The 144,179-nt window shown below is 36.9% G+C and overlaps 8 protein-coding genes and 1 long non-coding RNA gene across 15 annotated transcripts; 5 read left to right on the top strand and 4 right to left on the bottom strand.

Annotated features, from left to right (window-relative positions):
- Window positions 1–23,541: 23,541 nt before the first annotated feature.
- Window positions 23,542–28,712, bottom strand: LOC107770740 (metal tolerance protein C4-like). The gene is given in 16 exon segments (NM_001325077.1): window positions 23,542–23,666; window positions 23,741–23,801; window positions 24,445–24,512; window positions 24,591–24,663; window positions 24,739–24,840; window positions 26,283–26,402; window positions 26,478–26,511; window positions 26,513–26,539; window positions 26,541–26,558; window positions 26,560–26,596; window positions 26,705–26,762; window positions 26,859–26,973; window positions 27,321–27,376; window positions 27,474–27,606; window positions 28,235–28,286; window positions 28,376–28,712. Coding segments are annotated over 16 exon segments (1,416 nt in total).
- Window positions 28,713–30,551: 1,839 nt separating this feature from the next.
- Window positions 30,552–40,611, bottom strand: LOC107770739 (mannosyl-oligosaccharide 1,2-alpha-mannosidase MNS1). 4 transcript variants are annotated; one of them, XM_016590070.2, is made up of 15 exons: window positions 40,504–40,611; window positions 40,139–40,413; window positions 38,836–38,883; window positions 38,058–38,252; window positions 36,178–36,290; window positions 35,384–35,449; window positions 35,086–35,257; window positions 34,276–34,365; window positions 33,993–34,117; window positions 33,781–33,846; window positions 32,546–32,654; window positions 32,352–32,450; window positions 31,856–31,939; window positions 31,601–31,771; window positions 30,552–31,150 (listed from the first exon to the last, which is right to left on the bottom strand). In XM_016590070.2, exons 2-15 carry the CDS (start codon window positions 40,289–40,291, stop codon window positions 30,902–30,904), a joined length of 1,740 nt encoding a protein of 579 aa, XP_016445556.2. In that variant the 5' UTR covers window positions 40,292–40,413; window positions 40,504–40,611; the 3' UTR covers window positions 30,552–30,901. The 4 variants fall into 4 exon arrangements, with proteins under 4 accessions (XP_016445556.2, XP_016445558.2, XP_075075000.1 ...); XM_016590072.2 differs by having other exon boundaries at window positions 40,257–40,596; XM_075218899.1 differs by lacking the exons at window positions 40,139–40,413; window positions 40,504–40,611 and adding an exon at window positions 38,471–38,600 and having other exon boundaries at window positions 38,836–38,850.
- Window positions 40,612–63,364: 22,753 nt separating this feature from the next.
- LOC107770742 (B-box zinc finger protein 32-like) lies at window positions 63,365–64,639 on the top strand. Its single transcript, XM_016590074.2, has one exon. It carries the CDS (start codon window positions 63,695–63,697, stop codon window positions 64,517–64,519), a length of 825 nt encoding a protein of 274 aa, XP_016445560.1. The 5' UTR covers window positions 63,365–63,694; the 3' UTR covers window positions 64,520–64,639.
- Window positions 64,640–85,997: 21,358 nt separating this feature from the next.
- Window positions 85,998–95,836, top strand: LOC107810895 (uncharacterized). Of its 2 annotated transcripts, none has more exons than XM_016635729.2 (9): window positions 85,998–86,418; window positions 88,280–88,543; window positions 88,641–88,743; window positions 89,670–89,749; window positions 89,830–89,907; window positions 91,196–91,287; window positions 92,113–92,224; window positions 92,393–92,518; window positions 95,285–95,643. In XM_016635729.2, the coding sequence occupies exons 1-9, from the start codon at window positions 86,113–86,115 to the stop codon at window positions 95,399–95,401; spliced, it is 1,278 nt and encodes a 425-aa protein (XP_016491215.1). In that variant the 5' UTR covers window positions 85,998–86,112; the 3' UTR covers window positions 95,402–95,643. The 2 variants fall into 2 exon arrangements, with proteins under 2 accessions (XP_016491215.1, XP_016491216.1); XM_016635730.2 differs by having other exon boundaries at window positions 85,999–86,418; window positions 88,346–88,543; window positions 95,285–95,836.
- A 2,105-nt stretch (window positions 95,837–97,941) lies between these two features.
- Window positions 97,942–101,184, top strand: LOC107810894 (F-box/kelch-repeat protein At1g51550). 3 transcript variants are annotated; one of them, XR_012693856.1, is made up of 3 exons: window positions 97,943–98,704; window positions 99,286–99,405; window positions 99,797–99,936. XR_012693856.1 is itself a non-coding variant. In XM_016635728.2 (2 exons), exons 1-2 carry the CDS (start codon window positions 98,068–98,070, stop codon window positions 100,765–100,767), a joined length of 1,410 nt encoding a protein of 469 aa, XP_016491214.2. In that variant the 5' UTR covers window positions 97,942–98,067; the 3' UTR covers window positions 100,768–101,184. The 3 variants fall into 3 exon arrangements, 1 of the variants encoding a protein (XP_016491214.2); XM_016635728.2 differs by lacking the exon at window positions 99,286–99,405 and having other exon boundaries at window positions 97,942–98,506; window positions 99,797–101,184; XR_012693855.1 differs by lacking the exon at window positions 97,943–98,704 and having other exon boundaries at window positions 98,711–99,405.
- A 5,574-nt stretch (window positions 101,185–106,758) lies between these two features.
- Window positions 106,759–107,993, top strand: LOC107810893 (uncharacterized). The gene is made up of 2 exons (XM_016635727.2): window positions 106,759–107,154; window positions 107,661–107,993. The coding sequence occupies exons 1-2, from the start codon at window positions 106,832–106,834 to the stop codon at window positions 107,884–107,886; spliced, it is 549 nt and encodes a 182-aa protein (XP_016491213.2). The 5' UTR covers window positions 106,759–106,831; the 3' UTR covers window positions 107,887–107,993.
- Window positions 107,994–108,352: 359 nt separating this feature from the next.
- On the bottom strand, window positions 108,353–120,460 carry LOC142162629 (uncharacterized). Its single transcript, XR_012693854.1, has 2 exons — window positions 119,802–120,460; window positions 108,353–108,633 (listed from the first exon to the last, which is right to left on the bottom strand). It is a non-coding gene; the product is annotated as an uncharacterized LOC142162629 (long non-coding RNA).
- Window positions 120,461–131,800: 11,340 nt separating this feature from the next.
- Window positions 131,801–133,893, top strand: LOC107810892 (uncharacterized). The gene is made up of 3 exons (XM_016635726.2): window positions 131,801–132,322; window positions 133,173–133,290; window positions 133,585–133,893. Exons 1-2 carry the CDS (start codon window positions 131,938–131,940, stop codon window positions 133,238–133,240), a joined length of 453 nt encoding a protein of 150 aa, XP_016491212.2. The 5' UTR covers window positions 131,801–131,937; the 3' UTR covers window positions 133,241–133,290; window positions 133,585–133,893.
- A 1,718-nt stretch (window positions 133,894–135,611) lies between these two features.
- On the bottom strand, window positions 135,612–143,971 carry LOC107818091 (V-type proton ATPase catalytic subunit A). The gene is made up of 20 exons (XM_075218897.1): window positions 143,685–143,971; window positions 142,753–142,879; window positions 142,590–142,645; window positions 142,435–142,491; window positions 142,190–142,301; window positions 142,046–142,083; window positions 141,838–141,939; window positions 140,893–140,949; window positions 140,720–140,791; window positions 140,531–140,632; window positions 140,348–140,410; window positions 140,138–140,270; window positions 139,561–139,667; window positions 137,996–138,190; window positions 137,838–137,924; window positions 137,609–137,713; window positions 136,808–136,905; window positions 136,646–136,724; window positions 136,302–136,390; window positions 135,612–136,161 (listed from the first exon to the last, which is right to left on the bottom strand). The coding sequence occupies exons 1-20, from the start codon at window positions 143,760–143,762 to the stop codon at window positions 136,047–136,049; spliced, it is 1,872 nt and encodes a 623-aa protein (XP_075074998.1). The 5' UTR covers window positions 143,763–143,971; the 3' UTR covers window positions 135,612–136,046.
- Window positions 143,972–144,179: the final 208 nt, after the last annotated feature.

Here is a 144,179-nt window from a genome sequence, read left to right as displayed (position 1 = left end):
ATAACCCTAGATATAATCGCATAACATACTACACAACTCGTATACTCGCAACACCATTCTCGATCACCATAACCACTTAAACCAACCAAGTACCAGTAGGAAACCCCACATTAAACAGAACTTCGCTCCAAAACCTTCGTACCCCATCAATAATGAAGAAATATACAGGAACTCACAATACACAACACGTTCCCCATACCTGTAGAAAGTATCTATTTTAAACCATGGTAGAAACCATCAAGAACACTTGGAAATCCATTTTCTCCTAATCAAGCTATCAGAACTAAATTCCTCTAATTCAACCAGGCCACGCATGTCATCAAACTCAGAAATATTGCCATATTACTACAGCTAGTTCAACAAAAATTCTTCATAAGCTTAGGTAACACAGACCGTAAAATACCTCAATTCCACTACTAAGATCACATTCATTCTCGTGACAATCAACTCAAATTTCTCAATTAGAGTCAAATTCAAATCTCAACACATACAACCTGTTAGTAGAAAAGAAACTCTCTACTCAACAGTATAAGGAACACACCTACTTTGCTTCCAATTAACATTTTTGTATACCTTCCACCGTCATACACATTACACAATCACTTAGTCTTCTTGGGTCTAAACTCATACTGTAACATGAAATTTACTTCACTCCAAACAGGAGACTTGAAAAGATTCTTCACGCCCATAACTCGGAGCTACACCTCTAATCACAATGGAAATCATACACTTAATAGTTCATCTATCATCCAGCAGATCTTCCTCGACACTTCCAAGTCATATAGAAACATCTCGCAGTACTAACATACCCATCACATTGCTACCCAGCCGTCATTCCCACTAATAGGGGCAATACCGGACATATAAGTTCAAAACACTTGCTCACACAATCAGCACCTCGGTGCACAAGCCGTAGGAAAAGATCCAGCCTCAAGTCCTTCAGACTGGCCCAATATCAACTCATAGAGATCACGTCTCGCCCCTCAATCAGGGAATCACAAGCCATCAAGGCACATCTGATACTGAGCGTTCATGCGCGCGTACGAATGCGTAGAAGGAATTTCAAAAGTTTCTTTTCAAGATGAATCAAGGACGCACGATAAGAATTCAAGAATGTGAAGTTTTCCTAAAGGTTCTGTAGCCTCTCGAGGATAAATACAGATGTCTCCGTACCGATCCGCGAGACTCTACTAAACCAGCTCATGACTCACGAGACCTAGTAACCTAGGCTCTGATACCAACTTGTCACGACCCAAAATCCCAACGGTCGTGATGGCGCCTCTCGTGAGGACAAGGCCAGCCAATCAACAAAACAATACATCTCTTTATAATTACTTAGCAGGAATAAGTCTAAATCGTGGGCAATATAATCTTAAATGCGAAATAAATGTGATAGAACAAGGAAAACCCTCCCAACTCAGCTCGAATTCGGGGTGTTACAAGTCATGAGCTACTACAGAGTTTACTAATATTTTACAAAGTCTGGAATTATCATATATAACAAAGATAAGGGAGAAAACGGGGCTGCGGACGTCAACAACTACCTCATTACTCCTAGTCACCGCCTGGTCTGGAAAGAATCAGCGCTCAGGAGCGAACTCAGTTCTGCCTGTATCTGCACACATGGTGCAGGGAGTAATGTGAGTACTCCGACCCAGTGAGTAATAAAAATAAATAACGACTGAAAACATGAAATCTCATAACGGCACAATATAGCGCTATCCCAAGCAGTAAAATCAGTTATACAGTAAAATAGTGAGTATCAGATAATTCTTCTTTTAAAACAGTAAAGACAAATAATTTCCACAGTAAGGATAAATCAAAAGCTTGCCCCTCGGGCTCAATATGTAAATCTCAGTATAGTATCATCCCCTCGGGTTCACTCCCAACTCACCAGCACACAACATCAGCCCCTCGGGCTCACTCCCAACTCACCCCACACAAGCAACGGCCTCTCGGGCCCACTCCCAACTCACCTGGGTACCCTGCGCTCACTGGGGGTGTGTACAGACTCCGGAGGAGCTCCTACAGCCCAAGCGCAATATCAATAGGCCTGAAAGCCTTCACACATCACACACGAGGCCTGAAAGCCTCCTCACATCACTCAACATATCCTCACGTATGGCCCTCGGCCTCAATTAGTCCAGAAAATAATCATAAGCCTCTTGGGCATCAGTAAAACAATAGTGCTCAGCTCAACAGCATTATAAATATCATTAAATCTCGGGTTGAGTATAAATGTAGCTGAGTTCACAAAATAATATAATTCAATTGGACTGAGTTCAAATAATATTTCAATTCGTGAGGAAAATAGTGATGTAAATTCACAAAAGATTTCAGATAATTGGCACGAAACCCAAATATGGCAATAAGCCCAATCATAGTGAAAAAACAATAAATCTTTATCAATTACGCGGTAAAAATATCAACTGGGATGGACCAAGTCACAATCCCCAATAGTAAATGACCCCGCGCTCGTCATACAACGCGTGTCTCATCTCAACATAGCAGTATGTTGTGCAATCCGGGGTTTCAAACCCTCAGTGCATCATTTAAAATCATTACTCACCTCAAGACGGTCCAACGTCTACTCCACTATGCCCTTGCCTCTCGAATTTACCTCTTCGCGCGTCGAATCTGGTCAAAACCACAACGAATACATTACAATAGGCTAAGGGAATATAACCCAATCGAAAAGACTCGAAAAATATTGAAATTCACAAAATTCACAAAACCCGAGCCCCGGGCCCACTTCTCGAAAAATTACGAAAATCACATCACCGGATTCCTCGTCTCGCCACGAGTTCGTACATATAAAATTTACCAAAATCGGAGTTCAAATAGCCCCTCAAATCTTCAAATCTTATTTTCAAATCCCTAGGCCTAAATCTTCAATTTACTCCTCAAAAACATGTAATCTAGTCGGATCATTCAATGATAATTCAATATTATGGAGTATAAATAATCACAAGTGACTTACCTCAAGATTTTCCAAGATTTCTTGCTAAAAATCGCCCAAAATCCGAGCTTGGAAGTAAAAAAAAATGACCAAACTTGGACTGCTGGAGCTTAAATCTGTCCAGAAATTTTCGGTACTGTTCACGCGGGGGCACTGTTCATGCGCGTGAGGTCACTATTCATTGTTCACCCGCGCGGTTACCGTTCACGCGCGGTTACTGTTTAATGCTGCAGAAAATACAGCAGCTTTTAAGAAATTTGCAGCACAACCATTTTGTACTAAAATGGCTTTAACTCCATTATACGAACTCGGAATTAGACGATTCTTGTTCCTGTGAGTCACAATAATAATACGAACACAAACCTTTAATCGAAACTCAATTCAGATCTCGTTTGCCCAGTTCAATACCCATTTCGCTCGTTAAACAATTAATTCACATTTCACGTCAAAAACCCAATCGCGACTAGATGAAATTAAACCAAAATTTCCAGATCAGTCCTATAATTCATGATTTAAATTCTGGAAGTTTCGAAATCAAATTTGGATCTCTAGAACTAAAAATGAACCTTTAGATCATTACATTTATGCTCAAAACGGCAAAAATCTTCCAAAAATGACCCGTTGGGCATCCGAAACACACCCGAGGCCCCCGGGACCCCGACCAATAATACCAACCAGTCCTAAAATACATTACGGACTTGCTCGAGGCCTCAAATCACATCAAACAATGCTAAAATCATGAATCAACCTCCAATCCAAGTTTTATGAACTTTAGAATTTCCAACTTCTATTTCTGATGCCGAAACCTATCAAATCACGTCCGATTGACTTTAAATTTTGCACACAAGTCCAAAATGACATAACAAAGCTACAAAAATTCTCGGAATTCCATTCCGACCGTCGGATCAAAATTTCACCTATCAACCGGAAATCGCCAAAATACTAACTTCGCCAAAATGAGCTAATTTCTTCACCGGACCTCCAAAATTAATTCCGATTGCGCTCCTACGCCTTAAATCATCCCCCGAAACTAACCGAATCATTGGAATTCAGTTCCGATCCCTCTAACTCATAAGTCAATGTCCGGTTGACTTTTCCAAACTAATTCTTCCTTAAAGAGACTAATTGTCCCATTTTATACCAAACTCGATCCGAATTGACTCAAATTCACCAAGTACACATATTGAAACATGAATAAGCATTTAACGGGGAATACGGGATGAAAATACAGGAAACGACGGTTCGGGTCGTTACATTCTCCCCAACTAAAACAAACGCTCGTCCTCGAGCGAGTTAAGAAACATACCTGGAGTTTCAAATAGGTGCGGGTACCTGCTCCGCATCTCCTGCTCGGTCTCCCAAGTAGCCTCCTCCACGGGCCGACCTCTCCACTGTACTTTCACTGATGCTATATCTTTTGATCTCAATTTTTGAACCTGTCGACTCAAAATAGCCACTGGCTCCACATTATAAGTCAAATTTTCATCTAACTGTACTGTACTGAAATCTAAAATATGAGACGGGTCCCCAATGTACTTCCGGAGCATGGACACATGGAATGTACTTCCGGAGAATGGACACATGGAATGTACTTCCGGAGCATGGACACATGGAAGTCTCGAAATCAAATTTGGATCTCTAGAACTAAAAATGAACCTTTAGATCATTACATTTATGCTCAAAACGGCAAAAATCTTCCAAAAATGACCCGTTGGGCATCCGAAACACACCCGAGGCCCCCGGGACCCCGACCAATAATACAAACCAGTCCCAAAATACATTACGGACTTGCTCGAGGCCTCAAATCACATCAAACAATGTTAAAATCATGAATCAACCTCCAATCCAAGTTTTATGAACTTTAGAATTTCCAACTTCTATTTCCGATGCCGAAACCTATCAAATCACGTCCGATTGACTTCAAATTTTGCACACAAGTCCAAAATGACATAACAAATCTATAGAAATTCTCAGAATTCCATTCCGACCGTCGGATCAAAATTTCACCTATCAACCGGAAATCGCCAAAATGAGCTAATTTCTTCACCGGACCTCCAAAATTAATTCTGATTGCGCTCCTAGGCCTTAAATCATCCCCCGAAACTAACCGAATCATCGGAATTCAATTCCGAGCCCTCTAACTCTCAAGTCAACGTCCGGTTGACTTTTCCAAACTAATTCTTCCTTAAAGAGACTAATTGTCCCATTTCATACCAAACTCGATCCGAATTGACTCAAATTCACCAAGTACACATATTGAAACATGAATAAGCATTTAACGGGAAATACGGGACGAAAATACAGGAAACGACGGTTCGGGTCGTTACAAATTTCGTATCAAAATAGTCATCTAGGTACCATGTATTCTAAGACAAGTTAACCACAAAGAGAAGAAAAAATAGCGATAGATAAATTATATAGTTAAATAACAAAATTCATCGCTAATTCTACTTAGTAACAGAATCAGTTATATATTAGAAAAAATCCTATTAGCTACAAGATGAAAATACTAACTAATTCTTGTTTTGTAAAATTAAATTATGTAGCAAAGTTTCTTAGTAATAATATTGGTTTTTGTTTAACCAAAAAATAAAAGTCATTTTCCATCTATTTATTTTAACATATGCATTGAGGTAATTTAGGTATTTTTGTAAATTAAATTATGATAATTAATTTCTTATCATAAATTAATGATTATTATTTTTTTCAACAATAATTACTATTTCAAAATCTAATGCCATAGTAAATTTTAATGAATTTAACAACCAAGCTTCTAAGAAAGTACTTATAATTTAAATTTTAAAAACAACAAATAAATCATATGAACGGAAAAATTGGTCTTTATGATTAAACAAGGACAAAGAAAAAAAATACCACATAAAACGTGAAGTTTTCTTGTTGGAAACACACGAAAATCTTCCCCCCTACTTTTTTGTATTCTTTTATGTCTTGAACCTATGACAGGTTTTGAACCCTTTTGACTATTAAACTACACTTTTGGATTGTGTTAAGGGGTTCAAAACTTAATATATAGAAATAAAAAATAAATTTTGCCTTACATATACAGTGTAATTATTCGGCGAAGGGGCTCCCTTCCGCCCCCTAAATCTGCTCCTGCTTAATATCTTGTATCCTTATTAGGAGAAGATATCAAATACTAAATTATATTAGATTTTTTTTATTTAGAACTCCTAAATATAAGGAAAGTTTTTTGATTTTACAATTTTATCCAATGTAAAATTTATTTTTAAAGGGTAAAAAAGGTGAACGACATTTCGCTAAGGGCCTTCGTGCTTTTAATATAGTACTAGTTTTACGGTACGCGCGTTGCGCGTGTAACTTATCTAAATGAGTAAAACTTTTAAAAAATTATATAAATATTATTTTTGAATTAAAATAAATAAGTAAATTTATTTTAACAAAAACTATTGATTATATATAGCTAATTCAATAAGGAATATCAATTTATACAATTCCCTGTCTATGTTTTTATTTTTGCTCTTTTAATTACTACTTTAAATTACTTATGACTAAATGTATCTAATTTATTTTCATTAATTTTAATATATAAATTTATCTTATCTATGTTTTACTTTACGAGTATTGTAAATGGATTTGTAATTTAATATGTGTATAAATTTTCAATATGTATTCAACTTATTCAAATAATAATAATTAACTCAAAGTACATTATAGTACTTATTACTTTAAATTAAAATACTACTATTATTTTCAAAATGTAAGCATATCGTATTAAACTTGTTTATATATATTTTCATACTCGATCTAGTATATTGTAAGTTTGGTTTACATATTATTAGCAATCTTTAATTTTGAAGACTTAAAATTAGATCTAAAATTTTATTAGTAGATTTCTAACACGTTTATATACATTTTGTCTAATACACATAAGAAAAAGTCATAATTACTTTACACAATTTATGTAAGGAAAGGATTTCTAAGTAAATTTTTATTTGATTTAAATTCCTAAAAATTAGAAGTTTCTATATATGTAGTTCGAATAAGGAAAAATTTAATGATCAATATTTAGCTGATTTTAAAGTATTAAATATTAGTAGAATAATTGAATTACAATTATAACCAATATAACATCTATTTTTAATGAGTAAAAAAGGCGAACGACATTTTTGCTAAGGTACTTCGTGCTAGGATACGCGTGATGCGCGTACCTTCTATTGATGCATATAAAATTATAAAAAAAATATAAGCCCTTAGAAATAAGATTTTTAAAAATATAAGCTCTTGAATATGATAAATATTGAGCCTACTTAGTCGAAAAAAGTAACGGATGGCCTATCTAAGCATGATAACAATCAAGATAATCTTGAAAGTTTAGTGTTATTATGTATCTCGTTCTTTTATATTAATTTCGTATCAAAATAGTCATGTAGGTACCATGTATTCTAAGACAAGTTAACTATAAAGAGAAGAAAAATTAGCGATAGATAAATTATGTAATTAAATAATAAAATTCATCGCTAATCCTACTTAGTGACAGAATCAGTTATATATTATAAAAAATCCTATTAGCTATAAGATGAATTTAGTAACTAATTCATGTTTTGTAAAGTTAAATTATGTAACAAACTTTCTTAGTAATAATATTAGGTTCTTTTTTACCAAAAAATAAAAGTCCTTTTCCATTTATTTATTTTAACATATGCATTGAGGTAAGTTAGGTATTTCTGTAAATTAAATTATGATAATTAATTTCTTATCACAAATTAATAATTACTATTTTTTCAACAATAATTACTATTTCAAAATCTAATACCTAGTAAATTTTAACGAATTTAACAACCAAGCTTCTAAGGAAATACTTATGATTTAAATTTTTAAAACAGCAAATAAATCATATGAAAGAAAAATAAAGGCACAAGGACAAAGAAAAAAAAATATCACACAAAACGTGAAGTTTCCTTGTTGGAAACAAACAAACAAAAATTCCTACTACTTTTTTTTATTCTTTTACGTCTTAATATATTGTATCCTTATTGGGAGAAGATATCAAACGCTAAATTATATTAGATTTTTTTATTTTTTTAGAACTCCTAAATATAAGGAAAGTTTTTTGATTTTACAATTTTGTCCAATATAAAATATGTTTTTAAAGGATAAAAAAGGCGAACGACATTTCGCTAAAGGCCTTCGTGCTTTTAATATAGTATAGACTAGTTTAATAGTACGTGCGTTACGCGTGTACCTTGTCTAAATGAGTAAAAAAAAATTTAAAAATTCTATAAATATTTTATTTAAAATTATGTTTGAATTATAAAATTAAAGTGCAAGTCCTGAAAATGAAGAATATTAAACTCAATAAGGCAAATAGTTCCACAAAGAAGTTCTCAATCACGATAAATATTTTGAAGAAGAAAAATTCATCTGTCAATATACAAATATTAAACTATACTAATTTATCACGATTAAGTGACAAAATAGGTATAAATATATTAATTAACTATGATTCAGTAATAATATTAAATATAAAGACAGATATCATAAATATAATATGTGTTGTAATATTATAAAGCATATTATTTTTATGCTTAGTTACCAGATTTTATAGTAACTACGTAAAAGAAAGTTCCTGTATACATAGACTAACGTAGAATATATGAATAATACTGTTTTAAAACAAAGGAGATCCTTTCCTTATTTGAGGTAAATTATCAAGTGAATTTAAACTTCTAAATATTATGATCTAATTCAATAAGGAAAGATATAATAATTAAAATTTAGTTGATTTCAAAGTCCTTAATATTAGGAAAATAATTTAAATAACTATTTTGTTTAGTGTGAAATCTAATTTTAAAGGGTGAACAAGACGAACGACATTACGCTAAGGGCATTCGTACTTTTAATATAGTATAGATAGATGAAGATATTTAAGCTTATGTTTCGGTCTATTTTACCATTACGCCACATTATGTTTCGGTCTGGAACGGATTTTCAAATTATGGTGTTAGATTGAAACCAGCGTATGAATCTAATTAAATTTTGATTGTTTATATTTGTAGGTTCATATGATATCCAATCATTTGATCTTGATATACAAGCCATTATACGATGAAGATTCATGTTGAACATTCATAAAAGCTTGTACTTTATTCTTCCATGAATGATTATTTATTTAAAAATTTGTTTTGATAATTTAATATTATTTTATTAAATCGTGTACTATATGACTCGGCATACAAAGTTTGTTGCCATAACGTCTGTTAAAGATGAACAATTGGCACTTCTTCGGTTAGAATTAGTGGATGCTCCTCATCTAACTGGCTTCTACCAAAAAATGGCACAATTGAAGATCTGAACCATCCAACCTTTATTTTTTGACGATCGAGAAATGAACCTGCTTAGTGTGCCACGGTTCAATACTCAAGCATAATGAGCTTGTTCCTTTACCCTTCACTTAAATACAAGGTTTTTGTTTGCAATAAGATTCAAACGCTTACGTACACCTTAAGAAAAGACCTACGGGCGGTCTTAGCCATTCTACTAGGAGTCCGAAACCAAAATAATGATTTTTTGGACTCAAAATACCAAAATAGGTGAAAAAATGATTTGAAAATATTTTTATATATAGAGAATAAAATTCATGTGTTATACCTTAACGACACGTTTGTCCGTTAAGGCATATTCTTGTGCTATACCTATTACTTATCTGACCCGCAATAATTGGTGGGTATAGCGCATGTCTTAGATACGTACAATGGATATAATACATGCGCTATACCCACCAATTGTTGTACCCTTCGCCTTGAAATATTTACTTACTTAAGGACCAACATTCCTTCTTCAAAAATTTATTCTTCAGCATCCTTTGTATTTTGCTTAGAGTCATTCCGAAATATTTGCTTACTCAATTTCTTTTGCTTTTTGCCAAAATGTCTGAGGAACGAAAAATTACCGTTGCATTATATTGGGGGAGGGGGGAAGTTTTCATAGAGAATAACTCAGTACACTATAGTTGTTCTCAACAGAATATTTGTTAAGTGCCACTCACATTAGAGTACGAAAGATTGGTATTTTTGATTTGTAAAAGAATGAGTGTGAGTAAACATTAAGTTAATATTAAGGTTATCGGAAGATATCCTTATTTGCTTACTCCACAAGGGGTTGCTTGTTATGATGAGTTTAATATCGAAGACGATAAAATACTGAAAGATTTTTTGAGGACTTCGGATGAACATCAGGAACTTCTTGTGATAAAAATACTGGAAATGTACGTCAAGTCTGAAGACGTCTGCAATATTGAGGTTTCGCAAAATAGGGATAATCCTCAATCATCTGTTGGTGTTTTTGGAGTAGTTTTATCTGAACAGGTTCCATTTGAAAGAGTTTGGCTAGATCTAAACTTATCTCCATGGTCGAATGAGGAGTTTCCCAAGTTTATATAATCCACACGTTGAGTGGTAAATTTTGATTTTTATCATTGTAGTATGATTATTTTTTTATGTATCATATTCGTACTAGCACTTATATCTTCCAAAGGGAATACATGCCAGATATGAATTTTACAAGTTATGAACCAACCAACAGTTGGAATATACCCAATTTTGATGGTTTGAATCATGCTGGTCCATCCGTGATTCATCAACAACTCGATAATGTGTATCATGGGCCATCTACTAATTATGAATTGTAAGATAAAGTTAATATGTTGGGATGACTTTGAGAAACTCATTATTTTATTGGTGGTGCAATGAAAACGAGCAACATGATGTTCCTATCCTTACTCAGTTGCCCGAAGACGATATATTTAATCAGGATCTAGCAGATGCACAGAGTCAGGAAGATGATAGTGATTATGACAACAATGCTGATGAGTCTGGAGATGATACACCCTTCCCTGATGAGGGCGATGATGAGGAACTGCGCTTTGCTAAAAAGAATGAGAATGAACAACCTGATTTGATGAGGGAGCATGATGCCACAAATGAGCATGCTCTACATATGCAGACTCAAACTACCGTTAGACCCAGAGTGTACGAGTCCCATGTGCCTTTTTATTCAAGGGAGATTCCCTACCTTGATTAGTTGCCCAGTATGCCGGATGTGGATTCCCTCACTGGGGATCTTGATAACATTCGTACAACAATATAAGATGAATCTAGACTAACAGAGCTCTAAGAATATGCCTTTTGCTGATAAAGTGCGGCTTAGCAGGGCAGTACGAATTTACAGCACAAAATATTATCGTGAAATCGAGGTTAATGAGTCATCTACGCAAGTATATAAGGTTATTTGTCGTAGATGGGATCAAGGTTGTAAGTAGATGTTGCGGGGGAGAAAGTTGAAAATAAATATGTGGATGGTGGGGAAATACAATGGCAACCACACTTGTGATATTGACACATTCAACGAGAATCATTTTAACTTGAATATTGACTTGATTTCCCTTGTTTTGATTCTACACATTGAATCCTCCATAAGGTACAAGCTGAAAGAGTGTATAACATGTCACGACCCAAAACCACGTGACCGACACCCGGCACACTACCTGACCCGAGCGAACCAAATCATGTGATGCACCCAAATCATATGTATGAAAACCAATTTAACTATGGAAGCTCATTGAAAATCTTATACATTTTCAAGTTAAATGATAAAATATTTTCCAATTCAAAATCACACATGAAACCCTTTCATAATAATAATAACAATGAGACTAAGTAAGATAAATATACTTTCATGAATATCGTGTACAACCCCGTTACTACAACCTTTCACAACTATCTATGGAGCCTCTATATCAAAGAATAGAACCAAAGGTTGGAGTAATTCCAACAAAATAAAATAAGGAAGAACATGATAGCTACCACGAAATAAAAGTGGTGCTTCATAATACCTCGGAAAGAGAGTCATCCTGGCCTGACCGCATGCCACGTATCATATATCATCCTGAAACATGTAAAGTAAGCAGGGCCATGGAGGGGGGCCCTAAGGGCCGAGTACACCACAGGGGTACTCAATAAGTGTCATAGACTCTCTCTACTTAAGTTATTGGGACAAACTTTATAAAAATAATGCACCAATATTTGATATAAAACGATAAGAAATTTTATCAACTCATGACCCTTGTTATTTTAAATAATAACCAAGTGAATATAACTCACAATATAAACTTTTAAATCATTTACATCAATCCAAGATTTTGGATAAATCGTACAAAATCATTTCATATACTTTAAGTCATCGAAATCGCTTTCGGCTCCTTAGGCCTAATCATAAGAAAATCATCCTTACCTTTCACTGGGAGTACCATACCATCACCGACATAAGAAGGTCAACTAGGTTATGTACCTAGCGGCAAGTATCATATACCCTACTTGCTCAGGTCGTCTCATCGTAGTGCCGTACAAATCGACTGAGCCATGCTAATAATAGCACAAAATAGTACCCTCTCGAGGGAGAGCACTCTGCCGTAGTCTATACCGCAAAGTGGCCATCTACGCCTACACCGGCACGTGTAGTTTCATGACGACGAACACAACCTATCCGAAGTCAATCTTGATAAACACAAATAACTCCCAAAATATTTGATACTTCAAAAATAGATTCATAGCATAGTAGCTTCAAAGGATCTATTTTTATCAAATCATAACATTTACATAAAATATAAATCATTTGAACAAAAATTAAATAAACAACCTTTTACATGTTAAAGCCTTTAGCAATTTAACATCAGTCTTTAGAAGATACCACAAGTGTTATTCTGCACATCAATTTCCAAAAGAAATACTTTCCATGAAAACTTTTCTTTAGCACTCAAATATGTATACTCTTGTCAACACATAAGTTTTGATAAAAACTTATAACATTTACCTTGAGTGTCATTTAGCCAACAAGATTTAAAATAAAATTTTACAAAACGGCATGACACTACATATGCAACATAATATTTTAGTACATGGAGACATCCGTACTTGTTTGTCCCCACAAGTACGAATTTGCAAACAACTTAAGTATTAACTTGAAACATGCTTTTAGAGAAAGTCCCTCAAGAAGAGTAAGTTTTAATCAACTTACCTCGCTTTTGCTTTATTAACATTCACAAGCCTTCAATCCTCTTCCATCATTCCGATGTTGATTAAAAATCTCAACATCACCAACAAGTCGATATCTACAATTAGATATCCTAATTACATCAAAATATGACCTAAGATATTAATCAATATCCATATATGGCTCATAAATTGGCTACAAGCCTCCAACAACTCAAATCGCCAAATACATTTACAAGCTAGACCATTCAACTTCATCCTTATATTTTAATACCCGTTCGAAGTCACTAATGATACTACATCAATTGTCCAATGCCACCAAGTTATTATTCATCTCTTCCATAATCAAAACTTGCACAATATACAATTCGGATGATTACTTAGTTGATCTTCCATCTTTTGCTAACAATAATTCCATAGATTCATTGTATTCAATCAATTTCATCACCAAGATTCACCATTCATCTTCTCTCTTATTTTTCTCAAAAATACTATTCATGCCATGAACTAGAAATTTATAATCCAATCTTTCAACCAATAAAACTTGTAACAAATACCTCTAACTACTCATAATAAATGAGTTTTAAGCATTGAAATTACCTTTAGTAGATCAATCTTGAAAAATCACAACTTTGGTGATTTTTGTGTTCTTGAGTATTTGATGATTAAATCTAGAATTTGGATGTTAAAACGATGTTAAAACTCATGTATATTGAGTAAGATCAACCCAAAACATCATTAACAACTTACCTCGGTTGATTGGACTAGATTTGAGCTCACAATCGTCCCTTCACCTCAAGAACCCTAACCCCAAATACTCAAAATACTCTCCTCCCCCGACCTTGTATTTATAGGCCTAGATTTCTGGGATTCGGACGCGGACTCGGATGCTTCGCATCCGCAGCTCACTCCTCTTCGAAGCTCGGATGCTGACCTGGCCGCTGTGGCAGCACTTCATTGCCAACCCCTCTTTTCGGACGCGGCCTCGGATGCTTTGCATCCGTACACTCCTCCGCCAGCCTTTGGTAATTTGGTCATAACTTCTTGTAGGAAAGTCCAAATGACGAACGGTTTGAAGTTTTAGAAACTATACTCAAAGACCTTTCATTTTATAGGTTGTACATCACATAAATTCTTATACATATGTAGATATACTTGTCCAAAGTTAGGTCTTGTGCGTATTCGTTTGGAACTTTAGTCTACCATATAATTTCCATCTTATTTTGCCCCAAGGGCTCTCCTTAAGACCTATATCACTTCAAATACACATAGTACACTTATTATCATATTCAATTAATATACATCATATTAATAGTCCTCATCTGCACACAAAATAGTACAATTAGCACACGTCAACTTTCTTAATAGCGCTTAAGTACTTTGAAATTTTCCGGGGTGCTACATTCTCCCTCACTTAAGAACATTCGTCCTCGAATGTTTTACAAGTAGCTTCTAATAATAGAGTTACTATCCATTTACCTCCAATCATTATGCATAGGCACTTATGACTACATGGGTCTTATACTTTTTTTCCAAAATCTCAACTTACTCATGGCCCTCAAAATTTGGCTATCTTTACAATTTCTTAAAATTTTCGGTAGAGTTTCCCCTAAAACTAGGACTATCCAAAAATATTAACCTATCCAGAACAAGCCCCCACACGGGCGCCAATAACAATATCGCTCAACAACCAACAATACACAATATAATGTACCATCTTGACCCCACTCGGTCGTACATATACCATAAGTGCATCAAATGTAAATCTTTAAAACTTTTAACTAGTGACCTATATGAATACTATTCAATATCAATAATAGCTACTAAACATAGCTCCCATGTCATTATTATACTTGCATGCATTTTCTTTAGCCATGCATACGTCAAGTTGTACCTGAAAAGTATCTTCAAATAAGCTAAAAATCTTTTTGTGATTGGATGTCCTTAATAATTTTTTTTGAATAACGTAGAATGGCACATTTTCATGCTGCCTAAATTCTCAGCTTCCTCAAAGCTATGGCTCATGCTTGGTGAGAGCAAAATTATATTGCCCACTTGGTACCTATAAACTTATCCATTCCGACTCATAGTCTCAAAATTTTCTTATAATCAATACTTTCAAATTTGTCTGTTTCTCTTTTAAGTCATGTTTCCAGGACAAGTTTTCTCACTTAAGACATTTAATATTCTCTAATCATCAAAATTATTTTAGGATATCCTTTTATTCCTTCCGAAGATTAATAAGATATTTCTTTCAGATTTATCCATCAAATGATAATTTAATACCCCTACTTTCGCTCATACCTTTATATCTCATGCTAGATTCATAACTTGATAAATATTATTACCAATAAGTTTACTCTGAAAGCAATTCAACTCGCTTCATTCGATTTCATGACTAGTTTGCTACCTAATCGCGGGCATCTGTGTCCCAGTTTTATTTCTTAACTTTTACCAATTCCTTGACCCCATTGAGTATCTTGTGATATTTTTCTACCAAAAACTTGAGATTGCATTTATTTCCATGCATACCATAGATGTGCTACCGTAGCCCGTAAGCTTTCAACAGTTAAGAGTCATTGCTATCACGATGGTACTTGCTCCTTTTAATATTAGTGCTCTTTCTTGAACCCATACCCTTTACTGGCATACTTTATTTTTATATAGAAGAATCTTTTCTCATTCAGAAATGCGCATTACATTACCTTTTTCTATTTCATCTTCTGCTAAAGTGTGCACACATTAAAATATCCTCTTATTTCACTTAATCCCACGTACAGTTTAAAGTACTTCCTTGTTCTCCGTCAATACTTGAATTTAATTAAAATCGCACATGTCCCCAAAGTTGTAGGAATGCATTCGAGTTGCCCATTAAATCTTTAACTATAAGACATAACCTTTAATATCCCTGATCTAAAACATCGTAACTATTACTGGTAATGAGTCTTTGAATTCCAACAAAAACTTTATGGTAATTGTGCTCATTCCATCATGAAGTTACCGAATGTTTCCTCTTCATCTTGACTCTAGTAAATAAAATATCTTATTTCTCAAACCATTATCTTTAAGGTGAATCATTTTTGTTCTGATGCTCCCCACTTAGGAGTAGATCCAGTTCAAACTCTTACTTGCCACTCGAAGTCAATATTAAACTTATTTCTCACATAGAACTTTTCATTGACAATCAATTTGTTCACCCACTACAATAGGTTATTTACCACTCCTAATTAGAAATCTCTATTTTAGCTCTTCAGTTTTTCATCGTACATCGACTTTTATCTCATCATTATGCCGATATGCTCATTATTCTGACAATATGATAGATTGGTTATGCTCATAGAAAATTTCTTTATTTATTATCGTATCCAAGTATCACGTCGCTACTAGCTGCAACATATATTTTCCGCCCTTACGACAATATTATAGTTACCACTTCACTCTTTTATGTTCACCGTTGACACCTCTTATAATATTTCACCCTTCAATTCATGCTTTAATACATTTCTAGTAAGTACAACTGCCTTGCGCTCTCCACTCACGCTTAAGTATGATGAACTAGTGTGACTCCCTTAGGCTAAATTCACATATTCACATCAACACGTTTCATATGATAAATATATACTTGCATATTTTTCCGTTCTTCATGGTATCATCAACCTTGTCCATACATATCATGTTAGGTATTTATGACATATTATCATGTAGAGTTAGAATTCTTGTGACTTCTCAATCTCCAAATTCGTACCATAACCGTTTTTAAATTTTTGTTTTTGAGCCTTACGTCGGATACATTATATGTATAACTTTCCAACAACTTTAAATTAGCCCATGAGCCATTTTAATATTTATTTTTCTTGAATCATAAGGATCCGTTCACTCATAAGTTAACTGCTCTTTCAATATTGGGCACATATAGAGTGACTTTGAGATCATTCTTGGAAATTCTCAATTTTTCATCATTTCAACAGAATAAAGTAAAACATACCTCGATAAAAAAAACTCAAGATTATTATTCCATATCATTTTTTTCTTCTTCGACAATCTATATAGCTTCTTATAACCTACAAGATTACGCCTTTTGTGCATCTCATGCCTTAATATTTTCACGCTTACCCATTTAAGTCAGGATACTTTATCCTCGCATGCCTTGGCATGCATAATTAGAGGTTGACTTTTACTTGTATCACATTCATCATCTGAATGAACTCAATGTTGTCGTGCCCATCTTTTATATATGACATGCTTCGTCTATCCTCAACTCTTACTTACACGTGGTACTTTATTTCTTGTGTGTCACTTCTATAACATATGATACAATCATGACGATAACCTATCATGCTCAGAGGAAATCCGATCTCTAGTATAATTAAGGGTCATCTTCCTCTTCTAATATTATTCCCTTTTCGGATAATCAAGAAAGTCTTGTTTTTTTTTTGGGAAGGTGTCTTTGGTCATTGTTGACATTGTATTAACTATGCCATATTCCATATGAGTCATACTATGTTTACCACAAACTTGACTGAATCACATTGACTTATCAATTATATCCATATCACCTCTCTATATCTTGTCATGATAGTTTAAGATGCAACATCTTCATTTATACTTTTTTTTGTAACATCGCTTAACTCGTTAATGGTGATTACCATAGTAAATAATCGCTCCAAAAATTTGACCAACAACCATGAATTGAAATCCAGGGTCTAACATAGGTGCCCTTACTCGCATCCATTAGTAAAATTCTTTATAAGTCAGGACATCATCCTGACAACACTAGATGACATCATCACCTTATTTTCTCCCATGATTTCTCAGTATTCTACTAATAATTCTTATTCACCAAAGTTGTATGTGTTAACTATATTAGTCCCAATCTATTCTCAACTTATCCTTCAATTTTGAACAAATCTGATACTTTCTGTCTATTAGCCAAAACATCTTGTATTATAACTTGAACCTTGAGAATTATTCTCGTCACTTTTATATCTTCCACAACAGGTAATTAACACTATCGAGAATTCGTACTCTCGCTTCAAGCACAAACGCACGATCTAGAGTATGAAGAAAGTGAAACACCCTAGATGTCATTGTAGCCTCCCCGATATAATTGTGGCTGATAACACATCGATAAGAGGGACTCTACTTGACACTACTCCATAGACTTCCTAGGACTCAACTTAGAACCTAGTGCTCTGATACCAAGTTTATCACGACCCAAAACCACGTGACCGGCACCCGGCACACTACCCGACCCGAGCGAACCAAACCATGTGATGCACCCAAATCATATGCATGAAAACCAATTTAACTGCGGAAGCTCATTGAAAATCTTATACATTTTCAAGTTAAATGATAAAATATTTTCCAATTCAAAATCACACATGAAACCCTTTCATAATAATAATAACAATGAAACTAAGTAAGATAAATACACTTTCATGAATGTCGTGTACAACCTCATTACTACAACATTTCACAACTATCTATGGAGCCTCTATACCAAAGAATAGAACCAACGGTTGGAGTAATTCCAACAAAATAAAATAAGGAAGAACATGATAGCTACCACGAAATAAAAGTGGTGCTTCATAATAACTCGGAAAGAGAGTCATCCTGGCCTGACCGCATGACACGTATCATACATCATCCTGAAACATGTAAAGTAAGCAGGGCCCTGGAGGGGGGCCCTAAGGGCTGAGTACACCACAGCGGTACTCAATAAGTGTAATAGACTTTCTCTACTTAAGTTCTTGGGAAAAACTTTATAAAAAAATATAATGCACCAATATTTGATATAAAACGATAAGAAATTTTATCAATTCATGGTCCTTGTTATTTTAAATAACAACAAAGTGAATATAACTCACAATATAAACTTTTAAATCATTTACATCAATCCAAGATTTTAGATAAATCGTACAAAATCATTTCGTATGCTTTAAGTCATCGAAATCACTTTCGGCTCCTTAGGCCTAATCATAAGAAAATCATTCTTACCTTTCACTGGGAGTACCATACCATCACCGACATAAGAAGGTCAACTAGGTTATGTACCTAGCGGCAAGTATCATATACCCTACTTGCTCAAGTCGCCTCATCGTAGTGCCGTACGAATCGACTGAGCCATGCTAATAATAGCACAAAATAGTACCCTCTCGAGGGAGAGCACTCTGCTGTAGTCTATACCGCAAAGTGGCCATCTACGCCTACACCGGCACGTGTAGTTTCATGACGACGAACACAACCTATCCGAAGTCAATCTCGATAAACACAAGTAACTCCCAAAATATTTGATACTTCAAAAATAGATTCATAGCATAGTAGCTTCAAAGGATCTATTTTTATCAAATCATAACATTTACATAAAATATAAATCATTTGAACAAAAATTAAATAAACAACCTTTTACATGCTAAAGCCTTTAGCAATTTAACATCAGTCTTTAGAAGATACCACAAGTATTATTCTGCACATCAATTTCCAAAAGAAATACTTTCCATGAAAACTTTTCTTTAGCACTCAAATATGTATACTCTTGTCAACACATAAGTTTTGATAAAAACTTATAACATTTACCTTGAGTGTCATTTAGCCAACAAGATTTAAAATAAAATTTTACAAAACGGCATGATACTACATATGCAACATAATATTTTAGTACATGGAGACATCCGTACTTGTGTGTCCCCGCAAGTACGAAAGCACATTTGCAAACAACTTAAGTATTAACTTGAAACATGCTTTTAGAGAAAGTCCCTCAAGAAGAATAAGTTTTAATCAACTTACCTCGCTTTCGCTTTATTAACATTCACAAGCCTTCAATCCTCTTCCATCATTCCGATGTTGATTAAAAAGCTCAACATCACCAACAAGTCGATATCTACAATTAGATATCCTAATTACATCAAAATATGACCTAAGATATTAATCAATATCCATATATGGCTCATAAATTGGCTACAAGCCTCCAACAACTCAAATTGCCAAATACATTTACAAGCTAGACCATTCAACTTCATCCTTATATTTTAATACCCGTTCGAAGTCATTAATGATACTACATCAATTGTCCAATGCCACCAAGTTACTATTCATCATCTTCCATAATCAAAACTTGCACAATATACAATTCGGATGATTACTTAGTTGATCACTTCCATCTTTTGCTATCAATAATTCCATAGGTTCATTGTATTCAATCAATTTCATCACCAAGATTCACCATTCATCTTCTCTCTTATTTTTCTCAAAAATACTATTCATGCCATGAACTAGAATTTTATAATCCAATCTTTCAACCAATAATACTTGTAACAAATACTTCTAACTACTCATAATAAACGAGTTTGAAGCATTAAAATTACCTTTAGTAGATCAATCTTGAAAAATCACAACTTTGGTGATTTTTGTGTTCTTGAGTATTTGATGATGAAATCTAGAATTTGGATGTTAAAATGATGTTAGAACTCATGTATATTGAGTAAGATCAACTCAAAACATCATTAACAACTTACCTCGGTTGATTGGACTTGATTTGAGCTCAAAATCGTCCCTTCACCTCAAGAACCCTAACCCCAAATACTCAAAATACTCTCCTCCCCCGACCTTGTATTTATAGGCCTAGATTTCTGGGATTCGGACGCGGATTCGGATGCTTCGCATCCGCAGATCACTCCTCTTCGAAGCTTGGATGCTGACTAGTCACTATGGCAGCACTTCACTACCAGCCCCTCTTTTCGGTCTCGGCCTCGGATGTTTTGCATCTGCATACTCCTCTGCCAGCCTTTGGTAATTTGGCCATACCTTCTTGTATGATAGTCCAAATAACGAACGGTTTGAAGTTTTAGAAACTATACTCAAAGACCTTTTATTTTATAGGTTTTACATCACATAACTCCTTATACATATGTAGATATGCTCGTCCAAAATTAGGTCTTGTGCGTACTCGTTTGGAACTTTAGTCTACCATATAATTTCCATCTTAATTTGCACCAAGGGCTCTCCTTAAGACCTATATCACTTCAAATACACATAGTAAACTTAGTATCATATTCAATTAATATCCATCATATTAATAGTCCTCATCTACACACAAAATAGTACAATTAGCACACGTTAACTTTCTTAATAGTGCTTAAGTACTTCAAAATTTTCCAGGGTGCTACATAACATCAGTTGCGCAGGTATATGGTTGTATCATTACCAAAAGAAAGGCATTTCTCGGGTGTAAACATGTGTTTGATATTATTTATGGTAATTGGGAAAAGCCATTTACCGCTCTACCCAGGTACATGACTGTTTTGCAACACTTTAATCCCGGGACTGTTGTTGAATGAAAGCTTGAGCGGAGTCCGGGTATACCAGAATACATATTCAAATATATGTTCTGGGCATTTAAACCAGCCATTGATATTTTATGCATTGTCGGTCGATAATCTCCATAGACGACACATATGATAATGAAAGCATATTTCCCCTCGCATTTGTTATTTGTCCCAATGATAGTCAAGAGACTTGGACATGGTTATTGAACCACTCGAAGGAGCACGTTGTGAGACATCATTCAGGTATATGTCTAATATCTGATCAACATGGTGGGATTTTAAGTTCTATGCAAACTTTGGATGCATGGAAGGAGCCGTATGCCTACCACAATTACTGTGTTAGGCACTTGAAGGCCAACTTCCATCGGGCTTATCCGACCAAGAGCTTACAGGTTTTAATATGGATTGATGCAACAAACCATCAAGAGTGTAAATTCAGGATGCGAATAGAATTTATTAGGCAGGAAGACCCAAGAGCTTATCATTGGTTGATGCATATAAGTGGACTTTGCATAAGGATGGTGGCAGAAGAAGGAAATATTTGGCTACAAAGTGTCAGAGTCTTTCAACGAGTTGTTGAAATCTGCCCGTGGATTTCCTGTCACTGTCATGGTGCGGATATCATTCAAGCAGATGGCAGAGAGGTTTGTTGAAAAATCCTGAAGTGCATCGTCCTTATTGGAAATGAGTGTTCAATTTATGCCACAACCGATGAAACGATTTGAGAAATATAGGAAGCGGGCATAGTGGCATACATATTTGCAATACTGCAACGATCGAAATATTTTTGAAGTTCGCACCGATTTGCATCAAAACTAGAGTAATAATACCCACACCATCAATGAATCTAGGCGATTATGTTCATATGGGAAATGGTCGATTTATCACTTGCCATGCTCACATGCCATGAAGTGCTTTCAACATGATGGGTTTGCTGCGACGAGGTATGTTAATAAAGAATATAGTGTGGTTGCATATGTAAACACCTATAGCGGTCACTTCCAACCAGTGGGTGCTAAACATTATTGGCCGCCGGAACCATTTAAAATGGTATGTAACAAGGATTTTGTGCGTCGCCGGCAAGTGCAAAAAAGAACTCGAATACGGAACCAAATGAATATTGGTGATACCGTTTATGCACGTAAATGTGGTATATATTCCCAAACAGGACATGATCGCCGTAATATCCTTCAGTCGAGTTGGGAAGCGATGGCAATTCAGCTCCCGGTGTCAGTTCATCCAATGTTGGCAATTTTCAAGCATAAAATTAGTGATTTGTTGCAGTATATTTTGTTGTACTAAATGTTTGTAATGATGATGCTTGCAATATTTATGAAATAAAATTATGTTTCCAATAGTCTTAAATCTAATTGACAATTAGCATTGAAGATTTAATACAATAATTAAATAACGATTTTCATTCGCAATTATCGTCACTATTCTGGCATTGTTTCATTGTCATTGTCTTCATCTTTTTCGTCAACATCTTGTACGCATCCGTCCAGACCGGGGCATCATAATCTAGGGCCCAGTTGACACAAATTTCTCATATTTCATCGCTATCATCAATAAGACCACTTGCATGTATTTGATGCACTATACTCAAACTTCGATCGCCTTTTCAAACTTGGGCTTGTATGTATTTGATGCACTATACTCAAACTTCGATCGCCTTTTCAAACTTGGGCATAGCGCATGTATCTGTTAAGGTATAGTGCATGTAACACATGCGCTATATAAAAATGATCCCAAGCCTTTTTTCCCCCACCTATTTTGGTATTTTTTAGTCCAAAAAAACCATCATTTTGGTTCCGGATTCCTACTGGAAGGCCCTATTTTTCTTTTTTTGAATTATCACTTGTCTGATGACTCTAATGTTCATACATCACATGATAAGGCTTGAGAGTATTAAGCCAGGAACCATTCTTTAAGCTGGTTAATGGGCATGAAATCTGTCCGAGGCGCCTTCAGACATCACTGAGTTGCTTTCCACTTGCAAAACCATCACCAGAAATGAGTAAAAGCTGCTTTTGTACACACAAGAAAAAAGACATGCAGAGGATCATTGTCCCCTACACTGGAACGACAAATTCTTCAAACAAGTTCTACACTGAAAGCTCGGTTTAGAGCATCCGAGCTAAATGATACTTCCCATAATTCATCAATTGTATCTCATTTTGTTATAATTTGAACAAAAAGTTTTTGCGTAGCTCAGTATTAAGTTATACACTCATGGGGATGGTCCAATTGGATTATGGGCCTCAATGTCCACATGCCTAATGCCTGGAACTATTTCCTGGATTTCCTTTTCTAGCCGATCAACTTCACTCCCTAGTGCTGTGACAACTTCCTCACCTGCCAAGAAACAAAAATGTTTCATAGCCCGTAATAGGCGCAATTCACAATCATACATCCAAAGTTATGCATACCATAGATTGACATCAGTTTCAGTAATTCTGCATCATCCTTCTGCTCTGAAGCCTCCCGAAACTACATATGAAAAAGAGAAAATAAGTGGCTATTATTTTTCAACAATGCTTGTACCTATCAAAATATAATGCTTGCAGACTGCATGGCCCTAAGGGTGAAGAAGAAAGTGAAATAATGTTTATGGTCATAATTTAGGCTGAAGCTATGACAATTCAAGAACTATGTCAGCACTATTCAGCAAAATCAAATAGAGATGAACTAACTGATCTTCGAGAATGTTACAGCAAGAAATCATTTCGAAAAATATACTGCGAGAACAATGTGCCATGCAGATATTACATCACTTCAACAAAAGGCAAAAAAATAAATCAAAAACAATGTGCCAAGCAGATATATTATTATATTCTAAGAATTTATGTTGAATTTTATTACATCTTCCCAAAGAGAAGTCATCTTGAGAAACAACAAGATAGCGCCGAAGACATGTCATCACAAGGGCATGGTAAAGAAGTATTCAATCTTTCTATTTTAGAAGAGAGAAAGTAGTCTAAATTTTCAGTGCCTTCTTCTATCAACCCATTGATGCTGTCAGCTATTGAAATGCAAAAACAGGATGCCCCCCCCCCCCCCTCCCCGCCCCTCAAACCCCAATGAGGGGTGGTGTGGCGGAAGAATTAAAAAGTTTGCATGGAAAACTAATAACCTGCTTAGCCCACACTTCACGTCCAGCTCTCTCTAGATAATTTTGAACCAGCACTACGCCATTGAAGTCTGCAATATAAAGCAACATATTAGAAGAGGTACCTTAAAGAAACTGAAGAATAGAAATGAAGAACCATTTCCCATCACCTATCTCCGCCTTAAACCTAAAGAACCCAGGTCCAATCACCTCACTTTTGCAATCATAAATGGAATCAACAACCTGTAGCAAGTATAGTTTGGATGGTTTAGTTAGGCAAACAGGTTAGCAGAGAAGAGCGATTCAGCAACAACATACTGGATCATTTTTCAGGAACTGCAGAACCCTGTCCATGTCATTGTCATCAATTGCTCTACCAATCAAAGCATGGCGATTTCTCTGAATCAGAAATATCGCAACCTGCATTCCAAATTGCATATTAAACCTCCCCTTTTTCAAAGCTTAAGTTTGAGATGACGGCAAAGAATATGCTCTCTCTCCTCTCCCCCTCCAAAAAAATAAAGGTGGTAAGCGTAAAAGACATCAGACAATTATTACTGACAACCAAGTTTAGTCATCCATATCATCAGTCACTGTAACAATCACAACAAGATCATATAAAGTGCATCATTCTAACACTGGAAAGCATTCCGTGAGATGGGTCTTCAAGATTTCACTTTTCTCAATCAACATCTCCTATACGCTACTTCACGACAACACAAGTTACTTCGATGCCAGTCTTAACTTTAGAATTTCGATATAAGAGCTAAGAACAACCACTCTATTCCTGTCTAGCTCAAATTGGCAATATGAATCATCAATATCTATCCTGCTGCATTTTGATCCATTTCATTCTAATACTCATATCTTTTGTCTTTTAGGACAAAGTAGAGGTTCTCTAAGACCACGGATTCACTAAATATCAAGCTTATCCCTACATGATCGTACAATCTCTAACTAAGGTAAAGGGCAACTATTAAACAGCATCACGCAGGACGTACTATAAGTGTACCAACAACGAATAAACTTTAATCATAAGCAGTTGGTTTCTCCTATATGGATACTTTGTTTCAATTATATTTTGTTCTTCACCAAGTCCACATGGGTTCTACGAAATTGTAGGTTTTTCGACGCAACTTCCCTCCCTATGATCTAACCTCGTCCTTTTTTCTAAAATTAATTTTAGTCTGCCTTGTCCTTTTTGATACCTCCAATCATGTTGTCACACCTATTGACCGGTGCATTTGGAGGTCAACATTGGACATTACGAAACCATGTCATGCAACCTTCTCTCAGTTTTCCCTCAAATCATGCTAGTTTCACCTTCTGGCACATGTGATCATTTCAAATCTTATCTAATCTTGTATAATAGCACATCTATCTTAACATTTGCATGTTTATAATTATAATACTCATCTCACTGATTTGGTGGTTCTAAGAGGCCAATATTCACTATCATATGACATTGTTGGACTCACAGCATTGGTGATAACTTTTGTGACATCTTTAATAGTGCAGTCATGTTTCTAATAAACCATACTTGATGTAATGTATCATACAATTCATTTTGTTAGTAGTCACAACACTATGAACACTCAGTATCAACCTCGACCTCCTGCTGTACATAAAATAACTAATAGGAAGGACCAAAGTACGAGCGTTTACTACAATCTGTAGGTTGTCACCAAATTCTCAACTTTGTGCACATGCAGAACAGATATATTTACAATCCCTAACTTCAACTAAAAGATCAATTTTGAACTCTAATTTTTTAATATGCTGATAGCTGACACACACTGAAAAATACATATAGATTACAATGCTTGAACTTCAGCACAGGTTTAAGGTTTAGCATCACATACCATTCCTAGAAGGTTGCCCACTATAATGGAACCAATGGGATCATAAATGGGATTTCCAGTGGCATTTACAGCAACCAGTGATGCAGCAGCAATGGCTAGGCCTGTAACTGCAGCACCATCCTACAAATTGAACATACATTACAGATCACTGACAAAGAGATCATGAGTAGGAGCTCAAGAAAACATGTTGGTCACCTCAGTCATGACAGCCACAGCTGTAGGATCATGGCCACGCCAAATATAATCTCTCACTGTCATTCCTTCTGCAGCAGCTCCTTTTTGGACAGCTTGTATAGCTACAATGAGAGAAATACCTAAAAGAAGTCCAGGGTCAGGAACGAAATGTAAAGGGAAATAAGGGGTAAAAATCATAACAGGAATGAAATTTTAGCTACTTGTATTTATTAAAGAAAAATTTGTACCCTCTATAATGAATGAGCCACCAATCACAAGTGCTGCATATCCAATATTTGCAGGTTGCTGAAACATATACATACAAAGAAATACAGTTCTGGTTGATGTGAAAGCACAGTATTCAACATCAGATGACGGATCACTGTATTTCAATTAAAGTACCTCAGAAGTCCACAAGTTTTGAACTCCATGAACTATTGTAGCACCACAACCAAGACAAAATATACCAACAGCAGATATTAAAGACCAGACAAATCTTTCCTTGGAGTAGCCGTATCTGCAGAGATAAAAATAAGAATTCAAAAAATTCATAAGCCTCTAAAGCTCCAAAACACATGTCACAAGAAAAAGAGCAACTATTCCACTCTAGCGGTGGTCTAAGATCTTTCATTCATCATGCGTTTGATATAGTGTTGTTAAGCCCTGCTCAGGCATGTATATGTGAAAACCAAATATCTTGTATGATACAGTTGCACATTCACCAAATAAATGGTACATATGTTCATTTTGCAATGCAAGCAAATACTACTATATCTAGAAACTTGAAGTGTGCTAAATACAAGAGAAATTTAAATTTAAAAAAAAAAGGAACGGTGCCTGCAATGTCAAGGTATTGAGACTTACGGGTGGATAGCATCTGGTGCACGTCTGGAGCTATTTAAACCATATGCAAGAAGTGCCTACAAAGTGAGCAATCAACATTGTTTTGACTGATGAAGTTTTAGAGATGGAACTTCGCACATACCAGGCCATGTTAGTTTAAAAAATGCGCAATACCTGATTTGCAAAATCCGCAACTGAATGTACAACTTCAGCCAACATGACATGGCTGGAACTGACAAACCAGACCCCAAACTTCAGGGAAAAGACAAGAAAATTGCACCATAAAGCTGTTGTGACTGCTCGCTGGCTATGGCAGCAGAAAAAGAAGAAATTTAGGTGACATAGTATAGAGATTCATGGTTTTAGCTAATGGAATTATTTTCCTGTTTTTGATCGATGGTAGGTTGTCACGATTGTAAAAGAGAAGGTTTTGATGTATGCATTTTAATCCAGAGAAACAACAAAATAACTTTGAGACTGAAGTAATTTTCCACTACGCAATAAGAAACACCGACCAAATGGAGTCCAAATTAAGCAGAATGGAGACATCCACTTAATGTTATTGAATGCCATCTGATTGATTCTGGAATTATCACTTACTCCCACCTTCAAGGTTAACTTCAAATTTTCTGGAATGCCATCTGATTGGTGGCAGTTTAACTTCAAAGCTTCAAAGCCTCTAGGATCTCAAATTACAGAAATGTTTTTTACCGGATGTAAGCAAAAGGATCGTCATTATTGGTCGGACACATGAGAGACTAACAAAAGGATCAGAAAATAACTCACCAAACATATATGAGGGATTAGTTATGCACCTAACAGCACAATAAGGTTAAATTTACAGATTCTAGAAACCAGTAAGGCCATTTATGCAATTGTTGTGCCTTAAAAGAAAATAGAAGAGCATCATATATGAGGAGAACAACACACGTTACCCATGATCATCCACCTCAATCGTCCTTATCTTCTTAGCTCTGGTAATCAAACCTGCAAAAGAGCAATTCTGTTAAACATAATGCTAACACTACACATAATGAACAGCTCTATTTAAGTATAGGGACTAATATTTTGCTTACCCCGGCTGAAGAACAGGTGACTATTACTTCTGGAAATTGAAGACAATAAGACTACATTTCGCGACGAATTAACCGACAATATACTGCGCAATGCGAATGAAGACGATGACGGACTTCCTCCACTGAGCTGGGAGCTCGGATTGCAATGAAATTTTTCATAAGCATCGAAATGAGGTTCAGTTTCTTCCTCTTCCACTTTGGATGGGCAAGACTGAAAAGAATCAAAATCAAATTTCTTTTGTAAAGTTGAGAGCGCTACAGATAGAGAACCGGAATGGGAGCCTTGATAGATATGGCGAAAGCGGCGAAAAGCAGAGAGAACACGAGGGTTAGGCATCAATGCGTGAAAAAGAAGACTGATGTAATCTAAAAATAGTTGGCAATTCCCCTAAAGGTTTGGAGTTTAGGGTTTTACAATGGAGGAGCTCTATTCAAGCTCATTGCTTACAGAAATGGAGTCGGATAGAGAGAGAAATGGAAATGGAGAGGGTGCTGAGAATCGGAAAATCCTCTCGAGCAAGAAATTCTCCATAGGCAAAAGGAGCATATTCCCCAAATGCGTCGTCCCCTTCGAAATTCTGTGACAATTATGTTGGGCCTGTTGGCCTGCTGTATGTTGGGCCTTTTGGCCCGCTATATGTTGGGCCTATTGGCCCGCTATACACCCTTCAACATCTGTTATGTTTGCCTTTGATTAGAAAACACAATTTGGTATTACTCCATTAGTCCATTTTAACCTTTTTAAATAAATTAATGAGGTTTCAATTCATGTGAATCTATTTTCTTTTTAGTTCGTGCAAAAAAAATTAATTTCTATATTTAGAAATAATTTACTTTTATGTAATAATTTATAGTCATAAAAAATATATATGCCTTATTTATATCACAAGTTCAAAAGTCTTCTCTCTTTTTTAAAATCTGTATTCAATTAAATAGGTTCACATAAATTGAAAATAGTATAAGAGTTTTGATTTAAATTCAAAAGAATTGGTTCATTTTTTCCTACGGAAAAAAATATCACTATTTGCTTGTCTTTTTCAAAAAGAAATACTAATGCTTCTGGATCCTTAAGTAAAAAGTTTATCGAAAACAAGATAAACCTTCACAAAATAGGGATAAGATTTGCATATATATTATTCTCTCCAGACCCTACTTGTAAAATTACACTGAATTTATTGTTATTGTTGTATTAATACTTCTAGTACTTATCGAAAACAAGATAAACCTCAGGGATGTTATTTAAAGATTAGCTAATACTTATTTTTGTTCTGAAATTTTAAACAAAAAATCTTAACTTCACGATAATGTATCGGCTAATTTTTAAATAACAAATGTATCGGCAATTTTTAAATAACAACTCTTTAAAGTGACTACCTGGTGCCATTTCTACAAAGGAACATACATTTTCGTAATGTAACAAATTTAACGTAGAATGGTTATGTGAAGACGGAGTAACGTAAAATAGTATGTGAATGCGACTTAACAAGCTCCAGGAGAGAATTACACAAACATCCATTCTTAAGGTTTTTATTTAAATATTAGTCAATACTTATTTTGTCTTAAACTAAAAATCTTAATTTGAGGACAATTCAGAATATTTATGTCCCGAAAAATTAAACTGGACAACTAAAATTCAGGACACATTTGCTAACTCCTAAATAACAGCCCTTTAGAGCAGCTAACTGATATCATTTTTGCTATCATCGATTCTGAGATACATTAAACCAACCCAATATTACCCAGACAGGCTCACAGCACTAACCTCAAAAGTTAGGGAGAAATTCAAAAATAGTCAGATTTACAAGTGGTCATTAAAAAATAGTCACAGTTTCAAAAGTAATCAAAATTTAGCCACTTTTTATGTAAAGATAAATCTGAACGAAAACACTATTCAAAATCCAGAAAAATACTCCAGCATAATATACTGGAGTTCCAGTATAATATACCGGTCCAGCATAATATGCTGGAAGTTCATACACAGGTGCACCACACTCCAGTATATTATGTTGGACCGGTTTCTGTAGCAGCAAAATAGTAGTTATTTTTCAATGACTTGGCAAACGCTGGCTATTTTTGAATAACCAATCTAAAAACTGGGTAGACCGTGCTATTTTTAACCAAAAGTTACTCAAGAGATATATTTGATCATCAACCATAGCGCAACTGTGCAAAAAAGTTGTCAACAGTCCTTGAAATTAGAATTTACCTGTTGTATTTGAAAAACGAAAATAAAAAGGTATGATATACAAAAACTCGTCCAGCCCCAAATATGTAGAGCTACCCGCAACCAAATGCCCTTATGACCTGTACTAGAATACAGTCGCTAGTATTAAGGGAACATAGAAAAAGGAAACTAAATAACTATGCTACATACTCATAACTTCTCCTATACTGAGCATTTTATCAATGTTGGGGGGGAAAATCCCGTCAATCTGGTTGAAGAAGTGCCAAGCAAAACTGCACTTGAATTCCAACTCTCAAATTGGCCTTCTCAATCAACAACTAAACTAATGATGACCTGTGAATCTACTTATTACCAAATCGGCCTTCTCTCCTGGTCCGTGGCCGCCTATATGATTTGGTTTGTCCAACTGACCTTCCAGAACTCACTGCTCGATCATTCCGGCTAACAATTTTTATGGGGTGGGCCTCTGTGTTGAAGACCCACTCATCTAGTGGAATGAGTGAAGAGGGTGAGAAAAGAAGGTAGAGATATTTAAGAGTCTCCGCAAGGAAAAAGCTTTGCATCATATCGTCTTGCACACCGGTATTAACCTGGGACAAACACCAACAAGTTAAAAATAGATGTCCAAAACATCTCGAGAATCGGGTTATACTCCGAGAATACACTTGTCTTTCATCGGTTATGTAAGGGGTCGTTTGGTTCAAGGGATTAGGTGGGTTATCCCGGTATAAATTTTGGGATTAAACTTATCCCGTTTTGGTTGGAGTTATTAGCTAAACCTGATATTCTTGTTATACCAAAATCTTGGAATAACTTATCCCTTATCCCATATAGAAGGTGGGATAAGTTATCCAGGTTATAGTCCCTGTTCTAATCCCAAGATTATGGGATATTTTGAACCAAACAGCCCCTAAGGGTAATGTCCTGGATCACTCCACCCATTGCCTTTTAAGTTTTGGGTTGGATGCTCAGATTCTTTCACATGAATTAATCTTTAACAAAATCACCAACTAGAGTTAGGAGTCTGAGTTTGTACTTACATCTTTAAGTCCAACATATCCAGACTCTATTCTCGAGTTCTTTTCAAATGCTTGAAATATGTTCCAACCCCACTCTTGGTATGTCTTGTTTCCAGTTAAACGCCAGAGGTAAAATAGAGACTCAACCGTTTCTGGCCTTAGTATGTTCCACGATGTGCCCACAGTCATATCCTGAAAAACAATCACAAATACTTTATCAGCATAAGCAAACAACAATAACAAATATGTACCAATAAAATAATTGGTAAAATCAACCTGCCCGTCATCATTAAAGAAATAGTTTTCTCCTGCCAATTTTGTAGGTGTTGACTGGTAGAAGTTATAGCAAGTCCAAGCAAGCTGCAAGAAGGGGTCAACATATCCAGTAAAATAGCAATACTCAAGTTTCCTGTTCTAACGAGCAATAATGGAAGTAGTCAATATGCAATAGATTAAGCCCACTGATCCTATGTGCCTTCTTTCCCTTTTATCTGAAAGAGAAAGTTAGAAGGTTGAATGATAAAATCTGCACTGTAGCCCACATTCAAGACCTACATGTTATTTCATAGGTTGTTTCATGCTTCACCCTGTATAACCCCACCAAATAAATTAAAGTAAACCAAGTAATCATCTGGAGTAGGCCGAACAATGTCCAATGTAACCTAAACAACCTCATACTCAAAGTTGATGCAAAACTTCTCCATCAGAGATCGATGGTCAAATAAGAACTTAAGTCAAAACATAGTTTAATGCTGTACAAGTTCAAATTTACCTCTTCTGCCAGTGATAAGAACTTCTGAGACTCGTCAGGACCATAACCAGACGACCCTAAAGCTAACATTCCTGGAGCGAAGCATGCAAGTTCATCCATCTATATAGAATTCAGAAAAGGGTAGATTAAACATGATATAAGAATAACACACATCATCACAACTCCCAGCTACCAATTTGAACCCTATACATCACCTTGTCATTTAAAGAACTTCCGATCTTCTCACCAATATAAGCAAAAGATGATGGGGTAGTCCTCCGCACCAAGCTTAAAAGACCTTTCATTGATGTCTCCCACATTTTTCTGTTTGGAAAATTAAATGGAAGAACTCTATGTAATACACTTGAGATTGCAATTTGCAAAAGAACGTCATACTCATTTAGAAGTCTCAGGAAAGAAATATGCATTGACATACTTTGACTTGGTCCACATTTCTGATCCTTTTGGTTCTAACTAAGCAATTATAACACAGAGTTTTCAGACAATAACCAATTTCGTCTTCCTGCACTTCAGAGCAGTAAAGGATAAGGAGCTCGCTTTGCACTTCTCAAAGGAAAGACGCTGCCCATAAACCCCCAGTTCTTTGGTCTTCAAATTAGTTTCTGCAGAACTGAGCTTACAGCTGCTAATCAAGATAATCCATAAGGACATCCTGCACTAAATTTTGATCGTTTTGACTAATCTAGTTTAACTAGCAAGAAAGTTAGAAAACAAAGTATTTGAAACTTAGGATTGGCGTATCTGAATTTTTGGAAACATGCTAAAGTGATGCTTGGAAGATGTAACAAGAGTGCAAGAACGCGACACAGAAAGAGTACTCTAGTTACATGTTAATCAAGATTTTAAGTTTTGCCCTTCTAGGAAAAAGTGATGGAGTATATAACAATGTCATCATTAAGGCTCCCGATGCAGCTCAGGTTTGATATTATGTATTTATCAGAATGATATAAAAAATAGCAGTAAATTTCTTTTTTTTTAATGAAAAAAGTAGCAGTAAATTTAATCTCCATTACTTCGATATTTATATGTACATCGAATGACATAATAATAGCAACAGCTCTAATTATTCAGGTCTACTTTTATGTATTTAGATTAAATCAACTCCTCAGCAAGTTGTCATTTTTTTCTCCTTAATGGTCCTTTTTCCTTTCATGTTCGGTCAAAATTCACGTGTTTCCTCTGATTGGGTTTCTTGGTAGTGCTCTACACATGTAAACATTTAACAGTATTTCTATGTGTTAGGCCGTGATGCATGACAAAGACTTGAATTCAGGCCCGACAAAGTATTCTAGCATTAGTTTACACACTTTACAGTTACGGATCCATCAGAACTGCAACTCATCATGTCAAAACAGGAAACCACTTGAAGTTTTGAATAGGAAAACTGTAAAGTAAAAAAATAAAGAAACTTTAAACTTAAGCTTCTTACCTGTAGTGTCCCACAGCAGCTGTTTTGTTTCCTTGTATCCAGGCCTTGAGTAAATATTCATAAAAGCTGAAACGACATAGTTTTACTATCTAAATGTACAAAAGAAACAAAGGAAAACCAAATGCCAGTGAACAGACGGATATGGTGATACCAGTCCTCTTTAGGTTCACATTATCAGATCTGTCATATGGAGAAAGATAAATGAAAGCTACCTGTCCCCCATGGCCCCAAACGTTATAGTGGAGTATGACGTTGTCCCTCTCTCGGGATTAATGTGTATTGGAAGCAAACCATCATCTGGAAAAGTTCTATTAAGTTCTAAGATAACATTCTCCACCTGAAATAGGAACATATGCCATTCAGTCACTAGCAGAACATCGTTTCAAGTATGTGTAGCTTAATCAATTGTCTACCATGCCAATTTTGGAATTGTAGTTTTATTTACTAGTAGTTATCAAGAAGTTATACTTTTAGATAAATTCTATTGGCACATACCTTCTGTTGATACTTTGAGTCTCCTGTCCGTTGCGAAAGAGCAATAAATTCAAGCTGCTCAGAGGCAGAATCTGCCAGGATACTATTACCCTGAGAGAAGGGAGCACAATAATTTCACCAAATGTACACTAGACTACAGCGATGTAATTACATATATGTGTTTGTGCATAGAAATTTAAGCATCATATATCACATGCCATGAGACTGAAATATTCAGATTTCAAAAGATAAGTCATTGGTGTGCAAAAAAAGACTCTGTCCAAGCGTTTAAGAGGAAAAGAACAAGTAAAAAACCATATATCGCAGTGACTGCACAAGCCCTGCAGCTTCCTAATATGCCCCAAAGAAAAGAAATAAAAAGCAATTAAAAAGAAGAGAGTTGGATTCCCACTGGTGAAAATTTCAGCAAAAGGACATCATCACAAGATGGCTGGGTGCACAAACAAGTTGAGAGTATGTGGGACAGTTTCCTAGAGAACTGCAATTGCTAAGTTGCAACAGACATGTTTCTCCCAGCAAGCTGAAGTCAGTTGGGAGAACGCCTGGAGGAGATGCAAGAAAGAGAGAAAACAAGGATTGGATCATAAGATCATTTAAGTATATTATGAGAAAATTAGAGCATTTAATAACGTATGATTCTTCATTCACACAGTTCCCCTTTTAGATACTCTTCTCCTATTGATGCAGGGTAAAGCATCAAATGACTCGTCAAATAAAATTTAGAATAATGCCTTATATCCTTTTCAGCATGAGATACATGAGTAATACTACAGCGGAAATCAACTTGAATTTGGTAGAGTTCAAAATTACCCCTGTCCACCCAGGATTATGCGGATTTCCATGTGACAAGTTGATAATGTTGTAAGGGATGCCAGATGGTGTATTCCATGCAGGCAACAGTCTGTCAGCAATATCTTTAGCCTTATCAAGGAAAAGCTTATCACCAGAGAGATCATATGCACTAAGAAGTCCACCTACAACTCTGTTGTTGAATTACATAAAGAAACATTGAAACAAAAAACATAGAAACAAATCGTCAAAGCTGATAAAAGGTATCAGGAATCCAAGTAAACTCATTACAAAAGCATATTAAACCTTATAAAGAAACCTTATGGTTGTCTCAAAAACACTGGCATCATAATTCTTGTTGAAATCCAAGGAGCTTGCAACCCACCTGCCATCAACAACTTGTTAGCCACAAGCAATGAACGCTTAACTGAAGCACAAAAATATATAAAGTTACAAATGCCTATCACCTGGCAACATTGTTTCAGAGAGAGTAGAAAGTACACCTAATACATAACCCTAAAACCCAGAAGTAAAAGGGATATAATGAAATTGACACTTCAATTATTTTGGAAAGTCAAAATGCCAGACATCAAATCCACAATCCAAGGAAACACAGAACTCTAAGCAGTCTCTCACTGGGTGAGGACTTTGGGGACTCTGGCTGTTGAGGAGGCGGCAGTTAGGAGAACTGCAGACATTAATCAGAGAGATGACAATAAGTATAAAATGTTTTACTAACCCCAGATGCATTTTAACATTATCGCATGCACCAATTACTTGATTCTGGTGATTCCCGGTCATATTAAAAAAAAAAAAAAGTAACAATTCATTTTCTTCTTTACAACAAAACTAGGACCATAAGTAATATTGTCAAAGACAACCATGGTTACTGTGTGCAGGGAAGAGATCACCGTCAAATAAAATAAAGTAGAAGATAATGTATCCACATATACAAAGCTGGTTTTCACATAAAAAAGCTCTCAATCTAGAAAGAAAGGGAAAAGGTACAATCAAGAGCAATCACAAAATTTTAAGTTATAATACAACTAATTCCTGAATTAGAATAAGAAAGATAATTCGGGGCTTTCAGGGGCAAGAGAATAATGAACTCACTCTCTAGCTCTCTGAAACTGCTCATCCAGGCCCATGATATATAGTGTGTCAAGAGAATCTATTAATGTTGCCCCAAGACCACCAAAACTGTCAACACCCTTCTTTGTTTGTGGCTGGCATTGCAAAGGTTTATCATGACAATCAAATCAATACAGGCACATGACCAATAAAGGATATAGTATAAAGTTCCACAAGCACATAGCAGAAACAGTTCGAAAAGTATCAAGGAAAATTTATCCTCTTAGATTCAGTACTGAACAACGAACAAAAAGGGATCTCTCTTACAATTTTACATTTCCTTTCTGACTGTCATTAAATTATAGTCACCACAAAAAAAAGTCATTGAGAACTAATACCAATTCCATATAGATTCTGTCTAGGAATATTTTGCTAACACGTATAAGCTTCTGGGTGAATATGATCTTACATCACATGTTCGGTCAAAGAAAGAAAAAGGAATAGGGAAGTAGAGAGTCGAATAGATCATATATGAAGCTAGCAATTCCATCAAGAATAAGATTTTTGTTCACCATGAAGCTATTATACTCGGAAGCAGAGCCCAAATACCATAAACATAAACAAACTTCCACAAGTTTTTACCTCGCAGACAGACTTTTTAAGAAGAACAAGAAATATCATGTGCAACAAAATACTTATTACAGTTTACTTTCTCCGTAACTGATTGTTTAATCTTGTAGAAAATGTAGATTCTGTAGTTGACATCTTGCGATTTTTGTAACTAGCACAAGACTATCTTTTTGTTTCTTTTTCTTTTGAGGTCCTGTAACTTTGTTTGTGCCAAGGACTACTTTAATTGTTAATAAAATACCTGTTACCATGCTCAATTAAAAAATTTCCCCATAGAAGTTATTGCAAATGCAGAAGACTGAAGTTTTCACTTTTGATTGCACTAATGCTCCTCTCTCAAAGCTTTAACATAGAAAGAGCTTAAAAGATGATAGCGTTATCTTCATTACCAGGATACTCAAAATTCTTGATAAACTTTTTGAGAATCCAATTGTATGAATAATCTTCCCACATCTCGACAACTCCTAGTGTTCTAAACCGTACTTCGACATGAAAGGATTCTTGGGATGAGAAATAATAATATGTAACTTCTTTATGTTTACTTAAAGAGTGGACATAAGGGTAAATGAGATGCTACAAAGTAAAAAGCTATGATTTTTCCATTAGATCAATAGCAAAAGGACAAAATTAAATTAAAAGGTAAAAGAAAAAGCAAAGGTTTCTAGCTAGAGTGTTAGTCACTTTGGAATGGCCATAATTTCACCAATAGTGTCAAGTGAGAGTATTTGAAACAAATATAAAAAGTGGGAGCATTAATTAATTGAGACTTCACCCTTTCACATATTTAAATTTTGAGGTAACTCCTTTTTATCTGAGAAACCCTTGAGTACAAGATTTTTTTTTTTAATCAGTAATCTTGAGTACAAGATATTATTTTGTACAAAGGAAAGAACTAACTACATAAGATCGATACCTATGTAGGTATAACTTATTCTTCAACTTGTAGCCAAATAAACCTAAAACAGACTCCACCAAGGATGAAATTACATTTCAGAATGTAAATTATTCTACGACTGGGATGAAGCTCTTGATCCAACATTTTCCCAACAAATATTAGGGATGATGAAAATATGAAGACTCGCATTTAAATGATCAGCTTAAGGGTAAGGCATACAAAGTGATCACAATCACTCCAAGTAGAGAAAGAAAATATAAGAAATTAATCAACAGGGTAAAGCATTTAACGGCCAACTGAAATGCCTCCACCAAAGATTTGACTGCTAAGTGACTAAACATAATGGCACAAAGGCAATATTTCTACAAAGAAGACTTATTAGTAGCAACAACCAGACCTGAAGTTCATCATGGCCCCATGCATATTTTTCATATGAACTCCAGGCATGAAGCATAGCATCTTTCACTTTTTCTCTTCGTTGAGCATCAATGGGGTCATCAGCGAAATCCTTTTTCTTCACCACATCACCACCACTGCGACTAAAATTCATCTTTTCACCTGATATACCTCGACCATCCTTCAACTCTTCCAGCTACAGTAAACAAGACCATAAATGGAAACAAAAGCCAGCAATTAAATCATGATGAAGAAAACAGAACGAAATATTTAAAACACCAAGAATTTTGAAAGCGACTACAATAAACAATAGAAAACTAGATGGACTTTGCCCAAGCAAGTGATGTTCGTTATATGTTCTTTTACAAAAAAGACCTAGCAAGCCCTAACAATAAGATCAGTTGCAGCATAAACCTGCCAGAGCACAGATGGGCCCATCTATTCCTTCCACCGCCATTGTTGCCAAACCTATTGCCCGCACCACCACTATCTTCACCATTGCTGTCCTCAAATACCTCTCCCCCATAGGCATAAAGTATTTTTACTACAACATAAATGATGCTTGAACCGAATTGCAAGAATTATAACTTCATCAGGTTTTCAATTATACACAGTGAAACAATCTTTTTCATTCAGTTGGAAGGAGGAAAGGGCTACTTACCAGCAAAATTATAAGAAGCTCTAGTATAAAGATTTTCCCCACAAGCCAAAATTTACAGAAGAGGTGAAAATTAAACATAACAGTTCAGATTTTGAAAAGAAAAGCAGAAACTGCTTACCAGATTTTGCAACCGTATCACTTCTTCATGCAACTTAGAGATCTCTTCCTGCAAAATCACAAGTTCATTGACAAATTGCAAGACAAACTGAATTTAAAACTTCAAAAATATCCAAATAACAAATGCATCTAAGAACCACTAGCTTGCTTATGAAGAATACATATAAATAAACTTCTACATCAGAAGAAGATTCCATGAAACAGAAGAAGAAAATTCTATATAAACTGAAAGGCAATAAGCATCAAAAATCACTAGAACTTTGGTACTACTAGCTAGAAAACCAAATGTCCCAGGGTGCTTGCAACCATAAATAGAAAGCACTAGGGTATTAGGATTGGACAAGGGCCGTACTAGGTTTTGTGACCCCTAGGAAGTCTTCTTGTTGCATCTCTATTTTCAACGTGGGTCTAGTATAGTAGAATTCCAAGTTCTGGCCGTAAAGACCTGGGCACGAATCCCAGCAGCCACACTTCTTCAGAAGTTCTGAATTAGTTTGGGACTAAGGTGTAGTTGTTTTTGTTGCTCCTTGCTAAACAATTTATCTTTATCAAGGGTGATATTACCACCGTAAACCAACTTAAGTTTCAATTATCAATAAGAACCTCAAAGATATTGTCCTGCAGCAACTAGAAGATCTCTGAAATGAATGCCTATATATCTCTCAGTCTATGTAATCAAAAATCAAATATCGCTGAGAACTCTTCAATCCCCATACTCAGTGTTGCTGTTGATAGTTAACTCTTTGATAGGAGAAGAGACTTGCTAATACATTTTGTAAGTTCTACTTGGATTCATTGTATGAATGACCTACGACAAAAACACAAGAGATAAATCTAGTAAAAAGCTGATTACCTTGAATTTTCCAAAGTATAGTCTATCAAATTTATTGAGGACTCTACTAACCGGTAAAGTTGTTGTCATGTGACCAGGAGGTCACGGGTTCGAGCCATGGAAACAGCCTCTTGCATAAATGCAGGCTGCGTACGATAGACCCTACTGGTCCGGCCCTTCCCCGACCCCGCGCATAGCGGGAGCTTAGTGCGCCGGACTGCCCTTTTTTCTACTAATACAGATACAAAATACAAGCCTGCTACGTCCAATGGGGCTCTCAATTCTACAATTGGAACACATAGATTCTCCAGGAAAACATAGACAGTGTTATTGTTGTAACAAAGCAACAAACTTGCTCATAATTAAAAAGAAAACGATCGATGGCAGAACCAATTACCCAAATTACGGGAGTTAAGAGTGATTAGTTCCAATAAAAGGGAATTGACAATGAAGTAGGGAAAAACAAAAGTACCTGGTGATCTCGGACTAAAGTTTGTCGATCCCAAAAGAAGAAAGTACCAAATACAAAAACAATGAAAAGCAATGCGAGACGCATAGGCCGTTTCAAATAGTAAGATGGATTGATGTACCTCCACCTATTGCCGGACGATCTACTCCTCCCCATTTTACTTCTCTTTATTTCAATACTATACAAAGAAAGGAGAGGGGCGAAGAGGAACCTTTGTTAACCTCTATATCGTTTTTGTTTATCAGCGAGATCAAGTGAAAGATCGATCAAGATCAGGACTGGTTCGTTAAACAAAGGGGAAAGACTCCATTAGTCCATTAGGAAATAAGTATATTTTACTTATATTTAAAACAAGAAACAGTACAGACCAATAGCCGTTAGGGCGTAGGTTGGAGCTACAGTGTACTTCGTTGGGAACGAGAACACCCTGCTAAAATAGTTGGGACTTAATTTTTCCTTTAGCTTCTTTAGTTGGTGCTAAATTGACGTAGAGCCAGACACGCCGTTTGCCAACTTAAGAATGCCAAAGCCTGTATAGGTCAAAATCTGACCACATGTCGGTTATCGTTAAAAGGAATAGTAAAGGATCCACCAAGCTATAGTTGTACCTACGAGGTATAATAATGATGAGTATCTCGGCCACTATCGAGATCGAGCCATCAGAAGGCTTACACAGCAGAACCTATGTCGTAATACTTAGGCGAGTAAGGAAGAGTATAGCCAAGAGAAGGTATGCTGGTTAAAGACCGTTGGATAAAAGGAAAGATTGGTAATATATATATATATATGAGAGAAAAAGGCAAGAAAAGGGGGTTCCTAAAAAAGAGAGAAAAAGGAACAGAAGAACGGGAGGAGACCTCCAACAACAAAGTAAAAGCCTAAAACTTTGTAATCGTCATTGTTGAATCAATAAAGATAGATCTCACAGTTATCAACGACATTTCTTACTTTCCCTCTTTGCTCTTACAAGTACGGAACAATGTATCAAAGATGTAAGCTTATTATTTACGTTTGATGTCTTTTAATCATCCTAAGAAATGTTATATAAGCTCGGCCTCATTCGATTCTTGCATTCAATATGCTTAGATCTAAAGTTAATTATTTTTGGTTAAGATTTATCTTCCATTTTCTTTATTAATTAGTTTAACGAAAAGCTTAGCGCTTTTTGGTCAAACAGTTTGGCGCCGTCTGTGGGGATTTCTTAGCCAAATTTTTTAGTTTCTTTTAGATCTAGAACCAGCCAAGTATCACTTCCAGGCTGTCATAGCCTCACCATCTCGGTATTAACAACAACTCGAAAGAATGGTAGATAAGCTTTTGAGATAACTGTACCAATCTAGGTTAGATATCTACATAAAATAGAAATTATGACCGATGTCTATGCAAAACCCACACCTCACCTGTAGCGATGGGTTTGGCACGTCATATGCATGTTTAAAGTAGAATCACAGTCACTATGCGCTTGGCATGACTGCAATCCTATTTGACATATTCACCTTATATACCGGCCCGTACTCCCACCTCTTAGGATGGGATGATAGCCTACTGTGTGATCCTTTGAAATAGCGAGCATATCCTGCCTTATTTTCGTACCCACACGCACTGGATAATTTATGAACAAAGTATGACATGTTTCCCTTATTGGTTGTACGTATCAGACGGGGTCGGATTGGGACTCGGTTTCGATATCCCAACGGGCAAGGTAAGTCCCACCCACGAGAAGCCTAGACGCAATTAACAACGAAGCCGAACACGGCCACCAAATCTGAAATCATCATTCGAGTACGAGGCGAAGCGAGCGAGCCTACAGCGTCGTTCCTCCTTTCACCGACTTACCAGGCCAAGGTAACAGACAATTTCGTTTGGGTTTCACTTATCACGATCTCTTGTTGGTTCAGAACGGGAACACGAGCACTCTCACAGGTATGCGAACATGGAATGGGCGCCACCAAGACACCCCAGGAAAAGGTTTCATACCATGTCATCTCGCAAGCAATGACCGAGCAAAGCCCTCTAAGTCGTACCGTATTACAAATAACAGAAATGGTTCAGCACAGGTCGACTATTAAGAAATCTCCAGAACAAGGGACTCACCCATGAAATGCATAGTAGTCTCCAATTAAAGCAAAGTTAAGCGAACTAGGACTCGCCCATGAAACACACAGTATTCTCCAGTGAAAGCAAAACCAAGCACACCAGGACTCACCCTAACGCACGCATAAATAGTACGGCGATGTGTAATGTTCTCCAATAAAAATAATACAATGGGTTATAATTCGACCTCGCTCAAATTAACACCTTTACGGCCACCGGCCATCGCCAAATGAGTTACAATTCGACCTCACTGGAATTAACACCTTTACGACCACCGGCCATCGCCAAATGGGTTACAATTAGACCTCGCTCGAATTAATACCTTTACGGCCACCGGCCATCGCCAAACGGGTTACAATTCGACCTCACTTGAATTAACACTTTTACGACCACTGACCATCACCAAACAGGTTACAATTCGACCTCGCTCGAATTAATACCTTTACGGCCACTGGCCATCGCCAAACGGGTTACAATTCGACCTCGCTTGAATTAACACCTTTACGGCCACCGGCCATCGCCAAACGGGTTACAATTAGACCTCGCTCGAATTAACACCTTTACGGCCACCGTCTATTGCCAAACAGGTTACAATTAGACCTAGCTCAAATTAACACCTTACAGCCACCGATCATCGCCAAACGACTTACAATTTGACCTCGCGCGAATTAACATCTTTACGGACACCGGCAATTGTAAAATGGTTTACAACTCGACCTCACTCGAATTAACATCTTTACGCCCACCCGCCATCATCAAATGTGTTACAATTCGACCTCGCTCGAGTTAACACCTTACGGTCATCGACCACCATCAAATAAAAGAAAATTTCAACCTCGCTCGAATTTACAACGGATTACAACTTTGATCTCTCAAATTCATATCTTCACGGTCGTCGGCCATCGCCAAGTAAAAGTAAAACCTCGCCCACCTGAACCGACAGATTGAAGTTCGGTCTTGTTCGAATATATGTCAAAAATTGACTTCGCCCAAGATGGCGACTCCAAGTTCGACCTCGTTCGAATATATAAGTCAGAAACTTTTGCCCAAGATGGCAACTCAAAGTTCGACCTCGCTCAAATACATATGGAAAAATTGATTTCAGCTAAATTGGTAAGTCTAAATTCAATCCCACTCGAACATACAAGTCGAAACTGACTTCGCCCAAGATGGCGAGTCTGAATTCGACCTCGTTTGAATTAAGGTTGATTCCACCTAAGTTGGAAAATCATAAGTCAACCTCGCGTGAACTTGCATATCCAAAGTGACCTCATTCGGACTCACACGATGAGATCCTACTCGATCCGGGTAAGGTCAGTTCTCAATTAAAAAAATCAGGGACTCATGATAAAGAAATCCGAAGGTCTATTCCCCAAAAAAATATATAATAACAAACGGGAGGGAAAGAGAAAGAAAATCAAAAGATACACAAACGAAAGTGAAACAACTATTTCATTCAAATACGTGCGCAACAATCGCACCTTACAAAAGGCCAAAATAGGTCCTCAAGGAAAAAATGAAAATAAACAACAAAAGAACAAAGAAAAAAAACTAAGTACATAGGTTGCAGCAAAGTTTCACTCGGCATCACCTCCACTGCCATTCTCCCCAACATCATTATCATCAGAAGGGAGCCCATCCTCGACATCAACGCCCTCACCAGCCTCTGGCATCGTAGGGTCATAACCGCAGGCAGTACGAGCTCATGTGTCTTCGCCCGAGCATCTTCAAAGGCGGCCTCTGGAACATTCCCCTCCTCCCACAAACCCTTGTAAATATCACATTGGGCCTCAGCATGGACCCATAGCTCATATAGGCCGGGGGGAACAGTAGCTGAAGCACACTCTTGAGGGGGAGCCTGAGCCAATAACTGCGCCTTCTCTGCTTCAGAGCCACAACTCAGTCTCCCAAGATCGAAGCGTCCCGATCAAGTTCACCAATTTGCTCATCGAGCCGTGCTTCCCTCAGCGTGGTCGTCGCTCTCTCAGACTCTTGCTCGGACTTGAGGACGCGGATAGTATCCTCTAATGCCGCTGCCCTCGCCAAAGCTGACACGCGAGCATTCTCGGCGCTCTCCATCTCGGCCACTTTCTTTTCTAGCTCGGCCACCTTCTCCATCCATTCTGCACTTAGAGTGTCGACCTTAGTAGCATTTTGCTCAAGCTCAGCTCGTAAAGATAGCACCTTCGCCTGAAGGTCCTCGCACTCCGCGGTAACCCTTTTTCCTACCTCAAGCTCTTCATCCTTGGCATGAAGCATCTCTTCTAGCTCACTGCATTTGCGAATAGACCGCATTAGTTCCTCATCTCTTTTCTCCAACTCATCCCTGGTAGACTGGGTACTGGCGCCCACTCTTAGCTGCTCGTGCATATCACGGCATCTGTTGCGATACCGTCGATACTTCTCAGCCATCTTCAGAAAAATCTCGGTCCGCGTCTCGCTCTACGAGCACTCTCGACCTCCAGCATGTAAGTCTACAAAAAAAAAAGAAAAAAAAAAGGAAGAAGAGAGGGAAGAATTAAGTCAGTAAAGACAAAGGTCACAAAGAAAAGGAAACAAAAAGGAACTCACTCTTAGGCCCATCGCGGCCACACTGCGTGACAACTCGGAGTCGAGCTCCGATTCAGCGGCAGAGCATAAAAGATCGAACTGCGGTACGAAGTCCACCGTGTCTTACCGCAGGTTGAGATCAGACGGAATTTCGAGTATTCGGAAAGGGCCTCCCGCTCTTACTACAGTTCGGGTAAAGCCCTCCTCGAATGTCCTCATTTCCTCAGGTTCAATGTCGGACTCGGATTCATAATCCTCAACCATGACGCCCTTCCCCCTCTCATTGGTCGAAAAGGGGGCGCGGTTCTGCTGAGATGTTGAAGGGCCACCCGAAATAGCAACAGCAGCCTCAGAACTCCATCTCTCCGCCACATTAGCCCCTTGAACGCTTGCAATGGGCATCGTCTCCATGGCTGGGTTGGCACCACCGCCAACTTCGGGCACCGCCGGGGGAAGGTCGCCCCACGAAGATGTTTTGGCTCGAGAAACCTCTTCCAATACTACCCCTCGTCTCTTCGACGGGGCCTCTCCACTACTAGCGCGGGAAGATTCACTCATTGAACGGACTATGGGAATCGGAATCTCCGGCTGAGTAACCTCCAAGCACACAGCTTCGGCCGTAGGCGTAGGTCGGACAGTAGCTTTTGGTGCAAGCCGGGCAACAGCCCTCGGTGCAGGACAGGCAGAGGGTACCGATTGACGGAATGTAAGTGAAGGAGCCATCGTCTTTATCACTCCTCTATGACCTGTCAATAAGGAGGGATTAGATCATATAACGACAAGGTTAAAGAAACTATGAAGCAGAGAATAAAGCAAAACTACAACAAGCCGACTCACCAGTAAGAGGCTTGCGCCCAAACTTCTCATGGAAAGGCTCCCACGCACAAATCCCCACCGTGTGGGGGAGAATTGCGCTCACCCACTCGCGGATATCGGCAACTAGTGGGGGAGGTAGTCTCTAGACTGTAAAATAAAAAAAAAGTCCTCAACAAAGTTGTTAAAAAGAAGACAATCGACGACCATCTTAAGAAAATCACAAAGTAAACAGGGGAAACTTACGAGCGAAGTTCCACGTCTCTGAAAACCCTGCCGATTTCGCCACAAGGTGCTTTGTCCCCACATAGAAGTAGTTTTCCCAAAAGCGGCAATTGGCCTTATCGTCCATCTTCACCACCAAACTCTTGGTTCCTCGATGGCACATATGAATCATCGTACCCCGAAGAAAATGAGGGGCGAAGATGTGGAGCATGTGCCTTAAGGAAATTCCTCGACTGGCCAGCTCCGCATACTTGATGAGCATAAGAAAGAGCTTGTATGCATACAGAGAGAGTTGAGTCGGGCACACTTCGTAGAAGCGGCAGAAATCCACCACCAGAGAAGGAAGGGGGAGTGTGTACCCGATAACAAAGGGATACACGTAAAACATCCAGTAGCTCGGGCGGTACAAATGGACTATGTTTTTCCCCGCCGGTACCATTTCGATATGATCGGGGATTCCCCACTTGGCTTTGAGTGTCGTGATCGCCGCATCATCCATAGTGGAAGGAACGAGCTCCAGTTCATTTCCGAAAGGGCTGTTAAAATCAGTCCTCGTCTTCCCCGGATGGGGGACTACCTCATCCACCATCGGAAACCCTTCGTCTTCCACCACCTCCACTACCTCTTCGAGTAGGGATATGTCACTTTTCGACATCGGAGCACTAACAGCTTTATCAGACTGGGCATGAGCACTAGCCATTTGTCTTCTTTGATTGAAATAAACGAGAACGACAAAGTAAAAAAAAGGTAATGGTTACAGCGAATTCTAGTGAAAGCAGAAGTATGAAAGACTAGAGAAGGAGGAGGAAGTTTGCAAATTTCTTTCTTAGACAATTGAAAAGCGCAACAATCAAATGAGAGGCTTATCCCCTATTTATAGGGACATAAATACCCTGAGCGGGAAAATCAAGAGCCGCCAATCAGAAAACGGAAAGGGCACATGAAATGATACGGTGCCTGGGGAACGTGCGCCATAATAATGCATAATAAGCAATCATGATATCCTGAATTGGTGTGACGATCCAATTTTGAACCGACGTAATGGTCCAATGAAACTCTTGAAGCGTCACGTCGCTACCTCGCCATAAGGACCTTGTTCCTCGCATAACATGTCCAGATTTTTCCTAATTTTTGAATCAACAGAATCTGCCCATCGATCTCGCTAAGAGGCGACCCCAACGGGCGGATGGACTAACTATATGGATCAAAATCTGACCACGAGTGGGTTATCATTAAAAGGAAGGGTAAGGGGTCGACCAAGCCATAGTCGTACCCACGAGGCGTAATAGCGACGAGTATCTCGGCCTCTGCCGAGATCAAGCTATCAGAAGGTTTACACGGAAGAACGTATATCGTAATACTTGGGCGAATAAGAAGAGTATAGTCAAGAGAGGGTATATTGGTTAAAGGCCGTTGGATAAAGGGGAAGATTGGTAATATATATATATATATATATATATATATGTGTGTGTGTGTGTGTGTGTGTGTGTGTGTGTGTGTGTGTGTGTGTGAGAGGGAAGAAGGCAAGAAAATGGGGTTCCCAAAAAAGAGAGAAAAAGGAACAAAAAAACGGGAGGAGACCTCCAACAACAAAGTAAAAACCTAGATTTTGGTTACAAACCTTTGTAATCGTCATTGTTGAATCAATAAAGATAGACCTCATAGTCATCAACGACATTACTTCCTTTCCCTCTTTGCTCTTACAAGTACGGAACAATGTATTGAAAATGTAAGCTTATCATTTACGTTTAATGTCTTTTAATCATCCTAAGAAATGTTACATAATCTCGGCCTCATTCGATTCTTGGATTCAATATGCTTAGATCTAAAGTTAATTATGTTTGGCTAAAATTTATCCTCCATTTTCTTTAATAATTAGTTTAACAAAAAATTTAGTGCTTTTTGGTCAAACAAAGCCAACTAGAATGTGCACGAGTAGGCGGGGTGGATCTATAATATTAATGTATGACTTTCTCAAGCAAATATTTATATTAAGAAATTTATTTAATATATAAAAGAAGTTAGATTGGACTTATGTGGGGTCAAAATTTATCTTTAAACGGTGTTAGTAAAGCATTCCTAGGATGTCGCGTGTCAAAGTAATCTAATTATCAACAAAGTTCGTGGTCGAGGAGTCAACAAGGACCAGGGCCGAGGTCGAGCATTCTTGGCAGAATTATAACGACTAGTTTTCAAGATAGGACATTAGAGAGATTATTCTAGTGGAAATTCTTCGCACTTGTACTATTAGGGTTTTCTTTTTATGAACATGTTCCCTATAAATAAAAAAAGACATAATGATAGGGGACATGTGATATTCATTTGTAAAAAATACACTTTAACTTAAGAGAATCGGATCTCATTGCTAATATACAAACATCACCTTTTCACTGAAATTCTTGTCTACACTTTTCCACTAGATCCGAGAATAACTCAAAGCATTCGAAGGATTGTCCATCACTCATTATTGTCAGAAAGAACATTCACTGATTTCATCCTTTCTTGGGTGACTCATTCATTCTATTTACTTAAATGTCATTTATTGATATTTATTAATATTGAATGCTACACTATCGCCTTTGATTTTTGGAACATTTATTGCTTGTTGCCGCCGCTATCCGAATATTTCTACATAGTACTTGTTATTTTTTAAAGAACTCCATCTTAGAGACATTATTGTTAGCTAAAATTAATCCTCATTTGTATAAATTTAATTATTTGAACCAAATTTTTTATTTTATGGTCAAACAGGACTCAATCCGTTGGTCTGATTTATAGTATATTAAACGAAATTGTTGTAAAAACACATAAACCTCAAATCCTAAATTTATTTTTGACAGTAGCCACTTTTAGACTAATGTTAAAAACATACCGATATTTACAATATATTAAAAATACGTGGTAATTTTAAAATAGCGAAGACCCGCTTTTTCAAACTTCAAGAATCCTAAACTTCAGTTCATAAAGTTCAATCAATTCAAACTTCGGCATTTACGTTAGAAGTTTGAACTATAGTTTTGTAAAGAAGAAGAAATGAAGTGGCTAAAGTTTAAATATATTATAAATTGTGGTTGTATTTTAAACATCACCATTAAAATTGGCTACCTGATATTATATTTACGACTCCATAGAAAGAAGGATAAAAGTCACAAACTACCTGTAGACGTAGGCTTAATTTAGGGGAGATTTGCATAAATATGATGATTTGAGCTAACTGTTTATATTTTGTTCATGTTTAAAGAAATTTTGCAAAAATAACTTTGGCGCTATGCAATCGAACGCATGGGAAAATTACACATATTTAATTGCTAACAGGTCTTGCGAGACCGAAAAAAATTGGAACTAATGAGTTTTTTTTTATGAACAAATTTTGTCTACGTTGTTCAATTATCACAAGTTTTACCAAAAAAAATAATATTTGATAGTATCTCCATTCTACCCTATCTCTTTAATTTATTTATATTTGTCAAATTGGCGAATGTTACATATCTTGTTCAATTATTCACAAGTTTTATTGTACCATATTCAATATACCTATTTTGTTAAATTATTACTACAAGTTTTGTGAGATTCAAAATTTGCATGTGTGGTTCAATTATTCACAAATTTTGCTTGACGGTCAAAACTTGATACTATCGGCATTTCTATCTTATTAAATTGTTCATTAATGCTAAGGGTGTTTTTGGTACAAAGGAAAAAAGAAATTACCTTTTCTACATGAAAAGAAATTATTTTTTGTTAAAATGAAAAAAATACCTTTTTATATCATGAAAAAAGAATACTCATTTGTTGAAATAAAAAAAATCTATCCATAAAATGAAAGAAAGTACTACTATTAATAATATTTTTATTTAGGGGGAGGGGTGGGTAGGTGAGGTGTGGGGGTGGGTTGGTGGGGGTTGCCGGGGATGGGGAATAGGGTGGGGAAGGTTGAGAAGGAGTTTTGGAAAATGTTTTTCCTTCTCTGAATAGGAAAATATTTTGCTCCAATTGGTGAAAAATGAGTTCATGAGAAAAATATTTTTCAAAACATTTAGGTCAACCAAACATGAAAAATTGAAAAATATTTTTCGAAAAATATTTTCCTTCGTACCAAACACACCCTAAAAAATCATGAAAAATATAGAATCAATAATGATTTACGTATGTGTCAAAATTTGACCATAAGATGGTTGTTCAGGAACGATAAGGAGTCGACCAAGCCGTAGTCATGCCCACGGGGGCGTGATAGCAAATAGCACCCCAGCCATTGCCGGGGTCAAACCGTCGGAAAGCTTACATCGCAGAACAAGTGTAATGTTTGGGCAAGTGATGAAGGATACAGTCATAAGAAAGTACGCCGGTCAAAGACCATTGGATAAAAGGGAAAATTGTTAATATATATAGGGGAGCTGAGCCCAGATCTGGAAGAGGGGTTTTTTGATAGTCATCACTATGGAATCAACAAGGGGAATCTCTCAGCCATCAACAGTTCCCTCTCTTCTCCTTCTCTCCTTCCATGATTATGGTGCAAATCTATCATAGATGTAAGCCTATCATTCATATTTGATGTACGATAACTACCTTAAGAAATATTACACGTTCTTGTTCTTCTTCAATTTTTGTACTCAGTATATTTGGATCTAGAGTTAATTATGTTTGGCTAAGATTTACCTTCTATATCTCTGTTAATTAGTTTAACTAAAAGGTTCAATACTTTTTGGTCAAATAATTTGGCGCCGTCTGTGGGAATTTCTTAGCCAAATTTATGAGTTTCCTTTAGATCTAGAACCAGCTAAATATCATTACCAGGCTGTCATGGCCTCACCATATCGGCACAAACACCCACTCGAAAGAGCGGTAGGTAAGCCTTCGAGATAACCGTACCAATCTAGGTCAGGCTGCTACATAAAATAGAAGTCATAACTGATGTCTATGCAAAAATCAACTTCTCACCTGTAATGATGGGTTTAGCACGATATATGCACGTTTAAAATAGGATAGTGGTTGTCTGGAATGACCACAACCCAATTTGACGTATATATCTTATATACTGACCCGTATTGCCACCCCTTGGGAAGGGGCGACAGCCTGCCATGTGGTCTTTTGAAAGAGTGGGTACATCCTGCCCTACTTTCACATCACCCCGCACGTTGGATGATTTATGTATGAAGTGTGACATGTTTCCTCTGTTGTTTGCGCAAATCGGACGAGATCAATCCGGGACGCGATTTCAACACTTCAGCAAGTAAGGTAGGCCCAACCCTTGAAAATCCTAGACGTTGTTAACAACCAAGCCGAACACGACCGCCAAATCTAAAACCACCATTCGTGTTTTAGGCGGAGCGAGTAACCCTACGACACCGCTCCTTCTTTCACCGGCTTGTTAGGTCAAGGTAACAGATAATTCCATTTTGGTCTATCTTCACTCTTTTGTTGATTCAAACAGGAACACGAGCACTCGCATGGGAACACAAGCGAGGGACCAACGCCTCCAAAACACCCTCGAAAGTGGTTCCGTAGCATATCGCCCCGCAAGTAATGACCGAGCAAAACCCCCCAAACCGCAGCATATCATGAATAATAGAAATGACTCGGTACAGAACAACTATAAAAAAAAAACTCTCCAATGAAAGTGAAGTTAAGCAAACTGGGACTCACCCAGAAAGCGCACAGTACTCTCCAATGAAAGCGCAGTTAAGCAAACTGGGACTCACCTAGAAATCGCACAGTACTCTCCAACGAAAGCGAAGTTAAGCAAACTGAGACTCACCTAGGAAGCGCACAGTATTCTCCAATGAAAGCAAAGTTAAGCAAGCCGGGACTCACCCAGGGAACGCCCGGTATTCTCTAGTAAAACAAAGCTGAGCACACTGGGGCTCACCCCGACGCACTCATAAACAGTACAACGATGCGTAAAATTCTCAAAAAATGCACGTAACAATGATATAATGGGTTAATATTTCGACATTTGCTCGAAATAACACCCTTACGGCCAACGACCATCGCCAAAAGAAGAATTCGACCTCGCTCAAATTATAACGGGTTAATATTTCGACCTTCGCTCAAAATAACACCCCTACGGCCAACGACCATCGCTGAAAGAGGAATTTGACCTCGCTCGAATTATAACGGGTTAATATTTCGACCTTCGCTCGAAATGACACCCCTATGGCCAATGACCATTGCCAGAAGAAGAATCTGACCTCGTTCAAATTATAACGAGTTAGTATTTCGATCTTTGCTCGAAATAACACCCTTACGGCCAATGGCCATCGCCAAAAGAAGAATTCGACCTCGCTCGAATCATAACGGGTTAACATTCTGACCTCGCTCGAAAGGACACCCCTATGGCCAACGGCCATCGCTAAAAGAAGAATTCGACCCCGCTCGAATCATAACGGGTTAATATTCCGACTTCGCTTGAAATGACACCCTTATGGCCAACGACCATCGCCAAAAGAAAAATTCAACCTCGTTCGAATTGCAACGGGTTACTATTTCAATCTTGCTCGAAATAACACCCTTACAGCCACTAGCCATCGTCGAATCAAACAGGTCACAATTCGATCATGCTCGAATTAACACCTTTACGACCACTAGCCATCGTCAAAACAAGTAGGTTACAATTCAACCTCATTCGGAACAACACCTTTACAGCCGTCGGCCACAGTCAAATAAAAGGAAAAGTTCAAAATCGTTCAAATATAAGTCAGAAATCAACTTCGCCCAAAATGGCGACTCCAAATTCGAACTCGTTCAAATAAAGTCATAAATGGACCTCACTCCAGACGGCAATTCCAAGTTCGACCCCGCTCGAGTACACATGAAAAAGTTGACTTTGCCTAAGTCGGCAAGTCTGGACTTAATCCCACTCGAATATTCAAGTCGAAACTGACTTCGTCCAAAAGGGCGGATCCGAATTCAACCTCGTTTGAATCAAGGATGACATTGCCTAAAGCGAAAAATCAGAAGTCAACCTCGCCCGGACGTGCAGATCCGAAGCGACTTCATTCGGACTAACACGACGAGACCCTACTTGATCCGGTCAAGGTCGGATTGCCGAATCAAAAAATCAGGAACTCGTCACAAAAAAAAAAATCCGAAGGTCTACGCTAAAACAAAAAGATATGTAACAAGCAAGGGGCAGGGAAAGAAAATCAAAAGATATACAAAGGCGAAATAACTGTTTTATTTATATATACGTGCGCAACAGCCGCACCTTACTAAAGGCCAAAACAGGCCTTTAAAATAGAGATGAATATGAACAAAAAAATTATTATTATAAAAGTGCAACAACTTTTCACTCGGCGTCATCACCGCCGTACTCCCCATCATTATCTTCAAGCAACCCGTCCTTAACATCAGCATCTTCGCTAGCCTCCGATGTCGCAGGGTCACAGTCGCAATTGGCATGAGCCTCGCGCACCTTAGCCCGAGCTTCTTTAAAGGCGGCCTCAGTAACATTGCTTGCCTCCCACAGACCCTTGTATATGTCTCGTTGGGCCTCGGCATGGACCCAAAGCTCATGCAAGTGACGAGGAACGATGGCAGGGGAAGATTCAATTTGAGCCAACAACTTTACCTTCTCAACCTCGAGCGCCACGACTCGGTCCCCTAGGCTCAAAGCCTCCCGATCAATCTCGCCAATGCACTCTTCGAGCCGTGTTGTGGTTGTTGCCCTCTTGGGTTCCTACTCAGATTGGAGGACACAGATAGTGTCCTCTAACGCTGTCGCTCTTGCTAAAGCCTTCGCCCGAGCGTTCTCGGCATTCTCTAACTCGGCTACTTTTCTCTCTAGCTCGGCTAACATGCCCATCCATTCTGCACTCAAAGCTTCAACTCTGGCTGCATTCTGATCAAGTTCGGCTTGCAATGACAGCACCTTTGCCTGAAAATGCTCGCACTCTACGGTGACCCCATTTCCCAAATCAAACTCCTCATCCTTGGCACGGAGCAACTCCTCGAGCTCACTACATCTACAAATGGACTGCACAAGCTCCTGCTCCCTTTTCTCCAACTCCTTTCCAAGGGATTGGGCACCAATACCCGCCCTGAGTCGCTCATGCATATCACAACATTTGTTGCGGTACTACCGATACTTTTCAAGCATCATCAGAAAAATCTCGGCCTGAGTCTCGGCCCTACGAGCACTCTCGATCTCCAGCATGTAAGACTGAAAACAAAGAAAAAGGTCGATAAAGGCCAAGGTCGAAAAAAGAAAAAGGGGGGAAAACAAACAAGGAAAAGAAACCTACCCTTAGGCCCATCACGGCCACACCACGTGACAATTCGGCGTCGCTGACGTCCTGAAGATCTCTGCTTTCTGCGGCAGAGCATAAAAGGTTGAGCTGCGACACAAAATCCACCGTATCTCTCAAAAGATTAAGGTCCGATGGGATTTCGGGTATTCAGGAAGGACCTCACGCTCTTACCACAGTTTGGGTAAAGCCCTCCTCGAACATCCTAACGTCATCAGGATCGAGGTCGGAGTTAGACTCATAATAATCAACCACGATGCCTTTTCTCCTCTTTGCGGCCGAAAAAGAGGTGCAGTTCGATCAGGATGATAAAGGGCCACCCAGGACAGCAACAGCAGCCTCGGGACTCCGTCTCTCTGCCATATCAGTCCGTTGACTGCTCATAACGGGCATAGCCTCTGCAGCCAGTTGGCACCACTATCAATTTCATGCACCGCCAAGGGAAGGTCACCCCGCAAAGATGTTTCGGCTTGAGGAGCCACTTCTAACACCACTCACCGTCTCTTTGACGGGGCCTCTCCACTATCAATACGGGAAGATTTTCCCACTTGAGCAGATGGTAGAAACTGGAGTCTCAAGTTGAGGATTTGCCTCCACGCACACGGCTCTGGGCCCAAATGCAGATTGGGTAGTAGTTATCGATGTAGGCCGGGTAGTGGCCCTCATCACAGGCCGGGTAGAAGGCGTCGGTTGATGGAACGCGAGCAGAGGAGCCCTCGTCCTTCGTACCCTCTCTGTCAACAAAGAAAGACAATCATATAACGACAAGATCAAACCATAAGGCAAATAAAAAAGAACTGCAGCGGGCCAACTCACCAGTGAGAGGCTTACGCCCATATTTCTCGTAGAAGGACGCCCACTCACGAACCCCATTATATGGTAAAGAATTGCATTAACCCACTCGTGGATGTCGTAAACTGGTGGGGGAGGCAGTCTCTCGGCTGCAAAGGCAAAAATAAGTCATTAGCAATATCACCTAAAGAAGAATGATCGATGACCACCTCGAGAGGAATCACAAAATAAACAAAGGAAAAACTTACGAGCGAAGTTCCACGTCTTAGGGAACCCTGTTGAGTCCGCCACAAGGTGCTTTGTCAGCACATAAAAATAGTTTTCCAAGAAGCGGTGATTAGCCTTATCGTCCATCTTCACCACTAAAATCTTGGTTCCTCGATGGCACATATGGATCATCGTGCCCCGAATAAATTGACGGGCCAAAATATGAAGCATGTGACCCAAAGTAATCCCTCGACTGTCGAGCTCCGCATACTTGATTAGCATGAGGAAGAGCTTGTATGCGTGCGGTGAGAGTTGAGCCGGGCACACTTCGTAGAAGCGGAAGAAGTCTATCACTAGAGAGGAGAGAGGAAGCGTATATCCGACAATAAAAGGATACACGTAAAATGCGCACTACCCCGGGCGGTGCAAATGTACAATGTCTGTCCCCATCGCCGGAACCATTTCGATATGGTTTGGAATTCCCCATTTACTCTTGAGCGCCATAATCACCATTTCATCCATGGTAGAAGGGACAGGTTCCGGTTCTTCTCTGGCAGGGTTGTTAAAGTCAGCCGATAATTTCCCCGGACGGGGTAGCATCTCAGCCACTGTCAAAACTCCCTCGTCTTCCATTACCTCCACTCCCTCTCCAAGAGGAGGTGCGTCATTCTCCGGCACCGGAACTTCAACGTATATGTCAGTCTGGGAAGAAGTACCAGCCATTTGTCTAACTTGATCGAAATAAACGAGAGTGATGAAGGAAAAGAGAGTTTATGGTCACGTCAAATTCTGACAAAAGCAGAAGTATGAAATACTGAAGAAGGTGCAAGTTTGAAAAATTACTCAGGAAATCGAAAAGCATAACAATCGAATGGTGGATTCCCCTATTTATAGGAACATAAATGTCCCGAGGAGGGAACCCAAGAGCCACCAATCAAAAAACTGAGAAGGCACGGGAAACGATACGGTGCCTAGGAAATGTGCGCCATAATGATGCATAATGGTATCCATGATACCTTGAATCGATGCAACGATTCATCTCCGAACTAACGTAACAGTCCGATGATACCATTGAAGCATCACCGCCACCCCGACTTAAGGCATACGTTCAGATTTCTCCTAACTTTTGAATCAACAGAATCCCCCGTTGAGCTCGCCAAGAGGCGGTCCCGACGGATGGAGGGACTAACTGTATGGGTCAAAATTTGACCATAAGATGATTGTTCTTAAAAGGAACGATAAGGGGTCGACCAAGTCGTAGTCATGCCCACGGGGCGTGATAACAAAGAGCACCTCGGCCATTGCAGGGTCAAATCATCGGAAAGCTTACATCGCAAAACAAGTGTAATGTTTGGGCAAGTGGTAAAGGATACAGTCATAAGAAAGTACGCCGGTCAAAGACCATTGGATAAAAGGGAAAATTGTTAATATATATAAGGGAGCTGAGCACAGATCTGGAAGAGGGTTTTTTTTATAGTCATCACTATGGAATCAACAAGGGGAATCTCTCAGCTATCAACAGTTCCCTCTCTTCTCTTTCTCTGCTTCCATGATTATGGTGCAAATCTGTTATAAATGTAAGCCTATCATTCACATTTGATGTACGATAACTACCTTAAGAAATATTACATGTTCTTGTTCTTCTTCGATTTTTGTACTTAGTATATTTAGATCTAGAGTTAATTATGTTTGGCTAAGATTTACCTACTATATCTCTATTAATTAGTTTAACTAAAAGGTTCAATACCTTTTTGGTAAAACAGTTTACATTAAGGAATACTTTGTGAAGAACGTATTAAGCTAAAACAATCCACCTAATAAATAGCGGTTAAAGTAAATTCGTACAGGACTAATGCCCTTGACAAACACAATATGCGAATCCCGCCCTTTAGACAATATACAAGATCAATTTCTACACCTCTACGTGACTGTAGCAACTCCCATACAACCATCACCCAAAACTTTAATTTAGTTCACTTGCTTTCATCAAATTGATTTCAAAATACCTTTTTGTTTGCAATAGGACAACAAAATTCACGAGGAATATGTACGGGTCCAAATTTGGACGACCACGACCACTAACGAGTACGGCAAGGGACGAGACTCCTACGACGCAGCGTCCTTTGGTCGTTGTAAAGGGCGACGACTGATAGCGGTTAGTAAACGTACAACATTTGTAATAGTGTAGGCGTAGTGGGAGACAGTATGAATATGCTTTTCGAATATTCTTTATGTTATACTTTTTAGGGTTCAAGAGGGGATTGTCCTTTATAAATAGAGGGAGAAGACTTTTAAAAAGGGATCGAAAAGTGAATACAAAAAAGATAACTTTTGCTCATTACAGTTCGGGAATCCACATATCATTTTTTATCTAGGCTAACAGCATCTATTGCAATATTTCTCTACATTCGAAGTTATCATATTTATGCTGAATCATTTGGTTTCGACATATTTAGAAGCATCATTCAACTTGTTCACCCCTTGCATTTTTTAATCTAAATTTTATTATGCTTGGATGAGATTTACCTCTTCATCTTCATTAATTGATTAAATCAAAAGGGTTTCGATATCTTTTGGTCAAACAGAATACAATGCAAAGAATCAAGCATCTATAGTACAGTTCGTGGAAAATGTAATTATTAAAAGAAGAAGGAGAATAAAAGAATGGAGATGGAAGCGGTCATACGAGGACAAAATATGAAGGATGGTTTACAAAATAAACAAACAATACTCTCCGTTAAAAGTTGACTATATATATAAGGGCTAAATACAACAGACATTAGACTCTCCGTTACATTATTCGGTCATTTACCCCTACCGTTATACCATCCGATCAAATTTATTTCTATTATCAGAAAACTTTTAAAAATTACCCCTTGATCCGCTATGTAATCAAAAATCTCCCAATTTCCTTTTATTTAAATCACTTGTTGTTGTTCTTGCGCCACTTGTATTGGTCAAAATTTGGACTGGACTTAATAACTACAAATGGGCGTGGTCGAGGATCAAGCCGATCACGGCACAAGGGCGAGGACTCGTCATAAGAGGGATTAGTGCCGAGGTCAAGCAAAGAGTGTACGGAAGCAACTGTAGAATAAGTCTAGAATAGAAAGAAAGAATATTCCCTTTTTAGTGTTTCTTAGGAATATACCCTATAAATAGGAAGAGATAAAGAACAAAAGGGGGATCTTCACTTTTCTCATAAAAACACATTGTAAAGGGTTGACTACAAAGAATATACAAAAGTTTATCTTGTCCACTAATTACATTGTTTGATATATGCTTTTCATTCACAAGATCGAAAAATTCCTTGTCCATCTTCATTTTCTATTACTCCACGTTGTTGTCAGGAAGGAGAATCATTCAAGTCATCTAATATTTGGGTGACAAATTCCTCCTTATTACATTTATTGCCATTATCCACATTTAGTGCATGCTTTTATTTCTACATTCATTGAGAATCATTGAGCATTTGTAGTTGGTATAAAACATTTTCGGAATCAGCCCTACATCATTAATACATCTAAACGTTAGATCTAGTAGTTATTATATTTAATTAGGATTCACCATCTATTTTCTCATTAATTCGTTTTAAGAAAAGGTTTAGCACTTTTTTTTGGTAAAATACCACTATTTTCATAAATTACTATTGATGTGAATGCTAAAGATATATACTCGACTATAAAAATTATTCATCGATATTTTTAATTACCATTGCACCCATTTCTCTTCTTGTGATAATAGGTTTATAATTGACTTACAATTTAATTTATTTTTTAACCATATACACACCGTAGAATTCAGTGGGTCTATTTATTGTGTATTATATGCAGCTGATCATCATGTGTGTGTGTGTGTATATATTCAAATACATTTTGTTATTGTCTGGTTAGTATATAGTTCGATCGGCTAACTTAAAAGTGCACAATATGTAGGCATTTGATTAAAGCAAGTTGAATTCAACTATGTAAAGTCTCCAAGGAACTTCAACTTCTATCACTAATACTTCCAAAGTCTTCATATCTTTGGTGCAACGAATTCATTAAAGTTGGGGGTGTTGTAAATACTTATGGAATTTAGACAAACTACGTAATTTAGATTCTTCAATTTACTATATTTTGTTTACTAACCGTTGTATTATTTTAATATTTCTTTCTCTTATTTTTTTGTTTCAATTAAGAAAGCAGGTAAATGCCAACTATTTTAAAAATAATGAATCAAGGAGAAGAATAAGTGACTTAATTAAAATAATTTAAAAAATTCTAGTTCATTTGACGGACTGGGGGTAATTTTTACAAGTTTGCTGATTATAGGGATAAATTTAGCCAGATATTATAAAGCTAGGGGTAAATTTTGGTTGAATAGTATAACGGATGTTAGATGGAGATAATATTCGAAAGTAGAGTGGTAACTTTGGACATTTTCCCTATTTTAAAATCAAATACTTAAATTTATATACTATATATGGAAATGCAACACTTACACCTTTCCTATCACCTATGAGGTATATCCATAACTATGTATATTAAAATACAATTATCAAAAGATAAATTAAAATTATAAATAAAAAGTTTAATGTGTTTATTTTTTATGAAATTTAAAAAAAGATGATAAATATTTTTGTTGAGAACCTTTATTCTTTTATTTTCTATTTTAACCAAAGCTGTGAATAAAAATTTTCATCAAAAATATTTATCTTTTTTTTAATTTTTTTTTTTTATAAATACTAAAAAAATTTTATCTATAATTTTAATTACTTCGTGAGGGATATATCTCATAAGATGTGTTGACATTCTATTATTTCTTTCCTTTATTTAGTGGGTGTGGTCCTCGTCCCTTGCAGTAATTGTGTGGTTGGCAGCGATTATGAATCGAGTGCGTTAGACTTTAGTTTTGCCACGTCAATATTGACAAGTTTAAACGTTGCGAACTGAACTGAGCTAGCAGTCATTGACAAATATAGCCTTCCAATTCTGCAAATCTTGAAAGAACAGAAGGAAGTTATAGGGGCATAATGGGGAAATTAAAAGATACCAAAGTGATGATGTGTTCAAAAGACCAACTTCAGAATATGACATCGTCAAAATTGCGACGTGTCAAATTTGTAGGGGCGATACCTAGAGGTGTTAATCGGGCCGAGCTGACCCGCTAACAACCTGATTCAACCCGGGTCAGCCCGGTCCAGCTCGTTACTGTGTATATGTGTGCGGGTTGGGACGGGTTGGACGGGGGCGGGCTAATAACGTTAAGTTTTTGCCAAACGGGTACCTGAACCCGCCACAACCCGTTAAGCCCTTAACAGGTTCTTAACGGGCCGCAGCCCGCGACAGCCCGCAAAATCGCCTAATTTTTATTTTATTTTTTAAATTAAATCTGACCGCTAAAAGAAAAATATAAGATAGTTAAAAATAATATTAAAAAAACGAAAGTCTGACCCGTCCGAACCCGCTAGGCCCGAACTCATACAGGCCCTATAGAATCCGAAAAATCTCAGCCCGCCGCCAGCCCGTTAACTTCAGCTCGCTAACAACCCGCCCGTAACTCTAACGGGCTGACCATTTTTATGCCCAACCCGTCCCAGCCCACCCGATAAACACCTATAGCGATACCTTGTAAAGAATTCTGAGATATTTTTGGGCATTTGTTGTGGTCATGGCGTTGGCGTGGGAGTTTAATGTTTATTGGTGAATGTCGTTCCTGAGGTTGATGCTCACTCATTGTCTTGTGTGGCTATTAGCAAAAAACAGAGAGAGCAACAAACTAAAATTCAGATAGTGACGTACTGACTGGGTAGCGGGGCATTCTGATGTGTAGCTATTCCGTTGTGTTCATAGTAAGTGATCAATTTATTTTAGATACACTCATTAAAAAAATATTAAATTTTAGATAAAAATAATTAGTATGAAGACTAAATTTTTTTTTAGAAATACATACATAAAGATAATTTTAAAAAAGTAAATTAAATATTTTCTTAATTATATAAATGAACACTTATTTTGAACTAAAATAAAAAAGTGAATTGATCACATATTGGCCGAAATACCGAATGGAGTAACAAATAAAGGGAAACAAAAATATTCAAAATTGAGAAACAACCGGCATGAGATTTAAGTATTGAGTGGAGCATCTACTATGTTATTCTTTTTTATTTTTTTGTTATATACATACTATATTCAATTCAATTCAACCAAAAGTTACACAAGATTTCATAACCTCATTTGTAACTTGGCCATCAGTTAATCACAGGATGATTTTTCTAGATATACTAAAAATTGTTGCATTACCACTTACAACTTAGTTTCAATTAAAAGAAAAGTTTCACGGGTTACGTAAATTTCTTCTAGACATAGAATGTAAATTTCCGACATAGTTTACTGCCAAAAATAGTACTCCCTCCGTTCCAATTTAGGTGAACTTGTTTAACTGGACACAAAGTTTAAAAAAAAATGAAGATTTTTGGAATTTATAGTCCTAAACAAGTTAAAATGGGATTCAGAGTATTTGTGTGGTTATAAAAGATTCTCATTAAGGGTATAATTGAAAGTTTAAGTTAAATTGTTTCCAAATTTAGAAAGGAGTCATTTTTTTTGGAACGGACAAAAAAAAAATAGGTTCACTAGAACGAAAAGATTTGTATGAGATTTGACTAAAAGAAAGTCAAGTTATCAAGAGGCTTAGCCCTTAAATAATTACAAATAGCGGTAGGTACAGAGGAGGATACAATGTGAGAGTTACGAGTTCAATTGAACCTATAACTTTCGACGCGGAGTAGAAATTTATGTGTAAAAATTTATTAAATTGCAAAAGTAATAGATTTGAACCTGTAACTTTAAATATATAATGGGTTCAATATTAAAAATCTTAAAAATTGAACCCATAGAATTTAAATTTTGAATTTGCCTCTCGGGCAGGTGTTTTAGGATCTTAAAAATCACATTGTCGACTGCTAATGAGCAGTTGAAAATAAAAGCAGGTGATTAGTAAGATGATGAAGAATGTAAAAATAGGGAAGAGTTGAGTTTTGAGTGTTGAATTAGGACAAAAGAAATAGGGAGAGGACGAAGTAATAAAATAAAATGTGAAAGGGACTTTATTTGGAAAAGTTCGAGGGAGACGAGGTTTTGCGGACAGGGATGGATGGAGAGTGGTGTGGTGTTTATTTTGTGAATCCTGTAATACTTCCTTTCAATTTTTCGTATTTATTATATTAAAAATATATTTATTTTTATTTGTTTATTTTAATAAATAAAGAAAAAGATAAATTATTTTCTTATTTTTACTTTTATCATTAACTAAACATTTCCAAATTATTTTTCAATACCTTTTAAAATACTATTATCATTATTATGAGTAAAATTGAAAAATATCTACTTTATTGTTTTTAAAGGAAATGAAAAACAAAGTAACTTAAGCCTACGTTATATGCACCTACACTTTAGCCCCATTATTATATATTTAAATTCCGACCAATATCGGTCGCTATTTGAAAAATAAATATAAAAAGATTTAAGTAATACCAACCAATTTCGGTCGGTATATTTATCTTTATTGTCAGTCAATGCATTGAAAAAACCGACGACTTCGGTGGAAAAATTGCGACCGATTTCGATCCCAACACTTTAGCGGTAATTATTTTTTCGAATTAAAAGCGATCAGAAATCGGTTGCTTTTTCTTAAATTCCAATTGATATCGGTCGATTTTGATGGACGAAATTAGGCAGTTTTCTAGTAGTGGCTGAACCACAAAGGTCTATTATACGCAACTTCTCTTATATTTTTGTAAAAGTGCAAGATGTTTTTAAAACTCAAAGTCATGACCTTCTGGTCATATATCATTAATTTTATCGGTTGCGCCAAGATTTTTTTTTTTTTAAGGGAATGAAAAATTAAAATTGGACAATTAAAATGAAGGGAGGGAGTATATTATAGCGATTGACTTCATAACGAAGGAATATATCACCGCTCATCTTGCACCAACCACTTAACAGAGCGACATCATCTCTCCTGCTGTATTATTGAGCGGTTGGAATGATGATGAGAGAATATTACTGTAGTACGTATACACACGGAGGCGGATTTAAGATTTGAGGCTTATGGGCTCATATCGTAATTTCAAATTAATATGTAATAATAATTGGGTTCACATTCAGATATTTAACAATATTTAGTAAATTTTTTAATATAAATACAAAATATACGCAAGAGTTATTAGATTCCCGAAAACTCGTAATCCATACACTAGGTCCGCTGCCGTATACATAATACACATGATACGTGTGTCTTATATGGCTTGTTGATTTTGAGTCCACATGTTCAAAAAATGCAGTACTGATTAACACGAAGGTCCATATACACATAACACTTGTCTTTCTTCTCCTCCTTAAATATTACTGGACACTGCTCAATTTTTTTTAAAACCACACACACAAATTCTCACTTTAAAAATACACTTCATAATTCACTGTATATTCTCTCAGTTTACGTAGCTTGCTTTATTATCTCACCTTCCTCATTTCTTCTCATTTTGCTCCCCATATATACACATCTCAACCTTTCCAACTCAAAACTATTAATCTACGTCGATCATTCTTCACCTTTTTCAAGATCCGAAAATTATCAATTTTGTATACAAAGTAAAATGAAAGAAGAAGTGTCGTACTTTAAACTCTGTGAGCTTTGCAATGACCAAGCCGCTCTGTTTTGTACCTCTGATTCAGCTTTTCTGTGTTTCCATTGTGATGCCAAAGTTCATCAGGCTAACTTCCTTGTTGCTCGCCATCTTCGTTTTACTCTTTGCTCCCACTGCAATTCCATTACAAAAAATCGTTTCTTCCCCTGTTCTCATAGTCTTGACTCCAACGCTCTTTGTTCCTCCTGCACCCGCAATTTCTTTGGTAATGACTCCGATCTCCATTCTCTTTCCTACTCCTCGTCGTCTACTTGTGTTTCCAGCACGCATTCCTGCGCTATTACTCAAAAGAAGATAAATTTCTCCGATCGAAAGTTGGTGGATTCCTCGAACTCTGCAAACGATTATTCCGGCGAAGTGATCAATTCTGCGACGGCGTGCCTTAAATATGAAGCGCGATCCAGAAATGTGAAATTGAGAGATCCGAGGGCGGCGACTGGCGTGTTCATGCATTGGTGCACGAAGCTTGGAATGTGCGGTGAGGAAGGTGCAGTAGTACTGCAGACGGCGTGTGGTGCATTGGGCATTTGTTTGGGTCGATTTAGGGTTTTGCCTTTGCGGGTTAGCCTGGTGGCGTCTTTGTGGTTTGGTTTGAAAAGTAGTGGCGACAGATCGAAATCCATGCGGCGGTATTTGAAGAGACTGGAGGAGATCTCGGGTGTGCCGGCGAAGCTAATATTAGCCTACGAATTGAAGCTTCGACAAATCATGAAAGCCGATAAGCAACGACGACGTCAAGGAATGGAGGAAAGCTGGGGCGAATCATCGGCTTGATTCTATGGCGTTTGGACGAAAATTCTCCACCTCTTTATTTTGTCACTCTTTTTTTTTCTTTTCTTTTGTGGAAACCATTAGAAATTTGGAAATGTTTGAACATGGCCCTCCATTTTAGAGAAATCTTTTACATTTTACCCTCTACCCTCGGGTAGAGGTAAGGTCTGCGTACATATTACCCTCTCCAGACTTCACGAGATTAAACTGGGTTGTTGTTGTTGTATTTTGTCACGCTTTCCCACAGAGGAAAGAACATTTCAGCCCCCCACCCCCATGAAAAAGAAAAAACAGAAAAAACGTGATGATAACTAAATTTTATATTGTGAATCACACAATGGACATTACTTATATGACATCCTTTAAAATTTATAATATGAGTAGAATACTGAATCCCACTATTAGTTTTGCAAAATTTTACCAATCAATTCGATTTTTGGGAAGTATCATGATCTTCTAATAAGAAGGATTTTAATTTTTTCAAATGAACAATTTGAAGACATATTAATTCTAATAATTGATTGTAGAGTTGATTATTCAGACATTTCAATTCAAAGTTAATCATTCGCACTTTTCAATTTATAGTTGTAGATCTCGGACCTATGAATAGAAATATTTTTGACTCACACAGAAAAAAAGAAGTGAGTTAGACCAAAAAAAAAAGATAACTTGGATAAAAAAAGAAGTGACTTTGACAAAAAGGACCTATGAATAGAAATATTTTCGAGACTCACACAGAAAAAAAGAAGTGAGTTAGACCAAAAAAAAAAGATAACTTGGATAAAAAAAGAAGTGACTTTGACAAAAAGAAACGAAGTGTTTATGTGAGATCCCTTTACTAAAGTGATTTTTGGTTAAGAAAAGTTCTACAAAATTAAAAATTGAGACCCATGTTTTACTTGTTAAATTTTAAAGGGTCTTACAAGTATAATGTTTATTGTGTGATACAAAATAAAATTTCTCACTTAACGTATTAGAACAAAGGAAAACAATATAATACGAGTATGGAATAGGAAACATCATATATATATATATATATATATATATATATATATATATATATATATATATATATATATATATATATATGTATGTATGTGTGTGTGTGTGTTTTTTTTTTCACACCTTTTAAAAATAGATTTCACATTAGATAAAATTTTAATTTAAAATTACCTATAATTTACCACTTGAAAATCTAACGAGATTTGATTATTTTAAATATTTTTGTTGTTTTAATTATGTACCTAAATTTTAAGACTTTGAGATCAATCAAAATTACCTTAATTAAATAATTTAAAAGTCAATTATTTAGAACATTGCTCCCTCCGGTAGGGGTGGGCGTTCGGGCAATTCTATTGAATATTCTTTTTGTTGTACTTTTCAGGGTTCTTTGGGAATATCCCATATAAATAGTAAGAGAGATAAGACAAAAGGAAGGTAATATTCCATATAATAAGAACACTTTTGAAAAGTAAGCTCTCTAGATAAATACAAATAACAACTTTCTGAAGAGATTCGATCTTTATATTCTATCCATTGTCATTTCTACCAGATCCGAGAAAGTGTCTAATATTCTCTCGTATTCTTGTCATTCATCATTGTTATAGGAAGGAATAATTTACCTCATTCAATATTGGGTGAATCTTCCTCCTTATTTACATTTAGTGCCATTTATTTGTTATTACTCGTTATTATTCTCATCCCATTAATAACCGCAACATTTATTGTGTATTGCATTAAATCCACTTCGACGTGGTCCCACGTTATTCGCACAAACTAGTTTTAGATTTAGGGTCATTATCTTTAACTAGGATTAACCCCTTATCCTTTTATTTAATTAATTTAACAAAAAATATACTTTTTGGTCAAACAATTTGGCGTCATCTGTGAGGATTTTCTAGTTAAAATTTTAGTTTCCTCTAGATCTATAACAAAAAAAACGTGAAAAACACAATACTTCCTTGTGCACACAAATCTAACATGGCAGGTAATGGAGAGGAAAGAGGAAGGCGGAAGCCGACCTCACCGCTAATCTTCTTAACACCATCAACAAAGTCGATGAAACAGAGGGTGAGGACATAACACCAAATACATCTCCCCGCCAAAACAGCTCGACCCCTCATAATGGCAGCATCATAACCTCACACGGTAAAGGGGCTTCTATATCCACAACGGAAGAGGTGCCACCAGCAGCGAAAAAGCTGTTCGAGGCGTGGTTGACAAACATGCTGACCAACATTCTCGACAAGCCCGCCCAAAGAACGAACAGAGAAACTGTGAGAGTCTGCATTACACCAGTGACAGACGAGCAGTACGGCCCTCCTCTGACAGGTATTACTCACAGTGTTAGTGATGTAGGTAGCGACACCCTCACAACCATTTTGAGGAAGATGGAAGAGATGGAGAACGAGAACAAAATGCTCCATGACCAAATGAAAGAGCATCAAGAAAGGGTAGATAAAATACCACGCGCCCTAAAACTCTTACCAAAAAGGGACGCCGGCCGGTTCGTTGAGCAACCGTACAATGAAGAAGTTGCACCGCACATCATACCTAAAACCTTCAAAATGCCGATGTACTTAAAAATATACGATGGCATGACGGACCCTGAGGATCATGTGACCCACTATGTCACCGCAATGAAAGGCAACGACCTCGCCAAATAACAAGTGTCTTCTATATTTTACTGAAGAAATTTGGCGAAACCCCCACCGGGGGATCACTAACTTGGTATTCACAGTTGCTTGCACGCTCAAAATACTTGTGGCATCTGTCGGATGATCGCAAGATGAATCTCGATAGGGGGTGATATGGCCATTCAGTCTCCGAACCTATTTTTTGCTAGTTAAATGTTCTGATATCCCCTCTATAGCTTTGATCTGGTCGGGGTTAACTTTGATACCTCGTTGTGATACTATGAAGCCTAAGAATTTTCCTGAAGTCACACCGAATGCACATTTTTCAGGATTTAGCTTTATTCTGTATCGCTTGAGTATATCGAAGGCTTCTTTTAGGTGTCTATATGATATCCTTTCTTTTAGGACTTGACCAACATATCATCTATGTATACTTCCATGGTCTTGTCGTGTTGATCTTTGAACATTTTGATGACCAAACATTTGGTATGTTGCCCCCGTATTTTTTAGTCTGAAAGGCATAACTCTGTGCAGTACGTTCCTTGGTGGGTGATGAAGGTATTCTTCTCTTGGTCTTCCTCTACCATGAAGATCTGATTGTAACCCGAGTAAGCATCTAAGAAGCTTAACAGTTCATGCCCGACCGTTGCATCGATGAGCTGGTCGATATGAGGTAGTGGGAATGAATCTTTGTATAATCTAAGAAGCTTAACAGTTCTGCCATTCTCGTTCTTCTTTTTTCACCATGACCACATTGGCCACCCATTGAGGGTATTTTGATTCCCGGATGGAGCCATTCTGCAATAATTTTTTCACCTCCTCGCGGACCGCATCATTTATTACAAGTTGACTTTTCACCTAACCTGTCTCACTAGAGGGTGGAATGGGTCGATGTTCAATTTGTGTGTGGCAATATCCTTTGGGATACCTGGCATATCTGCATGGGAAAAAGCGAACAAGTTCACGTTGGCGGTTAGGAATTGATAGAATTTACCTGGTTCTTGAAGCTTGTAGCCGATGTAGGCTTTCTTGCTGTGGTCGTTGCCGTCAAGTTGGACAGGATGGAGATCTTCTATGGTTGATTCCTCGGCCTCTACCATTTCGGGCTCTCTGATGACGTCTTCTCTTTCATCATAGCTCGACCATGTTAGTTGCTATGCCTCCTTTGCTTTGCTCCTTATTTGTTGGGTAGTCGTATAGTCTAGGGCGATGGGGTAGCATTCTCGAGATGTGCGTTGTTCCCCTGGTATGCTGAATATTCCCTACGGGGTTGGGAATTTGATAATTTGGTATAACCAGGAGGGGATGGCCCTCATGGCGTGTATCCAGGGTCATCCTATTATAGCATTGTATGTCGTATCCTGATCCATGATGTGGAATGTAGTTTCCAAGGTGACGTCACCGGCCAAGACAGGGAGTGTGATTTCTCCCGATATTCATTCAACCGCATTGTTAAAACCTGTTAGCGTGATGCAACGTGGAACTACCCTATCCTTGAGTTTCATTTGTGCAAGTACTTGAGGGTAGATATGCACGCACCGCTCCTATCGTCCACCATAATGTGTCTTACATCTATATCTAATAATCGTAAAGTGATAACAAAGGCATCATAGTGAGGGGAAACCAAACACTGAGTATCCGACTTATCGAAGATGATACTTTTTTCGAGTTCATCATACCATTCATGAGTGATCGACCACTTGAGTTTGTGGGTGTTGGTGAATTTTACGCTATTGATTGATGCATCGTTGCTGCCTCAGATGATCATTTGAATAGTGCAAGTTGGTGATGGTAGTTTTGGTGGTCCCTGGTGTTATTCACGTCCTTGGGAAAAGTTATTCCTCCCTTGGTCGCTGAGCAATTCTTTGAGGTTCCCTTGGCGAAGCATGTTTACGACCTTCTTTCAAAGAACGATGCAATTCTTAAGTTTGTGACCTTGCTCGTGGTGGAACTCGTAGAGGACGTTTGACTTTCAAGTGCTTGGATCCAACCTCATCTTTTGTGGCCGCTTCACTTTTGGTCCGAGCTTCTCCAGTGCGTAGACTATTTCTGAGGGCGACACACATAAATTATGAGTTGATAATAAAGGAGGCATACCTCTCACGTTCCGATGAGTCCTTGTCCTTGGCCTAGATGGGCCTTCTTTGTGGCGAGATGGGGGCATGATGGTGCTTCTGATATGTGGATGATGCCTTTCTCGGTTAGGTCAAGGAGCTGCAAGGTCTCTCATGACATCGTTTCTTCGGTCCTTCCTAGTTTAGGCATGTACCGAGGTCAACCGATGGGTTAGCCCATTCAAGTCATCTTCGTCAGCACGGACCTCGGCACAATATGCGTTGTGTATTTCATCCCAAGTGATTGGAGGATATTTCATAAGACGACTTAATAATTTTCTGGTACCCTCGAGCCATTCCTATTCAACCCATTTTGGAAAGCTGCTACAGCCATCCGTTCTAATACATTAGGTAAGGTCATCCTTACTCGATTGAAACGAGCGAGGAAGTCCCTCAACCCCTCTACGGGTGATTGTTTGATGGCAGATATATCGTTCACTCTTGCCTCCGCCTTTTTGGCCCTAGTATAGGCCGTTACAAACATATCGGCCATCTCTTCGAATATTTTAATGGAGCGTGCGGGCAATTACGAGTACCAAGTTAATGCTCCTCAGGTGAGGGTTTTGCCGAACGTTTTTAACAAGATGGAGGATACTTGTTCTTTGGCGAGATCATTACCCTTCACTACGGTTACATAGTGAGTCACATGGTCCTCGGGTTGGTCATACCATCGTATACCTTCAGATAAGGCGGCATCTTGAAAATATTTGGTATGGCATGCGGGGTAGCTTCATCACTGTAGGGTTGTTCAACGAACTGACCAGCATCTCTTTTCGGCAAGAGTTTTAGGGCACCCGGTATTTTGTCGACTCTTTCATGGTGCTCTCTCATTTGATCCAGAAGCATTTTATTTTCATTTTCCATTTCTTCCATCTTTCTCAGAATGGTTGTCAGGGTGTCGTCACCTGTGTTATTAACATTTTGAGTGATACCTATTACCGGATGGAGAGGGCCGTATTGCTCGACCGTTGTTGGCGCGATGCAGGTCCTTGTGTTTTCTCTAGCAGTCTCATGGGCGGGTTGTCAGCCACGCCTCAAGTAATTATTTTACTACTGGTGGCGCCTCTTCCGTTGTGGACGTGGACGCTCCTCTATCGCGGGACGTTGTGATACTGTTGTGTAGAGCGGGCGACCCGCCTTGCCTGGGAGAGACGTTAGGCGTTATATCTTCTCATTCCGTTTCAGAAACCTCATTGATGGTGTCTCTCTTTCTATTATAAATGACATTCCCTCAATTAATCCTAAAAGTACAAGTACGGAGAATATTCAACGGAATATTCTCTTAAAGATCCTGCTATTAAACTAGTTGTTACTGTCGCTTCTGATACTTGACCTCAGCCATGATTGACTGTTCAGCGGTGAGTCATATTGGTTACTAGTCGACCTCGGCCAAATTATTTTTGATAGTGCCACTTTGTGTCGAATATTCTTAGACAGATTTTGACCCATACAGAAGTGATGGACAAAAGTGAAAATAGCAATAAATCGGGTTCTTAACTTCATTTTATATTGTCTATATATTTTTATCACTTTTTATTCTTGTGAAATCTATATCACGTACAGTAATAACTCACTTTGTCATGGTCATGAAAGTTTATTTATTGTGTTTAGAAATAACTCACATACAAGTTAATTTTATAACTGAGCTTTTTATCCATTGCTAAATGTAAGCCATGAATTAGCTGGCATATAATATACAGTATATGGTTACATGCATAAGATAGTGGAATATTTACTTTCCAAGTAAACAAGAGGAAAAGACGAAAACGTAAAGCAAATTATATAGAAATCAAACTCAGGTCTCATGTTTATTTTAGATTGTTAAAATTTTGAAGATTCTAATTAGGTTGTTAATGTTAAAAATATTACTAGCTATCACAAGCAAAGTGATTTTCGTTTTAAAGAAAGTGTTAACAAAATATTTTTCAATAGTGTTGTCATGAAGTTTCGTAATTAATTTTGGTATCTATAAATTTACTTAGTAGATAGCTATTGCATGTAATTGTAAATATATATTAAACCAGAGATTTGTAGCTGACTGATATTACTCATCACTATTGCGCTAAAAGAAGTAAGAGCGTTTATCAATACGTATATTCTCTTATTCATGATAATGGTTTGTCTACAAAGAATAGCATGCGAATTTGAATCAATCCCTAACGAAAGTTCAAATAATAAGGTACAGAGGACTTTCATAGAGCATAAATTTTCCTTGAGTTAGATAAATAGGACCAAACGTTCACCTTTTTGGAAGTTTAATTTATTTTCTTTCAAAAAAAATATTTAATGATTTCAATATGTTTTGTGGATAATATCTTAGTATTTTTTATAAAATGTGCATTCATGGTAAGAAATACACGCGCAACGCGCGTACTCTAAAGCTAATTCCATTAGAAAACCGGAAACATTTGCATAAGTGCCTTTGCAATAGATTTTACACTTATTACTCTTGTTTTAATTAGTTTTTCATACTACTGCATAAATTTGCAACTAAGGGTGGCAAGCGGACCGGGTCCATGCCTAAACGGGCCTCGTGAGTCGATCTTAAGTGGGCCGGTTCTATTTGAATCCGGGCTTCGTGGGCTTTTGGAAGTAACCGAACCGGAACCAGGACCACAAACTAATAGTCCCGGGCTAAGCGGGCCGATCCCGGGCCTCTGTGGGCCTAAGTGGGCCTGACCTATTTTTTTTATCTAATGTAATTTCTTGTAAATTATATAGCTTATATATTATATATACTATATCTATATCTATAATATACATATATACTATATAAATTGCTTATATATATTAGTCACTTATATAGAGATTTTTTCATTCCTATACACTATTTGAAACTTTATTACCCTTAATATCTATGTTTAGTTAATTACCCGGTATAAACAAGTTTTGTTTACAAAATTTATATAATCCAACTTAAAAGACTCCCAAATTCATTATTTGTGCCTTCAATTAAGGGATTAAGTTACACCCCTTCCTTTTTTTTCTCCTAGCCAACATGTGCTTTCATCCCCACCGCTAAAACTATTCCTCTTCACACCAACCCTCGTCTTTTCTTTCCCTCTGTATTGAAAATTTTGGGCTTATCTAATAATATGAGCCACGTAATTTGTTTCCACAGAACACACATGACACGTACTCCCCGTGGAGCAAAGGTTAAGTCCTTTATAGCTACTAATGTCTCATACAACAGAAACTTAACATTCCTTTAATGATATTCATTATCTGGTAGGCTCATTGCAACTCTATTGCAACAATTTCTCTCTTGAAAATTTCAAGTTTTTCAACACAGCAAAAGATACTGAAACAAAGAAGGCATGAGCACGTGGTAACTGAAAAAACTTGGGATTTTTTCCTTCTTATACAATATTTGAAACTTATTTACTATAATTGTCCTAGTTTTGTATATTACTCACCCTAAATAAGGATTACTTACAAATTATATACAATTTATTATTAGTGCCTTAAATTAGAGGATTTAGTTACATCATTTTCCTTTTTTCTCTCCTCTCCTCTCTCCTCACTGCCGCCTCTCACGTTAATTTTTCTTTGTTTCTTCATCACTTTCTCTCACCATGACTAATTAAGTTTCAAAAGCCATGGCGTTAAACACAAGTAGAGAAGAAGAATCAGTACTATCAGTAGAGAAACTAACAATGGCGAATTGTGTCGATATAACGAAAAGGAATCAATCATTGAGACGTAAAATCTTTGAGTGCAGAACATGCAAAAAAAATTGATTCTCTTCAAGCATTTGGCGGACACAGAGCAAGTCATAAAAATACAACTATTAACAATTTTGTCAAATACATATGCAGTCTCTATTGAATTCAAATTTGGGTTTTCAAAAATCATTATTTGTTTGGATTGAGTGTTGTTGCAAACAATTGAGAATATGGTTTGGAGTTTATATCTCAATTTTGAGGGTGTTTGGTGAAGATTAGACTTGATTTTGGCTGAATTTCAGATTGAAATAAGAAGGAGAAGAAGAAGAAGAAGAAGAAGAAGAAGAAGAAGAAGAAGAAGAAGAAGAAGAAGAAGAAGAAGAAGAAGAAGAAGACATGACATACAATGTACTTATGAAATTGTAGCAAAGTTGTAGTAAAATTGTAGATAAATTGTATTTTGTTGTAGTTATATATATATATATTTGAATGTTGTATGAAAGTTGAAAAATAGTTGTATCATGATAAAATCCAGTTGCCTCCCCATGTATAATTTGAGAAACTGGTGATATTTGACATAACAACAACTTTTGGTATTTAACTCTAATATTCACACAATTAAGCATCACGAAATTCTTCTTTAGCAAATATCTTTCAACGAATAACACTTATCTACAACTTATCTATAACTTTCAGACATTATTTCTACCCAGTTATATATAACTACAATAACATACAACTTAAATACAAATTCTTTTTTTATACAAAATTTATACAATATGTCTTTTGTATATTTTGTATCTGAGTTATACATAGTAAAAACAAATATAATACAACTAATTGTATATTATACAACTTATCTTTAACTTATCTACACTTTTCATACATTATTTCTACTCAATTATATAAACTACAATATCATACAACTTAAATATAATTTTTATACAATATTATTCAACTTTCATACAATAGTTAAATAAATTTTTTTATATAAACAACAAAATACAATTTTTCTACAATGTTTTTATAATTTTACTACAATTTCGTAAATATAATGTATATCATGTTGTCTTCTTCTTCTTCTTCTTCTTCTTCTTCTTCTTCTTCTTCTTCTTCTTCTTCTTCTTCTTCTTCTTCTTCGAATTTCAATATGAAATTCAGCCAAAATCAAGTCTAATCTTCACCGAAACACCCTCAAAATTGAGATATAAACTCCAAACCATATTCTCAATTGTTTGCAACAACACCCAATCCAAACAAATAATGATTTTTCAAAACCCAAATTCGAATTCAAAACTTCAAAGTTTTTTAATGGTTGTCAATGGTGGAATTGCTGCTCTATTTTCTTTGCTTTATATTACTAAAATTAGGGATTGAGAGATAAAGCGAGATGTAGAAAGAATTCCCAATTCTTTGCAACAACATCCAATTCAAATAAATATTTTTTTGGGTGAATTATCTAAGAAAACACGCAAATCAAATGTAAGAATATCGGCTCCTTTGCCCTTTTTAGGGCTGTTCTTTGAAGCTATTTTCTTCTTCATTGAAAATCATACTAAGTACAAACATTAATGGAGGTGATTTTTGAAGAAGAGAATAAAATTTTAGAATGCTTATGGAAGAATAGAGAAAATAGGCGTTAATGGAGGGATTCTGAATTTTGTGAAGAGAAAATCGTGGGTGAGTGCAAGATACGTGGGGGAGGGGGTGGGATGTGGAGAGAGAAACGTGGAGGAGTGGAAGATATGTTAGAGTAATTTTAGGACACTAATTATTATCATTAATTCCTTTAAAATGTACATAAATGGTAATTGGGTATATAAAATGTAATTATAGTAAAACTTGAGTAGGGAGGGTAATATAGTTTCATATAGGGTATAGGAATGTAAAAACCTCAAAAAACTTTGTGATAGAATAATTTTCAGTACCAACTAAGATGTCGACAAGTGATTCGTATATATAAATATACAGTTAAAGCAAAAGCAATAAATTCAAGTAAACCTAGAATTAGCCTTTACAAAACGAAAATCAATAAGCTACATATTGATGTTACTGAGTTCATAGCCTTTTACCTACATTCACCTCTCTGTGTTTGTTTAATTTCAAAAGAGTTTAATACACCTCTTAAGAATGACGTGGGATAGCCTTAATTTTAAAAGTATTTATTTAAACTAGCCTTTACCTTTTTTCTGTGATGTGGAGATTTTTCCAGCTATTTTCTGTTGGATCACACTCAATACTTATAATATGCACTTATTTACAACGTATTTACAACTTATCTACAAATTTTATACATTATTTCTGCACAGTTAAATACAACTATAATATCATACAATTTAAATACAATATTTTTCAACTTTCATACAATAGTTATATATATATATATATATATATATATATATTATTTTTCTACAATTTTACTACAATTTCGTAAATATAATATATATCATGTCTTCTTCTTCTTCTTCTTCTTCTTCGAGTTTCAATCTGAAATTCAGCCAAAATCAAGTCTAATCTTCATCAAAACACCCTCAAAATTGTGATATAAACTCCAAACCATATTCTCAATTGTTTGCAACAACACTCAATCTAAATAAAGAATGATTTTTGAAAACTCAAATTCAAATTCAAAGTTTCAAAACTTTTTAATGGCTGTCAATGGTGGAATTGCTGCTCTCTTTTCCTTTGCTTTACATTACTGAAATTAGGGATTAAGAGATAGAGATAGACATAGAGAGAATTTCTAATTCTTTGCAACAACACCCAATTCAAACAAATAATATTTTTTGAAAACCTAAATTCGAATTCAAAGCTTCAAAACTTTTTAATGGTTTTTAATGATGGAATTGTTGCTCTCTTGTGCAAGATACGTGAGAGAGGGGTGGGATGTGGATTTAAGACACTAATTATTATTATTAATTCCCTTAAAATGTACATAAATGGTAATTGGGTATATAATATGTAATTATAGTAAAACTTGAGTAGAGAGGGTAATATAGTTTCATATAGTGTATAAGAATGCAAAAATTCCACACACACACACACTCTATATAATTTAGATAATTTACAAGAAATTGCCTTATATAGTATATTGCCTTATATAAGATTGTATATATAGTAGTATAGTATTATAGATATACTAAGCTATATTAAGACACCCCCCCCCCCCACACACATATATATATATATTAAGATGAACTCGATATCAAAGTTGCAAATTAAAGTTTATATTTAATACTTGAGAAAATGCATAAATACCCCATTCAACTTGTCTTGGAAAATTATTTACACACCTAAACTTTACGGGTGTCCTAACACCCCACTATTGTTTAAAGAATTGTATTTATTTACTCCCTCCTAAGCCCTAGCCCAACTATAATAACTTGAGTAGAAAACACGCGATTTTATTATGAAGCCACGTAATTAAATTCTTTAGTAAATAAACATAACAGCCTTCAAAGACTCTCATTCACCCCGTTAACCCCCTTAGTGAAAAATTCCCAAATGGAATAGCCCTAATGCCCCACCTTCAAAGATTCGATTTGCCTAACCAAAATCAATTTGCCTGACCAAAATTGAAGGGACTTGTTGCAAAATCCTTCAATTTCATTGTTCCTAAGGGTTCTGTTTGTTCTCAATTATTTCATTTGACGAGATGGTGGAAGACCAGTTCGAAGTTGAAGGTCTTTGAAGAATCAAGTTCAAACGTTATCTTTGTTTTAGTTTGGAGGTAAATACATCAACCCTAGCCTTTTCTATCATCAACCCTAAATGTTATCTCTGTTTTAGTTTGTTTAATATCATCCGTATCTAGGGTTTTAAACTTGCTTCAAATTTCTTCACTGTAATATTTTCAATGTAAAATCGAGTAACAGAAATACAATTTTTAAGGTGTAATAATAACCAATTTTCAGTTTTTTTCTTGTTGCATGTATTGTGACTTCTTATGTCGAGGTCTAATAGTAACTATTAATCCTTAATTAGTTTATTTTCTACTATATTCAGGTATTTCTATGTCTTTTGTATTTGTTACACTAAGGTTTTTCCATGGTGGAAAAATTCTCCATGGATAAGTTACATTCCTTTCAGTAGAGGATTATGTTGGTGGGATGATTACTGATTGTGTTGATGTCGATGTTGATATGTTCTCATATTTTGAGTTTTTAGGTTATGTAAAAGAGTTTGGTTACAATAGTTCTTCTGCTGTTATTTATGTTAGACCACCTAATTGTCCTGGTTTGGTAGTAATTAAGGTTGATAGGGACCTTATGGGTATTTGTGAAGAGTTAAAAAGTGGGAATATTTTGGAGGTATATGTAGACCACATGGTTGATGAAGCTGTAGTGGTCCCCCCTCTATTAGAATATATCAGCCAAGTGGGGGGGTGATAGTAATGTTACTTTTGAGAAGGAATCTGGTCAAGATTTGGGGGGATGTGAAGGCTTGGGAACTTCTGAAAAGGCATCCAATACTGCTGAAAATAGTGCCAATAATAATGTGCCTACAGCTGTTACTACTGATGATAGTTCAAACTCCTCATCTGAATCAAACTCATCTGAATCTAAGAGCAGCACTGATAATAGCTCAGATTCAGAGCATGAGGAGTTGTTTGAAGAAGGAGAAGCTGATTAGGACAGTGATACACATGAGGAATACAGGGCATTTAGGGCAGAAAGAAGGACTGTAGAGAGTAGAAAGAGTAAAGAAAGTGCTCTTGAACAAGAACATGTTAAACTAGGTAAGAGAGGGCCAGATGTGGGATATGATGAATATGAATCCAGGAAGAAGAAGAGTTTAGAAGGTAAGATAGATGGTGATGGGCCTTATTACCACTCAGATGAAGCTGTTAGTTTTGAGACAGATCCAGATGATGTTGATGATGAAGGTGAAGGGGAGGTTCAACAGAAAGTTAAAGCTAGAAGAAGAAAAACTAAAAGAAGAGTAATCTTTGACAAGACTTGCAAGAGAATAGTTTGGGAAACTGGACTTGCGTTTGCAAGTGTGAGAGATTTCAGAGAAGTTGTAACTAAATATGTTGTTCAACAAAAGGTTTCTATAGAAAAGTATGTAAATGAACCTACAAGGGTGAGGGTTAAGTGCAAGAAGGCATCATGTCCTTGGCTTCTAGTTGCTAGTTATGATTCTAGGACAAAGGATTTTATAGTCAAGAACTACAATCCAGTTAACAAATGTGACCCTACTAACAGAAACAAGCTATGTAATTCAAAGTTCTTGGCCAAAAGGTTCAAGGAAAGGATAAAAGAACAACCTAACATTAGAATATTCAAGTTTCTGGAGTTGATTAGAAAGAAATTGGGATTTTGAAGGTGGAAAGAAGATGTTTGTTGGTATCTACATTTATTTTAATGCAATGAAGAAGTCATGCTTAGCTGGTTGTAGGCCATGCATTGGATTGGATGGATGTTTTTTAAAAGGGGTATGTAGAGGCTAACTACTTGTAGCAGTTTGCAAAGATGAAAATAATTAGATGCTTCCACTTGCTTGGGCTGTTGTTGCGATTGAAAATATGCACACTTGGAGGTGGTTTGTCAATCTTTTAAAGGGTGATCTTCAGCTTGGAGATGATACAAATCTGACCATAATAACAGACATGCAATAGGTAAGCACTTGTATTTATTGTTATTTTCCTACTGCTATTTCATTTAAAACTAACTACCATTGTTCATTTTGCAGGGGCTTGAGAATGCTATAGCAGATCTGCTTCCAAATTCTGAGCATAGGATGTGTGCAAGGCACATCCTAGCTAAACTGGTCTAAGAATGGAGGGGCACAGAGAGAAGGAACTACTTCTGGAGGTGTGCAAGGTCTACCTATGAGTGGGAGTTGAAGAAAAATCTAGATGAAATGAAGAAATTGGGGAATAAGATATCGATGAACTGTTGTACTACAACATTGAAAGATGGAGTAAGGTGTATTTCAACACATTCTGCAAGTGTGATAGTGTTGACAAATAATATGGCAGAATGTTTCAATGCTTGGATTTTGGCAGCAAGGTAGAAGACTATAGTGACAATGCTTGAAAAAATAAGGGTGAAGATGATGAACAGAATAGGTCAGCTCAGGCAGTTTGGAAACACTTGGATTATTGATTTTTCACCAATGGCCATGAAAGTCTTGGAAGAGAACACAGAAAGGTCAATGAAATGTAACATTTTCTAGAATGGTGAGTATGGATTTGAAGTGAAGCAAGGATCAGGTGCAAGTGAAGCGAAGCATCTGGTGGACATCAACAGGCAAACATGCACCTGCAGAGCTTGGATGTTAAAAGGCATACCATGTGCTCATGTAGTTGCTGCCCTGCATTATAAAAATCTGGAGCCTTTGAACTATATTTCTCACTGGTACAGTAATGCCACTCACATAAAAACATACAGTTACTTTCTTCAGCCTATCTTGGGTATGAATATGTGGCCAGAGTCACAAAACCCAACTGTTATACCACCTCATGTCAAGAAGATGCCTGGAAGTCCAAAGAAGGTTAGAAGAAAAGAGCCAGGTGAAAATAAGACAGAAAAATTGTCCAAAAGTGGAGTGGAAATAACATGTAGCAATTCTCATAACAAGGGTCATAACAGGAGGGGCTGTGCAAAAGCTGCTGGAAGTAATACTGCTGCTACTTCAGCAAGTTTTGTGCCTGCAAGTGTTGGTAGTTCAAAGCCACCAAAGCAAAGTACTGGAAGAGGAAGGAATAGGCCAAAATGTTATAAAGAAAAGGTGAAGTTCTTCCCTTTAATGTCTTCTTTCTCTTTTTTAAATAATTATCAGATTTTTACTTTTGATTGTTTGATGTAGGATGTTGGTACTAGCACTGATGTAAGAACACAATATAAGAAAACAAGGATGGTTGGGATGAGAGTTTTACACACTCAAAGTGGCTTTAAAATTCAAAATGTAAGTCTAACACAAACTCTCATATTTAGTGAATTCATTGTCTGATTTCTGTTGGGTTTTGGCAGCCTGGAATGTCATCTACAAACTTTAAGAATGTGAGGTCTTCGGCAGAAGTAACTGTAGATCTAGGCCATCAACCAACACGAGGTGTTAAATAGAAAGGTAAAGAAGCTATGACATCAAGGCAGCTTCAACAATTGAGAGGCAAGAAACTCATTCAAACAAGGTCTAGGGCTACTAAGTTGAGTCAGGAAAGCACCACTGCAAATCAACCCAATTGATGAAGATATTATTTTGTTGATGACTGTATTGCAATAGACTGCATTATGCTAAAATTTTAAGCAGCTATAGACTGCAATTCTGTATTTTGATAAGGATTTTTAGGTAGCTATAGACTGCATTTTGCATTTTGTTACATTTGGTGTTTGTTTTGCTGTTGCTACAATGACAACAAACAATTGTTTTGTTAACTCATTTTGTGACTTTTATGCAACAAATGCATATATGATGTTTTGGTGATCTATGTGTTATACAAGTCAGAAATGTGATGGGATCACAAGGTTGATAGTATGTGTGTTGGCGATGAAATTAAATAATTTGGTTGGTGACAAGGAAACTTAGCACTGTTGTGTGTCTATTGTTGATTGTTGGGTTCTGAAGTTTATGCAGTATGCAGTTTACTTTACAATGTAAAAACAACGCTTCTTTAGAAACAACAATTGATAAGCAACAACTACATACATATTGAGATGAGAAAACTACAAAATATTGAGATGACAAAACTACAAAAGGCTTACATTGAAATGAAAGGTCCATTGTAAACATACAAAATAAAACCTACAAGCAACAACTACATTCATATTGAGATGACAAAACTAGATTCACAATGGCAACCTCATGCATCTTCTTTCAATGAGATTCCTGGATACCCACAAGCAACAAGAATAATACACATCCCCAATATAGTAAACCAAAGTACATTTTCCCTAGCCTTTGACTTAGCCAATTTACTCTTCCACTTCTTTTCGTTCTCTTTCATCTTCTCCATATCATCTTGCAATTTCACCAATTGAGCCTCAATCTTCTTCATCTTGTCCTCTTCTATGGTGTTTTCAACCTTTAAAGTTGTCCTCGGCTTAGCAAGATTTTCAAAGCCTTCTAATGCATTCTCAAGTTCATCTATTTTGTCAAGCAATTTTGGAATAACAAATTTGGACCTAGGATCAATTTCAGAATCCTTCCAAACCCATAAATCACAAGATCGTGGACCCTAAGATGAATAACAAAAGAAAATTAATGAATGATAATTTTTCACAACTCAATTAGTGAAAGAATTTTTACTATCATTTACCCCATAGTATGGACAAACCCAATATCTTCTTCTTGGGTTTCGAGGGGTCCAAGCTGTTAACAAAGGCAGCACATAGCCATGGTTGTATCGAATTTCTCTACTTGACTCACTTTCTTCCTCTTCCGTGCAAAGCCTTGTCAAATTCAAGCCTTTTGAAGGTATTGCAACACCTACAACACAAAAGACAATATCAAAGTCAGATACTTTGCATTTGCTTTCGAAGATCAGATAATTGGATTTTAGGAGAAAGACATTACAATAATAAAAGAAAGAAATTAGAGTTCTTAAAAAGGAGAAAGATTAACCTTTGCCTTCAAAGATTAAAACTTCAAAGGGCAATTTGATGGAATTTCGGCAGAAATTAGAAGAAGAAGAAGAAATTAGGGTTCTTCAATTGGGTTTGGTAAAATATTGGGAAGAGGGGATTTTACCGTTGGTTGGGGGTTATATTAACGTTAAAAATTTCTTTTTTTTTGGGTGTTTTCAACGATTAAAAGAGAGTAAGAACGCGCTCAATTCGATTGCCTAAGACGCGCGGCTGGCGAGGGCTTATGAGGGAGTAAATAAATACAATTCTTTAAACAATAGTGGGGTGTTAGGACACCCGTAAAGTTTAGGTGTGTCAATAATTTTCCAGGACAAGTTGAATGGAGTTTTTATGCATTTTCTCTTAATACTTCAAATTAAAGTTCAATGCCTTCAACATAATACTTCAAATTAATCTAACAAACTAAAACATTAAGCATCATACGTCTAATAATTTTAAAATAACACAAATTGTCTCAAATCAACTTAACATCTTAAATACGAATATTTGAAGAACGCGCAAAACAACTCTTTATATGTCTCCTTAAACAGCCTGTGCCCTCCAACTTTGGACGACGAGTGTAGACTCGACCACAGTTCTTGCACTTTATTATGTAAACTTCTTCATTTTCCTCTACGACGTTAAAGTATCCCAAAACAAATGGGCGCAATCTAGAATCACCGAGCATGATTTAACTTGAATTAAGAATTTGAGTTTGAGAAATGAGAGATGACTGAAGACTTGAATACTTCAATTTGAGTTTGAGAAATGAGAGAGATTGATGATTTTGTGAGAAAAATGAAAGAATGAGGGGGTATTTATAGTTGAAAATAGGGAAAAAGTGTAATTATAAAAAGTTTGGGGTTAAAACAAAGTTGGGGGGGTTAAATGGGGTTAAATGGCTATTTCAGAAAGCCCAAACGGCTATTTTTAATTTTTTTTAATAAAAAAGTAGCTGTTAGGCCCGTTTGAGCCCGTTTAGGACCGGTTGAACTGGCCCACTTAGGATCCGGGCCCAAACAGTCCCGATCCTAACGGGCTTCTTCAATGAACCGACCCACTTGGGTCTCAAGCCCTCCTGGTCCCGGGCTTAAACGGGTAGGCCCGTTTAAGCCCACTACTCATATGGGCTTGTGGGCCTGGACCGTGCCCGGACCTAACCGGCCCACTTGCCACCCTTAGGTGCAACTATAATGTCACACTCTTGCACATCTTACGAAAGAAGTTGATGTACTATGAGATAACTACAAAAGCACCTCAATGCGAAGTAAATGGTTAGTTATATGAATTGTTGTTGTTTATATCGTTCCATTTAAGCTGTCTCAATCCGTATATCATGAAAACTTAGATTTTTAATACTTTTTTTTTTTTTTTACTAACATATAACAAGTAGATGTTTAGTTAGAGAATTTAAAATAAAATCATCTAGTAAAAGTGTATTTATTAAGAAAACTTAAATTTAGTTTGATAGATTATATCGCCTATGAAGATTTTATAGATTTACGCTGCATTAGGAAACTATATCATACTATTAAAGATGAAAATCTATCATAATGTAAAAGGTTGGAAAACGTTTGAAAAGTTAATCAAACTATTACGAGAAAAGAACATACTAACATCTATCTCAGATTACAAAGAAAACTTGTATCACAAAGACAAATTTTGAAAGAAGCTTTAGAAACTTTCCCTGACTAAAAGAGAAGTTAAAGAATATGGTACCCATGTCATACTGTCAAGAGAGCCAAGACTGGAGTCAGCTCATTCTTTCTATAGTGTATTATGTGCGGGATCCCGGGAAGGACCGGACCATAAGGATTTATTGTACGCAGTCTTACTCTGCATTTCTACAAGAAGCTGTTTCCACGACTTGAACCCGTGACCTCCTGATCACATGGTAGCAACTTTACCAATTATGCCAAGATGCAGAGTGTAAGCCTTGATAGTTAGACTCAATTGGTTTACAAGTTTCATTTTTTCTTTGTTCTATATTTCTTATCTGATGCCAAGCCAGTACTTCTCAATTCCGTATCCGCCTCCAATCCCCCTTTCAAAAGGAAAAAAGAAGGCACCAAAAAGGGAAAAAAGAAATACAGAAAAGAAAAGGGTTGGTTACACAAATAGCCGGCTAAATTCATTATTTATTTTTTTGGCGATATACATAGATTATATATTTATATATTTGATTATACATTCGTCGGTTATTTTTAGTTTAAGAGATTAGGTAGAGTTAATTCTTCTTAATTCGGGATCTTTGCATAAGTAGCCATCTATATTCGCTCTTTACTTTTTCTACCCATGTACATGATTATACATGATTATATATATATATATCAATTTTTTAGTTTTGAGCTTCTCACTTTTGAATAGTACTATATATATAAAATTAAATATTAAAATTACAATTCAAAAGAACAAATTTATGAAAAGTCACGATATAAAGTCATGATGCAATCAGAAAAAATGGAAGAGAAAGATGTGTCTGGTTTCCTTTGACTGAATATAATTTATGAACTTTCATCACCAAATTGCCGATAAAATTTTTCCATCAACCACTATTTGAGATTCTTTAAGTAGAATTTGATGGAGAGGTTCTCTTTTCTTACTCTAAGTTTTTAGTTACTTATTGGTTTTTAATTTGACAGGTATGGCATATTTACCTTCTCTTCAATTTAAATATAGTTATAATGGATGGCTATTTTTATTATAGTGATTGTTATTTATATCTAAGTATCTTTGTTAAGTAAAAAACTTCTAATTGATATTTTACTTGGAATGTCTCCTAAAAAAGTTTTAACGGAATGTAGTGAAAAGGAGAACACAAACAGACACAAATGAAATACACTGGTATTGTAAATAATTTTTGTTTTACTCAATTATCAGTCAAAATTAAAATCGCTTATAGGGGTAGTTTCTACTTTTAAATTTGGCGATCCGAGATTATCTCTTCACTTAAAAATTCTTAATCTTGCTGATGTCTACTTACTAATTACGTTTTTCTCAATTTCATGTACTGTTGAATGTTTTTTCCTCCAAATACTTGGTTTGACTCTTTTATATAGAATTATTTATCGTTTTATTTATATTTTTGATTTAGGAAGCATCATAAGAAGATAATAATTTAAATGATTTCATATGAGTAAAACAAAATTTCGTGTATTGACCTTAATATTTTGTAGATAGGCTCGCACTCTATATTACTTTTCTTTACACTATCTATGTTTTTTTGTAACAACCTATTTATTTTCAACAATAAAAAGAATATATTGATCAGCAAAATGAGTTCATAAATTGCTCTAGATGAACAATTTCCAAATTTTTACCCCCAAAAGAAGACAATTCCAATATTTACAATACAAAATTGTGGGCATTCATAGTAATGTAAATTTAGTCAAAAGTAGGATTATTATAGTTAGTTAACTTCAAACTTTGAAGTATTATAAAATATTATATAGAAGGTATTATAGTTATATTATATATCTCTGCCGGTTATTTTTAGTTTGGACGATTGAATGCGCGGGTAATCTTTTTTTTTTTAAGAGAAACTTTCAGAAACCACTATGTTTTAGTGGTTATTAGCTAGTTGTAGCTACCATTTACTATATTACTTCCTATAGCTATGTTTTCAGGTTTTTTAGAGTATATTCAGTGTATTTAAGCTACTGTATTCATGAATACAGTAGCATTTCCAGACGTGAAATAGGGGATTACAGCTAGATAAATTTTTGTATTCGAGTTTTTTCGATTGTATTCATGGTGTGAAACATGGGATTACAGTTGAACAAATTATTGTATTCGATTGTATTCACGGCGCGAAAGAGGGGATTACACTGTTTTTAAACTGAAAATGAATCAATTAACATAATAGACTCCTAATATAACTCAACAAACTCAATTATAACACACAAATTTTGTATTTTCAGTTATAAAAATATTTTCAACCGAAAAACATCCCAAAAATATAGCAACCTTCAGAGAAATTACCGAAAATATCGAAAAAAGTAGTTGATTTTGGCACCACCAACGCCGGAGTGAACCTCCTTGAACATACACCTCGACTCCTCATCTACAACAACAACAACAACAACCAAGTATAATCCCACTTAGTGGGGTCTGGAGAGGGTAGTGTGTACGCAGACCTTACCCCTACCCTAGGGTAGAGAGACTGTTTCCAAATAGACCCCCGACATCCTTCCCTCCAAGAACTTCCCACCTTGCTCTTGGGGAGACTCGAACTCACAACCTCTCGATTGGAAGTGGGGGTTGCTTACCATCAGAGCATATAGCGAGACAGTGAATACAATGAAATACATAGAACGTAAAAATTCCTTAATTCTTCAACCAAAAGAAGTACAGATGCTTTACCAATTTGGGCCGGATAACGAGTGGGCCGTTGTACATAGACGGATCAACACCAACCTTCTCTCTCAGCCGGGCCAGATCAAACTCCGCCGTTGCAAAGTACAAACCGTGGTCCATGGCTTGTCATGATATGCTTTTTCTGCTTTAGCTTTCCGCAGACGCCCTCCTTTTTGCTAAAGCCACCTTTTTTACACTCTTTGGGACGTTGAACTTCAGCTCACATTGCCCCGCACCTTCCCATAATTCTTAAACATGGCGTCGTCACACGCTCTCTCTTCCTCCATGGAAGCAGCTCTCTCAAGCTCCAATCTTGTCTCTAGGTTTTCAGAGACGCCGTCAGCATTTCAATCCATCAAACCGTTTAATAGGACCAGTACTGGTAATCTTAAGTTAAGTTTTAGCCTTCCGTCTACGAGCTCCTTTGGCTGCGGCTCTCCCCGACGAGTGCTCACCCGTGCCGAATTGTCGGGTGAAAGCGGCTTTGAAGAAGAGGATAGTCACGATTTGAAGAATGATAATGGATTTTTAGTTCCTGAACCAATTTTTTCGTTTTCACAGGTAAAACCTCTCTCAGCTCTTCATAGCTTGTCGTAAATATTGAAACTTTTTCTTTGTGTTTCTACTTACTCTTTAAGGTCTCGGACAAATATATAAGATTTTATTAATTATCTAGTCAGATTCTAATATTATTCGCCCTATAAAGCTAGTATTAGATATTTTGTTCTTCTGTTTTTGGATCATGGCTGAAGTATGATAAAGAAAATGAACCTTGGACCTAACTTGTCCCAAAAACTAGCTCACGAGGTGAAGATCATATAAGGAGTCCAAGTACCCACTTCCTAAGTTGCGCGGACACTTCGATTTTGGTGCTGTCCCCGTCCCGATACGAGACGGGTACGGGAGCGGGAGCAGGATACTTCCTGGATTCGGTCAACTGACTTCGGACACTTTGACCAGAGTCTATCGACAAATTTGGGAGAAAAATTGAGATTTTTATTTCTCAAAATAAAAAATAAAACAGATTTAGGAGAATGAAAGAATAATGTCCATCTTGGAGAATGAAAGATTGAATTCTACAATATTCATGTAAGTTTTTCACACAATATCTCTCAAAATTTATAATATTTTTATAGCTCTATTTTTTATTAGCCGAATCCCCGCACCCGTATCCATATCTGGATCCGCACCTCCGAATCTTAAAATTTAGATTTTGTTGAATCTTATACTCGGATCCGTCCCCGTATCGGATACCCGCACCCGAGTCCGAGCAACTTAGCCCACTACCCATCCGATGTGAGAAACCAACACCCCCTTGTGCCCAAGACTAGAAATTTGAAGTGTGGACAATATAAGATGGGCGCGCAACATCGATTAATAAATTGGGATGAGCCTGACTCTGATACCATGATAAAGAAACGGATATTGAGCATAACTCAACCACAAAAGCTAGCTCATTAGGTGAGGATTGAGGACTGCACAACCATATAAAAAAGCCAAACATCTCACCCATGGACAATGTGCACGCCTAGGACTGGACAAATATAAGATGGGGGACACAACATCGTATGAAACAAGAATTGGGTGGGTCTTACTTTGATATCATGAGAAACAAAATGAACCTTGGACCTAATTCAACCCCTATTAGTTCAGAAAAATCAGGTCTCACTTGCATGCGATCCTATTCCTAGGTTATGTTAATGTCGTAGTTCAGGTAATGGCTCCACATATTATGTGCTTGGTAAACTTTGTAAAACTTCTCCCCTACCATTTGGTGAAAACTTTGCATCTCGATTTGCAGGAATCACTATCATGTTATTCCTCTCCATGGGTAGTATTGGATAATATTCAGGCCACTTGTCAATAAATATTAAGCTTTGTCTTGCATATGCCTCGTTTTTCTCATAGCATTTAAAGATTAATTTAAATTTTTAGTACAAGCTCTGTATCACGTCAGTTATACAGAGATTGCTCAAGTTTAGTCCTCTATTGTGGTGATTTTCTCGAATACAATGATACGGTTTAAAGCCTAGGAATTCAATACTTTCCTAATAAGATAATCTACATGTTTATCAAGAAAGACGTCTCTTCTAAATATTATATAGATGTGTCCAAAAGAGCGTGAAATTGTACCACTTCCTCTATATCTAGTTTTCCACTTTGTCACAGGAAGATTCTTTTTTTGTGCATCAAATAAACACAATAAACCACATGCTCCCCACAGGAAGTAAAAGAAAAATTAAACCTTGTGTGGTGAAGTGGCGTCCCTCCAGACTCAGGCAGTTTTTAGATCAGAAGTGTGGCCCTGAATATTTTGTCACCTATCCAAACAATGTTCAACAATTCTGAAGAATCTCTTCTTGCTTTATCTTTTATTTTTTCCTTTGGCGTGAGGAATCATACATCTCTTTCCTTGATATAGTCAATTACTGGTTATGCTAAATGGCTAGTTCAGCTTTGTTGTGATGGACTCTCTCATATTCTGAAGGATAATTCAGATCAAAGAGAAACAAAGAAAAATGGTTTGGATCAAGCTCCAAAAGTGGTTACACCCCTTGAGCAATCAACTGGTGGGGGTACAAGGGCTGGGCTTTTCAGAACTCCCATTTCTGGAGGCGTACAAAGTGCAACCTCAGCTCATGGCCTACCTAAACCTGCCTTAGCTGTCCGCAATCTAATGGAACAGGTAGATTCCTTGCATTAGCAGATATTTTGTAGTTTTTCAGAGATTTGTAAATGTAAAATCTTTGTGTGTTTTTCATTGTTATATACCATTGTTCTAGGCTAGGTTTGCTCATTTATGCACTGTGATGTCCCGGATGCATCATCGGCGTGAAGGCTACCCATTTGGTTCACTTGTAGATTTCGCGCCAGATTCCATGGGACGTAAGTTGCTACATTCTAGTGTCAGAACAATTCTTTATTTTTAGCCATCTTTTGGGTTTTCATACAATCAAAGTGTTGAAAGGCTAGAATAGGAGGTCGAATATAAAACTACATTTTGGGTAATATTCATTACCAATAAGTATAGGTCACTTTGACCCCATAAGTAAGCTGGTTGGCTGTGCTGGTTTAGCATGGAGAATAAGCTTCTTTCTTGCGCCTGCTCGCCCAAGACCGATGCCCAAATTGGCCTTAGCCGGGGGTCTTTCGAAAACAACCTCTCTACCCCTACAAGGTAAGGGTAAGTTATGCGTACACGCTACCCTCCCCAGACACCTGCACAAGGTAGGGGTTAGGTCTGGATACACACTACCCTCTCCAAACCCCACTTGTGGGATTCCATTGTGTGTGTTTGTTTGTTTGTTGTTGTTGTTGTAGTAGTAGTAGTATTTTGACCCCATGTGCAATTGGCATAGCTGCCCCACATGGCTAAAGGTAAGCTCTATTTTCAGTATCTCCACTAAGAAAGGCTTCCTATTAAAAGCAACCACTTTGGTCTTGGTTAAAGTTATTATTTATTGGCTACTTTGAGCATTTCAACGGAACAATTGTGGTTAAGGATCTGGAATCAACTCATGCATTGAGTTTCCTTGTTGGATGGTTTGTCTAGACTGCCCCTGGAAATTGTTAGGTAAATTGTTGGTAAATATTCTTAAACTAAATTGAGTTTCCAGCATTAATGTACCTTAACGTTGTAAAACATTGAACATGGAGTGCAGACATTTAATTAATTGAAAATCCTTGTAAAAATGATGTTATTGATTTGATGTTAGAAGCAAAACTTATATCTGCACAATAGTATATATGCTGCCTTTTCCAGTATATATTACAGACAGTGCTCAAATAGTTATTTCTCATTGTTTCGGCAGATCCAATATTTTCATTTTCGCCATTAGCTATACACACCCGTAATTTGCTGGCTGACCCAAGATGCACACTAGTTGTACAGGTTTGTGATCTATTTCAGAAACATCAAGTACTTCGGGCTTATACGATGTCTCTGAGTTTCTTGAACTTTTGGCTTTTCAGATCCCAGGATGGAGTGGTTTATCTAATGCAAGGGTAACGATTTTTGGTGACGTTTATCCGCTACCTGAAGATCAACAGGTAACAACCTTCTTGCAATGTAGTGATTATTTTCAGATTCCTATTAACATCAAATACACTGACATTAAATGCTAAGAGAATTCTTAGATATCCTTTTTGTTTCCTAAAATGATGAGATTTCGCTTGCTTAAATGCTCACGTACGCTAGATATATGTGGTCTTTCCTAACTGTCTTTTTACATTTTGCTTTTTACAACCTCTATAATACCTAATCAAATGAATGGAAACGCAAAAAATAGAAGACTTCAGGGAAATGCTTCATTTATGATCGCATATGCCTCTAGCTTTCTACCGATGTAACCATCCCTTGTCTACCTAGTATTTTTGGTCACTTGACATATGAACCAGAATCAATTCTCACATCAGACCCTAGTGGTATTGTTATTTCTCTCCTTTCTCTCGTGTTTTACTCTCTACTCTTGTTAAGAGAAAGGTTTGATTTACTTGATACACTTTGAAGAAGTGCTATGAGCCGGACCTGCAAGGGCATCATATCAAATTCATCTAAGTGGCATCTTCTCCGATGGTCAAGGCCAGTTTTTTATGAAGATGTCTAGGACAGTTTGTTCAAGGAGAAAGATTGCCCTTTTTTTTTTGTTTTTATGATTAATCAAATGGCCGTTTGTTCTCCGCAATAACCTTTCCCAGGTTGAATTCTTGAGTTTGACTTATTATAGATAGTAAGAGAACAGTTGAATATTAGTATTGTATAAAGATATAGAACTCCACATGCAAGGCCCATAGGTTCCCTTGTGATTTATTTGAATAGATAGAAATATAGCATAGTGAAGTGTAACGATGGAGGTTGTAAAGATAACCCATGTTACTTTTGGTTATAAAATGTTTTTAAAATCAGTCCATTCCAGGGAAGTGGGCATTATTTTGGAATGGACGAAGAAGGAAAGGATTCATTTTCTGCACGGTGTGTATAGTTTCTTCTGCCTAGGTCGATTTCCCTTGACCTTCTCTTTGACGACTTGCTGTCCTCTTTGGAGTCATATCTTTATGTAGATTTCTACTTTTTGGTGTACTTCTTGTGTATGGGAGTTTTCCATTCCATTGTTAATAAACTACACTTCACTTGATAAAATAAAATGACTTGCTGCCATCTCATATTTGATCCTGCAATCCTCTTTCAAATGCTACTTGTAGAATTCTGCGATTTTGATGTGAATGCTAAAGCTGTAATTGCGCTTATATTCTGTTGGTTGAGCCAAGTTTGTCGACTTCTCTGTATATGTTATGAATGTTGCAATTATCTTAACAAATGGTTCGGTTGTTTCAACAGGAATGGGCGCACAAGCAGTATATAGCAAAACATCAGCAAGGTCCTTCTCAACAATGGGGAAATTTCTTTTACTTTAGGATGCAAAATATAAGGTTAGCTCCTTTTTTCCTAGGTAATTTAGCTGGGTTCTTATTTCAAATGATAAAAGGAGAATCAGTATACAAATTAATGTGCACGTTCACTCTGCTTAGCTCTTTTACACCATGAGCCTCTTCGGAATTTTTTATTTGAATTCATCTTTTCACTTAAGTTGCCTAGTGTGTGTTCTGGCATCTGACAAATGCCTTTCGACTAATAATGGGTGCACCTTATATTCCAAGCTTTCATTGTAAGCATTTTATTCTTAAGCAACCTGTTTGTAACCTAATTATTAATCTCTTTAGTAGTGGAGTTTACTGTTCATTTTGGTTAGCTTGACTCTGTTTCAAGGAAAATGTTGACTGTCTCTAGCAGTTCAGTATGGCTTCTCTCGCTGCCAATGTCTTTCTACAGTAGTAAAATAGAAAGAGGATAAATCATTCTTCCGTTATAATTTCTCGAGCAAAGCAGGCACCTTTTTTGCCAGGGGTCTCTTGCATCTCACTTCAAATTTTTTTGCTCTGCTGCACTTTTAGTGCTTATTTTATGATTGCTGGAGGTTATCTACTTCTATTCTGGCTCTACCACTGGTGTTTTTCCAGCTATGATGAGCCATAAGTGGTTGCTAATTGAATACAACAACATGAAGAGTTATCTACCAAGTTATCTACCATGTCTAAGTTTGAATTTGAAAAGATTCCTCTACCATCTGCACTTTCTTTGATTAGTTTATCTGAAAAGATGGAAACAAAAGGCAAGCTCTCGCTGCAGATTGTTGCTAAGAGAATGATTAGCAATCTGTAGCCCAAAGAACTTACCTGCTTTATCAATTATTACAGCGATATATATTTTATTGGAGGCTTTGGAACTGTTGCGTGGGTGGATGTCAAGGAGTATGAGACGCTTCAGCCTGACAAAATTGCTGTTGATGGTGGTGAACAAAATCTTAAGGTATGTTTTTGGCAGCCTGTTGATGCTGCTATGTTTTTTAGAAGTACTATTAGAACTTATAAGCGTGTGATATGTAAGACTGTATTTCCATTCTAGTAGGTAACATGGCTTCATTTGCCTCCTTTCCTTTCTTTGACTAAGTTTGCGAATGTGCTGGTGATTCTGTAGGAGCTCAATGCAATCTTTTCAAAGCCTCTAAAAGATCTTTTGTCGCAAGAAGTTGAGGTGGATGATGCTGCTTTGATATCAATAGATAGCAAGGGGACAGATGTCCGTGTCCGCCAAGGTGCACAGGTACTTTCTGTTTGCTGCTTCTTTTTTCACTAGTCTATTGTATTCGTGTTGCGCGTGTAAATTTTGTGAAGTTAAATAAATAAATATTAAATTTATGTTTGAATTATTACAAAAAAAATAAAAAAAATAATGTACGTTCATGAAAAAGATTATTGTTAATCTTATTTAATTGCACGATAAAGAAAGAAACTATGTCCCATAGAACTATTCAATCCTCAGTCAAACAAATTAAGTTTACCTTTTAAGTAGATATATTCCATCAAATTCTAACGTCTTCCATGTTAATTCCACTGAATTTTAGTTTCTTTCAAGTTTAAATTCCATTGATATGAATATAACTAAAATCCATATCACAATCTCAAAAAGACTATAAAAAGGTGCATTTCTTATTTCAAAATTATTAAGCGTCATCACTTAATTAGGAAGATATACACAGTAACCAAACCTTGAAACTTCTTTAGTACCTCTTTTAGATTTTTCTCGACTCTTAGAACTTCTTTGAAAAAAAAAAGACTTGAATGTAAAGTTTCAAAAGTTAAATGCTTAATTTTTTGTTATATTTAACTTTACCAACGGGCAACAATGTTGGAAGGTCTAAAATCATATGATGAAGCATCCACCACCTTAGTGAATGTTTAGCAAACTACTATCTAATCTTTATTGAATAAATAACATTTTTTACTCCAGCAATGTCAAATTCATTAGTTAACTCTCAGACGATCAAATACTTTGTTTTCTCATAAGCAGTGTTGTCAAAGGCGCGCTTAAGCCCTAAAGCGAGGCTCAAAACATGTTAAGCGCTTCGCCTCGCTTTGTGGGCGCTTCAGTGTCCCATCAAAGCTCTAAGACATATTTTTCCTTGCCAATGAATGTAATCGTGAAAAGGCGACATTGAACAATTGATATTTCGCTTTATCGTAATGTTTTTTCAAATTTTGTCCATATATTTGTTATTTATACTTACAATTATTGGTCTTGGACTGCATATACATATTTTTACTTTCCAATCGCGCCTTTTTTCATTAAAGCCCACGCTTTATTAGCGCTTAAAGCCACAACCGGCCTTAGAGCTTTTTTGCGCTTTTCGCTTTGATAGCACTGCCCATAAGGTGTAAAGATACTATTCTATCAAGCACCTATCCAATAAGTTAGGGGACTAAAAATAGAATACACAAAACTGATAATCTAAACATGTAAATCTTTGTCCAATATTAATCATAACAATTACTAAGCCTTCAAATAATCAACTACAGTTAAAGAGGGAAATAAAAATTAATCAAACAAAACTACATAAGAAAAGCAATTTGAAAACCAATCCTACAAAAGAATAACGAAAAGAAAAGTTCTAGCCATAGAAATACTTGAATGGTATCTTAATGAAAACAGTTGAAAAAGGTAAACTTACAACAAATATAATTCTTATTAGGGTATCTATAATAAAACGATTTTTCATAACTTTCTTTTGAATTGAACACTCATTACTTGGTACATGTCAATTAAAATATATATATTAGTTAATTATATATGGTGATCATGTTTCTATTGCTATGATGGAAACATAGTAAATTGTTCATGATTTCTCACCGAATTTAAGATGAAGACAATATACAATACTCATCAAGCTGAAGCTTCAGAAACTTTTTGAAACTTTCATATTTTTGGATTAGAGGGAATAGAAGTTGTTTCTTTGTTTTTAAACTTCTAAGTTGAGAAGTGTTACTTTCATTGGTGGAAGGCAATTGGAGAGAGACATAGGCATGAATTCAAATATGTATAAATTATTTACAGAATCAATTTAATTATAAGGTAATTACTAATTATATCTAAGCATTAATTGATAATATATTACAAATAAATTTTAACTTGCTATCACAAGTTACAATTCACTATAGTATAAAAAATACTTATATTGTTAGTATACATTATGTAGCCATATCACAATCACCTATACATTAATAAAAAGGCTATAATAAGGTGTTGCATATCTCTCTTTTTTCAAAATGGTAGAAGAGTTTTTGAGCTAGTATAAAAGGAAGAAATATCTAATTTAATAGATGTACTTTTGTAACTCTTAAGTATAACTATATATATTTGCATGATTAGGAATAGAAGACACAGATTTAATTGCATGGGATGGAAAAAATTAATTAATGGATAATTAGTATTTGGTAAATTTTATATATTTATCATTTATAATTGTAGTAAGTTTTAATGAATAAATTTATTAATAATCTAATTAATTTAGTCTAAAATAATTAAATTAGCAATAATCAAATAAGAAAGGAAATAGACAAAAACTTGGAAGAAGCAATATATGCTTACGTCTCGTGTTCAGGAAAATCAAAGTCACCTATAAGAAAATAAAGCTCTTTTATATTAATATCGTAATATTTAGGACTTTTTTTTACCTAGTTTAAATAACGAATGTTTTGATAAGCAAACTTTTAATTGATTTTAAAGTAGTAAATATTAAGAAAATAATTCAAATTATAATTTTGTCCCATATTATCTTGAGCCGAAGGTCTTTCGGAAACGGCCTCTCTACCCCTTCGGGATAGGAATAAAGTCTGCGTACACATTATCCTCCCCAGACCCCACTTGTGAGATTCTATTGGTTGTTGTTTGTTTGTTTGTTGTTTGATTTTTAAAGGATACAAAAACGAACGACATTTCGTTAAGAACCCTCGTGCTTTTAATATAGTATATATACAGAGTTGTTCTCATCACATACCCTTTAAACTTTTCCTTTAACTTTATCTCCCGCAGTTCAATGTACAGAGAATATCGTTTGAAGTCGGTCATTCAGTTGAAACACTAGAAGAAGCCAAAGCAGCTCTCTGGAAACTGATAAATGGAGGCCAAGTTTACAATTTGCAGAAATGACCATTGCAGTAGGCATCTTCTTGACTCAAGGGGTCAGAATGATAGCTGGACCTGTCGTCTAGGGTTGTCGGTGATGCTGTTACAAGAATCAGTACATCACTTTTTTCTGCGGAAGTATTTAACTTATAGCCTTATAGAGGTTATTGATGATGGTGGGGTGAGTTTTTCAGAAAAGTGGACCTTTGTCAACTTAAATTTGTAGTGTAAGGTTGTTGGTGATGGTGTTTCAAGAATGTTCTCATCACATTTTCCTGGGACAGTATGAACTTGTTGCAACTAAAAAGGGATTTTTTTGGAGGGGATTTGGGTGGGGGGTGGGGGTGGGGGTGGGGGGGGTTAGTTGTGGGCTGATTTTTAAACTAAAGTCTGTCAACTTGAATCCTATGTTTTCTAATCATCTAATTTCCATGTAGAGAATAAATCATGGGATCAAAAGCACTTTTATTGCCTAAATTAGGTATTTCATAGACGTACGTTTGTCCTAAATAGCACGGTATAGCCAGTTTTCAGACTGGTCATTCAAAAAGAGCCAGCGTTTATCAAATCAATGGAAAATAGTTATTATTTTGCTGTAACAGAGACCGGTCCAACATAATATACTGGAGTTTGGTGCACCTGTGTATGAACTCCAGCATATTATGCTGGATCGATATACTTTGCTACCAAACTCTAGTATATTATGCTGAACCGGTATACTTGTCAAAATTAGGTATTTTCATAGACGTACGTTTGTACTGTTTAGTGCTGCCTGTTAAATAAAATGCAAATGACATTGTTTCTATTTTTACTATTTTATAATTTCATCTGCCAAGGACAATTAGTTTGATAGATTCTCCCAGCAATTATTCATAAAGCAATTCAATGACTGAGAAGATACTGTGGATGCAATATTTTTTGTTTTAATATGGGTCTGATTAAGGGCGAAATCAATCATATTCAACTTTGGATAGTGAGATTATCACCTAAACATAGAATCTCTATCTGTAAATCTTTTATCTCAATTATTAGTACAGTCAATTCTCTTTATAATAGTCTCGTTTGTTCGGAATATTTTTGGATATTATAGTAAAATGTTACTATAGAGATCGTATATTATAACATAACATGAAATTAGTTTCGAAAAAATTAAATTTTTATAGTGAAACGATGTTATATATGAATGTTATAGAGAGTCAAATCTCTTTATAATAGTCTTGTTTGTTCGGAATATTTTTGGATATTATAGTAAAGTGTTACTATAGAGATAGTATATTATAACATAACATGAAAATTAGTTTCGAAAAAATTTAATTTTAATAGTAAAAAAGTGTTATATATGAATGTTATAGAGAGGTCTGACGGTAAGTTCGACCAGTATCCAACTTTGACTCGTTAAAACTAAAGCCTAAGTGTTGGATAAGAATATATTATTTGGAAAGCGATTGTGGAGTGTGGAATTGGGAGAGAATGCCGTTAACGCCATTTGATTTGTGAACTTTAAACTAGACCCTCCTTATTGGATTGCCTAGTACCAAGATGATGAGGATGAAACTGGATTTTTCCACCAAAACACAAAATGACAAATATCCTCACTGACATTTCTTGTCCCAGTGTCCACTAAAACCAACAAACAAACAAACCAAAAAAAGGTTACTGCCAATCCTCTGTCTCTAATGTAGTAACAAAAAAAGAAAGTTACGGCTTGTTTGGATGGTTGTTCCTATTGTATTGTATCGTATTGTTACTTTTAAGAATCGTTTGGTTGGAAAAAAGTTATTTCAGAATTAATTATTTCGAAATTAGTTATCTCGAGATTAGTTATTCCATATTTTCATAGGGATAAAAAAATACTACAATCCCCGAATTAATTATACCGCAATTTTCTACCAACCAAACATGAGATAGACTCTTCTTAAATTTAGTTTAAGGCTTAATTATTCCTTATCCCTCATATCAAAAAGGAAAAGGAAAAGGAAAAAAAAGTAAGAAAAAAATGATAAAAAAGAATAAAAAATAATCTGAAAATCGTTTTTTCCTAAGGAGAGTGAAATACACACACTCTGTCACGTCAGTGTTAAGGGTGCAAATAATTCCATTTAAAATAAGTTTAGGGGGATAATAGGATTCCCGCAAAGAAAAAGTGTGTAGTTGGGAATACGGGTATAGTTCAGGGGGTACTTATGCATTTTCCCTTAAATTTATAAGGAAGGTTTTGCATTCCGGATTTCTCTTTTAGACTTTAAAGGAATGAGAGAGAAAGTACAAATAGCTACCAAATGATTTGTATGACGAGGTGCTTGTCAACAACAACAACAACAACAACCCAGTATAATCCCACTTAGTGGGGTCTGGGGAGAGTAGTGTGTACGCAGACCTTACCCTTACCCTAGGGTAGAGAGACTGTTTCCAAATAGACCCCCGACATCCTTTCCTCCAAAAATTTCTCACCTTGCTTTTGGGGAGACTCGAACTCACAACCTCTTGGTTGGAAGTGTAGCAACCAAAGAAAAGTAATTGCTCTGCTTCTGGTATAGTAAAATGAAAGTTGAATTATGGTTAAAAAAAAAACAAGACCAAAGCCAGAGCAAAAAACAGAGCCCTCCGCCTACAACACAAGAAGGTAAAAATTCAGAGCCATAATATCCCAACAAATCAGCAGCAGCGTGTGCTCTTCACTCTCATCTCCCATGGCTACAACCAGCAGCTGCAGCAATCCTTCTATCAATGGATCATCTCCAATTACAAGAATAGCCCAAGACCATCTTTTCTCCATATTACTACTCTTACCTTTAGACTCAATCTTTTGCTTTGCTATGACTTGTAAGAAATTCAGGTCTCTCACTTACTCTGACCCTTTTTGGGAATCTCTTTGCCGTAGAGATTGGGGTCAATCATCCATTGATGCGCTCAGATCCTTTGCTACTGACAGTAATAAACAACAGCAATTTCCTTGGAAAAAGCTGTACCAGCAAATCTACCAATTGGACTCTGTTTACTGTAACAGAATCTTGACTACACATCCACAAGGAGGAGATGAAGAGCTGCTTCTTCCTCGGCCTAGAGCTTCTCATTCTCTCAATTTTGTTTCTGGTTGTTTAGTTCTCTTCGGTGGGGGTTGCGAGGGAGGTCAGTCAGTATTCTCATTAATGGATTTTGATTTCTTGACTAAACTTTTCATAAATCTGAAATTTTTGCTATGTTCATTAATCTTTTTACTGCATTTCCAAGGATTTTGGTTCCTCCTCTGCTGAAAAAAAGAAATGAAAAGGGGATATTAAGGCAAAGGTCATTAAGGCAAAAGTCACATGGTGTTAAAAGATTTTGGTAAACTCAGTTAATTCGTTTCCTATTACTATCATTTTTGCTTGTTCTCATGGTTTTATTGATTAATGCTCAGATGAAGCATATACTTGGCCTTTGTGTAAGTCATTGTGCTTGTATTCTTTTACTAGCTCAGCATTTTATGGTGATCTAGTAAGGATATTTCTTTTGACCGAGGCATATGGGTTGTAAAATTGCCACCGAATCCATAGATCGCCTTACTTACTAGGTTTGCAATTAAATTATACATATTTAATGAATTTCATAATACAAATACTGGTCTAAGCAAAAGCTATTGGGGTCTTCCGAACCCGTACATGATACTCTAGCTCCTTCCCTATCTCTTGATTAGTTGTTTTCTTTTACAAGCTCAGCTTTTTATAGTGATCTAGTAAGTATTTTTCTCTTGATTAGTTCAAGCTTAGATTTTTTCTCTCATTTCAGTTCTTCATAGGGCTATTCCATTTGAAGAAAACAAATCAGGGTACTGCTGACTAATGTCATGGAGCTTTTTCGGTATTGCTATATGCTACTGGATATCTGCTTCTTACATTAATAGAGCTGAGATCTTTTTATTTATTTAGGTTTTCGGATATGCTGGGAAGGATACTCTTGTTTTGGCTATTTAATGGACCATGTTGAATGAAATTCATGTGATCAGTGTCTTGGCTTTACTTTACACATGAAGCACCACATGCAAGCTTGTGAGAAGTTCTAAAACTTTTATATGTTCTTGGGATAGATATATAAATTCTGCTGTATTCTTCTAGTTAAAAGCTAACTGTGATGAATTTCAATTTACTGAGAGAAATTTTGAAAAGATCGTGAAAGAGTTAGCTTAAGGGGAGAAATGAACTAACATTAGACATGGATCACAGTAAGCCATCTTTCACAACTTCGCTTAGCGCGAAAACTTAAATTCAGATGACAGCAAACATCTAAACACTGAATAGCATACATATTATAAAATTAGTTATGTGGATTATCGTGGCTTCATATGCAGTAATTGGCTTTCTGATGTTTGTCTGTAGATAACCGTGGCTTCATATCAGTAATATTTCTTCCTAAAGTGGTGTTATTTGTCCTATACTTTAGGAAAGCATCTGGATGATACATGGGTAGCATATGTTGGCAATGACTTCAGGAGAATATTGAAGTGGAACAAGATTGAATCAGGGATCCCAAGTGGCCGCTTTGGTCACTCATGTGTTGTGATTGGTGATTGTCTAGTCCTTTTTGGAGGAATAAATGATCATGGCGCCCGCCAAAATGATACGTGGGTCGGTCAAGTAGCGGTACATGATACATTTGTTATCACATTGTCCTGGTGGCTACTTGATGTTGGTTCCATTGCGCCTCCACCAAGAGGCGCTCATGCTGCATGTAGCATTGATAAAAGGAGGATGCTGATTCAAGGTGGGATTGGTTTGAATGGCTTGCGACTGGGAGATACGTGGGTATTAGAACTGTCTGAGAATCTTCATCTTGGAGTTTGGCAAGAAATTGTGACTCATCCGTCTCCTCCATCTCGCTCTGGGCATACATTGACCCATGTTGGAGGAAACCAAACAATTTTGTTTGGAGGGAGGGGTTTGGGCTACGAGGTGCTTAATGATGTATGGCTTTTCGATACATCTGAAGGTCACTGGAGATGGGTACAGTTACTATTTGACTTGCAAAATATACCCCAGGGGTTGGCCTTGCCAAGAGTTGGTCACTCGGCCAATCTCATCATAGGTGGCCGACTGCTAATCCACGGAGGAGAAGATTCCTACAGACACAGAAAAGATGACTTTTGGGTGTTGGATATCGGCTTAGTGACATCCATCATGCAGTCTGGGACTCCTGCAGATCCAGAGCGATTAAAGACTAAATTGTGGAGACGGCTCAAGTCCAAAGGTGATAACCCTGGTGGCAGATCATTTCACCGAGCTTGTGTGGATCCTTCAGGCCGTAACTTCTATATCTTTGGTGGTATGGTAGATGGTTTGCTTCAGCCTGCCGAATCCTCTGGATTGAGATTTGATGGAGAGTTGTTTCTTGTGGAGCTTGCGATTCAGTGTTAGGAGAATGGACAGGAGATTCCGAAATGCTACGGCTTTGCATGACAAATGCATGTAATGTAAATATCAGTCCCACTTGTATCAGCTAGAGATGTGCTGCTTTGTATAGTAAAAGACATGGAAGCTGGTAGTTTGGCCTTAGTATTGAATCTGAAGAATTGTCAAGATATGTTTCTGCTCTTCTAGAGGAAAATAGAGTCAACCAAATGATGCAATACTAGACTCAAGGTATGTAGGATCCTTCAATCATGATCCAGCAAAGCCCTTTGGAATTAATAGAAAGCACCTGTAAGTTTCTAGTCTTGGTGTAAACAGAACTAGACTTAGCTTGACATATTGATTGATTGTTCTGAATTCTGATGTATGTGTACATATGCAGGCTTGATCTTTTATTGGCTAGTACTAATATTTGCTGCTAAAGTGGACCTCCTGTTACCTTTCTTTTTCACTCTTTAGTTACAGAGTTAATACCCTAAAACCTTATCAACTATCACGTTTTTCTCAATTTCTTACTTAAACTATTCGATGTCCCCAAAATCCCCCTGAAATATATTGTCCTTCATATTAAACCCCCTAGTTACATTCTTAGAAGTGTATCTAGTACATGCTCCTAATTATCTAAAAAAACGTGTTATGTGGCACTACACGTGGCTATTTAATTTAGTCTAGAACCCTCCTAAACTATCATTTTTTTTTGTCAGTTACCTATTTAAGCTATCTTGTGTCCTTAAAATCCTCCTGACCTATATTTCCCTATATATTAAACCCTATATTGAATTCTTAGAAGTGTGTCTATCTAACTATATTAATTTATGGTTTGTATTAAGTTTTTTATGTAGTTTACTCATGATGTATTATTCTCGGATGACTGATTAATTCTAGGTGTTTTAGCCAAAATAATATCTAATATAATGTATTAATTTTGGTTTAAATGTGGTCATCCTTTATGCTAAACTCCAATTGAATAAGTCATTATTTATATTCACTTTGCAGCACAATAAAATAAATCAATGAAGGCATATAGTGTTGCTTTTATTAAAAATTATCTTATATTACATAAACAAGATTACACAAAATAAAATTTCGATAAGAAACCAATCAGTCAGCAAGTACATTCTCTAATTCCGGCACAAACAAGGTTCAAGAGATTTAACTTTATGATCTACAAGGTGTTAGGTTTAGTAAGAAGATTTAAATGAGTGTTCTTTCAACAATATGTGTAAGACATGAAAGAAGACGAAAACAAAAAAGAGAATAAATCATTTTAGAGAAATCAAGAAGGGAGAAAAAAAAATTCCGGAGGAACTCATATGGAGAGTTGACAAAAAAATATGAAAAAAAAAGAATGTGAAAAAATGAGGAAAAGGTAGATATAAAGAAAATACGGAGAAAATTTAAAAAAATAACGTTGAAATAGGGTTAAGGTTAATTAGCCATTACATTCAATTAAATGAGCCATTTTAATGGCTTTTTTTCCGCTCACAAGCGAGTTATTACATATGTTATGCCAGGTAAGCAGTAAAAGGGTTTAAACATGAAGGATAATATAGTTCAGGGATTTTGGGAGCGCCGAATAATTTAAGTGAGAAATTGTCAAAAAATATGACAGCTTAAGAGAGTTTTAGGATATTAACTCTTAGTTATACTACCGCGAATCTGATGGGGCATTTGCATCTATACCCGCTTTTTGTGTCCGTTTTAACTTGTGCCCGCTTTGCAAAAAAAATTGCAAGTGTACCCGCTTTTTCGCATAACTTCAGCATATGGGGCTGAAGTAGCAAAGGCAATCACGCAAAACTTCAACATTCTAGTAGTCGGTCCTGAAGTTCAGCTCTAGAGCTGAAGTTTTTGTTTTGTAACTGGCGAACTTAAGCTCTAGAGTTGAAGTTTTTGTTTTGTAACTGGCGAACTTCAGCACTAGAGTTGAAGTTTTTGTTTTTGTAACTGGCGAATTTCAGCTCTAGAGCTGAAGTTTTTGTTTTGTAACTGACGAACTTCAGCTCTAGAGCTGAAGTTTTTGTTTTGTAACTGACGAAAGCTGAAGTACATTGTTCTTGTGGCAGCAACACCATTTTCATTATCGACGTCATCGTTGAACACATGAGCAAGCGTTACGAAGCATTTCTGTGTCACTGTCGTCTTTGTCAATCTTACTTACAAGTAACACTGCTATTGATGCTCAAAAATTTAATTTTTGGAATTGAGGTTTCCAACTCATTGTTGTACAATAAGAAACAAAATGTGATAATGATGCTAGGTGTATTTCTGTGACAAATACATCTCTGTGATTCCATTCTAATTGACAACAACAACAACCCAGTATAATCCCACAAGTGGGGTATGTGGAGGGTAATATGTACGCACACATTTCCCCTACCCCGAAGGGTAGAGAGACTGTTTCCAGGAGACCCTCGGCTCAAGAAAGCGACAAGAGACGATATATTAGTACTACAATAGACTCATAATAAAATAACATAAAATAAAAATAACAACAATATAAGAAATATAGGAAGTACGAAAAAGATGGAAGATATAATAATATCCAGCAGATAAAGCCCTGCATCAGTAGCTGACCAGTAGCATCCTAAGACTAACTCCTAACTAGCTAGTCTCACTCTAGTGCGCTGTAGAAATACTCACAACTTCCCCCTAGCCTACAACCTTAATGCTCGACCTCCACACTTTCCTGTCAAGGGTCATGTCCTCAGTAATTCTAAGTCGCGCCATGTCCTACCTGATCACCCCTCCCCAATACTTCTTAGGTCTCCCTCTACCTCTCCTCGCACAGCCAGTCATTCACACCTCCTCACCGGTGCCTCAGTACTCCTCCTCTGAATGTGCTCGAACCATCTGAGTCTTGCTTCCCGCATCTTGTCCTCCATGGGAGCCACGCCCACCTTCTCTCGAATATCTTCATTCCTGATCTTATCCATCCTTGTATACCCGCACATCCACCTCAACATCCTCATCTCTGCTACTTTCATCTTCTGGATGTGTGAGTTCTTAACCGGCCAACACTCGGTCCCATACAACATGGCAGGCCTAACCACTACTCTATAAAACTTACCTTTTAGTAACGTTGGCATTTTCTTGTCACACAGGACTCCCGACGTTAACCTCCACTTCATCCACCCCACCCCTATACGGTGTGTGACATCCTCGTCGATCTCCCCGATCCCCTGAATAACTGACCCAAGGTACTTGAAACTACTCCTCTTAGGAATGACTTGAGAGTCAAGCCTCACTTTTATTCCCGCTTCCGTCGGCTCGGCCCCAAATTTGCATTCGAGGTATTCCGTCTTCGTCCTGCTCAACCTGAAGCCTTTAGACTCAAGGGCCTGTCTCCAAACCTTTAGCCTCTCGTTGACGTCGCCTCGTGTATCATCAATTAGAACTATGTCATCAACAAATAGTATGCACCATGGCACATCTCCTTGAATATGATGAGTTAGTGCATCCATCACCAAGGCAAATAGGAAAGGGCTGAACGCAGACCCTTGGTGTAACCCCGTAACAATCGAAAAATGCTTAGAGTCGCCTCCTACTGTCCTAACCCGAGTCTTAGCTCCATCATACATGTCTTTAATCACCCTAATGTAGGCCGTCAGGACTCCTTTAACCTCTAAGCAGCTCCATAAGACCTCCCTAGGAACCCTGTCGTACGCTTTCTCTAAATCAATAAACACCATGTGGAGATCCTTCTTCTTATCCATGTATTGTTCCACCATCCTCCTAATAAGGTGGATAGCTTTTGTGGTAGATCTCTCCGGCATGAACCCGAACTGGTTGTCTGAAATAGACACCGTCTTTCGCACTCTCATTTCTACCACTCTTTCCCAGACTTTCATGGTATGACTCAGTAATTTGATACCCCTATAGTTGTTACAGCTCTGGATATCGCCTTTGTTTTTATACAACGGAACCATTGTACTCCACCTCCACTCTTCAGGCATCCTATTAGTCTTGAATATAACATTAAACAACCCAGTAAGCCATTCCAAGCCCGCTCTACCCACACACCTCCAAAGTTCAACCGGAATTTCGTCTGGCCCGGTAGCTCTGCCTCTTCTCATCTTACGCATTGCCTCCATGACCTCATCGACCTCAATGTCCCTACAATAACTTAATTCATGGGGACTGTCGGCATTCCTCAATTCACCTAGTACAATATCTTGATCTCTTTCTTCATTTAGAAGTTTATGAAAGTAGGTCTGTCATCTCCTCTTAATCTGGTCATCCCCCATCAAAATGGAATGGGTACAAAAAAAATTTAGAGAAGTAGATAGCGAAAAATTGAGCAATGAAGATGAAGGAAGTCAAGCCTTTCACTGGTTAGACGCTAGTATTCAATAATTGAGATAGTGACCTTTTTCTCTCTAGTTCGGTGATGGTGATGGAGAAGGAGGAGGAGAAAGGGAGCTGAAGTTGTTTAAAAAGTGGATACAAGTTACAATATTTTTTTAAAATGAGTATAGGTTAAATGGGGGCGACCAAATAGGGCGTCCCGTGTAATTTTTACGAATCTGATAGCTGCAAGGGGAGAAAATTGGAGAGAGAAATCAAATCAAGATTGTTGAATGAGTTTAGTAGACGAAGATGGAACAAATCTCACATGCATCCTTTAGCATAACAATAACTCATGAAGTCATCCTTGTTTAATGAACTTTAGTACTGTAAATAGTACAATTGGATGTTAATTATACTTAAATCAAATAAATAAACGGAGACATGAAAAGCCTTCAACGATGTCTAGATTGGCATGCAAATCGAAGTCTCAACCGAATTTCATATTTTTGCACTCATTCGTGAAGTTAGCATAGTATCCATGAAAATGAAGACCAGAGTGCAACCCTATCGTTACAACCCTAGCTTGTGCGCATCATCCGGAATTAAAAGAATAAAATGTTCGACGTCTTAGGGTGTATTTGGTACGAAGGAAAATATTTTTATAAAAAATGAGTAGTTTTATCACTTATTTTTCCTTGTTTGATTAGTGAGTGAAAAACTTTTTCCAAAAAATATTTTCTAATATTTAGTTTGAGAGTATAAACTATTTTTAGGAAAATAATTTTTCATGCTACTCTCCTTAACCCACCTTCCCCAAAATCCTCATGTTTTCGGTACTCCTCCCCCTCCCGTTCCCCCTCCGGGGCTCTATTTTCTTCACGAATATATTTATTCTTTTCAAAATTCACACAAATCCAAAGAAACTAATGCGATACTTTATTTTTTTCTCACAAGAAAAACATTAAAGTTTGAGTTCGATAACTATAAAGAAAATATTTTATTTTTTTTTTAAAAAGAAAAGTATCATTCCTACAACATGAAAAGAAATTACTCATTTTGTTGAATGAAAGAGAAATTACTTTTTGTACATCATAAAAAAAAATACTCAATTTGTTGAAATGAAAGAAAATACTTTTTCGATATTATGAAAAAAAAAATATATTCATTTTATTGAAATCAAATAAAAGTACTCTATTTACAACATGAAAAGAAAGCACTCTTAATGATAATTTTATTTAGGATGGGTGATGGGCGAGATTTGGGTGAGGTGGTTATGGTGGGGGATACGGGTGGTTTGGGGGTGGAATGAATGGATATGAGGAATAGAGTGAAGAAGATTGAAAAAGAGTTTTGAAGAATGTTTTCCCTTCTTTTGATAGAGTCCTCCAATTGAAGGAAAAATAAGTTCATGAGAAAAATATTTTCCAAAATATTTAAACCAATCAAACATGAGAAAATTAAAAAATATTTTCCTTCGTACCAAACACACCCTTAGTCCTGTGATTAAGTCACAATTAGCTTTCTAATCAGAAACTCGGGAGATTCAAACACGCATTCTACTAATTCGTCCATGTATTTTTCCAAGTACCACGTGACAGTCCAAATATATGCCAAGTGGTAGCAACAATCAGCATCCACCTATGATGTATAATTAGCACTACCAAATCAGCATTCATGAGACGTGTCGACCAACAATAAAATAGCAATATGGGAGAGGCTCCAACGGCTGTATAACTAAGTTTTGTGATCTATCCGAAGGCCCAACTCATTTAGCAACAACATGGAGAGCAGCCATCTTCGTCTTAAGAGCTACACCTTGTTCCTTCTCTTACTGGTGTTTATCACATCCTTCTGCTGCACAATTGCAGCAGCAACTGTTGGCAGTACCGTCGGAGGAAGACAACAGCAAGAAGAAGAAGAAGCGCAAAAGCTTCAAGAACAACTCCACATGGAGGCCAAGTCCCAGAAAACTCCCATTATAGAGACTGTCAAGAGAATGTTTTCTTTCCCCACTACTCTTCCTCAAACTTCAACCAGTTATTGGAGCAAATTCAATTCACTCATCAAACAAGGGAAGGCCTACTTCTCCCCTCCAACTCTTGAGTAAGTTATCACAACCCTATATCCACTCATGTATATTTCAATCAATTTACCTATTTATTTCAAGTCTACAACACCCCTCTATTGGCCCCTATTGGCCCCAGGGCCTAGCCCAAGTGGCAAAGGATAGTGGATTTGTGTCTTAGGTCACAGGTTCAAGCCCTCACACCATGCAATGCAAAGCCTGGTATTTAAGTGGAGAAGGGTAGAGGGGCGGGCTCTCAAGTCAGCCTTTCTCTAAGGCTAAATAGCTAAATATCCCTGCTCACAGTTCTGTCTTGAACCTCTTCTTTACTTTATTATTCTCTTGAATAAAGAGTGAAGTGATTCCAGGGCTGGGATCACGAACGGGGATCTAAATAGAAAGAAGTCCCATTATCCACCGAGTTTCGAAGGCTGCGGTTGATCCAAAGGATCGGCCCCAGACGGATTTCTCGGTCATCGAAAAAATACCCCTCTATCGCTTCAAGTTAGATTTTTTTTGTGACTGATGGTGAGGAAATACACAGTTTCCGAGATAGCCAAGAAGCACAAGGCAAGGAGGAAGAAGGAGCAGGTGAAAAGGTGAAAGAAGCAGTGATAAAGAGCCTTGACAAGAGTAAAGAGGCAATGGAAGATTCAGCCAAATCAGCTGCAAAATTAGCTGGGGACGCCGTGCAGAAAACAAAGAACAAGGTAAAAAGAACATTCTCCTTTGGAGATAAAGAGACTGGACATCAAGCAGAGGAGCTCTGATAAAACAAATACTTGACAATGGTTAGGACTTTGTAAGCTAAGCCTTAGTTTCATAATTTATGTACGGCTACTTTCACTTGAGTAATGTATTGTAAATAGTTGATGCACCTTTTATTGTTTCGTTATAGTTATGTATGAAATACCCTCTTCAATTAATCATAGAAGTTGCTAAGGCAATTGCTACGAGGCCTAGGCTTGGGTTAGAGCCTCTTACCCATCTTTAGCCGAGCAGCAGCAGTTGCTTTTACTCCAAACTTAACTGTTAGAGAAAGGAGACATATCTATAAATGGCCTGGCGGTGGCAATTGACTTGAGCCTTGGAGTTTGCTCCTTTTCAAGGTTTCAAGTTCGAAACCCACTGGGTGCAAACAATATTTGAGGGCCATCGGACTGGTTAAAACTTGAATTAACCGTGATGCACTTGCGGGAAACTTCTTGCCAAGGGCCTGTGCACCTCCGGGAATAGTCGGGTCTCGAAGAGACTCGTGCAAATCAAAAAAAACATTGATTCATATAAAGCGGTAAAACAAATTCTGCCTCTATTTAGGTAAGGCACATGTTATACTGTCCACAAGCCAAGGGGAAAAGTACTTGGTTACATTTTATTAAATTAATAAGCCATGTATTTTATAAAATGAGTTATCTGATTGGGTACACCAATTACATTGGCAAAAGGGTAAAGCAACCAACAGATAGAGTAGAGATGTTTGTCCTTCTCTGGACTATCCACTCAGTCTCCCAAGAAATCTGTCAACAAAGACAAAATAATTTGTTAAAATATGGTGTAGGTGTATATGTGTGTAAACATACCAGCTCAGTCAACGTCAAAGCGAAAAACTCTAAAAAGCATTTTAGATCTATTGGGATTTTAATTTCGCTTTATTTTAAGCGCAAAGCGAAATTAAAAAACGCAATTAAAATGTGGGCTTTAGTAAAAAAATGAAGGGAAAAAATATATATATATGTAATTCAAGAAAAAAGATAAACAAATTCACTCATAATGTTTTACTTAACAACTAATACACTTATTTGTCAATTCTTTGTTGTTTAATACTACTCCATTCAAGATAGAACTTATGGACAATAAGGCACACGCCTTAGTGCCTTGCTTGTGCAGCTTAAGCGAAGCGAAGCGCACTTCCTGAACTTTTCTGAGCTTTAGGAGTTAAGCGTGCCTTAAATGAGTCTAAGCCCTGACTTAAATGAGCCTTTGACAACACTGTCAACAGGAGCTCCCGACATTTATCTAGTGAACAGATAAAACATAATTTTCAAATCTCTCTTCCTTTTCATTTCCTTTTTAAGAGAAAGTGGCATCTTTCAATATACGAGCAGAGCTAGTTCTCGAGGTCGAACAATACACATGCTCCAAAGCAAGCAACATCTCAGAAACATATTTCACAATTCACACTAATAACTTGATAAAAGTATTCAGATTATTCTTAATATAGTTATTCTAAGAAAACAACCAATACAATTAATATGTCTAGACATACTTATAGAAGTATAGACTATAATTTCTCATGATTCACAAGTATGTCCACTAGTTTACGACCCTGATCCTTATATATAGGAAAGGATACTACAGGATGAAGGACTATATTTATAAAAAAGCATACTACAGGGGCTTAAAAAACTTGACATGAAAAAAACTTTTCTCTCTCTACTTTATAAGCTCTCAGGCACACTCCCCGAGGAGCCCGAGTACAAGAATTTGTAGCTTTCCATGAACACCATTAGACAGACCCCGAGATTCCGACCACTCCACTGAATCTTTTCCGACGAAGCAGCCTCCACGCGCCGCCTTCTCCGGCGACCTTCCACCCACGCGCCGGGCGCGTAAGCCATTTTCCGGCAGCTTTTCAAAAAAAAAAATTGGACAGCTTCCTCTAATGTTAATTCCGACCAGATTGGTACAATTTTTTCAGATTTCCGACGACTTTTATTTTTCCGGGAGGGGGAAACCTCTGTTTTGGGCCAAATTTCAGTTTCTTTTACCTCAACAGCTCAACTGTGATGACCATCAAATACTCCTTATAATTTCCATAACCTGAACAGCTGGGTTGTGCAATATGGGAGACAACCGGATATATTTCAACGCAGGATTCAAATCTTTTGACATCACCAGATGGAATTCCAACAAAGAGGTATGGTTTGAATGGGTGGAGAGAAGCCGCAGCATGATGAGACGTTCATCCATGGGCAAAAAGGTAATGGAATGGATTTGTTTTGTACTTAAAGAAGCCTCGAAATATCAAATGAATTTAGTGAAGCGATGGAAGTGCAAGGAACACATGACAGAACATTTTTGTACCAAGAAATTCAACGTTCACGGAAGATACATGAGCATTCTGTCACTGAAGGGAGAAGGGAGGTCTGTTATCATAATTCCAGAGTTAGCCTTGAATGCAGGTTGGAATGACATAGCAGCCAAGATAGAAAGATTCATATATCAGACCCCCAAAATGAATCCCACAGTACCACCTAGAATCACAGTGGACAACTACCCTTATGTCAAAGCAATCAAGGAGAGTAAATGGCAATCCAATACTCTTCGAGAGGCAAAGGTCAGCATAAACAATGGAGATATCTCTGTTGTGGAACCGACAGGTAGCGAGGATTCTGGTTTACTAAAAAGATGCATTGTCGGGTTTTTTGGGAAAGAAATCAACGAGAGACCCACTTTAGCAGACATAAGGCGATGGGCTAGTGCGTCATGGAACAAAGCATATGGAGTAAACATGTATGAAATGACAGGTAACATGTTTCTTTTTGAATTCCCAAACAGATTCATGGCGGAGCAGATTATGCAAGGAGAATGGAGTTGGAAAAAGTTCAAGCTTCATCTGGAATGGTGGAGTCATACTGTTGGATGCATTCCAAACTCACAAATCGAGGAAACATGCTGGATTAGAGCCATGGGGATTCCTTTACATCTATGGTCACAAAAGATCTTCAAAAAAATAGGAGATCTCTGTGGGGGATGGATAGCTACTGAAGAAGAAACTGATCTCAAAAATCATCTTAAGTGGGCAAGAATTAAAATTGTTGGTGATGGCAGAAAGACTCCCAATGAGGTTGGAATTGTAAGAGACGGTATCAAATTTTTCATCCCAATCTGGCTGAAAGACAGACAAGATATGAGTTGAAGATGCAAGAAAACGAACAATGTTTTGAAATAGAGAGATATTTGAACAATCAAGTGGGGTGCACCATATTGCGAAACACTGATAAAGGAAAGGCAAGTGTGCAACCTACACAAGGTTCAAGTTCGATGAATCAGAGCAGTAAAGTGACAAACAACGAACTGAAATCCTATGACTCCGACTTGGCTGCACAAGTCATCTTTAATGATCTCTCGTGTGAGTTTTCTGACGATATTAGGCTCAAGCCTTGTATTGAGGAAATGGGAGGACCTTCTTACCTGGGGGCAATAGAGTCCATTCCAGGGGACTCAATCCCCAATGAAAACCTTGAAAGTATGACAAAGACAACATTCAACAGCTGCAGGCAGCCAGAAGGTGGAGCAAAGATAGCAAGACTGGAACAGAAGGCAGGGGAGCAGAGCATAAACACAATTATGGGGGAAGATCAAGCTGGAAGTGTTTCGGAACAACTAAAGCACTTTAGCTCTATCCAAGATTGGGAAATCGAGGAGGTGAATCCTATAGCAGTTCAGCAACACAATCCTTTAATGGATAAAGACATGGATGCAACACTATGGGTCCACCAAAATATGATCAAATTGGGGAAAATGTTTGGAGTAGATTTTCAAGGCCATAAAGAAGCATTGGAATTGTTAATGCAAATTGACAGTTGCAAACAGGTTAGAAGGGTGGAGACAGAGTTGGAGGTGAAGAAACACAGATTCAAAGGATCACTGAAATTAAAAGGTTTAACTTCGTTTGATGTCAAATTCAAGAGTGACGGGAAAAGGAGTAGGGGAAGAGATCTATCAATCATTTCAATATGAAGATTAAAGTAATTTCCTAGAATGTAAGGGGTTTAAACGACAAGAGGAAAAGGGAGATCATAAAAAGTCAAGTGCAGAACTGGAGGGCAGACATTATATGCATGCAAGAGACAAAAGTGGAGGGGGATATTAAGGAAATAGTAAGTCAAATATGGGGTGGTAGATGGGTGAGGTATGCAAGTTTAGAAGCTAGCGGCACGAGAGGGGGGATTTTGTTATTATGGGATTGCAGAGTATGGAAAGGGGAGGTGTTACAGACTGGTGCATACACTTTGACTTGCAAGTTCGAGGCTCTTTTACAGAATTTTAAATGTCACATAACAGGAGTGTATGCCCCAAATTGTAGAATAGAAAGGAAAATAGTATGGAGAGAAATTGGTGCAGTGAGGGGATTGATGGAAGGTCCTTGGGCGGTTTGTGGCGATTTTAACGTTACAAGGTACCCTTCTGAAAAACGGGAATGTTCAAGGAGGTCCAAAGCGATGATGGAATTCTCGGATTTTATAGAAGATATGGAGTTGATAGATCTACGACTTGAAGGAGGCTACTATACTTGGTTCAAAGGGGACAATCATACAGCCGCTTCGAGAATTGATAGATTTCTCATTTCAGAATAATGGGATGAAAGCTTCAGAAACATCATCAAACTATCCAACAAAGATTGATTTCGGACCATTCACCTGTGGCTCTATACTATGGTGCGTGGGAACAAGCTAAATCATACTTTAAGTTTGAAAATTGGTGGCTGAATGTGGAAGGTTTTGATGATAGAATTAGAGACTGGTGGACATCTTTCGAATTCTCAGGAAGACCAGATTACATTTTAGCATGCAAGTTAAAAGCTCTCAAGGGCAAGCTAAAAGAATGGAGCAGAGTTTATGAAGGTAATTTGGGAATGCAAAAAACAAAATTGCTAAGTCAACTAGCAGGTTTTGAGACAACACAACAACTAAGAGCGCTGACAGAGGAGGAATCAGTGAGGAAAGTAGCTACTCTAACGGAGATTGAGGAACAACTCAAGAATAAAGAAAGTGTATGGAGACAAAAATCAAGAGCTCTGTGGCTCAAATAAGGAGACAGGAATACAAAATTTTTCCATCGCACTGCAAATGCACACAAGAGAAACAACAACATTGATCAACTAATGATTCGACATGAAGTAGTCGAGGATCCAGATAGAATAGAGATTGAGATAACTGAATTCTACAAGGAGTTATACACAGAGCCTGAAGAGTGGAGACCAACGGTCAATTTTGGAAAATAGCAAAAGAATTTCTGAGTCAGAAAGGGAGCTTTTACAGAGTAACTTTGAGGAACAAGAAGTTTTGTCCTGTCTGAAGATGTGTGCAAGTGACAAGGCCCCAGGTCCGGATGGATACACAATGGGTTTTTTCAGAAAGTGCTGGGACATTTTGAAGGAAGACATCATGGCAGCCTTCAACAACTTCCATTCTCAGGAGATGTTTGAGAAAAGCTTCAATGCAACATATATAGCTTTGATTCCAAAGAAGACAGGTGCGAAAGAATTGAGAGATTTCAGACCGATCAGTCTGATAGGGAGCTTCTACAAATTGCTCTCAAAAGTCTTAACCGAAAGACTTAAGAGGGTGGTAGGGAAAATTGTCGATGCTCAACAAATGGCTTTCATCAAAGGAAGACAAATAATAGATGCAGTGTTGATTGCCAACGAAGCTGTGGATTCAAGAATAAAAAAGAAGGAACCTGGAATCTTTTGCAAATTAGATATCGAGAAGGCCTATGATCATGTTAATTGGAGCTTCATACTCAGAATGTTAGAAATAATGGGTTTTGGGCAGAAATGGAATAGATGGATGAAATTTTGTATATCTACCGTAAATTCTCCATTCTCATAAATGGATCTCCTAAAGGTTTTTTCCATTCACACAGAGGTCTAAGACAAGGTGATCCTTTATCTTCCTTTCTATTCATTATAGCCATGGAAGGATTGAACAACTTGATCAAAACGGCTAAAGTCAGTGGATGGGTTAAAGATTTTGAGGTAAACAGGAGTGGGGCAAACAATCTAGAGATCACACATCTCCAATATGTTGATGATACTCTAGTCTTTTGTGATGCCGAAAAGGAACAACTTAGATTGCTAAGAATCATTTTGGTCTTATTTGAGGGAGTCTCAGGATTACACATCAACTGGAGAGAGAGCAATATTTTTCCCATTAATGAAGTTAACAACATGGAGCAACTGACACAGATATTGGGAGGAGAAGTTGGGTCCCTACCAACTGTTTACCTTGGGATGCCTCTAGGTGCAAGATCCAAATCAAAAGAAATCTGGAATTCAGTCATAGAAAAGTGCGAGAAGAAGCTGTCAAGATGGAATTCACAATACCTATCTTTGGGGGGCAGGCTAGTTCTAATAAACTCAATATTAGACTCACTTCCTACTTATATGATGTCTTTGTTCCCAATTCCCGCAGGCATTTTACAGAGATTGGACAAACTTCGAAGATCATTCCTTTGGCAAGGTAATAAGGAGAAAAAGGTCTTTCATTTAGTTAAATGGAAAACACTCACAATGGATAAAAAACAAAGTGGTTTAGGAATAAGGAATTTGAAGAATCATAGCAAGGCTCTTAGAATGAAATGGTTATGGAAGTACTCTCAAGAACCTCAATCTTTATGGGGCAAAGTGATCAAAGCAAAGTATGGTGAGGAAAATAACTGGGTGTCAAAAAAAGTCAGAACATCATATGGAGTAAGTGTGTGGAAATCCATCAGAGAACTTTGGCCTATAATGAAGAATCACTCTTCCATAAGAGTAAACAACGGAAGGAACACATCATTCTGGAATGATAATTGGTTAGGAAACGGAAGCTTAAAGGAAAGATACACCGACATGTTTGGTTTAGCACAAAACCAGCATAAGACAGTAGCTGATATGAGGAGTCCTCAAGGATAGGAAATCGCTCTAAGAAGACAGTTGAATGACTGGGAGATAACAAGATTAGCTGACCTTTACAAAGAGCTGGAAGCATTTAAAGGATTACAGGAGGGTTGTGACTCACTTTGGTGGAAGAGGCACAACAGAGGGGTATACCGGGTGAAGGACGCATATAAGATTCTAAATCATAATAATCAACAGATGGACCCATGGCCTTGGAAACATATATGGAAAACAAAGATTCCATACAAGGTAGCTTGCTTCACTTGGCTACTAGCAAAGGAGGCGGTTTTAAGCCAGGAGAATCTCATAAAAAGGGGAATTTCTCTGTGCTCAAGATGTTTTCTGTGCGGAGAAAATGCTGAAACTGTCACACATTTGTTTCTACATTGCAAGATTACAGACCAACTATGGAAAATCTTTATTAGTCTTAGGGGTATTTCATGGTCAATGCCAAACAGGGTTAAAGATGTCCTTTATAGCTGGGAAGAAGCTGGAGCTGAAGCAACTAGTAGAGATAGATGGAGGACTGTCCCGGCGTGTATCTGGTGGACAGTCTGGAGGGAAAGGAACGCTAGATGTTTTGAAGATAGAAGCAATCCAGTGCAGAAGATCAAACTCAATTGTATTCTTCTTTTTTGTTTTTGGTGCAAACAGATTTACATAGAAGATACATTGACAATCATAGACATACTAGGATCTTGCTAGGTCTCGAATTAGAACATATACTAATCCTCTCCATGTAAATTGGGTTTTCAGTGCAACCTATGTACTGATGTTTTTTAATATATACAATAGTTACCAATTCAAAAAAAAATACTAAGTAAACTTGAAGTATTTTGCACTAATGTATTTTGCAGTAATTGGACTTAAGGTATTTTGCAATCGGAAAGCAATAAGTAGCATCATAAGTATTTTGCAGATTTAAGTAGAAATGTAGAATGAAGCATGAGACATCTGATTGGATACATAGTAAACAATTAAACCTTAGTTCTAAGCTACTCGCAGTTGGCTATATGAACTCTCTATTCATTTTCCTTCTTTGGATCTGTCTCATTCCAACACTAACTTCTCTGGCCCCTAGAAGTTATCTACATTTTCCACTAACATACAAATTGCTCAACAAGAATAAGAAAAATGTTGGACTAATGTAAACCTACGAACAAGACTAGGCGTTAATCTAAAAGAATTGGTATTAGCTTATACGGATATTTTCTTCATTGTGCTCTATTATTTGTTTAGTCTCTCATGGATTCCGCGGAATTTTTGATTTTCTATGTGATATCTCGTCCCAATCAATACCCTCAACCATCATAGAATATAGAATAGTGCATTTGAAAGTGTGTTTAAGACATGACTAAACTATCTTAAATGATGCTCACTCGTTTTATTCTCTATGTGTATTGTTAAATGCATTCATTTCTAATCTTGCCATGTGTGCTGTTAAATGCACTCATTTTATCCTCTTTCTGTGTTGTTAAATGCATTCATATGTTAAAGGAAAATTCCTTTCTGCCACTCTTTTTGGCCATAATGGCCCAAATGAGGTTATTAATATAAAATCACATCCAAATTAGGGTTTATGTGCTAATTTTATACCAAAAATGCCCTTCCTGTTAGGTTTTGAATTTCTCTCACCCATTAAATGTTTGTTTTTTCATACATGAAAAATATCAAGCATGCAAACACTCTTTCCAATAAACGTATTTTTTGTATTATATGCGTATATATTCCAAATTTATTCATCAATATACATATATTTGATTGTGTATTTCGTATAATAAGATCTTCAAAGTCCTAATATTTAAACAAACTAGATGGCCGAAAACAAAACCCGAAGGTATATTTTCTCCATCTTCAAAGCCCTAATACTTAAACAAACCTAATACTTAGATTGTTTTTTCATCTCTTACTCACCTATGTTCTTCTAAGTGTGAGTGAATCGGTATTTCTATCATACTAATTTTTATACGTAAATTTATAATCTGACTCGAAGTTATAGATTCAACTGAACCTGTCATTAGAAAATTATATCTATCCATGTGCGTATCATTTCGTGTGGTACGTATAACATTGTCATTATGATCACAAAGTGGCTAAGTGCGTGAACTCACACAAGTAGGATCAATGTCCTTCCAGTATTTGAAAAAAAAGATTCTTAATTAGCCTAATAATTTAACCACTAAAATTACTTACATTCTAGTTAGCCTAAAGAATCCTATCAGTGAACGATCAACCTATTACTGGTGCACCAGTGCGACTATCTAGATTGGTTTGAATAGAGTTGTTGTCGAAACTAATGGCGTTAGTTGAATTGTATTAACTATTTCGGTTACCAAAATTGTATTGATAACTACAATTTTTGAATCCCCATGTAGATATTGAATCCTATTTACTAACAAAACTATTCACTACCAACCATTTAACTTCTCAATAAAGCATTTACATCTCTTATTTACTCTTCCTAACTCTTTCAAATTCAAGACTATTTTAGTCTTTTGAAATGTTATACAAAATGGGGGAAAAAGATAAGTCATAACAAAAAACACACGAGAGCTGGATGAAGATAGCAATTTGATATCATTTATAGTTCAACAGAAAATAAAAGTACATATACCATAACTGGATGAACTTAAAAATAAAAGAAAAAACAACACAAACATAACTAAAACTAATTAATTTCAACCGAATCTTCAAAAGTTCCTTGTCCTTTCACTTGCACTTTGAAGACAACAAACAATGGTGCAATTTCAACCAACTCAAATTTAACGACTGAAAAAAATTTGTGGTGGAGAATGATATCAAACGAGGTTGAGTCGTTAAATTTAAGTTGGTTGAAATTGCACCATTGTTTGTTGTCTTCAAAGTGCAAGTGAAAGGACAAGGAGCTTCTGAAGATCCGGTTGAAATTAATTAGTTTTTAGGTTATGTTTGTGTTGTTTTTTCTTTTTTTTAGCTTTTATTTTTAAGTTCATCCAGTTATGGTATATGTATTTTTATTTTATATTGAACTATGAATGATATCAAATTTCTATCTTCATCCAGCTATCGTGTGTTTTTTGTTATAACTTTATCTTTTTTTTTTAAATTTTTTATATCATTTCAAAAGACTACAATAGTCTTGAATTCGAAAGAGTTAGGAAGAGTAAATAAGAAATGTAAATGCTTCATTGAGAAGTTAAATGATTGGCATGTGAATAATTTTGTTAGTAAATAGGATTCAATATCTACACGGAAATTCAAAAATTGTAGTTATCAATACAATTTTGGTGAAGATCCAGTTGAAATTAATTAGTTTTTAGGTTATGTTTGTGTTGTTTTTTCTTTTTTTTAGCTTTTATTTTTAAGTTCATCCAGTTATGGTATATGTATTTTTATTTTCTATTGAACTATGAATAATATCAAATTTCTATCTTCATCCAGCTATCGTGTGTTTTTTGTTACAACTGTATCTCTTTTTTTTTAATTTTTTATATCATTTCAAAAGACTACAATAATCTTGAATTCGAAAGAGTTAGGAAGAGTAAATAAGAAATGTAAATGCTTCATTGAGAAGTTAAATGGTTGGCATGTGAATAGTTTTGTTAGTAAATAGGATTCAATATCTACACGGGGATTCAAAAATTGTAGTTATCAATACAATTTTGGTAACCGAAATAGTTAATACAATTCAACTAACACCATTAGTTTCGACAACAACTCTATTCAAACCAAACCAGATAGTCGCACCAGTAATAGGTTGTTTGTTCACTGACAGGATTCTTTAGCCTAACTAAAATGGAGAATTCTTTACGCTAACTAGAATGTAAGTAATTTTAGTGGTTAAATTATTAGGCTAATTAAGAATATTTTTTTCAAATACCGGAAGAACATATGACATCGATCCTACTTATGTGAGTTCACGCACTTAGCCACTTTGTGATCATAACGACAATGTCATATGTACCATATGGAAATATACAAACTCAAATATGTCAAAAGACTCATATTATGATTTTTTCATATTTGCTCCACTAACTATAAAACTTATACAATAATATCTTTATCGAAATATTTTCTTCGGTTCTAAATAAGTACCCGTATAAATGAATATCTTGTGTCCGGTCAAACACGAAATGATATGCACATGGATAAATGTAATTATTCTAATGACAGGTTCGGTTGAATCTATAACTTCAAGTCAGACTATAAATTTATTTATAAAAATTAGTGTGGCAGAAATACCGATACACTCACACTTAGAAGAACATAGGTGAGTAAGAGATGAAAAAACAATCAAGTGTTAGAGCTTTGAAGAGGGATAAAATATACTTCGGGTTTTGTTTCCGGACATCTAGGGTTGTTTAAATATTAGGATTTTGGAGACCTTATTATACGAAATACACAATCAAGTATATGTATATTGATGAATAAATTTGGAATATATATGTGTATACTACAAAAAAAAAAGATGAAAAAATACATTTATTGTAAAGAGGGTTTGCATGCTTGATATTTTCCATGTATGGAGAAGACAAGCATTCAATGGATGAGAGAATCAAGGAGAGAAATTCAAAACCTAACAGGAAGGGCATTTTTGGTATAAAATTAGCACAGAAACACTAATTTGGGTGTGATTTTATATTAATAACCCCATTTGGGCCATTATGGCCAAAAAGAGTGTGGCATAAAGGAATTTTCCAATAGAATATTATCAAATTGATGACAATTCTATAGGACTTTCTTTTCGATTTAGTAGGTATCCTCTTATCACATAAGACTCAGATAGTAATTCCTCGTTTCAACTGTCCTCTTCTTAGGATTTAATCTCACAAGCCCTTCTCAATTGCATTTATATAATAAGAACATCAAAAAAATTCATCTATAGGATCATAATATCCCCAACATAAGGCGATACATAGACCATCTAACGAAATCCCTATAATCTGGAATACAAAACCTACAGATCCGGTACAGAAATGAATCAGAAAAGTTGTAATTTCATCAAGGGAAAAAACATAGAATCAACGAACTATAACGTACCTTAGAAAATCGGAAGCGACAATCAATGATTGCCATGTTGTTTGTGCTCGAGGTGGCGTCGCTCTTCTGGGAGGGCAACGAGGTAGGAGAAAATCATGCCTCCAAAGCAGACATGGAGCAGAGGGTCAACGGAACTGGTTTCGATGTATTTAGCATGGTAATTATCCAATCCCTTTTTGATAGCATTCTTCGCGTAATCGATAGATAGCATCGGCTTCAGGTGCGCCGGCACCTCCTTCACCTTCATACCTTTTATCTCCTTGTACAAATTTCTCAATGCCATTTTTTCCCAAAAGGTCTTAGCTGAGATCTGAAACCCTAACCCCTTAGCAGCTGCGGTTGCTCTCGTCCGTCTTTCGGGAGGATTGACTTTCTATTTTACTGTATAGCGCTCTGTTTGGTAGATGGGGTGAAGTGAAAAATGGAAAGACTAATGGGTTCGGCCCAATATGTTTTCAGCTGATTTACACCAATAGACAATTAGGGTGAAGTACATTAATAGCCCTTAAAGTCAATGGCCTCACATTTTTGTTCCTGGTTGTCTCATGGGTAAAATTTTAAGTTTTTCAAGTGTTGTTCTTGCTTGACCATAGGCAATATTTTTAACTTTTGATCTTAAAGTTATACCCCTGATGTCGGGGTCAAAAGGTAAATTATACCTCAAAGGATGTCATATTTCTGCAATTTCTATAATCTTATATTTAAAAGTTGATCGCTTTTTAACATTAGATCAGTAAAGAAATAACAAAATAGTTACCTGGTTTAAAGTTTTAAAATTCGAAACTATTATTTGGACAATTTTTTTAACTTATTAATTTCTAAATACAAGGCCATGGTGGGTGTTTAACACTCTTTTTTGAGACTTCTCTTTAAATACTATATTCGTTGAATCGTCAGGTTAAATTTTACTTTAAATTAATTGAATGAATTTTTCTTTTGTAAAACTTAGGTATTGTTTATAGTGTTGTTGTTGCATAATATCATACTTTATATAGGATACTAATTCTTGATTGACTAATCTTGAAATAATATGTCACGGCCCAAGCTGGAGGGTCATGACTAGCACTTGGGCCATGCTTACCGAGCACCAAAATATTTTATCTAACCTTCCTTATTATCTTTAAGGGTCAACGAGATCAATATAAATGGTAGACATGGATCACGAACAACCAATAATGAAAGATAATGGCATGAACATACATAACATGGGCTGACAAGACTATCAAAAAATTATATATAAGGTTCGAGCTACCACGCAGTCATGAAAGACTATACAACAAAAATCAGCCGACAAGGCATTCCAAACCATACATAAGTCGACACCTGTCTATGAGTCTCTAAAGAAATATAAGTGTTACAACATTGCCGACAGGGCCCCAACATACCCATAATGTCTATAACAAAAATGCATACCAAGACCACGGCAAGTCCGGAGAAAAGATCTCGCCAATAAACGTTGAGCTAAGTAGCCTACTATGGTAGGGGAACTGCGTATACCCGTGTATCAGGACCTGCAGCACGACATGCAGCGTCCACGAATAAAAAAGACGTCAGTACGAATAAAGTACTGAGTATGTAAAGCAGGAAAGCACATGTAAGAAAGATAATGTAAACAGGGATACAGAATATACAACTTGTAACATCTGGGTACCTCTGAGGGCTACTGACATGAAATGCATGATACAGGCATATACATATATATATATATAAACTTTTAAAACATACGCCTTTGTGGGAATCATCATCATATCGTACCCGGCTGCAATAGGCTTGGTAAAAACGTACCCGGCAATCATAAGGCTCGGTAGAATCGTACCCAGCCACATAGAGCTCGGTAAAACTCAATTGATCAGTGATTGTACAATAGGTGTCGTACCTGGCCGACTATAGCGCGACTCGATAAAGTAAAAATAGATACATATATATAATGTATGTTGGACTCATTGGAATAATATTTGAACCTTTCTGAGTAATGTAAGGTCGGCATCCTCTATACACGTTATTAGGACTAACTCTTCATCATGAATCTTATAAGAATCAGGAAGTACCAACAACACTGATAACATAAGAATAAGAGAAGCAACATCAACATCAATCACCCCATAAGAAGGGGAAAAATGTTAGTATTGCTAGCTTCTAAGAGTAAAGTATCTTTGGAAGCTCATTCATTACATTATGTACAATCAAATTCGTGCAAAACAAGGAAAGGGATAGCCCCACATACCTTGTATATATCGCCCAATCTCAAGCTATGCAAATGTCACGACTCCTTAGTTTAAAATAGGAGAAATGACAATATCGTTACCGTTTAAGCGTCGTAACTATTATGTACCGACCGCAACCTATTTTACGATGAAACAGACAACAACTACCATATTTATATGACTTCTCACAAGTCAAAAAAATCACCAAACAACCCAAACAATATCAATAATAATCATATTGAGCCTCTCAAAACAATCCACCTACCAACAACATTACTACCAAGACTTTCGATATATATTTCACAAGTTCTAACTTCAATGACTTAGCCACAACTTGGATAAATACATGTAAGAGTAAGAGGTTCCTTACCTTTAAACAGAAAGAAAAACTCCAATTTGACCTTAATTGTCCACGAAATATCCCTCCAATACCGCCACAAGAACAAGGAAGCGAAACTAGCAATCAATTAGGTTTTTTCGACACTAGGATTACTTTAGAAGACTTAAAATCACCTAGGGTTGATATTAAAAACTTGAGGAAGTATTTGTAGAACAGAAACCGCTTAAAATAACCTCTCACACGAGCTGGAACAATAAAAAAATGAGCAATAACAAGAAGAATAAGAAACTTACTAGCGCCACGGGATTCCCGGCACTTCATTTGTGTTGTTTGCCCCTTGTTTGGGTCTTGGATCATGAGAGAAACTTGAGAGAATTTTTTTAGGGTTATAAGGTCTGAATACACTAGAAAATAATGACTTAAAATGGGTTTGAGGCATCTTATATATACCCATATGTCTTAAACCGCCTATGTGAGCCCTGTAAAGAGCTGTTTGGCGCAGTCTCGCAAAAATGTGAATATCTTTCTACTCCGAGATCGTATCGACAGACGGTTTAATGCGTTGGAAACTAGACTCATAGATATTCAATTTGGTGAGTATATCACCCATTAATTCCAAGTAAATTGGGATAAAGTCTTAGTAACATTTGACCTAAAGTTTAAGTAAAACTATGAACCTAAGTTGCGACAACTTTTGTCGACTTTTGTTTCATAACTCGTTTGACTTCAAGACTTATGATACAGATATTACATGATTCAAATACCTTAATACACGACCTTTAGAGTATATTAATAACCTCTAGGTTTACCCAAAAATACGGGTTACAACATCCTTGATTCGTTTAACTTCTAATACTTTTTAACCACCCTTATTTATCCTTGTATCATTTAAGACCAATATGATTAACTTCTTATCATCTTAAAGATAATATCTTCATGAAATTACGTCGACTATCTTATGGCATGAACTAACGTACGTGAATATGGGTTGTAACACCCTCTCCCCCTCCCTAGGAACATTCGTCCTCAAATGTAAGGGTTTATGGGGAGTCTAAATCATCGTGGATTCCAACGGAAATTTCTGGCCGAGCTTCCCCTATAATATGGACACTAACCAAACTTGCAAGTATTCAAATCCAACTTATTGCCTCACAAGGCTACACAAAGCATTATGGATATGTACACTATCTACATATCACCATTTTGTATTAAGGAATAGTATTCTCAAGCTATTGCTTACCTCATAGAGTTGTTTCACCTTCTAATGCATCATGCGTTCCCCTAGCATCCTCGTTATCTTCATTCTGGAATAGGTAAGGGTATTTAGACTTCATCTCGTCTTCTGTTTCTCATGTCATTTCTTCCATATTCTTGTTCTTCCACAATACTTTGACGGAAGCTACATCTTTTGTTCTCAGCTTGCGGACTTGTCGATCTAATATAGCCACTGGCACTTCTTCATATGATATATCCTCTATAACTTGTACATCTTTGATAGGGACGACTCGAGAAGGGTCTCCAATACATTTCCTCAACATAGATACATGGAATACCGGGTGGACAAATTCCAATTCATATGACAATTCTAACTCATAAGCAACCTGTCCAATTCATCGAAGAATCTTATATGGACTGATATACCGTGGACTCAGCTAACCATTCTTCCCAAAACACATAGCACCCTTCATCGGCGACATCCTCAGGAAAACCCAACCACCAACCTCAAACTCCAGATCACGACGTCGTACATTGGAATAAGACTTTTGCCTACTTTGTGCCGCCCTCAGTCGTTCTTGTATCATTTTCACCTTCTCAATGGCTTGGTAAATCAAATCTGGCTCATATAATTCTGTTTCACCGACTTCAAACCATCCAACTGGTGATCTACATCTTCTCTCGTACAGTGCCTCGTACATAGCCATTTTAATACTGGAATGGTAGCTACTATTGTAGGCAAACTCTATGAGTGATATATGGTCATACCAAATCCCCTTGAAATCTAGAACACATGCTCGTAGCATTTCTTCAAGTGTTTGAATGGTACGTTCAGCTTGTCCGTCAGTCTGCGGATGAAATGTAGTGTTGAGATTCACTTGTATGCCTAAACCCTTCTGAAAAAACCTCCAAAAGTTAGTCGTAAACTGAGATTATCGGTCTGATATGATAGATATTGGCACACCATGAAGCCTAACAATCTCCTTGATATACAACTTTGCATAATCTTCAGCCGTGTAAGTTGTCTTAACTGGCAGAAAATGGGCACATTTTGTAAGTCAATCAACTATCACCTGTATGGAGTCAAACTTATGATAAGAGTAAGGTAATCCAATAATGAAGTCCATATTAATCACCTTCCATTTCCAGGTCGGAATCTCTATATTTTGAATCAATCCACTAGGTTTCTCATGCTCGATCTTTACTTGTTAACAATTAGTACACTGGGCTACAAATTTTACAATAGACTTCTTCATGTTATCCCACAAATACTGCTCCTTAACTTCATGATACATCTTTGTCGAGCCGGGATTGATGAATCTCAATCATAATTGTCTCTCGCAACCCTACCACATTAGGCACATATAATTGGCCCTGATATCTCAGTGCCCCATCTCTTCCAATCTCGAAAGCCGTAATTTTACACTGCTGAATGTTCTCTCTCAATCTTACTAATGTAGGATCTTTATATTGTCGTGTTTTTACCTCGGCTACCAAAGATGATTTTGTTGTATTCTGTACAGTAACACCTCTGTCATCAGAGTCTAACAATCTGATTCTCATATTAGCTAGCTGATGAAGCTCTTTAGTCAACCCTTGTCTACCTGCCTCAATGTGTACTAAGCTTCCCATTGACTTACGACTGAGAGCGTCTGCCACAACATTGGCTTTACCGGGATGGTACAATATCTCGATATCGTAATCTTTCAGTAATTCAAACCACCTACACTGCCTCAAATTCAACTCCTTCTACTTGAAGATGTATTGTAAAGTCTTGTGATTTGTGTAGATGTCAACATGGGCGCCATATAAGTAGTGCCGCCATATCTTCAAAGCATATATTACTGCAGCCAATTCCAAATCATGGGTCGAGTAATTATTTTCATGCTTCTTCAATTGTCTTGATGCACAAGCAATCACTTTCCTACGTTACATCAATACGCACCCCAAACCTATGCATGAGGCATCACAATATACCACATAACATTGTGTTCCTTGTGGGAGTGTGGGAACTGGCGCGGATGTCAATTGATTCTTTAGCTCTTGAAAACTTCGTTCACAAGCGTCAGACCACTAGAACTTAGTAGTTTTCTATGTTAACTTAGTCAATGGTGCTGATATAGAGGAAAACCCTTCTACAAATCGCCTATAATATCCTGTTAGCCCCAGGAAGCTGCAGACTTCTAATGGTGTTATAGGTCTCGGCCAATTCTTTACTGCATCAATCTTCTGAGTATCAACATTAATACCCTCGTCAGATATCATATGGCCAAGGAATGCTACTGAGTTTAGCCAAAATTCATATTTGGAGAGCTTAGCATATAACTTACAATCCTGAAGCGTCTGTAATACTATCCGCAAGTGGACCGCGTGTTCCGTCTCCGAATGAGAATACACCAGAATGTCATCAATGAATATGATCATGAACACATTAAGATATGGCCTGAATACAGTATTCATGAGATCCATAAAAGCTGATGGGGCATTTATTAGCCCGAACAACATCACCAAGAACTCAAAGTGGCCATATCGTGTCCGGAAGGTCGTCTTTGGAATATCCTTCTCCTTAACCCTCACCTGATGATACCCTGAACGTAAGTCAATCTTGGAGAAATACTTGGCACCCTAGAATTGGTAAAACAGGTCGTCAGTCCTTGGAAATGGATACTTGTTCTTTATAGTAAACTTATTCAACTGTCGATAATCGATACACATTCTCAACGACCCGTCTTTATTTTGCACGAACAAAAGTGGCGCACCCCAAGGTGAAGTGCTAGGCCTAATGAAGCCCTTATCCAGAAAGTCCTTCAACTGCGCCTTCAACTCTCGCAACTCTGCTGGGGCCATCCTGTATGGAGAAATAGATATGGGTTGAGTGTCAGGCAACACATCAATGCTAAAATACATCTCCCTTTCAGGAGGAAGGCCTGGGAGCTCATCTGGGAAAATATTTGGAAATTTATTGACCACGGGGATTGATGGTAGAGTAGGCGGCTTCGCCTCTGCATCACTAACGCAAACAAGATGATAAATGTAACATTTTGAGATCATCTTCCTTGCCTTAAGATAGGAAATAAACCTACCTTTCAGCGTAGCGATGTTCCCCTTCCATTCAAAGACGGGTTCACCAGGGAACTGAAACCTAACCATCTTCGTATGACAGTCAACATTTGCATAGCATGAGGTCAACCAGTCCATTCCCATTATCACATCGAAATCAACAATTTCTCACTCAAATAATTCGCCGAGGTTTGACGACTACAAATCATCACTCTACAACCTCTATATACCCTTCTAGCAATCACAGAATCTCCTATTGGAATAGATACCGCAAGTGGTTTACTTATCAATTCAGGTACAATGCCAAACTTATTATCCACAAAGGGAGTAACATATGATAATGTAGATCCCAGATCAATCATCGCATATACATTGTAAGAAAACACAGACAATATACCTGTAACAACATCCGAAGATGACTCGAGATCCTGTTGGCCTACTAGAGCATATGTTCGATTTTGAGCACCACTTGAACTCGGCACTGCACCTATACCTCTACCACGACCTGTCGACTGTTGAAAACCATGTGCTGGAGGTCGAACTAATGAGGAAGAACCAGACACATATCTACTCAGCTGAGCCATACCACCACATCCTCTGTTAGGAAAATCCTATATCGTATGGCCAGGCTGTCCACAAGGATAACACGCATCAGAACCTCAACATCACAGTCCAAAGTGGGCCTTGCCACACTGATCACAATGTGGTGTTAGGGTCTCGTCTGACTAGTATCCCTTTGATAATGCGAGCTTGATGACTGCGAAATCTGACCTAGACAAGAATAGGTAAAATCGATCATATCGAGGCCTCTAAAACTGTGAAGGAGCACTAGCTATAGGTGGCATCGAACTCCTCGAAGACTGGGGCCTGACGCTGCCTCTGAAGTCATCAGAATACCCTATAAATCTTGCCCTCTTATGTTGGCCCCTATCCTGCTCCCTATCTGCCATTTGCTGGCACTTACGATCCTCTAGGGTTTGGGCATAAGCCCGAATACGAGAAATATCTATGCCATCCACCAAGGAGGTTGTCGTGCACTCATTTATCATATGTGGTCCCAACCTATTCTTGAACAAATACACCCTATTGCTCATCTCGACCACCATATAGGGAGGATAACTTACTAAAGAATCAAACTACATACTATACTCTCGCACACTCATATTACCTTGTTGAAGGTTCAAGAACTTATCAGCTCTGGCTCATCGTATCTCAACTAGCAAGTAGTAACGAAGAAAGGCCTTATAAAAAACCTTCCACACAGCTGGATGAGCGTTCGGACCTCTGGACCTCTCCCAACTATCATACCAGAAAATCGCAAATCTCGTAACCGATAAGAAGCCAACTTTATTGCCTCTATATCACTAGCATGCATAACCCGCAGTGTACGATGAACCTGATCAATAAAAGTCTGCGGGTCCTCCTTGGGGTCTGATCCAATAAACACTAGAGGGTCTAGATTAATAAAATTATAAACTTTCGTACTAACCAATTTATCAACATCACCAGTATTCTGCCTCTGAGCCTAAGCAGCTACCAAGATAGTTAATAACTGCACTGCACTCCGCATATCCTAGTCTGTAGTGCCAGACGGAGAAACTGGTACTGCTGGGTGCCTCTTAATATCTTCTGGAGGAGACTGAGTAGATGAGGTATGAGACGATATCTCACTTTGAGCCTCACTTTGTCTTGCTCTAGCTTAGGGCACCTAACTGGAACCATCTCTCATAGTTGTATCAAGCCATTTACTAATCGCTTTCTTCTTAGTCGAAGGCATTGCTGAAAGAAAACAAGGTGAATATTAGAGACGAACACTTACGACTTAACTCTACGCACGATCTAGATTCAGGAAGAAGGTAACAACCCTAGTCATGTAGCCTCCTGATTATAAATGTGGTGCGCTACACATCCATAATCGAGACTCTACTAGACACGGCTCATAGACAACCTCTTAAACAGACTTGTTCTTATACCAATTTTGTCACGACCCAAGCTGGAGAGTCGTGACTAACACTCGGGACATATTTGCCAAGCACCAACGTACATTTTATCTAACCTTCCCTATTATCTTTAAGGGCTAGCGAGATTAATATAAATGGTAGACATGGATCATGAATAACCAACAATGAAAGATAATGACATAAACATACATAGTATGGGATGACAAGAATGTCAAGAAACTATATATAAGGTATGAGCTACCACGCTGCCATGAAAGACAATATAACAAAAAATCAATCGACAAGGGATTCCAAACCATACATAAGTCGACACCTGTCTATGAGCCTCTAATGAAATATAAGTGTTGCAACATTGTCGAAACAGGGCCCCGACATACCTACAATGTCTATAACAAAAATGCATACCAAGACCGCGGCAAGTCCGGAGAAAGGATCTCGCCAATAAATGCTGAGCTGAGCAGCCTAATGTGGTGGGGGAGCTATGTATACCCCTCTATTAGGACTTGCAGCACGACATGCAGCATCCATAAATAAAAAGAATGTCAGTACGAATAAAGTACTGAGTATATAAAGCATGAAAGCATAAGTAAGAAGAGTAATGTAAACAGGGATAGAGAATATACAACTTGTAACACCTGGGTACCTCTGAGGCCTACTGACATAAAATGCATGATACAAACATATATATACATAAACTTTTAAAACATACGCTTCTGTGGGCATCATCATCATATCGTACTTGGATGTAATAGGCTCGGTAAAAACGTACCCAGCTATCATAAGACTCGGTAGAATTGTATCCGGCCACATGGAGCTCGGTAAAACTCAACTGATCAGTGGTTGCACAATAGGTGTCGTAACCGACTATAGTGCGACTTGATAGAGTAAAATAGATACATACATATAATGCATGCTGGACTCATTGGAATAATATTCTGAACCTTTCGAAATGATGTAAGATCGGTATCCTCTTTACATGTTATTGGGACTAACTCTTCATCATGAATCTTGTAAGAATCAGGAAGTACCAACAACGTTGATAACATAAGAAAAAGAGAAGCAACATCAACATCAATCGTTCCATAAGAAGGGAAACAATGTAAGTATATTGCTAGCTTCTAAGAGTAGAGTATCGTTAGAAGCTCGTTCATTACATTATGTACAATCAGAGTAATGTAAAAGAAGGAAAGGGATATCCTCACATACCTTGTATATATTTCCCAACTCAAGCTATGAAAATGTCATGACTCCTTAGTCTACAATAGGAGAAATGACAATATCATTACCGTTTAAGCGTTGTAACTATTATGTATCGACCGTAACCTATTTTACTATAAAACGTACAACACCTACACTATTTATACAATTTCCCACAAGTCAAAACAATCACAAAACATCCCAAACAACATAAATAATAATCACAATTCACCAACCAACACATTACTACCAAGACTTTCGATATATATTTCACAAGTTTTAGCTTCAATGACTTAACCGCAACTTAGATAATCTTAAATACATGTTGAGTAAGAGGTTCCTTACCATTAAACAGAAAAAACAACTCCAATTTGACCTTAATTGTCCACGAAAATATCCCTCCAATGCTGCCACAAGAACAAGGAAGCGAAACTAGCAATCAATTAGAGGTTTTCAGCACTAGAATCACTTTAGAAGACTTGAAATCACCTAGGGTTGATATAAAAACCTGAGGGAGTATTTATAGAATATAAACCACTTAAAACGACCTCTCACACGAGCTGGAACAACACAAAAATGCGCAATAACAAGAAGAACAAGAAACTTACTAGCGCCACAGGATTCCCGACACTTGATTTGTATTGTTTGCCCCTTGTTTGGGTCTTGGATCACGAGAGAAACTTAAGAGTGTGTTTTCAGAGTTTTAAGGTCTGAATACACTGAAAAATAATGACTTAAAATGGGGTTGAGGCATCTTATATATACCCATATGTCTTAAACCGCCTATGTGGGCCCCATAGAGAGCTGTTTGGCGCAGTCTCGTAAAATGCAAATATCTCTCTACTCTGAGATCATATCGACAAACGATTTAATGCGTTGGAAACTAGACTCATAGATCTTCAATTTGGTGGGTAAATCACCCCTTAATTCCAAGTACATTGGGATAAAAGCATAGTAAAATTTGACCTAAAGTTTAAGTAAAACTATGAACCTAAGTTACGACAACTTTTGACTTCAAGACTTATGATACGAATATTATATGATTCAAATACCTTAAAACACGTCATTTTGAGTATAATAAGAATCTCAAGGTTTACCCGAAAATACGGGTTACAACATACTCAATTCGTTTAACTTCTAATACTTATTAACTACCCTTATTCACCCTTGTATCATTTAAGAGCAACAAGATTAACTTCTTATCATCTTAAAGATAATATCTTCATTGATTTACGTCAACACCTTATAGCATGAACTAACGTACGTGACTATGAGTTGTAACATAAAAGAATAAAATGGCACATTTGCCATTTTCCAAAGTTTCAAATTTAAAATAAAATAAAAATTTGTCCAAGTTTATCTAGTATAAGTTAAATAAATATTTATTGTATTTTTTATATTCACTTATTGTTCAATAAATTAAACATCAACCAATAAAAGTATACACACTAACAACTTGTTTGATGGTTGTTATGTATCGTTTCATAATGTATCGTTTTGTATTGTATTGTATTGTATTGTACTGTATCGTTTTGACGTATATAATGTTTGGATAGATTGTATTATTTACAGTCATTTTACGATGTCATGCACCAACAATATGGAGAACAAAATTACAATATTATAAAGTAAAAGTAAGTTACGAGGTATAATTAGGATATTAAATGGTATAGTAAAGGATAAAATAGGATTATTTAATAATACATAAGGTCAAGATAAGAGAAAAAGATAAGATAACGACATGGCCACACCAAATCGGTCGTTCCATAAAATGATATTTTTCATTGTTATGTAACAACGAATTTAACGATACGGTACAATAGAATTGAAATAAATATTATATTTAAAGTAAAAAATATGATACAATATAACAACTAACAACCATCATATTATTTGTCAATTATGTCATTACAATTTCCATTCGAGGAAGGATATGGGCCAAGAAATGTAGATGAGCCCAGCCCAAACAATTTTTGTGGATTGTAACCGTAAACCGCCACCCGCACCGCCAAACTTTAGCTCTGAATTCTGATAAATTGCCCGGAGCCCTTTTCCTTCATCGAGTCATCCGCCTCCTCTCCAAAAGTGAGATCTACTCCTTCCTTATCTGTATATTTATAAGTGTTTTTCCCCGATTGCCTTGTAATTTCTCGTATATCATGGCCCGTTCCATTGCTCAAGCCCTAAATCTGATCCGAACCACCACCGCCCCATCCACAGCTAGCCGCCGGGATGCTGTTCGCCTCGTAGCTTGTAGGTGCGAATCCACTCAGCCGGATAGACACGTGGCATCTGACACATCGGAGGCGGAGGCTGTGGCGGTGCAGAGGATCGAGGACGCTATTCATCGTATCATAGTACGGAGATCGGCTCCCGATTGGCTTCCTTTCTGTCCTGGTGCTTCTTATTGGGTCCCACCTCGACGAAGCTCCTATGGTATAGCTGACCTCGTTCATAAACTCTCCAATACGCTATCCGAAGAGGAAACTATGTCTCTCGCTACATTCCGCGGCTGGCCTTCCTCTACTTTTTATCTTAATAATGGTACTTAATTATTTTGCTTTCCTCCGTTTTTCATAATGTATGTTTTGATGAATTGTTCTAGCAAAGCCTTGCATTAATAGCAACAATTGAATATATCGTCGGCTTTGATATTTGATTACATCGATATGGAATTCGACAAATCTAGATGGTAGGAACAGATAACTCAGTCTTTTGCTTTATTTATTTTAATTAATGGGGAAGGATATGTGCGTTCGTGAAAGGAAAACTAAATATATTTTCCTATTTATTGAAGTTTTGCAAGTATTGCAGGATTGATGAAAACCTATACTAGACTTTTGTGCAGGTTCAAACCTGTGAATTGCACCTATATCATGTGTTGCGCTCACCTATATCATGTGTTGTCCTCTTACTACTAGACCAAAGCCACGGGACTCAAATTGGATGTACACATTACTTTAGCTAATAAGTATTGTAAAATTCCTTTCTTCTTTTTTTCCTTATTGAGTAAATGGCCCAATACATCTCTAAGAAGTTTAGACTTTCCTATTAGTACCTGCTATGAGAGTGGGCAATCTGATACATTCCACTTAAAATAATGAAAGGACGTTGCTTACCAAAAGATATGATATAGTATTTCATTTCTCATGTTTCTGTTGTGCAAAGTTGTTTTAACTCTTGCTTATTCGATGTCTGTGGTTAATTTATTCATGACAATGTAAGCATAAGGCAATGGTTGTCTATCTCGAATGTTCAAAATTTTTGCAAGTGTTATCTTCATGAACTTAAGGACTCTTGTACGTTCAAGTATTATTTTTGTTACAGTTGGGGATCGTTTGCTCAAGTATGCTCTCTCATTGTCTCTGTTTTTCTTTTTTCTTCTCTGTGACAGAGAATGCCGTGACAGAGAATGATAGTATGTCCAAAAAGGTGAACCAGTCTGACAACGAGGAAGATTAACTGCAAGCATGAATGGTTAAAGTAACTGCTTCTCCACCATTGTTGTTAAGGTTGGTGAGAACTTTTTAGAGTTATTGTCAAAATTGCCGTATACAAATTCTAGCCCTTCATAGGGGGGTTAGGTTACACTTTGTAATGCATCTTGTTATCTGTTGCTGAACTCAATGTTGATTCAATTAATAGACTTTTGCTGAACTCAATCTTGATTCAATTAATAGTCCTACACGCAGTTGTTCCACAAACTTGCCTTATGCCTCTATTGTGAGTTTTAAGGTGGAGTGGCCTCTGAAGTTGAAGTTGCTTTTTGAAAAAAACCTTTTAAGTGTTTCTTGTTGTGTTTGCAGGTCTAAAATTCATGTACATATGTTTGTGTAGCTGGACAGAGTAATGAGGAAGCATTTCCAACTTTGGAATTTGTACATACACGAGCTTCCTCGCCATATTTCTGTTATACTAGCAGAGCAGCAAGTCTAGTTGAATGTACAAACTTTTTACTTGTCGAAAAAATTTCTTTAATTTGCACCGATCCTAATTTCCCTTGTTTATGATGATGGGTAGAACTGAATACAAGCTAGCCGTCTTGCTATATGCCCTAATCAGTGTAATGTTATCGGTAGTTGTAAATGCTAGAAATAAATTTTGGTTGTCCACTATTTGCTTCTTGTGCTTGCCTTCCCATGCTTGGGTGATAGCGAAAGCTAAATCGTCTTATTTGTAAGAGAAAAAGTAACCTATAGTTTAATCAGCATTTTTGAGTATCTGGTTTGGTGTCCTCCAGACTCCACTTGTGGGATTATACTGGGTTGTTGTTGTTGTTGGTTTGGTGTTCTCAATTGTTGAGCCAGGGAGGATGGAGACTAGGGATATTCCGTCTTTTTAATGTGTTACCGATTGCTGCCGCTAGCAATCTGAAATTACTCTTCTACGAGCTGTCAAGCGAATGTGTTAACCTGAAGACTTAATGCAAGGTTCTCTTATACTCATGTACTTAGAAAATGTAATTAAACGAAGCTGCAAATTTAGGCTATTCTCATTGATAAAAAACAAGAGAAGCTAACAAAGAGCAGATCCACCGATCTTTTAAGTACAAGGTGATCGGTTCGTTTTGTTTAGTTTGCTGGAAGAATAGGTTTTGAGATGCAGTTAGCTTGTACAAAAACTGGACCAACTCTTCGAAACAGAAAATGCGCTTTTCCAGAACTATCTTGTTATTATTTCGTTTGTCGTAGTTCATTGTTATAACTGCTGTGATTTATTGTATTGAGTCGAGGGTCTTTCGGAAACAACATCTCTATCTTCACAAGGTAGGGGTAAGGACTGCATAGAAACTATCCTTTCCAGATTCCACTTGTGTGAATATATTGGCTATATTATTGTTGTATCTTCTTAGCTTCTGATGATAATCCATTCAACCAAATTTGGTCAATCCAAAAATCGAAGCGTTCTCCGAAAAGATTTTTCAAACTGAGAAAAATAAATAAATACGGAATGTAACTAAAACTGGAATGTTTATCGAAAAGATCTTTTAGAACATGTTTTCTGTAAAATGAATAATTATAAAATGTAACTCTTATCGTATGTTTGCGAGTACGGTCCTTTCATTTGAGTTGGCACATGAGACATGCGAAGGACTTCCCTTCCTCTTTTTATTACTATGAAACGAAGAATAAGACCAAGTAACTGTTAAAAAAACTGCTTGATCCTTCATTTCTTTATCATCAACCTGAACAAACTATGAACTGTGGCAGCATTTCAGGGCAATCATCACTGCTTTATCTCGAGGATATGGTACAGCTCCGTTCTTGGTTTGATAGGTGGATCACCAGAAATCATTTTAGATGGGAAAGCAAAACCAATCAAATACAGGGACCAGTAAGACTCATATGTATACAATCATGGCAGTTCTTCAATTGGATCATATGTTACAGACTTCTATACGATGAATGAGACTCAATACTGACGAGAATGTTTGCAGATGTTTTTCAAAGAGACTACTGTATTCGTCTCTACTTGAAAGCATGCTTCCCGAAACAACAACAACAAACCTAGTGTAATCTCACAAATGGGGCTTTCTGAAACGAAATACCAATATTTTTTTTCCCTTCCGTTGCGCTTAGATTAAATGTGCATTACCAATAGAATAATGCGATGTATGCTCCCTGACATGCAGATATAGTTGTCAGTGGATATGGAAATCAAGACTACTTTGATCTACCGATATTCCACTTTGATTATCATTTTAATTCTCATATCAAAGTATCAAAACATTGCAAGTTCATGATTTCTCATATCATGATTGAACAGTAACTTTTTTTCAATGGACATGTTTAGCAACCTTTAACCACAGCGATTGTGAAGTGCACGGAGGTCAAACAATTCAACCAACTCTATACTTGAATTTGTAAACCAAAATCGCGAACAGCATATCCCAGGCAGGTGCACTCAGAACCTTATTACAAATTATTACACGTCTGATAAGGCAACAAATAATACATTATACCCAAGTGATAATGCTTAGGTACATACTTCCATCAGCTTAATTTTCAGGTCTGATGATAGAGAGGACTGACTAAATAACATTCATCTAGATGACCCCATAAGTGACCATGCTACTAAATAAATATTGTTACACCAACTGAACAAATATAAAATGCCGAGCCAAGCACCTTCCCGTGTTTACTCATCCAATTCTACGATCCAAACGGCCATTTTAATGCGGACAAAAACATACAACTGATTCAACAAAAACTCTGCTTTGGAGCCAGGCGGATCCCTCCAAGAATTGGAAGACATTTACTAAAGAGACTTATCGAGTTTCATCCTCAAGGTTTCGGAAACCAGCAGTCAAATCATCATGAAGCTTCTTGAACTTGCCCACAAGAACATCCTCTCCTTCGGCCGGGTCCTCAAACTTTTGGGACCTGCAAAGAATGAATGTATAAACGGCAAGAGAAAAACAAGAGAGGGGGAGGGCGAACGGAAGGCGGAAGCACCAGACTAGTAACTTGGGAAAAATCTGCATTACCACTTAACAAAGTGCATATTCTTGAGAGATACTTACACCAAACGATAGAACAAATCCCCTAGACGGTGCTTAATGAGAGTGTAGGTAATCTTCTGGCCATCCATACCAGCTCCCCGTTCGACTGCCTGCGCAAAAGATGACAACCGCAAATGTCACAAGCAAATACTGCGGTAACTCTTATTTATTAATCAAGTAACTGTTCTCTCCCAGAAGTTTGAATCTTATTCATCTCCAAAATATCTTACTAAAGGCGATAAAATGAAACATGAGGATGAAAATAACAGCACAAAAGTACGAAAATAGAAAGGCATCATCTCTATAAATGTCTGAAAGGTACTCCAACACAAAACCTACATGCAGCCACAGCCACACTATTTTACCTGATTGGCTAAGCTATAGAAATGGATAATATTGCGCAACATCCAAACAGATTTGTAGAAAGGACAGAACTTGTCATACCTGTAACCAAAGACACAAGAATGTAAGATCATTAACAAGCTCAATTAACAAGCATCCCATGGTAGATTTTTTTTAACACTTACGGAGTAAATGCATTTTGTGCAAGATAGTCCTCCCTCAAAAGCTTTGCAGTTTCCAAAGTGATTTTATCTGTTTCAGCTAAAGCATCCTTCCCAACAAGCTGCAGAAGAAAAGAAGCAATAACACAATGAGCCAATGACAACTGTATCTACCTTCTGTAGACCACTAGAGTTTGAGGGGAAAAAAGAAAAAATGGCTGGACGGTAGCAGGGGAATTGAGAAAAAATGTTTTATTTGCCCTCACAGGCTAAAAGTTGTTTTAGCACACAGCAGCACCGACTGTTAATTGTGTAATGCAACCCAACTGAAAGGCTAGATCTAAAGAAATGACAACTCCCTAAAGTGACACCTGATACCAGGAGATGGTTGAAGTGAAATACCAACAACTGAGCCATCACGTATCTGAGAAACTGGAAATAGTCCTTGTCTCCAAGCAGAATTTCAGAATTAGCTTTTTTATCTTAGTGTAGCCAATTTCCCTTGAAAGCGAGTACAAACATAGACCTCTTGACGAAATTAGATCATGATTGTCCAAAAAGTTGTTGAGGTCATGAATCAGGAAGACTTGCAACAATTAGATAAAAATTCACAGACCAATATGCACTCGCTGGTTTCCATCTATTTAAGTGGAACGTATGTCGATGACCTGAGGTAACATATGGAAAATGATAGAAGAAAGGTTGCCTACACCGCCCCCCCCCCCCCAACTAAAAAAAAAGATAAACTGGGTCGGCTTGTCTTTACAACATATACCACGAGAAGAAATGTTAAAAGTAAGAAAAGAAAGCCACACAAGGACATACCTGAACAATTTCATTTAGATCATCCTCCCTTTGCAGCACCTCACGGGCTTTTGTCCTTATGTCGATAAAATCGGAATCAAACTTCTCATAAAAGGACTCCAAGGCCTGGATATAGAAACTCGAGTCAGCGAGAAGCAGTATGTAACCAATGACTAGAAGAAGCAAAAGGTGGATGATGAGCAAGTTTTGCTGTATAAAGAATATCAACATGAACATTTAAACAACATACCCCTGAATATTTTGAATACGAAATAAGCCAATTTACAGAAGGAAAGTGTTTCCTCTGTGCCAATTTCTTGTCCAGTCCCCAGAAGACCTGGAAAAGAACAATATTAGATAAAAATCTAAGAGAAACTTCCAATAGTGTAGATCTGTGGTTCTACCAACCTGAACAATACCCAGGGTTGCAGATGTAACGGGATCTGAGAAATCTCCTCCAGGAGGAGAAACAGCACCAACAATTGTCACACTCCCAGTTCTCTCAGGTCCACCAAGACATTTAACTTTACCAGCGCGCTCATAGAAAGATGCCAAGCGTGCAGCGAGATAAGCAGGATATCCACTGTCTGCAGGCATCTCTGCCTGAAAGGTGCATAACGTATGTTACAAGAAGACAATACAAAAAACACTTGGCTCCAGATTGAGAAGGTAATCTTTTCCACAATACTGTATGATAGGTTTTATACATTCCAAGAAAGCATGGTCTTACGCATTGCCTCTTCAGTTAAAAAGAATGCTTACACAAGCAGCAAGCAACATGCATGAAGGAATGTCTGTTAAGAAATGAAACAAGAGAATAGAGCAGCCAAAGAAGAAAGTAATAAAAAGTTTCATTTTCGTTGCCAGCGTGAATCTGTTACCCACAAGTTCAAAATAAAATAACCGAGAAACACTATATCAAACAACAAAACAAACTCAGTGTCATCCTAAAAGTGGGGTCTGGGGAGGGTAGTGTGTACCCAGGCCTTATCCCTACCTTGAGAAGGTAGAGAGGCGGTTTCCAGTATTCAGGAAATTAATTTCCAAAAATAAAGAAACTCCCCAAAAGGGTGAAAAGGTAAGGAAATTAATCTTCAATTGATCCCTGACAAGAAAGACAGTGAAACCATAATACAGAACTTTGATGAGTCAAAGCCAAAAATGTCCAGCCACACTCCAACACAAAGAAATTGAAAAGGAGAAAAGCTAAAATGAGATACCATAAAGTTACTTCCAACAAATTGTGAAGAGAACTTATAATTTCAATGTTAACTCTCTTCAACACCCGGTTCAAATCACTCTGTCATTTTGAAAGCATGGTCTTACAAGAAGGGGGAAAAATTAATCCCCTTATCTAATTCTAGAAGCAAACTTCATCTGAATCTAAATGTCATGCAACAACAACTACTATAACTATGCCTCAATTCCAAAGAAGTTGGGATTGACTATATGAATCCTCGCTGACCATGTTCCCCATTTAAATTCACCTCAGCCTCTCTACCCCTCCGGGTTAGGGGAAGGTCTGTGTACACTCTACCCTTCCCCCTCCCCAGACCCCACTTGTGGGATTTTATTGGATTGTTGTTGTATAGAAAAAAATGCTTCAAAGAAAGTCAAAAATTAGTTAGAACACCATAATATTAACAGGTAAGCAATCACACAATGGCAACTTCTTAAATACTTAATCTGATGGTTAATTGCACTGATGGTGTAGTCAAAATCCATTTTATAAACATAAATGAGACCTGCGCCGCTCCCATGAGATTTTGTTACACATAAGCCAGATAATAGGTTGCACTGTTGTTTTGTAAATTGGTTGGGTACTATAATGAGTAACGTATGAAAATACCAAACGTAATACGAGCAACTAAACAGTAACAGAAAGCTTTGTCGAAAGCAGAAAGAGGATATCTGAGCTGTTGCAATAGAAGAGGCTATTTGACGTTGTGGCAATAGAGGGAATAAATACTGACCAGTCGACCTGAAATTTCACGTAAAGCTTCGGCCCAACGAGATGTGGAATCTGCCATCATGCTCACATTGTAGCCCATGTCTCTGAAATATTCGGCTATAGTAATGCCTGAAAAATGATATTGTACAACGTCAAGAGTTACCATGTTGTGTTATCAAAAAAAAAAAAAAGGAAAAGAAGAACTACCAGGTTGTAACTTGTAAGACACATTTGTTTATTTTAAACTAGTTGATACTTAAACCATAACACAGAGCAAGCAGCAGTGTTTGCATATTAAACATGAAGGTACTAAGAGCAGAAAGTGGAACATTTTATGTAATTATCCTTCATATCGTTTCAATGACGTAAGAGCTAAGAGGGAATAAGATCATATCAGCATTTAAAATTCCCAAGCTAAGTAAACTGTACTTACTGTACTTGGCTTCTTTCTGTCTATATAGGAGCTAAGGAAACGAGAGAAGAGATTTTATATTTTGCAAAATACAAGACCAGATCGTTCAATGGCAATGTTACTTAAGGTGCTTCTCCATTTAATAATGAAGCATCAGGGAAGTTAGAGGAGTGAAAAGAGTAGTAACCTGTATAGATTGAGGCCTCACGAGCAGCCACAGGCATGTTAGAAGTATTAGCAACAAGTGTGGTACGTTTCATGACAGACTCTTCACGTCCATCAGGCAATGTCATTGTCAATTGAGGAAAATCCATTAGTACCTGAAATTAACTACTTTGTGTTATGCAACTCGAGTTTGATAATAAAGAGCTCACAAAATAAAGTCAAGAGTGCATACCTCTGCCATTTCATTCCCTCTTTCCCCACAACCAACATAGACTACGGTGTCTGAGTTAGAGTACTGCATTCATTAATCAACATGAATCAAATGTGAATTGGAAGAAGTGAAACAAGGATAACCATCTAATTTTAGATCTGAGATTAAAGTAGAAAGTCAAAAATGAAGCAAAATGAGCCTCACCTTGGAAAGAGCTTGACTAATCACTGTTTTCCCACATCCAAATGCACCCGGTATAGCACAAGTACCCCCAAGCACCGAAGGGAACAGAGCATCAAGAACGCGCTGATGAAATAGAGAAATTATAGCTAAAAAATCCAAGATTCTAACATGAAACTCAAAAGGAGCTTAATATTCTACGGCACTAATTACCTGTCCAGTAAGAAGAGGAGTATCAGCAGCTAACTTTGAGGCAACCGGCCTAGGTGTACGCACAGGCCAATTCTATAGATAAGGGCAACTTAATGTCAGAATCCACTGCTGAATGCTAGAATAAAAGAGCAAAAGACAATTTAAGAATCCTATGATACTAGAGTGTCAATGACCTGAAGCATAGTGAACTGCTTTTTGACTCCTTGAAACTCGAGCTCAAGAACAGTATCCTGCATGATCAATGAGAGGAAGAATCCATCACATCTCCTGGTAATAAGTATTACAACAACAACCCAGTATAATCCCACATAGTTGGGTCTGGGGAGGGTAGTGTGTACGCAGACCTTATCCCTACCCTCGGGTAGAGAGGCTATTTCCAATAGACCCTTGGCATCCTTCCCTCCAAGAACTTCCCACCTTGCTCTTGGGGAGACTCGAACTCACAACCTTTTGGTTGGAAGTGGAGGTTGCTTACCATCAGAGCAACCCCTCACAATCTTCTGGTGGTGATGCATTGCTTGCAATAATTTATTTTATGCTTAAAATAGATGAAGATTATAGGGCAAGTCGGCCTACACCCAGCTATTGCTTTTCTTCTTTTAAGAAAGGCAAACATATATTACCAGATTAAGAACAACATAACAAAAACATCACATTGAGAAAATGAATATCCTCACAACCAAATTTAAGTAATAGGTATATATAACATAAGAATGAATCTAAAACATAACTATCAGGGTCAGCAAACATGCATTTAGGACCTAGGTTCAGGAAAAGGAATAGATATCTATTTCCCTTCTTTTTACACGTTCAAAGAAAAAAAGGAAAAATAAATATCTAGTCTTTTTCCTGAACCTAGATCCTTGGTTCAGGTACCAGTTTTAATACATGCCACAATGGGTGGCAAAGTTTCACATGCACTAGACATGCTTCATTGATACTGCAACAAGTTTTAAGATTAGAAGACAAACATTGTTTTTATAAGAAAGTCACTTCATATCATATGCAGCAATGCAAAAGAAATAGTGACCCATTGATTTATATATTTGTTTATTAATCCAACAAGCACAGTTATAGCAAATATACAGCTGTATGAAGTTTGATGAGTATTCACGTACATTCAAAGAGTATTGACCAGCTGGAGCGATGTAAGTAATCTTTCCCATTGCATCAGGAGAAAGAGCAATATGATGTTCCATTAAGCTGTTCTCAAAGACGGTCTGCAAAATCAGGAATAGATTCAAATATAAAAGAGGATATTGGAACACTGTTTTGGAAAAGGACCAAAACAAACTTCCTCAAAAGAGATTGTCCCATAAAACTTACAGCATACAGATCTCCACCAGTTAAGATATCTCCCTCGCCTGGCACCAGAAATGTTACAGAGAGTAGAGTCATCAATGATGAAATTACAGTTTTGACTAGGATAACTCAAATTCCAACATGTTACGGAGTCAGGCTATAAAATACCTAATTTCTTAGGTTGAAATTCCCAGAGTATGTCCTTGTCAAGGGCTGGAACAGATACCCCTCGAGGGATGTAGACATCACCAGATCTTTTTGCAATTGTCTTAAGCGGCCTCTGCATTATTCACGAAAGAAACATACAAAAACAAAGTAAGCATTAAACTGGAGCTTCTAACACAGTAATCGAACTCAGACAAACTTCAGTAAAGAATTAAGAGAAAAATAGCAGGACATCGTCAGATGATAACCTGAATACCATCGAAGATGTTTCCCAAGATTCCAGGACCCAGCTCTACTGACAGGGGCTGTAATTTAACAAAACATCAATTCGCCTATTTGAAATTTGAAGCCAAACAGTTCAACAAAAAAAATATAACTGAGAAGAGGTAGTCTATTTATTTACCTTGTGTGTACGTAGAACAGGATCATTCACCATCAGCCCAGCTGTTTCTTCATAGACTGCAAAAGAAGTAGATCTTAACCAAAAAAAAAAATCTTGTTTGTAATTTCAATTCAAGTTTCATTATGGCAATCAAGCTAGTCCATAAAGAAATTCAACAGCATACCCTGAATTGTAGCGGAATCTCCTTCCAGCCTAATAATTTCACCAATGAGATTGTCATGTCCGACACGAACAAGTTCATACATAGCAGCCCCAGCCATTCCATCAGCGACGACCACTGGCCCAGATACCTATAGGACAAGGCACAATTTGCAGGCAAACATAAACTCCAAGTACTAGCAATGGTAATTTTTACTTTGGAGTAGGAGAACCAATAATGCTGGGCAAAAGATTTCATTCAATTAGCACAAAACCAACAACGAAATTTGGTAACCAATATTTCTATATTAATATGATCATCTACATCGTGAACAAAATAGAAAAGCTAAATCAGAACCTAACGATTACAACTGCAATAAACAGAGTCGACAGATAGAGAAGTTTAGTGGCTTTAAGTCATATTAACTCGTGAGCAAGATACAAGCTACGTGTTTGACCAATGATCGACTCTAAAAGCTTCTTGACAAAGAAAGGTTTAAACTTTAAAGCAATTAAGCAAAGGCCAAACAGTTGCTACTAAGTTTAGCATTTTCAGAAATTATGCCCCGAACAAATATTGCATTGATATAAAAATGCGTAGCGAAGTGAGACCGATCCAACTACATACAATTCCATCCAATAAGATAAAAAATAAAAACAAATATCAAACTCAAGGAAGCATAAAAGGTAATACAACAACAACGACCGAGTATAATCTCACAAGTGGGGTCTGGGTAGGGTAATATGTACGCAGACCTTACCCTACCCGAAGGGTAGAGAGGCGGTTTCCAGGAGACCCTCGGCTCAAAAGCATAAAAGGTAATACTCAGATTAAATTGATCTGAAGTAGAATTTGGAGAGAAACAATCAAAGAAGTAGTCGGAAGATTGAATATGAATTGGATAACAAAAAACAATAAAAGTAAATCAAAGATCCAAGGAGGAGGAAAGTAAGTACCTTTCTAACGTAACCATATTCGCTTTCCTTTTCAGAATCTTCAAATGTAGTCATCGGACCTCCGAAGAGCGACGGCATTGTTGGAAAACGAGGTAAATCTCAATACCAGATCGGATCGAGGATAAACCCTCAAATTGAAATCTACAGTTAGTAAAATAGAATTGCAGTTGGAAACGAGACAAACAAGGAAAGAGGGAGAGTGGCAATAAAATGGCTATTTGATAAATTGGGGTAAAATGGCTATTTGATAAATTGGGGGCAACACCTGTATAAATCCTTGTCGTACTAATCTGCGTGTCTGGTCCTTCCATGTGTAATGCTTCATGATATTTTTTTGTTTTTTGTCCTCTTAAAATAAATGAGTGAGTAATATATTTCGACCTTTGAGATTTTTTTAATGGGATAAATATAACGTCTATTTGTTTTTAATTAAGTTTAAGGCACTTGTTTAATTATTAAAATTAAGATATCTTAATTTGAATATACGTTGATGAT

Source organism: Nicotiana tabacum, chromosome 8 (genome assembly GCF_000715075.1).
Source record: "Nicotiana tabacum cultivar K326 chromosome 8, ASM71507v2, whole genome shotgun sequence".
Lineage (NCBI taxonomy): Eukaryota > Viridiplantae > Streptophyta > Magnoliopsida > Solanales > Solanaceae > Nicotiana > Nicotiana tabacum.
The sequence above is the reverse complement of the archived record's forward strand: the minus strand, read 5'-3'. Positions and strand labels throughout refer to the sequence as shown.

Coding starts and splice junctions, on each gene's coding strand:
- LOC107770739 (XM_016590070.2), bottom strand. CDS start 40,291: ATGGGGAGGAGTAGATCGTCCGGCAATAGGTGGAGGTACATCAATCCA. Junction 34,366..35,085: donor ATAATCCTGGGTGGACAGGG/GTAATTTTGAAC, acceptor CCCTTCTCTCAG/GGTAATAGTATCCTGGCAGA. Junction 31,940..32,351: donor TCTTATCACTGGCAGAAGAG/GTAAATTTGAAC, acceptor CCCTTCTTGCAG/CTTGCTTGGACTTGCTATAA.
- LOC107810894 (XM_016635728.2), top strand. CDS start 98,068: ATGGCTACAACCAGCAGCTGCAGCAATCCTTCTATCAATGGATCATCT. Junction 98,507..99,796: donor CGGTGGGGGTTGCGAGGGAG/GTCAGTCAGTAT, acceptor CCTATACTTTAG/GAAAGCATCTGGATGATACA.
- LOC107770742 (XM_016590074.2), top strand. CDS start 63,695: ATGAAAGAAGAAGTGTCGTACTTTAAACTCTGTGAGCTTTGCAATGAC.
- LOC107810893 (XM_016635727.2), top strand. CDS start 106,832: ATGGAGAGCAGCCATCTTCGTCTTAAGAGCTACACCTTGTTCCTTCTC. Junction 107,155..107,660: donor TTCTCCCCTCCAACTCTTGA/GTAAGTTATCAC, acceptor GGAAATACACAG/TTTCCGAGATAGCCAAGAAG.
- LOC107810895 (XM_016635729.2), top strand. CDS start 86,113: ATGGCGTCGTCACACGCTCTCTCTTCCTCCATGGAAGCAGCTCTCTCA. Junction 88,744..89,669: donor CGCGCCAGATTCCATGGGAC/GTAAGTTGCTAC, acceptor TTGTTTCGGCAG/ATCCAATATTTTCATTTTCG. Junction 92,225..92,392: donor GTGGTGAACAAAATCTTAAG/GTATGTTTTTGG, acceptor GTGATTCTGTAG/GAGCTCAATGCAATCTTTTC.
- LOC107810892 (XM_016635726.2), top strand. CDS start 131,938: ATGGCCCGTTCCATTGCTCAAGCCCTAAATCTGATCCGAACCACCACC. Junction 132,323..133,172: donor TACTTTTTATCTTAATAATG/GTACTTAATTAT, acceptor TCTCTGTGACAG/AGAATGCCGTGACAGAGAAT.
- LOC107818091 (XM_075218897.1), bottom strand. CDS start 143,762: ATGCCGTCGCTCTTCGGAGGTCCGATGACTACATTTGAAGATTCTGAA. Junction 137,714..137,837: donor CGTATTCAAAATATTCAGGG/GTATGTTGTTTA, acceptor TTCTATATCCAG/GCCTTGGAGTCCTTTTATGA. Junction 136,906..137,608: donor ATCTAAATGAAATTGTTCAG/GTATGTCCTTGT, acceptor TTTCTTCTGCAG/CTTGTTGGGAAGGATGCTTT.